The sequence below is a fragment of the Marmota monax genome, unplaced genomic scaffold (genome assembly GCF_021218885.2).
Source record: "Marmota monax isolate L192 unplaced genomic scaffold, Marmota_monax_Labrador192_F-V1.1 WCK01_AAM20220418_F8-fsc00263, whole genome shotgun sequence".
In the NCBI taxonomy this organism is placed as follows: Eukaryota; Metazoa; Chordata; class Mammalia; order Rodentia; family Sciuridae; genus Marmota; species Marmota monax.
In genome coordinates, this window is record NW_026693408.1 from 190,342 (window position 1) to 334,520 (window position 144,179).

The 144,179-nt window shown below is 37.5% G+C and overlaps 3 protein-coding genes across 10 annotated transcripts; 1 reads left to right on the forward strand and 2 right to left on the reverse strand.

Moving 5' to 3' along the window:
* Window positions 1-20,029: 20,029 nt before the first annotated feature.
* On the forward strand, window positions 20,030-21,651 carry Scgb3a1 (secretoglobin family 3A member 1). Its single transcript, XM_046457098.1, has 3 exons — window positions 20,030-20,154; window positions 20,845-21,080; window positions 21,504-21,651. Exons 1-3 carry the CDS (start codon window positions 20,103-20,105, stop codon window positions 21,525-21,527), a joined length of 312 nt encoding a protein of 103 aa, XP_046313054.1. The 5' UTR covers window positions 20,030-20,102; the 3' UTR covers window positions 21,528-21,651.
* A 4,995-nt stretch (window positions 21,652-26,646) lies between these two features.
* Cnot6 (CCR4-NOT transcription complex subunit 6) lies at window positions 26,647-103,536 on the reverse strand. 8 transcript variants are annotated; one of them, XM_046457072.2, is made up of 13 exons: window positions 103,186-103,536; window positions 75,347-75,460; window positions 56,470-56,487; window positions 48,542-48,728; window positions 46,642-46,727; window positions 39,756-39,845; window positions 39,589-39,657; window positions 38,146-38,318; window positions 37,443-37,597; window positions 36,693-36,847; window positions 35,351-35,581; window positions 33,037-33,239; window positions 26,647-31,103 (listed from the first exon to the last, which is right to left on the reverse strand). In XM_046457072.2, exons 2-13 carry the CDS (start codon window positions 75,456-75,458, stop codon window positions 30,891-30,893), a joined length of 1,692 nt encoding a protein of 563 aa, XP_046313028.1. In that variant the 5' UTR covers window positions 75,459-75,460; window positions 103,186-103,536; the 3' UTR covers window positions 26,647-30,890. The 8 variants fall into 8 exon arrangements, with proteins under 8 accessions (XP_046313028.1, XP_046313025.1, XP_046313030.1 ...); XM_046457069.2 differs by having other exon boundaries at window positions 39,741-39,845; window positions 103,186-103,535; XM_046457074.2 differs by having other exon boundaries at window positions 38,146-38,303; window positions 103,186-103,533.
* Window positions 103,537-139,204: 35,668 nt separating this feature from the next.
* LOC124101223 (aspartate aminotransferase, mitochondrial-like) lies at window positions 139,205-140,569 on the reverse strand. The gene has a single exon (XM_046457095.2). It carries the CDS (start codon window positions 140,528-140,530, stop codon window positions 139,238-139,240), a length of 1,293 nt encoding a protein of 430 aa, XP_046313051.1. The 5' UTR covers window positions 140,531-140,569; the 3' UTR covers window positions 139,205-139,237.
* Between the last annotated feature and the right edge of the window lie 3,610 nt (window positions 140,570-144,179).

Below are 144,179 nucleotides of genomic sequence, written 5' to 3' on the forward strand. Positions count from 1 at the left end.
GCTACAAATGCGCTCCCCGCAAACCTATTTTATTTATAAACTAACACAGCAGCTTGTCGCCTCCTACTACAGCCATATGCTTCCCCCTGAGCATCGGTGACCCGTGGACTTGGGGAGCTCAGCCTAGGGTGAATCCTCTGCGTCAGCTCTTAGCGTCCGCATCCGGAATGGCCGCCCCTGCGCAAGGGACTACCCAACACACCCAAAGAAACATTTCCAGAAGGCTGCAGTACGCTCCTGAGATCACCTCTCTGGTTTAATCTTGCCTGTACTCTGAGGTCAGGGAAGTCTGAGCTGGGACCCGGGGCTGAGCACTGGCTCAGGTAGATGGTCCTTCAGGAACCTGTGTGCTATGTCTGTGGAACTTTGTCAGCAGTAAGCGGCTATCTTAGGAGGCAGCAGGAGACTGGGGAATGACACAGGCCACAGGACACAATCTCAGCAAGTTTTCAAGTTTTCTAGGAGAAGATGGCCAGGCAACTGGCCCAGAGGCTCTAGAGGAAAAGCCAGTGATGTCCACTGGGCGGCAGCAGCCCTGTTAGCTGGTCCCCAGTAGATGAGCATAGCAGGGCTATCAGCACTGCCCCAATGGGGCCCCTCACTCAGGAGAGCAGAAAGGACCCAGGCAAAAGGTAGAAATCCTGGTCTCTCCCTCCTCTCTGTAGTCTGCTTCCTGTCCATAGCAGTGATACCTGATGTCCCCAGCCTTGTTTTCAAGGTGGGAAGAGGCCCTCCCCATAAAGACAACTATTAGCGATGGGTTGGTTTTTGTTGTTGTTGTTGTTGTTGTTGTCTTTGTTGATTGCTTTTACTTGTATAGAATAAATCTGAAAGTAGAAAAGATTCCACACTGAACGTTTGTGTGTGTTTGGAATGTTTAATCTTGTACTGTAATTGATAGAACTTGGACAGGATGAGACAACCGTTCCTCTCCAGGTACCCAGGTCACCAAGCCCAAAGTCCACCCACGTAGGAAGTGGCACCCTCTGCTGTACAGCCTTCCCAGGTGGGGCTGCTCTCATATTTCTGGGCTCCTGTGGTCCTGTCTGGACTGGGCCCTTAGTGCTAAACTTTGGTGTCCCCAAAGTCCCACCCCTGCTTTCACTCCCTGGAATACCACAACTCCAAGATTCATGTATAGGAACTTAACCAGCAAGGAGTGGGGGTAACATGAAAGAAGTCACATTAGACAAAAGTGTGCTCCTTCCTACCTCAAAGATCTCTTGGCCCCTTTCATCTCTCAGACTCCAGACTGTGAGCAATGTCCTCCACCCAAAAAGCAGAAAGTAAGAAATAAAGGCCTTTAGCACCCTCAGACAGGTTTCCAGCCCTCAATGCTCATTGTATGGAGGAGGTAGCAAACCCAGGAAGCAGCTTCTGGCATAAACATTGGCTCAATCCTCTTCCCTCTGGTGCCTGCTCTCCCAGGCCACTCCCCAGCATCCCCACATCATTCATAAAGCTGGACATTCAACCCAGATAATTGACCACAAAGTGTCCCCAAGTGATGGCCCATGCCCATGTCACTGGGACCACCCCTACAAATCTTCATATACAGATTCAAAGAACAAGAAGAACAGATCACATCTTCACTGAGAGGGGTCCTTGGTCTCCTCAGCCACCGGACAAAGCTCAGGGCTGAGTATGAAGAATGGGTGATCAGATATGCACCTCGAGGCCAGTGATCCTGGGCATGGCACTGTCCCTCAGAACCTGTTTCTCCTCTGGTACGCATCACACAACAGAGTTTTGGTGATAATAGTTATAAAGCCCCCAGGGACACTGGGAGTGACTATACCACAGAGGAAGCTCCTGCCCCCACCAAGTCAAAACCATAGTGATATCCTTACCTCCCCCTGTCATCATATCACCATGTCCCACTCATCTGCAAAGGGCTGAATATTTGTGTACCTCCAACATTCATTTGCTGAGCCCCTAATGCCAGATGATGTATTAGGAGGTGGGGCATCGGGGAGGTAATAAAGTCATAATGATAGAGACCTCATGAATGGAATTAGTGCCCTTATCAGAAAAAGCCAGTGAACCTCTTCACCCTGTTCCACCTTAAAGAGTGAGAAGTCAGCTTTCCACAAATCAGGAAATGAGCCCACATCAGAAACTGGATCTACTGGTGCCTTAATTTTGTATTTCTCAGCTTCCAGAACTGTGAAAAATAAATGTGTTGTTTAAACCAAGTCTAGAGTCATTTGTTAATAGCAAATCCAAATAAATCACCTTCCTCTTTTCCATCCATTCACAGCAGAATGAACAGGGTACTTCTGGGTAGCAGCAAGTTGAGTGGGACTCTGGTCCAGAGACTGGGCTGGGACCTTCCAGGTCTAATCCACTGATTCACACCCCTCACCTGGCAGGCCTGCAGGCCTGGTGAACAGAGACATCACAGGGCACTGGTCAGTGGGGGAGCTGCTAGTCCTGTGGGGGCAGTGGGCATGAAATGAGCTGAGCACCTATTCAGGACCTGTTCAGGAGGCAATACATAACATATGTAACTTGTATGTCCTCTGAGATGGCTTATGGATTAATATGATCCACCCCTCCCCACCCCAAGTACCTTTCCATTTAGGGAAACATCACTGGGTCCCTTTGGTCATGAACTTGATAGGGCTCCACCCTAACCCAGACAGAAGCAGGTAAGCTGGACCTGATTATATACAATGTTTCTTTGGCCACCACCATATATGTGGTCAGCATAGACTTTTAGAGCAGTGGGAACCCACTGAAACCTTATGGGAAGGCCCTGGGACAGCAGCATGGCTCATTTCCCTAAGCCTGAATCAGCATCTAAAGTTTGTCATTGCCAGCTTCCAGCTTTTCATCCAAGAGGACAACTAACTAAAAAACAAGAGCCGAGAGGCAGCTGAGAAAAGCAAGGTCCTGCTGATATCATTTGAGCCTCGATCAAGCTTTGCCTGAAGACAGTCCTTGGAATTTCAGTCTTTGCTTTAGCCATGTGCATCAGTTTTTCTGCCACTTTCACTGATGCTGCGCCTGCACAGCAAGAACCATATTGACCTTGTCTTTTCACCCTCTCTACTACAGGGTCCTGCAGGGAAGAGAGCTCTGGAAAAGGAAGGGACAAAAGGAAGTACTTGAGAGAACCAAATCAATATTGACCAAGATGAAGCCATCCACAGAAGTAAGAACAGTATGCACTGGTGACACTGCCCAGAGTCCCACAGCCCAGATGGCTATGCTATGAGGAAGAAGGAAGGAGGCTGAGAAGGGAGTACTGGCCCTTAGGGATTAATGGGGTGACCCCTGAGCAGGACACCACACCTTTGTGAGCCTAGCAGGTGACCTAGGGAGTCATGGTTTCACCAGATCTAACTTGTCTTCTTCAAGCCACTGAGTGCCTGAGGAGATAGCCTCATCTCAGCTTCCAGCAGAGCCCCATATGTGCCCACCTGTCCTTGTGGTGACTATGCAGGGCAGGAAAGAGAGAGGGATCTGTTCCTTGGCCAGTGCTATGGCCCTGGCTCTGGAGGATTTCCCTAGGAAGGGATAGGATGGCTATATTGGCCAGACACCTTCAAGAGCAGGCTATAGCCATGCGCCTCTATTGTCCCCTGAGGAGGGTCTGGAATCTTGGGAGGGAGCAGGGTACTAGCAGAACCCTCCCAGGGCTGGCCACCCATTCAACCTCCCAGTAAGAAAGGAACTCAGAAAGAAAAAGGAAGGCCCCCTTCCGTGCTTGTGTGTGCATTGGATTTAGAGAGAGAGGGAAAAAAAAAAAACACATTTCATACATGAACAGCATCACAAATACTTCCAACAGTATGAAATTATTGCACCATGAAGGGCTGACCTAACTAGTCCTCAAGCTAACTGGCCACAGCAAGGCTACAGGACAGTGAGTTATGATAAAAGACTGGCATTGAGGACGCCCTGAGACAGCTCTCATGCACATTAACCAAGATGCATGGTTTAAGCCGGGCACAGTGGCACACACCTGTAATCCCAGTGGCTGAGGCAGGAGGATCAGGGATTCAAAGCCAGCCTCAGCAACAGTGAGGTGCTTAGCAACTCAGTGAGACCCTGTCTCCAAATAAATACAAAACAGGGCCGGGGATGTGGCTCCATGGTTGAGTGCCCCTGAGTTCAATCCCTGGTGCAAAAAACAAAAAACAAAAAAACATGGTTTGAAGGGCCAGAAGGCTGCCCAGAACTGCTGCATTCCTCACTGAGAGATGGAATTGGAGTCCACAGTCTGCTCCAGTTTGCTTAACCGTTTCCGTAGACTAGGTATCAGAGAAGGCTCCCAGGTGGCAAGTCTCAGAAATTGAGGTGCTGGTTTGACAAAAAGGGAAAGAGAAGAGTAAGGGGCCTGGAGCCTCCAGGGACTCTTATGGTGTTAGGGAGCTTCTGCAGGGTGGCCCACTCTGCATGTCTGAGCTCCATCTCCACATACCCATGGCAGCCACATTTTAGGCCCAAAGTGGTTATACATGGGATGGAGGGACCTTGGGCTGGGCCATGCTGGCCCTAGACCAGGCTGGGATAGGAATCCAAGCATGGAGTACTTGGGCATGCAGCGATGGGGGTGTCTTTGCACACAAGGAAAGGGATCAAACAAGTCCACTACAGTTGGCCAAGGATATGTCCTGAGCACTTGCTTGCTTTGCTTCCTGAGTTACAACACTTGTGTCTCCCCCAGGGTACAGCATCCCATTAGTTGAGCACCAGGCTTGGAGGCCTTCATGGTCCTTCCATAGTCCCAAATTTGATGTTTGGCCCATATCCAGGGCTGCTGAAGTCATTTGCCTCCAGCACTTCCTGATTCCCAGAGGATAAGGTGAGGTGCAAATGTTTATTTTGGCCCAAAGGATGTCCTGCAAACATTTCCTAGGACAGGCTGACCATGTCATCAAGAGAAGGTGCCAAGTATTTTCTGTGTCCCAGTCAGCCCTCTGCCAGCAGGAGACAGGCATTCAGGAGCAGTGGGGAAGGCCCAGCCTGGATGCTGACAACCATAGCCCATCCCTGCACCTTCTCTCTCTCTCTCTCTCTCTCTCTCTCTGCACCCTCTCAGGCAGACTCTGGAACCCATACTGGAGACCCTCGACTGGCCTGGCCTGCAAGGAAACAATGCAGAAATTAGAGGGTGGGTCATGCCCGAAAATCCATCCAGGCTTCAATTTATGGAGCCTTTTGATATTACTTTATATGGGAAAAAGAATCTTGGAATTGTGATTAATTATTCTGAGATAAGGAAATTCTTCTGGATTATCCAAGCCAGCCAAATGCAATCACATGTAACCCTATTAGAGGGGAGGCAGAGAGATTCTCTCTCTCTCTCTCTCTCTCTCTCTCTCTCTCTCACACACACACACACACACACACACACACATTTACATACAAGAAAGAGGTGGTGTGACCCTGAGTCAGAGACTCAAGTGATGTGGCCACAAGTCAAAGAATGATGGCAGCCACCAGAAGCTGGAAGAGGCCAGAAATGCATTTGCCCACGGATTCTGGAGAGAATGCAGCCCTGCCAATATCTTGCTGTGCCCCAGTGAGATGGGATTTCTAATCTCCAGAACTGTGAGCAAATAAAAGTGGTGTTTTTAGACACCAGGTATGCAGCGATTGGTTATAGCAGTTAATTAGGAAATGAATTTGGAGGCCTCTCCTGGCCCCACCATAGAGGCAGACCCCAGCAGTTCCCACTGCCCACTGCCATGGATGGTTTCTCAAGGGAGCCAGTGTGGGGTAAAGGGTTGTACCAGCCTGGGACAAGTCTTGGTCATGACCTTTACAACTTGGGAGATGGGGGCAGCTTCCTCAGTGGTGAAACAGGGACAAGATGGCATACTTTGATGAGTGGCTGGGGGAATTGGAAATCTTGGAGGCATGAGAAAGAGGTCTGTGGTCACACCACAGGCTCATGGGAATCCAGGAACAGATCCACTCAAACCACTATGAGCCAGAAATGTAAAGGGGGTTGAGGTTTTTTTGTTGCAAGTGCTGAAGATCAAACATAGAGCCTCCTAGGTCATGAGAAGCAAGTGCTTCCCCACTGAGCTATACTCCAAGCCAAGGAAGTTTTAAAGACAAAGATTGCCAAAAAGGAGGTGCATATTTTATAAGGATGTTGTATTCAGAATATATCAAGAACTCTTACAACACAGAATAAAAAAGACTAAAAAAAATTGGTAAAAGGACTAGATATTTGGTAAAAGCATAAATATTTCTCCAAAGAATAAAAGCAAAAAGCATATGAAAAGATGATGAATATCATTAGTAATTAGAAAAGTGCAAATAAAAATCACAATAATTATTACCTCACACCTTCTAGGATGGCAGTAATAAGAAAAATAATAAAACAAAATAACAAGAGCTGATTAGGTTTTTTGTTTGTTTTGGTACCAGGGATTAAAACCCAGTGGCACTCAACCACTGAGCCACATCACCAGCCCTTTTTATTCTTTTTAAATTTACAGACAGGGTCTCTCTAAGTTGCTTAGAGTCTTACTAAGTTGCTGAGGCTGGCTTTGAACTTGCGATCCTCCTCCCTCAGACTCTGGAACCACTGGGATCACAGGTGTACACCACCGTGCCTGGTTGGAACTCTTTTTTTTTTTGGTGGGGGAGTGATACTGGGGATTGAACTCAGGGGAACTCAATCACCGAGCCACATCCCCAGTCCTATTTTGTATTTTATTTAGAGACAGGGTCTCACTGAGTTGCATAGCTCCTTGCCTTTGCTGAGGCTGGCTTTGAACTCATGATTTTCCGGCCTTGGCCTCCAAAGCCACTGGGATTACAGGCATGTGCCACTGCATCCAACCAGCTTCAACTCTTATACATTGCTAGTATGAATATAAAAATGGTGTAGATACTGTGGAAAACAGTTTTATGGTTCCTCAGTAAGTAAAACACAGAATTACCATATGAACTAGCAATTACACTCCAGGTCATACTCAAAAAGAGGTGAAAACAGGTGTTCATACATATAGTCACATGTTACAATAGCCAAAAAGTGAAGTGAGTAAATGTCCATCAGTGGATGAATGGATAAACAAAACGTGGTATACACTTGCAATTGAATATTACTCAGCTATAAGAGGAAAATACTGATGCTGGCTACAACATTTCATAAAATGAAAAAAAAAACACAGACACAAAAGTAACATGTAATCCAATTTATCTGAAATATCCAGAATTGACAAATACATGAGACAGAACATAGATTAATGGTTGCCAGGATCTGCAGGGGGAGGCAGGAATTGGGAAGCACAGACTAATATATATGAGGTTTCCTTTTGGGGTATTTGCTTTGAAATGGCTAATTTTCTGTTGTATTAATTTCAAATTTTATATATATTATCTAAATACATTTTTAAAAGTAATTTTAGTTGTAGATGGATTCAATACCTTTATTTTACTTATTTACTTTTATGTGGTGCTGAGGATCGAACCCAGTACCTGGCACATGGTAGGCAAGCACTCTACCACTGAGCTAAAACCCCAGCCCCCAAGTGAAATATATTTTATATAATATATACTTTATATAAAGCATGCATATATAAATACATAAATGAATAAATATATAATATATGTGTGTGTGTGTGTGTGTACACACACATACAGGCAGTACTTAGGATTGAACCTAAAGTCATTTTATTCCTGAGTCACATCCTCAGCTCTTTTTATTTTTTATTTTGAGACAGGTTCTCACTAAGTTGCTAAGACTAGCCTCAACCTTGCCATCCTCCTGACTGGGACTCCCAAGTAGCTAAGATTACAGGAGTGTACCACTGTTCCTGGCATCAACAATAAATTTTAAAACTTCATTATATAAACAAATAGCAACAACCAAGAAAGCCCAATCACTTTGGGGAGGTGGGAGAAAGAATAGGAGGCTTGGTAATGCTGAGAGGCAAAACCAAAAAAAAAAATATTGCAGGCCGTTTGCAAGGTGAGAGCAGGAAAACATCTGATCCATTGTCAGTTCTACAGGGAGGAGCAGTTGAAGGCCCAGGTCCCCTCCTCATCCTATACAAACAAGTGGTCACCTCCCCCAGCTTGCCTGGAGTCTGAGGTTGACACTCTGAGAAAATGGGGACAAACACAACTCAGGAGGAAGCAAAGGGAATTCCTGGGTGGGGGAAGTCCCCAGGATCCCCTCACCAGGGACTTGATAGAGGTGTCTCCTTAAAATTCTATACTTGGTAGAGGGCCCTAGGGAAGCATTTTGGTCCAGTTCAGGAAGAATCAGCAAAAAGCTGCAGATACAACTTAGCAAATGCAAGGCAAAGCACTAATGTTTGACATCAGAAAAAAATACTGGTTTACAAATAAGAAAATAATTTTGAAACTTTAACCTAATTAAATATTTCTTATTGTCCTTCTTTTTTTCTCAAATGGATGCAATATGTATAGGGGTGTCTGGCCTGAGCATCAGAGGCAAGGAGACAGTCAACTGGTGACACAGTGATGGTAGTTTGGCTGTTTTGGTGAGGAAGTCAAATCTCTATGTACTCTGCCTGGCTCTGGAATTCCCGATCAACTCTTTGACCATTTCCTCTGATTGGTCTCTGACCTTTATTTTATGAATACAAGAGTCCTAAGAAAGTCAGATAAACTAGGAAAAGCAATCTTTTCACATTAAAGTTGATGTTGAGTTTCAGATGCCTGTCTTTAGATTTTGTCCAGAGATACCCAAGGAATCCTGCCTAACTTCAGGCATCCCTTTGGGACCTTCAAAGGTGCAATGGCAAAAAGCAAACTTATGAGAGTATTTTGTGCCTTGAACCCACTGAGGGTTAATACAGTGGACCCAAGCTCAGAGCCTTGATTATTACCCTGAGGGGCTACTTTCCTGACCCAGTACTTGAGGGAGAGAGAAAAGAGTCAAAGGGCTAGGTGCAGTGGTACAATCTTTTTTTTCTATTTATTTATTTATTTTTAATTAATTATTTTAATTGGTATATATGATAGCAGAATGCATTTTGATTCATTGTACACAATTGCAGCACAACTTTTCATTTCTCTGGTTGTACACGATGGAGCATTGTACCATATATGCATTCATACCTATACCTAGAGTAATGATGTCCATCTCATTCCACCATATTTCCTGCTCCCATGCCCCTCCCCTTTGCCCAATAGAAGTTCCTTCCTTTTCCCCATGCCCACTCTCCCCGCCCCACATTAAGAATCAGCAACCACTTATCACAGAGAACATTCAACCTTTGATTTGGGGGGACTGGCTTACTTCACTTAGCATGATATTCCCCAACTCCATCTATTTACCTGTAAGTGCCATAATTTTATTCTCTTTTAATGCTGAGTAATATTCTATTGTGTATGTATACCACAATTTCTTTATCCATTCATCCATTGAAGGACATCTACATTGCTTCCACAGTTTAGCGATTGTGAATTGAACTGCTATAAACATTGATGTGGCTGTGTCACTGTAGTATGCTGATTTTGAGTCCTTTGGGTATAGACTGAGGAGTGGGATAGCTGGGCAAATGGTGGTTCCATTCCAAGTTTTCTAAGGAATCTCCATACTGCTTTCTAGATTGGTGGCATCAATTTGCAGTCCCCCCAGCAATGATGCCTTTTTACCTACATCCTCACCAACATTTATTGTTGTCTGTATTTTTGATAACTGCCATTCTGACTGGTGTGAGATGAAATCTTAGTTTTGATTTGCATTTCTCTAATTACTAGAGATGTTGAACGTTTTTTCATATATTTGTTGTATATCTTCTGAGAAGTGTCTGTTCAGCACCTTAGCCCATTTATTGATTGGTGCTTTTTTGTGAAAAGTTTTTTGAGTTATTCATATCCTAGAGATTAGTGATTAGTGCTCTATCTAATGTTCGCGTAGTAAAAATTTGCTTCCAAAACATAGGCTCTCTCTTCACCTCATTAATTATTTCTTTTGTTGAGAAGAACCTTTTCAGTTTGAGTCCACTCCATTCATTAATTCTTGACTTTATTTTTTGCACTTTAGGAGACTTCTTAAGGAAGTCTGGGCTTAATCTGATGTGATTTGGGCCTAATTTTTCCTCTATTAGGAAAATGGTCTAATTCCTAGGTCCTCGATCCACGTTTGAGTTTTGTGCATGGAGAGATAGGGGTTTATTTTCATTTTGCTGCATATGGATTTTCAGTTCTCCCAGCATCATTTGTTGAAGAGGCTATCTTTTCTCCAATGTATGTTTTTGGCACCTTTGTCTAGTATGAGATAACTGTATTTATGTGTTTTTTTTCTTTGTGTCTTCTATTCTGTACTATTGGTCTACATGTTTATCTTGATGAAAATACCATGCCATTTTTGTTACTATAGCTCTGTAGTATAGTTTAAGGTCTGGTATTCCTGCTTCACTCTTCTTATTAAGGATTGCTTTGGTTATTCTGGGTCTCTTATTTTTCCAAATGAATTTCATGATTGCTTTTTATTTCTATAAAGAATGATGATGGGATTTTAATTGGAATCACATTGAATCTGTTTAGCGCTTTGGGTAGTATGAACATTTTGACAGTATTAATTTTGCCTATCCAAGAGCATAGGGATCTTTCCATCTTCTAAGGTCTTCTTTAATTTTTTTCTTTAGTTTTCATTTTAAAGTTATTTCACCTCTTTTGTTGATTCCCAAGTTTTTGTTTTTGAGGCTGTTGTGAATGCAGTAGTTTTCTTAATTTCTCCTTCAGAGGATTCATCACTGATGTATAGAAATGCATTTGATTTATGGGTATTGATTTTATATCCTGCTACTTTGCTGAATTCATTAATTAATTCTAGAAGTTTTCTGGTAGTTTCTTGGATCCTCTAAGTATAGAATCATGTCAGCAGCAAATAATGATAGTTTGAGTTCTTCTTTTCCTATTTGTATCCCTTTAATTTCTTTTGTCTAATTGATCTAGCTAGAGTTTCAAGGACTATGTTGAATAGAAGTAGTGAAAGAGGGCATCCCTGTCTTGTTCCAGTTTTTAGAGGGAATGCTTCCAATTTTTCTCCATTTAGAATGATGTTGGCCTTGATTTAGCATAGATAACTTTTACAATGTTGAGGTATGTTCTTCCTATTCCTAGTTTTTCTAGTTTTTGAACATGAAAGGTTGCTGTATTTTGTCAAATGCTCTCTCTGCATCAATTGATGTAATCATGATTCTCATCTTAAGTCAATTGAGGTGATGAATTATATTTATTGATTCCTATATGTTGAACCAACTTTGCATCCCTGGAATGAACCCCACTTGATCATGGTGCACTATTTTTTTTAATGTTTTTGCATGCATTTTGCCAGAATTTTATTGAGAATTTTTGCGTCAATGTTCATCAGGGATATTGGTCTGAAATTTTCTTTGCTTGATGTGTCTATGCCTGGTTTTGGTATCAGGATGATACTAGCTTCATATAATGAGTTTGGAAGGGTTCCTTCCTTTTCTATTTCATGGAATAATTTGAGGGGTGTGGGTATTAACTCTTCTTTGTAGGTCTTGTAGCAGTCAGCTCTGAATCAGTCTGTTCCCAGGCTTTTTTTGGTTGGTATAGGCTTTTGATGGCATCTTCTATTTCTCTGTTTGAAATTGATCTTTGTAAATTGTGTATGTCCTCTTGACTCAGTTTGGGTTGATCATATGCCTCTAGAAATTTGTTGATGTCTTTGAGGTTTTGTTTTACTGGAGCATAAGTTTTCAAAATAGTTTCTAATTGTCTTCTGTATTTCAATAGTATCTGTCATGATATTTCCTCTTCATCAAAAATTTGAGTTTTCTCCCTCCTTGTCAATTTTATTTATTGTTTCAAAGAACCAGCTTTTTGTCAATTTTTTTGGAATTATTTCTTTTGTCTCAATTTCATTGATCTCCACCCTGATTTTAATTATTTCCTGTTTTCTACTACTTTTGGTGTTGGTTTTTATTTTTCTAGGACTTTGAGGTATAATGTCAGGTCATTTATTTGTTGACTTTTTCTTCTTTTAATGAATGAGCTTAATGCAATTAACTTTCCTCTTAGCACTGCTTTCATTGTGTCCCAGAGATTTTGATAAGTTGTGTTGGAGTTCTCATTTACCTCTAAGATTTTTATTTTTTACCATCTCCATTATGTCTTCTGTTACCCATGTGTTATTCAATAGTGTATTGTTTAACTCCAGGTGTTGGAGTAGCTTCTCTTTTTAATTTTATCATTGATTTCTAATTTCATTCCATTTTGGTCTGATAGAATGCAGGGTAATATCTCTATTTTTTAAAAAAAATATTTGCTAAGACTTGCATTGTAGCATGACATATGGCTTATTTTGGAGAAGGATCCATGTGCTGCAGAGAAGTGTATTCCTCATTGATGGATGGAATATTCTATATATGTCTGTTAAGTCCAATTATTGATTGTATTATTGAGTTCCATAGTTTGTTTAGTTTTTGTTTGGAAGATCTATCTAGTGATGAGAGAAGTGTGTTAAAGTCACCCAGTATTATTATGTTGTGGTCTCTCTTGGGTTCTTGTATTTGAGAAGAGTTTGTTTGACATACATAGATGCCCCATTGTTTAGGGCGTAGATATTTATGTCTTGTTGATGTATGAATCCCTTAAGCAGTATGAAATGTCCTTCTTTATCCCTTTCCATGAGGTTTGGTTTGAAGTCCACTTTATTTGATATGAGGATGGAAGCCCCTTCTAATTTACATGGTCCATGTGAGTGGTACTTTTTTCCCACCCTTTCACCTGGATGTCTTTTCCTGTGAGATGAGTCTCTTTAAGGCTACATATTGTTGGGCCTTTTTTTTTTTTTTTAATACAATCTGTCAGTCAGTCTATGTCTTTTAATTGATGAGTTTAGGTCATGCACATTCAGGATTATTATTGAAATATGATTTGTATTCCTGGACATTTTGGTTTATTTTTGGTTTTTAACTTGATTTGGTTTCTCCTTTAACTAGCCTTTCCTTTAATGTAGTTCCTCCCTTTGCTGGTTTTCATTGCTGTTTTTCATTTTCTCCTCCTAGAATATTTTGCTGAGGATGCACTATAGTGCAGTCTTTCTTGCTGTAATTTTTTTTTTTTTTTTACCATGAGGTTTTTATTTTGTCATCAAATCTGAAGCTTAATTTTGCTGGATTTGGATTTGGCATCCATTTTCTTTCAAAGCTTGGCATATTTTGTTCCAGGCTTTGAAGGTCTGGGTTGAAAAATCTGCTGATATCCAAATTGGCCTCCCCTATATGTGATCTAATTCCTCTCTCTTGCAGCCTTTAAGATTCTATCCTTATTCTGCATGCTAGGCATTTTCATTGTAATGTGCCTTGGTGTAGATCTGTTGTAATTTTCTACATTTGGTGTCCTGTAAGCCTCTTGTATTTGATTTTCTAATTCATTCTTCATTTTGGAGAACTTGTCTGAATCTATTTCATTGAAGAGATTGTGCATTCCTTTGGAATTTCTGTGCCTTCCTCTATCCCAATAGCTCTTAGATTTGGTCTTTTGATGCTATCCCATAATTCTTGGATGTTCTGCTCATGGTTTCTTACCATCTTCACTGTGTGGTCAACTTTATTTTCAAGATTGTATACTTTGTCTTCATTATGTAACATTTTGTCTTCCAAGTGATCTAGTCTGTTGGTGATGTTTTCTATTTGGTTTATCGTTTCCTTTATTTCAAGTATTTCTAGTCCCCTCCCCCACCCCCCCACCCCCGAATCTCCATCTCTTTCTTGAAGTACTCTTTTGCTACCTATATTTGCTCCCTTAGCTCTTGGTTGGTGTCATCAATGGTTACCTGTATTTGCTCATTTAGGTCATTCTTTAATTCACAGATCATCTTAATTCTGTACATTCTGAACTCCTTCTCTGACAGTTAATCAACTGTGCTGTTCATGGATTCTGTTATTGTAGTATCTTGGTTTGTTTGGGGGGTTTCCTCCCTTGTTTTTTCATGTTGTCTATATGTCTTCCTTTCTTATAGTATGGATCTGAGGTACTACAGTTTCTACCCTATAATCTTGTAGTGTCCATGCAGATTATCTGTACCTCACCTTGATGTTGGCCTTCCAGATCCTGCCAGTGTCCCGCAATGCATGCTACTGCAACTAAAGGCGGTGGTTGCAATAGCGGAGTTAACTCAAGATAGCATTGGGGGTGTCCCAAGATAGATGCAACCACTTTCAGAGATGGGGCTGAAAGGGTGGGCCTTACAATGGCTTTGGGCTGCCTGTTCCAAGATACAGCTGCTTCTAGGCCCTGACTGTTGTTGTAAGGTGAAGGGTACTGTGTGGGGAGGGACATGGTTGCTGTGTCCCAAGATGGAGGTGGGCTAGGCCTGGGCTCCCAGGTCGGCCCAGAGGGTGGTGTTGGGCCTGACCTGGACCTAAGCTCCTGCATGGGTCAGCCAGTTGGTGGGGGCAGTCCTGGACCCTAACTTGGGTCTGAGTTCCCCTATGGGTGGTGGGGGCAGACCTAGGCCTGGGCTCTGGAGTGGACCTGCTGGTCAGTGGAGGTGGTCCTGCACCAGGGCCTGGGCTACCACATGGGTGGCAAGGTAGGTCCTAGGCCTGGGCCTGGACCCATAGGTAGGCAGGTCGGGGGAGGCAGTCCGGAGCTGGGTCCTGATCTCCAGCATGGGTCTGCAGGTCAGCCTAATCTGGGCCTGGGCTCCCATGCAGGTCAGCAGAGGTGGTCCTACTAGTGGTACAATCTTAATCCATTAACTTGGGAGGCTACGGCAGGAGGATTGCAAGTCCAAGGCCAGCCTGGTCAACTTGGTGAATCCTGTCTCAAAATAAAAAATTAAAACAGATGGGGAAGTAGCCCAGTTAGCAGAGCACCCCTGGGTTCAATCCTCAGTACAAAAAAAGAAAAACATAAAAGGGACAGAGAAGGCCCATACTGGATCAAGTTGAACAGGTCCCAACAGTTGGACAAAAGAAGAAGATGAGGTAGATCTGTCAGTGAGCAAGGCCCACCCTTTAACAGCCCAAGGCATGAAACTGGTGGGCAAGAGTTATGCAGCTGGGAGAAGCAGTGTGTTGGTGGGAAGGAAGCAGAGACCCAGAATTCCTTCCCTATAGGGTAACTTGCTTCCATCTTTTCCTTCCTTTTATAATTGCACTGTTAAGGGTGTAGTCAACTAGGCACAGGCCATGTCACTGCTCCGGATCTCTGTTGTTATGGCAGGGCTATGTTTCTTTCATATCCAGATATGGTCCCCTGAGGAATGCTTCTAAGAACCATGAAATAGGTCAGTGATAAAGTTGACTCTAAGGAAACACTCATCAAGAATCTTGCCCTGTTCCAGTTTTGACTGGGAAATAGGCTTAGTCATATTGTCCACGCTCTGCAAGTTGGGCTGTGATGAATCCAACACACCATATTTGAGCAATGGAAATGTAGGATGAAGAATGCAGTCTCATCAAAAATCTCTACAATTTTTAAACAATAAGTCCCCACAGAGAATTGTAATCTAAACCTTCAATCCTCCTGTCTTCTTTGTTGGCTCCACCTCAGCCAGAAAAAAAAAAAAAAAAAACCAACAACAACAACAAAAAAAACCAGAATCCTCCCTACCCAGTACCCGTAAGCATTGAGTAGTCTGTGGTCCTTCAACTGTCACTAGGTCTGAGCAGCTGGCCCTGGTACTGGCTAACTTCTCCCCTCTGCTAAGCCTTGATGAACCAAGCGGTACTCTTGTGAGATGCACCTTAGTCAGCTTTCCATCACTGTGAAAAAATGCCTAATAGAATAAACTTATAAGAAGGAAAGGTTTACTTTGGCTCATGGGTTCAGAATTTTCAGTTCATGGTCACTTGGTTCTATTGCCTTGGACCTGTGGTGGCATGGTATGTCATGAAGGGAGCACATGGTGGAGGCCCATTCACCTCAGGATGGCTAGAAAAAAGAGGGGAGAGAACAGGGGGGTGGGGAGGGAAGGTGGGAGCCCTCTCTGAGGTCTAAATATCCTCTTCAAGGTCACATCCCTAATTTTCTCCCACTGGGCCCCACCTCCTAAATGTTCCACAACCTCCAAATAACACTGTAAGCTGGGGACTAAGCCTTTAACACATGGGACTTTGAGGGACATGCAAGACCTAAACTATATAGCAGCACATGTCTTTAAGCAACAAAGAAACAGAAGGGCATATAAGAACATTCCAGCTCCAACATACACATACACACACATATATGAGAGGGAAAGAACAGAAAACTTTCCTAGAGGATTCTCAGTTGCACAGCAGCTTCTTACCAAAGCACCTGCCATCATCTCAAGCAGAGGTGATACTCCAGGAAGGGAACTGTGCAGGCAAGACCCACCTACTGGGTTCACCTGAAGAAACTTCAAACCTCACTGAGGATGTAGCTCAGTTGGTAGACTGCTTGCCTAGTGTGTGTGAGGCTCTGGTTTTAATCCATAGCACTACAAAAAACAATAGGTGAATGCTTTTTCAAAGAAACTTTACACCCTTGCAAACATGGGGAAGTAGAGTACACAGAGGGAGGGAATAAAGAAAAGTCAAAACCTACCTTTTTATTGAAAAATAATAATTACATATAGTTATGGGGCATAATGTGATATTTTGATATATATATATATGTTTTACAATGATTAAATCAGGCTAATTAACATATCTATCACCTCACATTTTTTTTTGTAGTGAGAACTTATTTTTTTCCAGTTGTAGATGGACACAACACCTTTATTTTATTCGGTTTTTAATTTTTTTATGTGGTGCTGGGGATCAAACTCAGTGCCTCATGCATGCTAGGCAAGCACTCTACCACTGAGCCATAACCCTGGCCCCAGCAATTTTAAAATACTATATTCAATATGTAATTATTAACTGTAGTTACACAACAGATTTCAAAAAGGATCAGAGAGATGGTGTGATCAACAGACACAAAGTTAGAAATAAGTTCAGGAGATATAATATACTGTTCAATGTGATGGCTACATTTAATGTATTATATACTTGAAAATAATGAAGAGCAGATTTTAAGTGTTCTGAACACACACACACACAACAAAAAAAAAAAACTAAAGAAAATGGTGGATTTTAGATGTTAATTGGTTGAATTTGGCTATTACACAATTTTAAAACATCATGCTGTAACTATATATATATATATATATATATATATATATATATACACATACATATATATATATATATATACACACACACACCCCATATATATACATACATATATACATATATATATATATTATTCTTTATTAAAAAAAATAACCTTAAGCCAGACAAAGTGGTGCACACCTGTAATCCCAGTGGCTTGGGAGGTTGAGGCAGGAGGATAATAAATTCAAAATCAGCCTCAGCAATTTAATGAGACCCTAAGCAACTAAAAATAAAAAGGCTGAGGATATAGCTCTGTGCTTAATACCCCTGAGTTCAATTCCCAGTACCAAATAAATAAATACAATTTAAAAATAAAAATAAACTGGGTGTGGTGGTGCATGCCTGTAATCCCAGCAGTTTGGGAGCTTGAGGCAGGAGGATCGTGAGTTCAAAGCCAACCTCAACACTTAGCAAGGCCTAAGCAAATTAGACCATCTCAAAATATAAAAAGGGATAGGGATGTATCTCAGTAGTTAAGCACCCCTGGGTTCAATCCCTGGCACCAAACAACAAACTACATTCTTCCAGTGTAATTGAAATATTATACCCCATGACCAACATCTCCAATTCCCACCACCTGCCCCCGGTCCCTGGAAACCACCATTCAACTCTCCATTTCTATGAGTTCACCTTTTTTAGATTCTTCATATAGAACAGTCATCCCTCAGTATGCATGGGGGATTCTCTTCAGATACCAAAATCTGTGAATGTTCAAGTTCCCTCTATAAAACACTGTAGTGTTTGCATATAACCTCCACACTTCCTCCCATATACTTTAAATCACCTCTAGATGACATGATCCCTAATGCAAAGCAAATGCTATGGAAGCAGTTGTTATAATATATTGTTATACTATGAAACATCAGTACACATTTGCTGCAGACGCACTGTTTTCTCCATATTTTTGATTTGTAGTTGGTTGAATCCATGAATACAGAACCTGCAGATGTAGGTGGCTGTTATTTGTCTTTCACTACATCTCATTGGTTTCAAACTGGGAGAAATCTGTCAGGTATGTCTGCTTTTATTCTCCACCTTTTGTTGTTCATTCACTTGGAAACCAGGCTCCACTCTGGAAAGCCCACAAGCTTCCACATGGTCGTCATGGAGAAGCATCCTTGGTATTGCTCTCTTTCCAGAGCCCTCTGCTTGTGGGCAAGGCACTTACCCTGACCAGTGGAAGGTGGTACAGCAGTCTACCCATATCTGAGGAATACATTCCAAGAATTCCAGGGAATACATGAAACCTCAAATAATGCCAAACTGTTTCCCCCAATATGTCCTACATGGTTGCCACAGAGTGCCAGAGTTATCTTCCATGTTTTAGGCCCTGGTGCCTCCTTTTCATTACCAGTCTTGTGGTTTGGGACCATTCTTAAGTAAAACACATGTTATTTGAATACAAGCACTGCAATACTGAAAGTCAGTCACACAGCTATGTTACTGACACGTGGGTAGCTCATACAATGTGAATGCACTAAACAAATGGATGATTTACAACCTGGGTAGGATGGAGTGGAAAGGCACCACATTTTATCACATTACTGAGACTGGCATGCAATTTAAAAATTATGATTTATTTCTGATATTTTCCATTTATTATTGTTTAAATCAAAGTTGACCACATAGAGCAAAGCCATGGATAAGGTGGGACTATGGTAATTAGATCAGTAGGTCTTGGCTTTTCAGGAGGGTAGGTGGCCCATGAGTAGCAAATGCCCCCTTGAGAAAACAAGGCTCAGGCCCTCTGGGTGTGGCCACAGAGACCACTATGTTCATAGTAACAAAGGTGGCTTTTCTCTTATCTCATAAGCAATATTCATTCCAGAAAACCCCTTGCAAGGTGATGAATAATCACTACCTTTTAAAATGTATTTTCCATTGGAATTATTTCCCCAATGACCAACAAAACATATACATCAAAGTCCTAGCTTATAATGCAAAGTTTCCCAGACCAAATAGTCGATTAAAAGTGTAAGAAACAGCAGAAAGAGTGCACACACTAGTCAGCTATTAAGAAACCACAGGCTGTCTGCAGGCGAGATTTGACCAGTGTGGGCCTTATTACCATGGCAGCACAGGGGTTGCTGGCAAGCTATCCCTGCCACAAAAGTCAAGGCATGCTTCTGTGTCATGGTAGGGGTATTCTAAGATACTCCCCCAAAGTTAGCTCCTCCCATTGATGAGCCTGTTTCAGGGGTATCAATGTTTTCCCTCCACCTGTCATTTCTGCAGGTGACAGATGATTAAGGAATATTTCAGAGGAATCTACAGGCTTCAAAGCTGATTTCAAAAACAGAAAAATGTCCCAGGTCCTTCTGTTTGCATCAGTGACTATGGCCCAACCAAAGAGGTGGCCAGGAGTAAGGCCTGATCATCTGGGGAGGCTACATGAACTTTCCTCTTCCCTGACTCTACTATCCTGGCTTCCCCAGGACTGGAAGGAACCATGAGGAGCCCCAGTGCATAACATTTCCATGGTATGGGATCAGGGACCCATACCATGTCACTTAACTGAAGCAAGATTTGGGTCACAGATCAGCTGTTTCACAGTGTGCTCTGCAAGCTCCCAACCTACGCACACCCAGCCTCTTGCCTGTGTGGGAAGTCTCTTCTCCACCTGGGCCTGTGCCCTAGTGCTTATACTGTGGTGAGGGCAAGGTGGGGTCAGACCACAAAGTAAGGGTGCCAGCCTGGGTGGGCCTTATGGAAACAAAACACACAGCCTCAGTTCTTGTTCTCAGCCCAGCACTGTGGCCTAGGAGACCATGCCAAGAGGAAATTCCTAAGACATAAAATGGAGTCAGGCATTGAGGGGGCATGATATTCTCAGGACCCATCAGCCAGAGCAGGAAGTTGGCTGCACCTCTGCCTATTAGCTGAGCAAACAATGCATCTCAAGAAGTTGGGGTGAGGCCCCAGCACTGGGTATATGAAGCCCTCAGGGCCTGGCTCTTGTTTAAGGTCCCGAGGGCATCCAATAAGTCCTACTCTGCCATGAAGCTCATCATCACCTTCCTGGTGTTCTACCTGTCCCTGCTCAACTATGGTGAGTGGCCTTGGGGCCTTGGCATAGGATGGACCTGCCACAGATGTCTGCTCTTCCCTGGCCCCTACTCCAGACAGTCCTGACGCTGCTGCCTCTGTAGTGCACAAGGCTACTCATATTGGTCCTTTCTGCTTTGTCTCTGGTGCTCTGGCTGTTCCTTCCAGGGTTTCCTGTCTTTTTCCTTCCTGTGGCCTTAGAAACCTTCCAGGGTCAGCCATGCCTGAGAGACCCCGTAGGCTTTCTCTCACCACACTGCCTGCCTAGGTTACTCATTTCACCCACCAACACCAGGCTTTCTCCAGCCTTGGACTAGTCCAAATGTCAGCCCTGATTTAGGAACAACCATCTGTTCTCTGTCTGGTGAATGCCCCCTCAACCTCCAAAGCACAGTAAGAATGTACTCTCCCCTGGAAAGCCTGCCCTCTAGCCTATGCAGAGATCACTTCTCCACCTCCAGACCACTTCCCATAGATCTCTTTGCAGCCATCTCCTATTTACGTGGCCACTTCTCCCTATTTCTGCCCGTCTCGCAGACTTGGCACAAGGCAACCATCTGTGAGGAAATAGTGAGATGGTCTGGTCAAGCTTTGAAACTTCCCTTTGAAAGTGTCCTCTCAAAGAAACAGGTCCTCAGCTAGGCCTCTCGGAATCCACTGTGTACAGGTGTGAGTTCTTCCTTTGTGTTGACAGGTGACGGTTTCTTCGTGGACTCGGTGGTTAAGCCTGTAGCCCAACCTGTAGCTGCTGTAGCTCCTGCTGTGGAAACTGTGGCTGGGGCTGTGCCCAAACTCCCTTTCACCTACTTCAACCCCCTGAAGATCATGCTGGCCAGCCTGGGCATCCCAGTGGAGAACCTCATTGAGGGTTCCAGGAAGTGTGTCACTGAGCTGGGCCCCGAGGCCGTGGGGGCTGTGAAGACACTGCTGGTAACAAAGGCAACCTAGGAACCCCTTCCTGTGTTGCTGTCCCTCCCTGGTTTCTCAAAATTGTTTTAAGAGGCATCCAGTTCTGTTAGGGAGACCGTGCTTCTTGTCCTGCTCCAACAAGCCATACTCCTGGAGTGCGGTGACCTTGGGTATGAATCAGGTTGACCATATGTGAGCTATGGGGGCTGCAAAGGGCCCAAGTGGGGCACAGTAAGGACACATCTCACAAGGAGGCTGCCAGTGGGCTGTGGCATTTGTCCTGGTGCTCATTCCCCATTTACCATCTAAGAACCCTCCCTGGGGCCAGCAGCTGTGCGTGCCTTCCTGACTTGAGTAGCCTCAGATGCCCAGGGCCTCATGTCAGCTCTCCCTGGTAGCAGTGAAGCGGAAGGGGCACACTCAAACTTGTTTTCTCTTTTCCAGGGGGCACTGACATTCTTTGGTTGAGCCAAGGCAGGATTAACTCTACCTGAGGACAAGAAGCTACCCACTGGCAAGGGCTAGAAATCCAGCCGCTGGTCCTGAAAACGGCCACATCCTTTATCTTCCTTAATAAACCTGGCTAAGAGCAGTTTTGCAGTTGTTTTTTTCCTTCTGAAAGTCAATCCCCATAGGGGACCAAGAACACCTAATACTCCAGATTAGGTAGGTAGGTAGGGTGTTTGTGAGAAGGAAGGAGGGAGGGAAAGAGAAGCTGGGGAGAAGATGAGGGAGAGAGAAAGAAAGGGGAAGAAAGCCAGCCAGAAATTAAAGGTGACTGGAATTCAGTTAAATTGGGCGTGGAAACTGGGAAATTTTTCTTTAAACATTTTGCAAAATTGACATTATAACCATGTAAATATTCTACATTGCTACAAAAGACCAAAATGTTTTAAAAGGCAACCTCTAAAGTTGAAATAAAAACAAGAAACTTAAGTTTCTTTTAGTGGCAGAAGCACTATAGAGCATCTATTTCTAGTAATGTGAAAATACAGTACTATACATCATGGGGGATGCTATCCCAGCCCCATTCTTTACGTGTTGTTATGAATCATACACTATGTGAATGCCATTGAAACCTGAGATTTCTGGAACAGCTAAAAGGAGATACTAATTTATATCATTAAGGTTAAGTAAAAACGTTAAGAGACGAGTACTCCATGTCTGGAGATGTTACAGATATGAAGAAAAGAGGCTGGGCTCAACAGCATGGTTTCCAAGAAAGCAGCAGACTTTTAAACAATGCTATCTGCAGAAAGCTCAATATGATCCCACATAGACTAGAGTATCTTCAAGGACAAATCCCTTCAGATTCCCAGAAAAAAAAAAAAAGTCGATTCTTTCTGTAGTCAAATGAATCTTTCAGAGGTTTCCCAAACCACTGTTTATCAGCCAATCAAGAGAGCTAAATCTGAAACCATGGTATAAACTTCTATTTTTGTCAGCCCTTAACATCTACCTCTGAATTTCATGCATTTCTACTTCACAGGGTAATTATTTTATATGTACTGGCAGCAACATACAACAAATATTTAGTGTTTAAAAAAAAAAAAAAGTAGGGCTCGAACTGACCCATTTTATCTTGGGGGACAGGTTCTCATCTCTGTTCCCTAAAGACCCTAGAAATTGACTCATTAGTAGAAGACAGAATTCTTACATCTAGATTTTGGTCTCTAGATATTACTTCCCACTTTAGGAACCAGGAATCGTTGGATCAATGGCTGATTCCAGGTCTGGAGCAGGAAACAAAAAAGAATTTCTCATAAGAGGAGGCTGCTACCAAGATTATCAGGATTTACCCAAAAGACACAAGAAGCCAATCTGAATAAAGCTCCCATCAGCTGAAGATGAGTTAATTTAGAACACTAGTAATGGTAATGGCTGCACCAGACAAAATTCATCCAGTGTTATAAATGCACATATATTTGATAGAGGGGAGAACCTGCTTATTTCGTTACCTTTGGAGGACACAGGGAAACCAATTCATTACTTTGAAAACTGATAATCTGTGCCACAGATCACCAACATTTGATTTTTTTGTTTCACAAAATATAAACAAAGGAATGATAAAAATAGGCAGTCACTTTTAAACCTGTAGTAAATCAATGGATATAGGGATGTTGATAAGGTTGCTAATACCACAGAAAGATAATACACACAACATACACCTAATAAAAGTATATAACACCTTTGAAGCAGTTAATCTTAGATCTGTCTGGTTTTGATATCAGTGTAGTGATACTGGACTCAGGATGGGTTGTTTTCCTTCTCTATTTTTAAGAATTTAAAATTGATATCTAATGTTAGTAGTAATGTCCTCCCCTTCATGTGTGCAGTTGTGATATTTTTCCTGTTCAACTTAAAGGCTCACAAATTTTGCTGATCTTTCCAAAAAACCTAACTTTTAGATTTTGATTTTTCCATGTTATTCTTTTTTATTCTATGAATCTCTGCTCTAATCCTTAATCCTTGTTATTTCCTTCTTAACACTTGCTTGCTTTAGATTTGGTTGGCTGTTTGTCTTACGATGAAATGTTCTTTGAATTCTGTCTTTAACATAAGTCTTTACAACTATAATTTTCCCTTTAAGCATCATTTTGATGCATACCATGTTTTAGTATGTTATCTTTTCACTTATTTCAGAGAATGCTCCAATTTCCTTTTTCTTTGACCCACTGTTTATTTAGGAATGCTTTACCTTCCCTATAATTCTGAAGTTCCCAACTTTGTATCTAACTTTGTCTCAATGACTGGAGAGTATACTCTGTATAATTTCAATCTTCAATTTAGGTCTGAATTAGGATATATATAGTATAGCAACCCCAGCTGTCTCCATAAAATACTCAGATAAATAAATATCATATAATGTTACTGATCATCAGTAAATGTTGGTTACAATCAAATCCATTCTTTGACATCAACTGGCTTGGGCTGGGGATGTGGCTCAAGCGGTAGCACGCTCGCCTGACATCAACTGGCTATTAGTTTATGTATAATATGAACAAGTAATGAAATGATTATCTTATATGATATAACAGGTAAAAATGGTCCTATAATCAAGTTTCATTTAACAAAGAAATATTTTACTGTGCCAGTCACACTACTCATACATAGTTCAAGTGTTCAAAAGTCTCTCACGGTTCAAGTTTGCTAATGAACAGAGTTAATCCTTCACACAAGAAAAAAAAAAATGTGTTTAGAATTCTTGGATCCCTTTGATCTGTTAAGTATTGCTCTATTTATATACCTTCTAATGCTTAGTCTTACCAGTAACCTCTTTGGAAGGCAGTTTATACCTAAAATCATTTTCAGTAATATAAAAAGCCTTAAAAAACAAGCTTTTAAAAACAATTTACTTTCTGTAATTAGTTATTTAGTAAGGGCTAAATCTGAATTTAATTCAGACTAAAATCTGAATTAAAAGTAACATGAAATGGTGTAACAAATGAAAAAAATCTTTTGACTAAATACCTTTGTCAAATCAATAAACGAAAGTGGAGGGCCAAGACACAGCACACACTGAATCAGGGTCTACTCTAATGAAAACAATGAGTCTTAGATAAAACTCACTTACTGTCTCTTCACCCACCTGCAAGGTAGAAATTGAGGTTCTCATTAATTCTATTTCAAATTCCCCTTCTTTCTATTCTTCTCTGCAAGCCCTCATCAGTTTAAAATATGTCAACTGAACCACACCAGAAGCCAGCTTAGTCTGACACCAATTAGTCTTATTTTTTTCAATCCATTCAACACAGTATTACTTGGTGGTATCTTCCTAAAACAAAAATCTAGCAATGCTACTCCCATTTAAAACCTGTGTGTAGGGCTGGGGATGTGGCTCAAGTGGTAGCACGCTCGCCTGGCATGCGTGTGGCCCGGGTTCGATCCTCAGCACCACATACAAACAAAGATTTTGTGTCCGCCAAAAACTAAAAAATAAATATTAAAAAATTCTCTCTCTCTCTTAAAAACAAAAACAAAAACAAAAAACCTGTGTGGCTCTTTACATCACCTACTGGATGAAGTTCAAACTTTTGACATGTTGGTCATGTTCTAAAGGCACCTCCGACTTTACTCATCATGTTCCAGTCCAGTCACTTCACTGGTGTACTCTGTACCCATTCGCACACATTATGTTCAAAATCCATTGCATTTATAGTTAAAGATATTCCAAAAGGCCTTTATTAAGAGTTCCCATTATTCATCCTGGAAAGAAGTTCTTGGTCCTTCAAAATACAGCTCAGAGATTACCTCTGAGAGATTTTTCAGGCTTATGTAGATTGTTGCTCCCTACATAAATGGTGTATCTTTAGCACTTATTACATTAGATTATAATGATCAACTAGGCACAAAGATTGTACCTGTAAACATCTACTTCCAAACTAAGCATAACATCTACAATTCCAAATGTTATGTAATTCTCAATTACAATTGAGTCTTGCATCAGTGTACGACCAACAAAAGTGGTTTGACATTAACCATCATGATTCACCAATGGATCAATGATATGTAGTCCTTTCACCCACTGAATCTGTACCCAGCAGCTTAGATTCACTTTGCTAATGAAGCTGGAAAGTACCGGACAATAAAGAGTTCTTGAAGCCCATATCTGGTCACATTCAGAGAGTAAGCAAAAGTTTCTTGAGTTAGATCCAAAATAATTTAATAGCATTTGGACAGACTAGAGAGACTGGAAGTTTGCAGCTAAAACAAAACAAAACAAAATATCTTATTTATGTGGAAATGTTACATATGCTAAGGGAACCACAGAAACTGGTTTTTAATCTACCCTATAATCCAGCACTTTTCTAAATTCTTAGCTACAGACTGGCTAGACTCTAAACTTAAAGAATTTAATAATATTCTGACTTATGGCTATTATACAGGGCAAATTTACTTATAAAATATTCTTCAAATCATCCTGAATTCTACCAAAAGTCATTTTTTACTAAATTTTTGCAAAGTATCCTGTTATGATAAAATTATCTTTGCAATATTTGTGAAAACTTATTTTAAAATTGACCGAAATTCAAAATAAGTAAATATTAGCCAAAAAGAAATCTTTGTATATACAAGGTCACACTGTTACCCAAAACCTGATGTTATTCTGAATATATTTCAATTCATGTTTCTTTAGGTACTTATTCCTCTAAAAAGAACACTGATTAGAATTTATAAAATAACATGGCACCCATACTTTCGTTATCTTTTTTATACTTGTTTTTGCACAATTATATGGCAAAACTAGTAGTAAGAATGGGACATCTCAGCAAACATTTATTTTCTCTAAACTGTCTTCTGAATTTGTAATGTTTTGAACAACCCACAATAAAAAATTTAAAAAAAATAAATAAAAAAAAAACTGTCTTCTGATTGTAAATGATTTTTTTTTATCCAGCACCCACATGAAATTTACATTTACTGTTATAGAACTAGTTCCTAAAAAGCAAATCAATGTTTTCTCAATTATAATTATCCCCACATCTGAAGACTTAGAAAGTCACACATTTTTAAAGGTTACACATACAACAAAATAAACATGTACCATGTAAAACATTTAATAAATTAGTATAATCCCAACACAATGTTTGCTACTGTATTTAAAAGCATTTATTTAAAATATGTCAACCTCCTTCCAAAAGACGTAAGACACATCAGTCCATTTCTTATATTATGAGGTATATGGCAACAACAAAAATCCTAAATTCAAAAAGATCATCAGGTGCCTAAATATAACATTGAACTTTGGCAAATATATGAGTGTTACACAGAATAAGACAGCCAATAAGGAAATACATATGTTTACACCATTTCCCCATATCGTGGCCCTGTCCCCATTTACTCGTCCCTTTGAAAGGGTGAGTTATAACCCTGTCCCAGATGACTGAAAATTTTAAATATGTGGTCTGCTGATTAACAGTTATTTTTCTCAAACCTAAGTACTACAACTATACAAATTACACTTTTAAAATATTTGAAACAGATATTGAATTTATTGGTTGGCTATGAGTAGGAAAATACATCGGTAAAGAAAAGAGACCCTGTATATAAATATAATACTAGCTAGTTACAATTTGACCAAATAGGTTCCACTGAAAAGAACAGTAAAAGCCCTTGTTACCACCAGTCCACATGGTATAAATTCAGTTTCCCATTACCCTTATCAAAGAGCTGCCTAGGCAAATGTGACATTCTTAGAGCTTAGTGCAGATAATGTGCTGGGTTTTGATATATGAATGGTAAACAAGAGATAGTCCAGTGCATTACACAATATAATGTACTGTGAGTAAAATGACTAGATACTCTATTTTAGACACCACATCAACATACCAGTTTTTAAAATTTATGTAACCAAAAAGAAGAGCAAAGCAAACATCTTAAAATACTGCTTTTGATTGGGGGAGAAAAACTTGCTTAAGGTGTTCTATGAATTATCTGCAATGTATGTACTGAATATTCTGAATGAATCATTAAAAGACTATTTTGCCTAGATTGGCTTTTGTCCTTATATGACATAGCCCCCAACCCTTTTATCATGATGGAAATTAATTCTGTAAGTTTAAATAGTAAAAATGTGGAACTCTAAAATTTGAATGTTATTTTTGAAAATCTGAATCTTAGAAGAGCTTTGAAATTACAATTTCAATATTCAGAAGTGCATTTTACCAAATTTAATGATGTCCTTAGGTTTCAAAAGTGCTAACCCTAAAAATGTTTTACTGGTTGTTACCAAATCAAATAAAAATACAAACAAAAACACATTTCTTGGAGATGTTCTTTGCTTATCTTCTGGGACTATTAAAGTTGCAATCAATTTATTTCTATAACTGTAGTTTAAATTAGACCATAAATTAATCTTGATGAACATTATTTTAAATTCTCAAAGCATAAATAATCACCACAAATATGGTAAACTGTACTTCAAGAGATTTACAACAAGGAATTGAGTGCCTCCAAATTTCTCATCTTTAAAACAGAAAACACGCCCCATATTTTCTGTAAAACATTCCTAATTTGGATTTATCCTACAGGAACACTGAAATTACATTATGGCAAAACATTAAATATGTTCCTGACAGAATTTCTGAAAAATAATCTACATTGTAAAAACAGACTAGTTTTATTGCATTTAGTAAGTATAGATTACTGGAAATTATTCAAGACACAGAAAATATTAAAACACAAGACCTTGCTTAACAAAAGTATAATCTATTTTGGTGTGACTGTTTAAAATTCTCTATAGACTCAAAATATTTTCTTTCTCTTTTGAAGGTTATTGTTGTAAATCTACAACACTCTTGGTTCAATTTATCACGATCTACATAGAGGCTGTTCAAGCTGACCCACAGAATGCGGTATGCCTGAAAGAGGCAAAACCAAGTATTTTCAAGACATAACAGGCCATTATATCTTAATATGCTGTCCCCAAATTCAAATATATTGTAGACAATAACAAATACAGATGAAAACATTATGTATAAAGCTCAAACCTTTAGCATCTAACAAGTGCACTCTAATTCCAGCATCTATGAAAAGAATACATATTTCATTAACACATATAAAATGAGTTAAGTGCTCCTCCACTCCCTTTCCACAAAGCTCTCTGGACCCGTGATTACATAATGCAGGTCATAGGAAAAGCAGCTTCCTTGGTCTCATCAGTCCAACCAGCTCTAGCTCACCCTCACTGGAAAACTGGAAATTCTCATGATGCACACGTTACCAACACAGTGTTTAGGAAAAATAAGTAAACACACCTTTATTCACACTTAGAAAAAAAAAAAAAAGAAACCAAACCAAACCAAAACTAACATACCATAGAAAGTTATGTACTGGTTCTACATGTTTTCCAATGTACTGATTATAAACTGGATATGTTTGTGTCATTAAAACTTAAAAAAAAAAAAAAAAGAAAGAAAGAAAAACCATCACAACAAAATCTTAAAATAAAAAAAATAAAACAAAACATAAAACTTAAAGGAAAAACCAGGTCCAAGACAAAAGATTCAAGATCAAAACCTTTGAAGAATTTCTTCAGGAAAAAAAAAAGAAAAGAAAAAGAAAAAATCATTTATTTAAACAGTATATAATTTTATTTTTCTCTTAAAAAACAGAATAAGCACATTTAAGTGCTGAATGTTTTTCATAAAATTTTAAGTCATTATCCAAAATGACTCATTCTCTGTATAAAAATTGTTAACAACACTCAACAATTTTTTTCTTAATGCTCACATGGTGTCCTTTTGCTGCCCTGCCTGCAGTTGAAACAAAAGCAGTTAGCTCCCTCTGAATTCATTTGATTTTTGAGAGAAGAATGAATGAGAACAGAACATATACAATTTAACTTTGCACAGTTAAAGCTGGCTTTAATCTCAAATCTACTAATGGCACTATGGGCAAAACACAGGGTACATATAACTTTTATCTTGGTTGACACTAAAATGACTTAGTCACTTTAAAAATGATCTGAAGAATTGCCTTAGGGACCTGTTTTGAAAACACATCTAAGTCATACTGCTTCATGAATGGAAAATTACTTTTTCTTAAAAAAGGAATGATTAAAAAAACATACATAAGGAATACATAGATAACCAAAAATAATTCACATGATAGTAGTATTCTGGGTGACAAACAGCACTGTATAATGACACCTAGAAGCAGTGCTTGGGTCTGGTGTACAAAGACCCAGGGACCCACCCTATGAACATATTCCAAAATATGATATTCAATGCTTCACAATGAGAAAAAAGCCACAGCTCATACAAAAGCATTTTCATAAAATTCTCACAAATGTTAAACAGTATTTAAAAAATATAAAAGAGGATGCACAGATTTTCTCTGCATGCACAGGCAGTGCTTGGTGAGAACAAATTTAGGCAGGCACAGTGGAGATAGGACAGGAAGTGTCTCAAAGAGGAGTTAAGAAGCTGTACCTAAGCAGCTATAAGTTTATAACTTAAAAACAGTTAAAGGTTTAAAAATATCAGAATGTACATATAATCAACCATCACATTCAGTCCATAAATGCCTACAGATCACTGTTCAGCTTATCTGTCCTGGTAGAGAGAGAGTTTTTGTAAAAATTCAGGAACTCATGAATAAGTTGCTGCTGGTCCAAGAAAATGTCCTAAGGTTTAAAGCAGACTTAGATTTAAAGAACAATTGTTCTCAATTTAAAAATAAAGTAGTACAAAAGGGCTAACAAAACCCTAACAGTGCAAATCATTGCAGAGAATGTCTGTTGCAACTCTTTTACAAGCTGGCCTTCAGAACACAGGAAACAGGATTTAAAAAAAAAAAATTTAGCCTTAGTTTACAATACAATCATTTTCAAATCTGATTTTTTTAAGTATAAAAATTTCATAAATCAGGTCTTCTGTGGATCATATACAATCATCAAGGCTAAATTCTATATTTTACAAACAAGTCTGAAAAAGGAGGAAGTCTGGAAGAATGGTCTCTGGATGTTACTACTGGCCTCAAAAAAGTAGTGCTACAGATTTCTGTGCAAAGAGAATATGCTGTTCAAACATTTTCCTATTTCAAGGCATGAAAATATTATACTCGATAGAAGAAACAGGAAAATTACTTGTAACAAATTAAAGATAGGTGCAAACACACCAATCCCTGTCTAGCAGTATATAAAGCATATTGGGCTCAGAATTTGTTGCTAGCACCTGGCTTTCATACTTTATCCTTATTTCAAATAATCAGATTGAAAATTCAAATCATCATTAAGAAAAATCCCTAGTGGCAATACCTCACTTCCCTATATTCAGATTTTTCACAAGTTTACAAATAAAACTGAGGTTATCCTCTGTAGGTACTTGACTACCTCCTGCCAGGAAGGTGAATGCCATTAACTTGGGGCAGGAAAGGCAGTAAGAGCTCCAGTTGTGCAAAAAGTGAGAAGTGGTCGGAGGGGATAAGTGGGTGTGGGCAGCCACTGATATTATTCTCAACTAGCCAATGGTGGTCCAGAGGTCCCAGGATGCCTAAAGTGTTCAGTTGAGGTTTAGAATAGAAGATGTAGTCAATTATACCCTGAAAAACAAGAAACAAGAAAAAAAAAAAAAAAAGACAAGGCCCCACATAAGATAACGCTGAAATACTGAATGTTTTCAAGACATACCCTTACATTCATGTTTGGTAAACAAAACAAATTTACTAGCTTATAGGAAGAGGTAGTATTATAGAAACCACATGGTCCCAAGAATGTCAAATTTAGCACAACAAAACATTCTTCCTATCTGGATCTTTACCAAATATACTATTGAAACTTTGTGATACTGAATCTTTGTGATACTACCTCTGCTTCTCTTTGTTAATTTCCCCTTGCTCACTACACTACTACCATAGAAACCTTTTGGGTGGGTGGGGGAAGAAAGTATCTTGTAGATACTAAATTTTTTCCTGTCCCAGGGTTTACATACATGCTGTCTCTTCTGCCCCAAACACTTTCTTTTATTTGTCATCTGGTTAGTTACTCTTATTCTTCAAATGTTAGGTTCATTTTCCAAAGATATTCCTAAATCCTGCTCCCACTCAATACTTTGACCCATTGATTTTCTTCCCTTGCTAATGATCATCCCAAGTTGTAATTACATCTTCTTTTGTGTGACTGAAACCTACTACAGTCCTCATGTTGACTGTCCCCCAAAGGTCCATGTGTTTAAAGGCTTGGTCTCTAGAGTGGAATTCTATTGGAGGTGATCCTATAGACCTGTAAGAGGTAGGGTCTTATGAGAGGTCCATAGGTCACTGAAGGCATGCCTTGAAGGAATTATGTGATCGGTATCCCTCTTCTTTCTTTTTCTCTGATTTTGCTTCCTGGTTTTTGAGGGAATCGGTTTGCTCTGCCATCCCCTCCCACCATAATATGCTTGCTGCTGCCTCACCAAAGATCCCAAAGCCATGGGGCTACTCAATCATGTACTAGAAGCCTCCAAAACTGTGAACCAAAATAAAACTTTATAAAATTATCTCAGGTATTTTGTTATAGTAACAGGAAGTTGACTAATATAAGACCTGTCTCTATAGTATCTAGCACATAGTTATGGATCTGCTGTTTTTGCCCTTCTCTTCCCATAATTTCAGCCCCTTCTCTACCTGCTTTTGGCCAAAAGCACTGAACCATACAAATGCCTTCTTCCTATCTCTATACTAGGAACAGAAATAAGAGGGAGGGTGAGTGGGGAAACAAACAAATCTATACTTTCTCCCACTCTTTGATTATTACTCTTGTCTCTCTTCAATCAGTCTGCCGAAGAATCTAAAAGGAAGGAGCTCTTAAGGACAACAGAAGTCATAATTTCTACATTTTAAGGTGCAAGAGCTCCTAAGACTCTGCCTAAACTCTCGTTTATATTCTAATAGACAAAAAAAATGGAAACTGGGATGTAGGAAAACAGAAATGCAGAAAATAACTAAAAAAGGCAACTGAACAAAGTGACATAGCTCTAAACAATCAATGATCTCAAAAATGTAAGAGACGCTCCACTACTATAAGCTGTTAATTGTGTAAGAGACACAAATATATTTTAGAAACACTTAAAATTGGCTAATATAAACCATATTATGGCATTCAAAGAATTACAGTTTCATTTAAAATAGACTATAAAAGGATGCCTCATCTTACCTGATAGCAGTATTATAATACTGCATATACAGCTATTAGTAATGAACAAGTAAGAAACATAATTGCTCCCAAAAGGTAAAAGATAACTCAGGAACTGATTTACTACCATTATTTCATGTGACTTCTCATGTTGGGAAATATTTTAACAGTATTAAGAAAATAAAGATGAGACATTAATCATATATGGAATTCTACAGAAGAGCAATTAAAAGTATACTGCTTTCAAAGAATTTGCTTAATTCCAGTTTGAACACATACCTACATTTTAAAACTTACTGAAATGACAAGACTTGCTGGTAAAAGTGAGGTTTTTAAAAGCTTATGAATCTTAAGACACACCTTGAAATCAAATGTGTAATTTGTGTAAGGCATCAGGCCACTCTCATAGGCACTCTTTAACTTGAAACCATGAGTGATCCTTCCGTTGGTCATTCCATTCTTCCCATTGCAGCTGAAGTTTATAAGACTTTCATTATATCTCAGTTCCTTAAAGTCTTTATGATTTGTTTCTACTCCACCAGTGCTCAAATATTCTACAACACCTAAAATGAAGACAAACAAGGTTTCATTATTGTCAAGTATAACATACAGTGAGCAAAATATAATTTTAAAAGACCATGCAGAAAACAGAAATCAGTGGAGCAGAGTAGGGGAATTGAGGAGAAGAAAGAAGGGATAAGAAAGGGGAAAAATGGTGGAATGAATCTGATCAAACTTTCGTATGTACATACATGAATATACCACAATGAATTTTACCTTTATGTATGTCCACAATGTGCTAATTTTTTAAAAAAGCTATAAAAATGAAATAGTTCAGTATAGTAGAGGAAGGGGAACAGAGGGAAGAAGGTGGGGATGAAAAAGGGAAGTACTAGTGGCAGAATTGGAGCAAATTATATTCCATGCTTGTATAATTATGTCAAAATGGACCCTAATATTATGTATAACTATAATGAACAAAAAATGCAATAGTAAAAAATTTTAAAAACCACTCACATTCCCACTTTCCATTTTTTTTCATTTGCCATAACTTGTCCTAATCCATTTTTATGTAGTTGTAATCATAGTACCAATATTTTGTACTTTGTTTTATTCATTAATAACTAGCTCACAAACAGATGTGCCTCCTAATTACCTTTAAAGGCTGTAAAAAAAACAATTGGGTTGGGGCTGAGGTTGTAGCTCAATGGTAGAGTGTTCACCTGACATGTGAGAGGCACTGGGTTCGATCCTCAGCACTATATAAAAATAAATAAATAAAATATGGTATTGTGTCCACCTACAACCCACCCTCACCCCCGCCAAAAAAAAGGGTTGGAGTCTAAACTAGTTCAGTGTTTTTCAAAATCCAGGTTATTGGCACTATTTAGAAAGAAAAAGATAACACCACGATCAACATCTTAGTACATAGGTTTTGCTTATGCTAACCTACTTCCAAGATAGTTAATCCTAATCTTGGGATTTTGTGTGTCATTTTATAATCCTGCCAATTATGAAAGAGAATGCCACCAGTTAATTACTGAGTTACTTCACCATCCTGGATACTATTTTTCGAATTTACTAAACATAAAATGCACTCTGCAAATATATTTTAATTTTCATGTAATTAGTTAGCAAGACTGGAATTTTCCCACATCTTTGCTATTGAAACACTGTACTTTTCTCTTCTTGCTTCTCAGATATTTTGTAGCTATTACAGAAGGCAGAAACATGTAGAGAAATTGCCAGAAAACAATCCTCAACTGCTTCAATAGCAGTATCCTGAGAGCCTGATGAGATGGACTAAGAATTACAGATCTTAGAAAACAAATATTAAGATTGTTTCTTTCTTCTTTGTGGCTCTTTTGTGATGGCAATAATGTGCTAAAAAAATTATCTATATAAACGTGTATATTGTATGATAGTATAAACAAGGAGCTGAAACACAAAGAACAACAACAATGTAGTTTGCTATTCTAAAGGCTATGGTTTATTCTCTCTACCATCTTCAGGTAAACTATTTATTCAAGATCAGGCTTTCTGTACTCTTCTACTTTAGGATAAAGATCCTTGCTCTTTTTTTATTAAGATTAACTGACTGTAAATAAAGGATCTCAATTCCCACCTGAAGTGGTATTATTTCAAAATAACAGTTGAGTATACCTTACCCAAAATGCTTAGAACCAGAGTGTTTTAAATTTAAGATTCTGGATATCCACATATACATAATGATCCTGAGAATGGGACCCAAATCTTAACATAAAATTCACTTCTATTTTATGTACACCTGAAGGTTATCTTTCTAATATTTTAAATAACTGTGAGTATAAAACAAGGTTTCATGATGTAGAATTTTCTACTTGTGGCATCATGTCAGAGCTCAAAATTTTGGGATTCTGTGGCATTTCATATTTTTGGATGAGGGATGCTCAACCTATATCACTTATTCATCAAAGATGATTAATGTCCTCCCTCTTTAGGTTTCCCCAAATACTACCTTTTTCTTCCCCCAAAATGATTTTCCACTACACACACACAAAATTTAATACCTCCTCATGAATGCCACCACAAACTGAAATTTCATTTGGATTTAACTTGGAATTGTTAGAAACAATACATTATAAAAACATTTTAAGTCAAAAAACATTCATTCTACATAAAATAACATTCTTACCAGAGTCAGGCAAAGAATTAAGATCTGCACATAACACAAGTGGAATAGTTCCAAATTCTCCCAATGCATTGGATTTGAGACTTCGAGAAGCTTTATCAATAATGTTCTTTACTTCTGAGAGGAACATCATAGTTTGTACCAACTTTACATCAGAGTATTCAGGGTCCCAATGCATATGAGCATTAGCCACAAGAATAAGTTGTTTTTCTGTTCCAAGATGTGGCTTTCCAGCTACATTAGATAAAAAGGAAAAAAAAAAAAACAAAAAAAACAAAACAAAACAGACAAAACCCTCCCATCAGCCCACAGATTCTTAGAATCTAAAAGCAAGTGATATATCTTAAGAGTCTCAGAATAGAAAAGAACCCTCAAATATATCTAATAATTTCCCACTTGATCAGTAACTATGCCATTCAACAAACCTTAGAAATAGATTATCTAAGCTTCAGGGCTGATACTTCCAACACAGTGTAAATTCACTATACACAAATAACCCATTCTTCCAACACAGTGTAAATTCACTATCTGTACACAAATAACCCATTCTATCTGGGATAGCTTGATTTTTAAATAGGTTTTTCCTCCTTGAAATATTTGGTTTTAGTTTATATGTCCTAAATTAAGCCTCTCAAAATTAAATGTAAATGCTCTTTCTTGAGTATGTTTTGAGGCACCCATTAAGGTCTTTCATATGTGCTATCCTTCCCATTAAATATCCCCAGTTCTAATTGTTCAAGTGACAGAAGCTTTAGTTTTCAACAGGACAATTACTCTAAATATACTTTAAAAAATTTTTTTTTAGTTGTTGATTTTTATTTTACTTATTTACATGTGGTGCTGAGAATTAAACTCAGTGCCTAACTCACGCCAGGCAAGTGCACTACCACTGAGACACAGCCCCAGCCCTTCTCAATATACTTTTAATTTGAAGTAAGTGGCCCATTTCCCAGAACTCAAGACCTTTAACATAATTATTATAAGTAGGCCAGGAAGAGAAGTTTAGGTTACAGAACTTCCTTGCTGATAAGAAATTATAAATTCTTATCCCTGAGCAGTTATTTATTTTATATGAAAAATTCTTGGGAGCAAAAAATATATTTTTTTGACTTTATGTCTTTTCAAAGTTTGTAATAACTTTTCTGGGCAATGCTTTTTCATCTTAAACTTTGTGGTAAAGATGTAAAGTATTTAGAAAAGACAAATTCTCACTGAGTTTCTTCAGGTGTTAAAAAAGATCATTAATACATAATATGATTTCTGCTATAATTCCTTTGGAAGATGTCTAATCAGCTCTATTATATTTTGAAGGTCAATTTTAAAGGAAGTGAAAAAGGTCACTCACATGACATTTCAATCAATTCCTTTCGAAGTTCTAGCAGTACTGCAACTCCAATGTTATCTTTTGTCATGACTCTGTTCAGCATAGCTTCAGACCCTTCTGAATTTGCCATTGCTAGCTGATTAAATTCAACAGTGTGTTTCTGAACCAAAGTAAATCTAAAACAAAAATAAAAACACACAAACAAACATAGAATTGGGAGTATCAAGATATCAGCTTTGTGGGAAATGTAGTTCTCCCAAACTTCCTCAGGAGAAATAACAGCACTTAAATCACGATGGAAAATCTTCCACACATTTAGCACCAAGATTCCCAAATCCATTTAAAGTTGTTTTTCAGTCTGTTACTGATACATATAATACTTTGAAATACCTTTACAAATTAATGAAGTCAACTTTTGTTTAGGTTTCAGGTTGGAATATTCTAGTTTTTAATTTTTAAAACTATTTTGCAAAGTATGGATTTAATAATCCCTCTCATATCTTAGAGGGAATGTTAACTACACAGTGCTTCAATTAACAATTGGAGTTAAAGCCCTAGTAAACACCTGAAGAAACAACAGCACTTTAAATATGTTTCCAAAACAAGATTAATTTTGATGATTAAAAACAAAACCCCAAGTTAATATCGTTCTCTGAGCAATAATGAATGTGTTTTAATCTTTTATTTGCCAATTAATTTCTGCACCCTTAGCTCCCACCCTGCAAATATTGTGAACATTTTCGTAAAAAAAAAAAAAAAAGATGGACTTACTTTTCAGTCTTGAAGAATATTGCACAGCCATCAACATGTTTTCTTTCTTGTTCTGACATTGTCCTAGCTCGAGATTTAGGACTAAAGAATCCATTATAACCACGTTCTTTCAGTTCTACCAGAAAAAAACTGTAATATTGTTCTGTTTCAACCTCCTAAAAAATTGTAAACAGTAAAGTTACTTCACAAGACAAAATTAGCTCTACATATTAGCTCTGTAGTCACAGTTTGAAATCCTAAAGTAATTTTTTCAAAGGATTGAGATGCAGATTAAAGAGTAAAACATTTTTCCAATGTAATTTACCTGAAATCAACCAGAACACATTTTATAAGTACCAAATGCCAAGGTCAATTCTTTGTTGTTTAGGAGTAACAAACGGAAAATGCATACTCCTATGCATATGAACAAGAATCAGAGAAATAGAAGAACTTCACAGATCTCAATTTCAGACTCATGAGACTCAAGTAACTTGCCTGAGATTGTTATTATAAGGGCTGAACTGAGAAGCCAAAGTTAGTGTATATAAGATTCAATCCTTTTCCCACTAGGACTGAATTATTATTCATGATAAATGGCAATATTTTAAAACCACTAAAGCTAGAATTTCAAATGTGTCAGTTTAATTTATTCCACTGTAATTGCTCCTTTTGTTGTCAATGCTGGGAGATTAATGAAATTTAAACACTCTTCTGTATGACTTACCTGAAGACTTATAATATCAGCATTGCAGCTCAAGATTTCTTGAATAATAGCCTTTTTCCTGTAGTCCCAATTTAGTGCCCATGATGGACAGTAGCCGTATAACTGCCGGGTCGCATATTTATCACAAAGAACATTATAGCACATGACAGAAAACAAGGCTGTAGGAAAGATAACTTTACTTATTCACACACGTGGCAGAAAAAAAAAAAAAAACAGAATTAATTTCAGTAATAGTTTACATTTAACATTTAAGTTTGATTTTATTCACTCAATCTATATTCATTAAAAAGCCATACAGATATGGTGGTGGTGGGGTATAAAGAATGGACAATGAAAGGACAGATATGTGAACAAGTCTGAATACAATGTGTTATTTTCTACAGAGGTATACACAAAAAGTTTGAAAACTAAAAGACTAAGATCAAGAGCCCTTCAACCTCTAAACCAAGATTCCTTAATTTTATACTCCTTCCACACCATTAATTATTAATGAAGAAAGTGGAAACTTGACAGGCAGTTTCCTTAACAGAAATGTCTAGTTTTCTTCCAAAAAGCAAATGTAGCCCCCTCAGAGAAATTTCAAGTTTCCCAGTGCACATAAAAGCTGTTTACACTGTAGTCTATTAAGAGTGCAATAGCATTATGTCTAAAAACAACACTGCACATAATAAAGAAATTTTTTTGCTAATAAATATCTAAGCTACTGGAAAAATGGCAATGATAGACTTGACAAGGAGTTGCCACAACCTTTAATTTGTTAAAAAAAAAAAAATGCAGTATATCTGTGAAGCACAATAAAACAAAGTACAATGAAATGAGGTATGCCAGTACTGATTAATACAAAAGAGGAGGAGTATCATAAACCAAATCCTATTAGACATGCCATGGGAGCTGCTAAATTCTTTAAGGATTTACTTATCTTACAATATTACAATGTCACATATATTGGAACGTATTAGGATTTGTAAATTTCCAACACAGAAATATTTCTGTGTGGTTATTACAATTAATTTAATTGATACTTTGTATCTTAATAATGGCACTACTAAAATTATGGGCGAGGGACTGGGCTATGCACCAAAGGATGTTTAGCAGTATCCCTGGTTTCTTCTACCCACTAGAAACAAGTAGCACTTACCCTAATTTTGCTAATCAAAATTGTCCCCACGCATTGCTAAATGTGCCCTTGGAAAATGAAATTGCCCCCATTTGAGAAGTACTGCATGGCAGTATATTTATTATAGCTTATATACAGAGAGGCCAGATAAATAAGAATTAAATTTCTATCTTGGCTATTATCTTGGTTATTAAGTCTTTATTATTACCCCCCAAACCAAATCAAAAAAAGTTCTGACTTAACACTACCCATAATCTAACGCATGCCCCAAATACTGTTAGGCTTATAGAGACAAATAAAAAGAGATAAGAAATAAGGATACCAACCAGTTGGCCTTGTTCTATCTGGTTCTTGCAACATAATCCAAGATCTTGGAGGTGGTTGTTCTGTTGAAACTAGTTGAATATAAAAAATATGAAATCAAGCAATATTCTTAAATGTCTTCCTAATAAAAAGGTTGAAACAAGTGACCACTTACTTCTTTTTGCAGTACCTGACAAATTATCAAGCAAATAATTCAGTAGCCTTTTTGTTCCATCTGGTTCCTGATAGAGGTTCAATATATCTTGGGTAAGTGGATTTCCTGAATATGTAAACGAAACCAAGATAAGTATAAAAATATTTCAAAATTATCTGATATTATTGTTACTAATAACCTACCAAACCATAGAAAAGATTGTTTTTTCAGGTTTTGATGTGAAAATAAAAATTTCTACCATGTTATACAGAGGTACGAAAAAAATTTTATTATTAATGATTTGATGCTAATCTGGATCTGCTCGACACGGGGCCCAGTGGCCTACACCTGTAATCCCTGTTAATCAGGAGGCTAAGGGAGGAGGATCCTAAGTTTAAGAACAGCCTCAACAACTTGGTGAGACCCTGTGTCAAAAAATAAAGAGGCTGAGGATGTAGTTTAGTGGTAAAAACACTCCTAGTTTCAATCCCCAGTACCAAAAATTTTAAAATAAAATATAATTGTTTTAATAACGCTCTGTACCTGACCCTGCCTCATCAACACTTTCAGTAATAGAGATGGTTACAATGATCTAAAGTGAATGGTACAGGTTGGGAAGAAGGAACAGAGAAGGGAAAGATGACAACTACTATCACAAATTAAAGAAATCAAAATTCAAGAATGCCATAAACTGTTGGTTTCAAGAAAACATCTTAATCGCAAATACAAGTACTGCACAAAGTTTTTAAAAACCCTACTGAACTAAGTAACAAGATGGGGCAGATTGCTTTAAAACCTAACCTACTAAGGAATGGGAAAATATCTGGGGCCAGGGCCATGAGCCATTTGTAAATTCAACAACTGTTATGCAAATGCCAAAAATAAAAACAAACAAAATGATTTAAAAGTAACTTCAAGAGCTGCAAATCCTCTCAGAATAACTTCTTAAGTACAAATGAGAACTATAGCACAATGCAGTGTTTCAACCAGCCAAGTTCCTATTCATGCTACACAAGTAGTATGTGTTATTTTGGAGCCACAGCTCACATAACACAGACTAGAAAATCTAGACTGAAGACAGCAGATAAAATTATCAATGATCTTAACTATTAACTACATCAAGTAAAGAAGAATGAAAGGATACTTATATCAGAATCATCACAGCCCACAGGAAAAAAAAATGGCTTTTCATCCATTCTCTTGTGAATACTAGAATCAGAAGGCAGAATGGGGACAAATGGATAGGATCTAACAGGAAAGCCTAATTCAGAAGACACTGGTAAGTATTAGAAGTATTTAAGGTGAAGTACGCTAGCCTGTGAGGTAGCAGAATATCACTCAAAGAAGCTGGATTACATCATGGGAAAAAAAATGGCAAAGTTACTTGACCTTTAGGATCTCTTCCAGTTTTAAGATTTAGGATTCTAAAAATTATAAAAGTAAAGATGTGCTATTTTATGACTTTGCAAAAAAAGGCAAAATGCAGGAGTGCCATGTTCTCAGAAGTACACAAATTTTATTTCTACTACAGCAATTTTATATTTCCACTTGGTCATATCCTATAAATTATAAGAATCCTTTGTTAAATATATCTTGGGAAAATTATGCCAAGCAAAAACTTCTCAGTCTAGGTAAAGCAGCCTATTTCAACAAGATGTATACGGATTATATTACTATCTAATGTAAAAAATGTAGATAGAGGTAACCACCAACTCTGAATCTCTCTCCTGAAATCCTTCTTTATAAATTAAAAACTATCCCCAAACAAACATCTATTTATGACTCTAATAAATACAACTGAAACCCATGGTGCCATTTCCCCCAATGTGTTTGCTTTTTGGAATTCCTTTTTTGCAATAGTGGGGACTAAGCTCAGGGATTTACACACCAAGCTATATTCCCAGCCTGTTTTAAGATTTTATTTTTGAGAGAGGGTCTTGCTAAATTGTAGGCTAGCACTGAATTTGCAATTCTCCTCCCTCAATCTCCTGAGAAACTAGGAATATAGGTATCCATCACTGTACCTGCTTCATTTTTTGAAATTCCTTTAAATTTAAAATTAATCTGCTCTTTACAACTTGGAAAAAGAAAATAATTTTCATAGTATAAAGATAACACCACCACCACCAAACTTCTGCAATTAAAACATGACATTGCCTCCTTAGAAGTAGGGAACAAATATAAGTGAGAAAAGTTGCTTCAGGGTGAATGGAATAAACATATTTTTCCCTATTCCTCCTACAAAGTACAATTAAAAACCACGCATATGTAATGTGGAACAAATATAAGATTCTGAAACTTGGAGAGAAGACAGAATGACCAGACATCTCAGGACCTGAAGAATGACACAATGACTGAAACTGAAAGAAGAATGGATAAATCTACAATTACAGTAGAAGACTTTAATGTCCCTCTCTCAACAACTGAAATAAGTAGACAAAAACTCGATTCAACAATATATGCTCTCACCTCAAGAACCTAGAGACAAAGAGTAAAATAAACTCAAAGAAGGAAGGAATCTTAAAAGAGCTATTACTTTGGGGGGAAAAAAATCAATAAAATTGACAAACTACTAGCAAGACTGGCAAGGAAAAAAGACAGAAATTAACAATATCACAAGTGAAATGGAATATCACTATAGACCCTGCAGAAATCAAAATGATAAGAGTATTTTCCACAAACGACTCTACCTACATACATTTAATGACATAGATGAAAGGGAACACTTCCTCAAAAAAACAAACTGTCAAAACTTACCCATCAAATGTGATTTTATATATATATATATATATATATATCACACACACACAAACACATACATACATACACACACAATGGAATATTATTCAGTCAATAAGAATATGACATTTGTCAGTAAATGGGTGGACCTAGAAACTATCATGTAAAGTAAAATAAGCCAATCCTCCCAAACCAAAAGTTGAATGTTTTCTCAGATATGTGGAAGCTAACTCCCAATCAGTGGGGGAGGAGAATAGAAGTTCAGTGGAGTAGATAAAGGAGAATGAAGGGAAGGGAGGGCAGATGGGACAAGGAAAGATAGTAGAATGAATCTGACATAACTTTCCTATGTACATCTATGAAGATACCACAGTGAATCTCACTGTGTCAAGTACCTCCACAAGAAATTAATTTAAAAATAACTATGAATAAATGTCAGAGAGATTAATTGCGGGAAGGAAGTAGGGAATGGGAAGAGAGAAAGAGAAAGAAAGGTACTGGGGACTGAATTAGAACAAGATATATTCCATGTTTAATAATTAGAACAAAATGGAGTCTACTCTTACGTATAAGTTAAAAAAACCAATAAAAAATGTTGATATAAGTTTCTAAAAAAAAAAACTTACCCATCATGAAACAGGTAAACTGAATAGACCTACAGTTACTAAGAAAATTATTTTAAAAGCTATTAAAGAAGAGTTCTTCAGTCCCACATGTTTTTATGGAGAAATTCTATAAAATATTTATATGAGTTAACATGGATTCCACAGAATCTCATCCAGAAAACAGAGGATAACGGAACACTTTTTCATTCATTACACGAAGCTAATATTTTCCTGACACCAAAAGACAAGCTACACGAGACAAAATATGTATGAACCACTTATTCAATAAATGACATATATCTAGAAAACAGTTAAAAAAACCAATCCAATTAAAACATGAGCAAACACATGAAGAAATATTTCAGAGAGGAAAAACTACAGATGACAAGCGCACGCAAAGATGTTTACTATCTATGTCTATGTGCAGTGGGATGGAGGAGTACTGGAGCTCTGCCATTGGGTCTTTTTTTTATATTTTATTTTGAAATGGGGACTTGTGATCTTCCTGCCTCAGCTTCCTGAGTTGCTGGGATTACAGGTGTGCCCAGATGATGTTCACTATCTTTAGCCACCATGGAAATGCAAATTAAACCCACAAGATATGATGACATAAATAATCAGAATGACGAAAATAAGAATAATGAAAATATCAAATGCTGATGAGGATGCTGAGAAACTGAATTGCCTATATGCTACTGGTAGGAAATGTAAAATAGTACTGTCTGAACAGTTTCAATAGACAGTTAAATCATGAGACATTAATACGATGAAATACTACAAACACACTATTAACAGACAAAAACCTGATGAATAACTTGAATAAAAACAAGCCAACTTGAAAGATTTCATACAGTGGGATTCCATTTATGTAACATTCTTGAAGCAAAATTACTGAAGTGGAGATCATATCACTGGTTGTTAGAAGTGAAGGAGTTGGGGTGAAAAGAAAGTGAGCATGGCTATAAAAGAGAAACATGAGGGATCTCTTGATGATGAAAATGTTCTATATTTTAATTATATAATTATGGGGTACAATGTGATGTTTCAATACATGTATATGTTGTGGGATGATCAAATCAGGCTAATTAACATCTACCATCTCAAATACTTATTTCTATATGGAAAGAAAATTGAAAACACTTTTTTTTTTTGGTGCCAAGATCCGAGATTGAATGAAAATGCATTGTTTTAGCTATTTTGAAATACATTATTAGTTATGATCACCATGCTACTCAGTAGATCACCTGTCTATCTGAACACCACCCTCCTCAGCTGCCCGGCCTCTGGTAACCACCACTCTGGCCTTTGAGTTCAACAATTTTTAGATTCATATGTACATTATTTGTTCCTTTGTACCTCTCATTTCACGAAATTTTCTTCTGCTTGTGATATTGCACTATAGTTTTAAAAGGTACTGTTAGGAGGAAACATGTGAAGGGTACAAGGATTATTCTGCATTACTTCTTACGAGTGCATGTAAATCTATAAATATATTAAAATAAAAAGCTTAGATTAAAACAAAAAGTAAATGAGCACCTAAGGTCACAGTCCTGTGTTTTACTGTTGCAAAATTTTAAAGAATATGGAAAAACGAGAGGGAGTTAAAAAAGTGAAACATGGTAACTCTACATGATCAAATTTAAAGACAATGGTATAAACTGATTCATGAAGCAGAAATACTTTGCCTCTGAAAGAATGTATAATATAGCAAATAGACATCACTCTGTGCTATGATACAACATTTAATCTCTTCCAAATAATAGGACACCTGTGAATCAATAATAAAGTTTTAGAGAGAGTACTTTAAGATGTAGCTGGCACAGAAATCTGTGAAAAGATAACTAATATTCAGGCAGACTTATGTAACACAGTTCAAAAGGATGTCTAAAATTAAAAAAAAAAAAAAAAAAGTCCAGATAACACTGTTATCTCCAAGGAAGAAACAAAAGTATAGGTGTAAAACACGAAATAGTAAAGGATCTTTTTGGAATGAAAGAGCAAGAGATTATCAAGAACAAAGCTGCCATAAAAGAGTGCACTGTCCTTCCCATAGTTTACTTTCAGGAGTTTCATACACATTAATTGATGACTGATAACCAGACCTTTAAATAAAGTTTGCAAATTCTTAATGAATATATAGTACAGTTTTTAAGTCAGATGCTGTGAGGTTATAAACTCCTGAACTGGAAGGACATACAAAAGACTTGAAGAGGAACAGAGAAGGCTTCAACATTCTCTAATGTTCTATTTCTTTAGCATTAAAAAATTAGCATAAACTGGGCATGGTGGTGCACACCTGTAATCCTAGCGACTTGGGAGGCTGAGGCAGAAGGATTTGAGACCATGCTCAGCAACTAGTGAGGCTTTAAGTAACTAAGCAAGACCCTGTCTCTGAATAAGAAAGAAAAAGGATTGGGGATGTGACTCAGTGGTTAAGCACTCCTGGGTTCAATTCCTAATATCAAAAACAAAAGTAATACTAATCAGCACAAAAGTTAACAATATATTAATAGTTAATTCTGATATTCAGAATACTAATGCACTATACTACACTTTTCTGCGCTTCAATTTTAAAAACGAATGTAAAGAAAAAGTTAGGCTGAAAAATATAACAGAAAAAGGTACCTTCAGCTTACATTTCACTTTAATTTTAAGAAGCCTCAGTCAGTCCAGCCCACACATAAAACTTATTTCCCAAAGAACCATTTACAAAGTTGATGTTTAATGAATATGATTTCATATATGCTGTAAATATTTTATTAGTATTTTTTCACTTCAGAGTTTATTAGTGACCTTTGTTTTGGGAAGCAGTTGTAGGGTAGGTTGTCCACACCTACCCAAAACTGGTGAAGAATCACTTAATGTGGTTACAAAAAAAAAAATTAAGTTTTTGACATATTGTTAAAATTTGACTTTTAATCTTGCTGGCTTAAAAAAATTCATAATAGTTCTTGATGGATCATTTATGCCCGAGTTTCTAATATATTAATCAAGTCCTTATAAATGAAATTTTAAAAAATACCCTCAGATTCTCACCTGCATTAGTAGATCCCAATGGTCAAAATTTTTCTGTAGTGCTTTATCAGAGTCTCCAGTTTTTGAGATATGAGCACAACTTTAAAAAGGTGTTTATGACACCATGAAATACTTTTTTTAAGTATGAACTTAGACATGTATCAACAGGACAGAGTTGATTTAAAAAAAGAGGCTAGAAGAGCAAACTAGTTTGGGCTAGGAGCAAAAATAAACACAAAACTAGCAGACAATCTATAGCTAAACAGACGAATGAGAAAGCCATTGGGATGCATCTAAGAAACTAATGGTATTTGAGAAAAAGTAGGCTTGGAGGAAATAAAAAATTCCGTGGTAAAAGGATTCTCTTCTGGCTTTTTTTTTTTAATTATTGTAAATGGACACAATACCTTTATTTATTTATTTTTATATAGTGCTTAGGATAGAACCCAGTGCCTCACAGCAAGCGCTCTACCACTGAGCTACAACCCTAGCCCCTCTTATGGCTTCTTTAGATTCCAAGACATACATAAAAACTAAAAGAAGCACAAATATGGAAGTCATACCTTTTAGGCCTAAAGTCTGCAACTGAAACAGTTTTCCCAGCTCAAAAGGTAGAACTCGTAACAGGTTGTTATTTAAATGGAGCTCCCTGTTGATGTAAAAATTCCAGGAAGTCAGAAGACATATTTTACCTTTAACAGTTAAGATTAACAATGTAATTTCTAGGAAACTAAGTATCTAAGAACAACAAAAGTTTTATATTATATTCTAAATATCTAAATTGGGCTTCTCCAGCCATACGAGGTTTTAAAAAAAAAATTACCACAAACCAAATTTGTAAAATACAGAAAACAATGAATTACTAGAAAAATTAAGGAAAAATGGGCAGATGTATAAAAAAATTCCTCTCAAACACAGTATTTATCTCATTGCAGACTGGAAACGCACAGCTTACAAACTTACCCAAGACCACAGACTATAGTGAATAGTCTAGCACATGTGTGGTCTACTAAGCAAGTTTAAGACAGTGGAAATGATTAAGCCTAACATGTGCATTGTTACAAGAGAACTAAAATGATCATGGAGTGCCAATTCAAATGAGAATAACAAGTTTATGGTTATTAGTTTTCTAAATTTACTGAAGTTTCACTTTAGAAATAAAAGCAGCTAATGAGTAGTTTAATGATTTGTTTTGCATAGAAAACCACAATATAAATATCATAGGAATCTTTAAAAGGGAAGAAAACAACCAGAGACCCAATACTGAGATACTGATGATTTCCTATATTGAGTTTTATTTGTTACATTTTAAGTGTGAAGAGAACTACTTTTACAATCCTTGCTGAAATTTAAATGAACCTTGGTTACACACTGATAAACCAGAGGTCTGTGAAGCCATAAATTCAACAAGAAAAACTAGTTCTGAACAATTGATTCCTGTTTATTTCCAAATACATTACATGGGAAAAGAGTTCCTGTAAGTTAATGTGTTACAGCATAAAATTCAATAATTAAGCCTAGAAAAATGCCAGCAGTGAATTGTTCTAGAACAGATAAGATTTCCTGTTAACCCCTTTCCACAATTTCTTGGATAATAATTTATTGATCAAAACATGTATTTAATCCACAGATTAAATTACAGAGACTACTATATAATCCTTGACATTTTTATCTGGACTAAGAGCAATTTAGAGGCAAATAAACTTCCACAAAGTCCTCATTTCTCTTTACTAGAAAGCAGTACAAAAGCCAGGGAAAAAGGGCAGGTAAATAGGAATTAACTCAATAGTTGGAATGTGGCTTTATATTTAACTTGGGTAGATCTGATATACCTTATTTTAAAAAAGTAATGAAAAATAGCAATTACCATATGTTAAAATATGGTGTAGGCAGGGTGTTAGTAGCTTTTTACTCATTATCTCAGATAAACCTTATCTCAGTTTAAGACGCATGCCTGTAAATGGCAAAGTCAAGATTCAAACCTGAATTCTGACTCCAAATCCTATCTACCATACTGTAAGGACTTCAAATTGAATAACTAATTCTAGCTTCTTTCATGTCCAGACTTTACATAAAAGCCCTGGGGTGGCAAAAAAGGTCTAATTGGCAATGTTACCTAGACCCAGTGTTAAGGATGATATGAGAAAATACAAGTGCCTTATGGTTACTAACTTCACTTTGTAAAAAAAAAAAAACATAATAATAATAATAATGAAAATTTTTTTGGTTAAAATATAAAGCACATTACTCAAAACAGCAATAAAAATTTTTCAAGCAATGGATCTACTGAACTATTAGCCAGTATTTAATTTTCTCAAAAAACTTTAATTAATAAAGAATACAGTTAATGTTTACTTTTATTGCAACACCATCAAATGGACAATCTTGTTTCCTAACAAAACAAATGCTATATTTTGTTTTAGGAGGTATATAGTTAATGTGTACTAAAATTCGTCTGCATACCTGAGTGATACCATGTTTCCGAGTTCTGCGGGTAAACTACGGATTTTATTAGAGGACAGGTCCAGATACACCAGATTGTGAAGCTTGGCAATGTCTGAAGGAATGCGGGACAGGGAATTGTCACTCAGATGCAAAGCTGTCAAGTGAGTTAGTGACCACAAAGATGAGCTTAAGCTTCTTACTTTTCCTGTAAGAGAAAAAAATGTCAAGTATTATATAGTAGTCTTTATAATTTAATCTGTGGATTAAATACATATTTTGATCAACTTAAATTATTATCCAAGAAATTGTGGAAAGGGGTTAACAGGAAATCTTATCTGTTCTAGAACAATTCACTGTTATCATTAAGTTATAAGCTCTCTACTTAGCAGATAAAAACAAAAACTTTAAAAGCATTGTATCAATATATTTATTTATTATTATTTTATCTTTTTTGGTACCAGGAATTGAACTTGGGATGCTGAGCCACTGAGCCACATGCCCAGCCCTTTTTAATTTTGTTTGTTTGTTTGTTTGAGACAAAGTACTTAGGGCCTTGCTGAACTGCTGAGGCTGGCTTTGAACTTGCCATTCCTCATGCCTTGACCTCTCAAACTGCTGGGATTACAGGCATGCGCCACCACATCCAACTAGACTGTATGTTTTTAAAATACAATGGGCAAGAATTTGTCTTTAAAATGATCTCAGATGAGTGAAATATATGAATAATTTATGATAAATTCAACATCTGATCATGATTGATTTAGATTTATAGAAAATCAATTTCTAGTATCTCAGAAGCTGTTCTTATCTGTACTTCAGAAAATAATTTGCCTCAAAACAAAAAGGAAAACAAAATATTCTCAGTCTAGATGAGTTTAAAATCAGAGGGTCCAAGCAAAGATTACTTCAAGAATCCTTTAAGTAAACAAAATTTGTACTATGTAAAAACAAATATACTTGTCCAGTAATACTTCAGATACTAAGTTTAACTACAGAATCTAGTAGACATAGGATTTAACTAAAAACAGAATGACAACATCTTTTAATGCAATATTAAATCCATACTTTGGCATTTCTTGATTAAGAGGTCAACAGTTTGTACAACTTGATAACTTTCTCTATAATCTCCTTAATGGTTCAAATTCTAATGTGAATGAAACAAACAGATGTGACAGAAATAGAGCTTTTGAGAACTGACTAATCCTCTGATGCCTTAAAAAGCAACTTTGAGATTTCTAATCAAGGTGGAATAACAGGGACAACATATACCATCCCACCTGCAAAATTTACATTAGAAACCTACTGGTGTAGCAGAGTTATCCCTCAAAGGCAGGGAAACAAACTAGGTAGGCCCTATAGTAGTCTCAGTTAACTTCTTATTATAACAGGAAGAAGCAGAGCAGGGAGGGGGATTCCAGCTAGAGCACAGTGATCTCCCCAGTTCTGGAGAAAAGGTCCAGGGAAACCAAGGTGACTTAGAATTCAAGAAGGCAGTGTACTAGAGAGAAATGAACAAACGTCTGTTGATGTGAAGAAGACCCCTCCCACAAGTTTTCAAGAAGGCTCCCTTCAAGCACTGATTATCACATGAATGAGAGAAACTGCCAGAGCCAGAGAGGAAAAAACACTCAAAAGGACTGTAAGGCAACAATCAGGTTCACATAGAACCAAGGCTAGACTGTGTTCCCAATGGTCAAAGGGAGAAATCTCTTAATTCACAAAGCACTGGGCCTTATTAGTGGTACAAAATTAGCATTACACTAATGGCTGCTCTGGTCTCACATAGGAAAGTTTAGGATTAAGCCTCTGAAAAATCAAACTGTTTTTAAGTAATTTAACTGCACCCCAAGACTAGTAATAGGAACACAAAAATATGTATCATCCAATAAAAATTCATATCTAGCACTTCTTTAAAAAAAACACCAAGCAGATAAGCAAAAAGGAAAATAAAATCCATAATGAAGAAAAAAAATCAACCTAATAAACCAGTCAAAAGATAATAATAACATTTGTAGATATTAAACAGTTATACTCCATATGTCAAAAAGCTAGCCAATTATGTTAAGTAGAAATAGAAATGACAGGTAGCCAAGACACATAAAATGAATTTCTAAAGTTGCATCCAAGATCTAAAATGAAAACAGTCAGAATGAGATTAATAGCACATAGACAGTGAAGAAAATTAGTTAATTTAAAGATATAGCAAGAGAAACTATACAAAATTAAAGAAAGAAAACAATGAAAAGTACATTAATGAAGTCTAGGACAAGTTTAAACAGTCCAGTATTAGTAGCACCTGAAACAGGATTGAGGTGGGGAGAAAAAAGAAGTTTAAGAAATAAAGGCAAGGACAAAAAAAAATATTCACATGTAAAAGAATGAAGATGGGCCTCACCTCATACAAAACTCAAAAAACTCTTGGAAGAAAACACACATAACTTCTGTGGCCTTGGATTAGACAATGATTTATTAGATGTGACACTAACAGCACAAGCAATAAAAGAAAAATTAGATAAAACCACATTCATCAAAATTAAAAATCTTTTGTACTTCAAAGGATGTCAAAAGGGAAAAGAGAATCCCCAGAGTGGGAAATAATATTTGCAAGCCATAAATCTGATAAGACACTTACATCTAGAATATATATTTAAAATAAAATTTTTATAACTAAAAAAAAGACAATTCAATTTAAAAATGATCAAAAAAAATCTGAATTTCTCCAAAGAAGTTACACAAATGACTAAAAAGCACATGAAAAGATGCTCAATGTCATTAGCCACAAGGGAAATGCAACCAAAACCACAATGATACACTACTTCAAACACACTGGAATGTACATAATAAAAAAGACAGATGATAAGTATGGGCAATGAGCAGAGAAACTAGAACCCTTGTAATGCTGCAGTGGAAATTAAAAAAAAAAAAAGTGATGCAAACACTTTGGAAAATAGTATGGCAGTTCCTTAAAAAGTCAAATACAGACTTAGCATATGGGCTAGCAATTCACTCTTATGTATATACCCAAGAGAAATGAAAACACACATCCACATAAAAGTTCATGGAAACATTGTTTTAAGAGACCAAACTGGAAACAATCCAAATGTCCATCATTTGGTGAATGGATAAACAAATATGGTATTTCCACATAACAATATTATATGAAGTACTAATACATACTACAACATGGATAAACCTCAAAAACATTTATAAATCAAAGAAGGTAGTCATAAAATAACAGGTATTATATACCATTTACTGCAAAACGTCCAGGATAGTCAAAAAACCACCAAGACAGCAGATTAATGGTTGCTGAGTTATAGGATGTTAAGGGGAATGAATGTCTGCTAACAGCACAAGGTTCCTTTTGGGGCTGATGAAAATATTATCAATTGATTGCGGTAAATGTTATACAACTCTATAAAAATTAAAAGTCACTGAAAGTGCACTTTAATTGGGTGAATTGTATTTCAAGCTGTTAAAAGATTCAGGTAGGCAGAAAATTTTCCATATCTGATGAAAACTATAAACCCCCAGATACAAAAAGCTCAATGAACCCAAACATATGAAAATTCCATAAAAGGGGGGCTGAGGTGTAACTAAGTGGTGAAGCACTTGCTCAGCATGTATGCAGCCCTAAGGTCAATTCCCAAAACGGGGGTGGGGGGGATGATTGAAAATTCCATAAAATAAGAAAGCATAAAGAGAAAATCCAAAAAGCAGCCAGAAAGGAAAAAATAAAAGTCCATTTCATACAGAAGAAGCAAGGTAAAATGTCAGGAGAATTCTAGCTACAAATCAAACAAGAGAAGATAAGTATTTTAGCCAGCTTTTGTGTTATGTGACCAAAAAACCCAACAACAACAACTTAGAAGAGAAAAAGTTTATTTGGGGCTCATAGTTTCAGAGGGCCAAAGGCCAACTCCATTGCTCTGAGCCTAAGGTAATACAGCACATCACAGAGGAAGGGCCCAGAGAAGAAAAGCTGCTCGGCTCATGGAAGAGTCAGGAAGGTGGGGTGGGGTATAGGGCAGAGACGTCCTGCCAAGACACATTCCCAATGACTTACCCCACCCCTATAGTTACCATCCAGTCAAGTCCATTCCAACTAGTATGGGCTGATTACATTACAGTTCTCATGATCTGACCATTTCACCTATGTATATTCTTGCATTAACAAGGTTTATTTATTTATTTATTTTTGGCAAAGAAAAAATATCCCAGCAATCCAGCACAAATATCTTTTAAAAGCTCACTACTTTCTCAGATATAGAAAAGCTGAAAGAGTTCACTGCTAGCAATAACACAATAAGAAATAAAAGAAAATTCTCTAGGAACCAGAAATACAATATCAAATGAAAATCTGCATTAACACGCAGGAATAGAGAATGAAAGAATAAAGGTTCAGTACCTTATCCCAAATGCTTAGAACCAGAAGCATTTCAGATTTCATAGGTTTTTGATTTTAAAATATTTGCATATGGACTTTAGCAGCTAAGCATTCTAAATCTGAAGGTCTAGAATTTTTTGAATGTGGGCACTCAGAAAGTTTTGGACTTGAGAGCATTTTGGTTTTCAGATTAGGGATGCTCAACCTGCAATGAATATATAGATAAATAACATACTTTGAAAATATTTTAAATATCTTTAAAAGACAATTGATAATTTAAAGCAGAATTAACAATAAAAGAATAAAAGATGGGTGGGGGAAATATAAAAGTGTATTGCTGTTAAGGTACTCACATTTGGTAGGATTGAGATAGTATTACTAAAAGGTATTCTGTAATGGGTTAGACACTTAAAAACCTGTAATTATTTCAAAAGAAGGCGGAGGCGGGGGGAATACAGAAGAATAACTGGGATGAATAAAAAAAGTCATAAAGACAGTTGATTTAAAATTAAATGTCTTAAATACCCTGAAAAGAATAGCTGATTTGCATTTTTAAAAAGCAAGCCCAACTTACATATGCTGCATGTAAGAAATATATTTTAAATATAAAGGCATATGGGAAAAAGGCAATGAAAAATGTAATAAAAATATTAATGCTAACACTAATAAAAACAAAGCTGGTGTGTTATGTCAATGGTAGATGTTTATGCAACAAATGACAAAATTCTTGAGCAAAACCTGACAGAACTTCAGAGGAGACAAATCCATAAGAGATTTCAGAACCTTTCCCTAAATTTACAAGAAATAAATGTGAAAGAATATAGATGATGTGAACAATACTATCAACAAACCTGACCAAATTAGTATTTATAGAATATTCTACCCAGTAACAGCAGACTTCACATTCAAGTGCAAAAGAAATATTTATCAAGACAAATTCTGTACTAGGTCATAAAACAAATCTCAATAAATTAAAAAGGATTAAAATAAAAGGATGCTTTCTGATAAAATTATGTTGGAATTAAGTTAGAAATCAATAGTTATTCAAAAAAATTGCAAGTATCAATCCCACTGAATATCAACTCAATGGCTTCTAGTCAGAAGCAATCAAGAGGATAGTTAGAACGCATCTTATACTGAATGAAAATGAAAACCTAACATATCAACCTTTGTGGAATGTAGCTAAAGCAATGTTTAAAAGAAAGTTTATAGGGGCTGGGATTGTGGCTCAGCGGTAGAGTGCTTACCTCACACATGGGGGGCCCTGGGATCGATCCTCAGCACCACATAAAAATAAATAAATAAATAAAAATAGAGGTATTGTGTCCAACTACAACTAAAAAATAAATATTTTTTTAAAAAAGAAAGTTTGTAGTACTAATCCCCATATTAGTAAAGAAATAAAGTTTCAAGTCAATAAATATCTTTGGCTTTACCTTAATAACTAGAAAATAAGAAAACCAAAGCAAGCAAATAAAGGGAGTGAAATCTAAGAGCAAAGGTCAAGGAAATGTTAACAAGGAAAAAACAGACTAAGCAATGAACCAAAAGTTGGTTCTTTGAGAAATAGAAGAAGTCATAAACCTCTAGTCAGAATGATCAGGAAAAAAAGAAAAGACACAAATTACTACTATCTGGAAAGAAGTGTAAACATCACTACATATCTACATGTATTAAAAAGATATGGATCATAAAATGTTTACAGGGGCTTTATTCAAAATTTCCCCAAATGGAATGTTCTTCATCTAGGATAAGATGTACACAGATACTGGAATTCTACTGCATGATGAAATCTCATTCACACAACCTTTATGAAATACAAAAAGCTACATTCTATATACAGTTGGTTCTCTGTAGCTGTGGTTTGGGATCCATAAATTCAACCAACAGTAGACTGAAAATATCTGGTAAAAAACTGCATGTGTACTGAACATGTACAACCTTTTTATTGGTTATTATTCTAAAACAACAAAGTATAACAGTTATTACATAACATTTACATAGTATTAGGTATTCAAAGTAACTAGAGATGGTTTAAAGTATACAGAAAGTTATGTGTCTATAGGATATATGCAAATATTATGCCTTTTTATATATGAAACTTGAGCATATGCAGATTTTAGAATCCCTAAGAGAAAATACTGCCATACTGAGGGATGAGAGTATTTGATGTACTTGCAAAAACAAAAAAATCAGTAACAGAAAAAGTTATCAGTGGCTACCAAAGACTATGAGTGGAGAGTTGACTAGTCACTGGGATTTTGGGTGGGTAACAAAACTATTCTGTATCCTGATTTTAGTGGTAGCTAAACTGTGTGTGTTTGTCAAAACACATAGAAATACACACAATATAAAATGTGAAATTTACTGTAGATAATTCATTCCCTAATAAATTATAAAAAGATAATGAAGGAGGGGCTGGGGTTGTGGCTCAGTGGCAAAATGAATGCTTCACACATGTTAGACACTAGGTGCGATCCTCAGCACCACATAAAAATAAATAAAGATATTGCATACATCCATAACTAAAAAAATCTATAAAAAGATAATGGAGGAATATTTTGAACAACATTATGCCAATCAATTCAACAAACTAGATGGAACGGACAATGCAAAGACAATATCAGAGTACATTCAGAAAAAAACAGCTTTAACAGACCACTGTGTACTACAGAAATTTAATTTATACTTAAACTTTCCACAAAGAAAACTTTAGAACCAGATATTCATTGGCGAATACTACCAAACATTTAAGGATGAAATAATGTCAAATCAAATTCAACAATTAAAAAAAAATAATGGGGCTGGGGATGTGGCTCAAGTGGTAGTGCGCTCGCCTAGAATGCGTGCGGCCCGGGTTCGATCCTCAGCACCACATACAAACAAAGATGTTGTGTCTGCCGAAAACTAAAAAAAAATAAATAAATATTTAAAAAAAAAAAAAAAAAATAATGAACAAGTAAGGTTTATGCTATTAATTCCAGGTTTGTTGAGTATTCCAAAATCAGTGTAAATTCATAATATTTACAAGGCTAAAAGAAAATTTTATGATCATCTGATGGCTGCAGTTTAAAAAGCTTTTCACAAAATGCAAAATCCACACTTGATTAAAAAAAACAAAACTCACTAAATTAAGAACAGAACTTCCTTAGCATGATAAAGAATACTTATAAAAAGCTCAATGGTAAAGGAATTAATGGTTCCCCCATAAACTCAAAACCAAAGCAAGAATGTTCACTCTCTCCACTCCCATTCAACATTATGCTGGAGGTTCCAGCCAGTTTAATAAAGCAAGAAAAATAAACGACTTATAAGGCTGAAGTAAAACTGTATCTGCTAATCATGTAATTATTTATGTAAAAATTGAATGGTAGATATAAAAAAAGCCACCAATAAGTAAGTTTTGCAAGGTTGCATGTAGAAGATCAATATGAAAAAATGTGTTGTATTTTGAATATTAGCAATGATCAAGAAATTGAAATTTCAAATGATATCATCTATGACAGCATCAAAATTACAAAATAGTGGGCTGGGATTCTGGCTCAGTGGTAGCACTTACCTAGCACGTGGGTTCGATCTTCAGCACCACATAAAAATAAGTAAAAAAAATAAAGATATTGTTTCCAAATACAACTAAAAACAATATACTTTTTTAAAAAATTACATACAAAACAGTGATAAATCTGGCCTGCACACTGAAAACTACAAACAATACTAAGAAAAATTCAAGTCCTTTGTAAGTGAAGAAATGTATAGCAATCATAGATTAGAAAACTCAATACTGCTAAGGCATTAGATTTCCACAAATGATTTACAATGTCAACACAATCCCAATCAAAATACCAGCTATTTTGAAATTGATAAACTGACTGTAAAAATCATACAGAGGGCCTAGGGGTACAGTTCAGTAGTAAAATGCACATCTGGCACGAGGATGGCCTTGAGTTCAAACCCAGCAAAGTACACACACAATCATATGGAAATGAAAAGAACTCAGAAACACCAAAACAACTTTAAAAAAAGAATAAAACTGGAGGGCTATCACTACATTATTTCAGGATTTAATATGATAAATAATAATGGTCTGGATGTGTCCCCCAAAGTTCATCTTATAAATTTAATCCCTGGGGCAATAGTGTTGAGATGAGGGGCCTAATGGGAGGTGTTAGGTCATAGTAGATTTATGTTCTGAACATGGGAGTGGATTTATAAAAGGGAGTATGGACCCCTTTTTTCCTCTCTCAAGAGCACATTCCCTTTTACTAGGTGATATGTTCCACCATGTTAAGTACAGGGACAAAGTCCTTACCAGGTACTGCCCTTTAATCCGGCCTCTAGAACCATAAGCCACATAATTTTCTTTCTTTTTTTTTTTTTTTTGAAAAAATTACCCATTCTGTGTTATTAAACAATGTAAAAAGGACTAAAACAATAAAGAATTCTCAAAATTTAGTATGAGAAAAACAACAACTTCCAAAATAAGACAAATTTGAATCGATACTTCTTCAAAGACACAAAAAAAAGTTCAACATCACAGGTCATTAGGGAGATTCAAATTAAAATCACAATAAGATAGCACCCAAAGGAGTACCAAATTTAAGACTCACCATGTCAGAAATTGATGAGGGTATAGAACAAAGATATCTAGTAGGAATGTAAAACTGGACCTTTTTGCAATACTTTCATAGTGTTTTTTAAAAAGTTAACCATATACTTACCATATGGCCAACTCCATTCTTAGATATTTACCCAAGAAATAAAACATGTGTCCAAAGATTCTTCACAGTAGTTACATTGGTGACAATCAAATACAGTGAATAACCCAAATGCATTTAACAGGTGAATGGATAACCAAATGTTGGCATATCCATACACTATAACATTACTCAGCAAGAAAAAGAAAGAACTACTGCCAAGACATGGTGGCACATGCCTATAATCCCAGCGGCTCAGAAGGCTGAGGCACGAGGATTTTGAGTTCAAAGTCAGCCTCAGCAAAAGCGAGGTGCTAAGCAATTCAGTGAGTCCCTTCTCAAATACAAAAAGTTAGGGCTGGGGATGTGGCTCAGTGGTTGAGTAGCCCTGAGTTCAATCCCCAGTAATCCCCCAGAATCACCCCCCAAGAAAGAAAAAATAGAATGAACTACTGAAAACCAACAATATAGATGACTTCAAAGTAAGTATATAGAATAAGAGCAGACTAAAAAATAAGTCAGTCCATAGTGTAGTGTACGATGTCATTTATATTAAAATTCTACAAAATGCAAACAAATCTACTTAGAAAACAAAATGGTAGCATAGGAATGGGGAAGGAGATTGAACAAAATGGGGGAGAAGTGAGAAGGACCCCAAACTTTCAGTAATGATGTTCATTCTTGATTGTGGTGATGGTTTCACCGGTGTATGCATAGATCAAAATATTTCACATTATTCATTTACATGTATGTTGATTTTTGCAAGTCAGCTATATCTCAGTAAAGCTGTATAGTAAAATCTGCCTTGACACAAAAATATATTTCCTTCCAATACCTTATAATTATAGTGGAAACTACAGCATAGACTATTTATAAAACAAACTTTATTCACTTTATTTTCAGTTCATATAATTGGAGGTAAACTAGTATTTTATATGAGTAAAGCATTTAATATTTTAGCAAATGATTTACTGAGTACCTACCATGTTTGGTATGCATTAGTCCTTTATACTTAAAGAGAGGGGAAGAGTATAACTTCAGAAGCAAACAAAGGCTCTACACAGAAACACAACTTCTATGGATTTATGGAGGCTCATTTTAAAAACCTATAAATTTGTATATTGTTTTCCTACATAGGGCAATTCTATTTGCCAGAATGACAAAATGACATCTCCACAAAAAAGGTAGAAGATATATAGGTACAGTCATGTAAACTTTATGGTTTATATGTATAAAGTTTTCTGTGAGGTATATTGGTAGGTAAGGTATGAGAGTAAGTGTAGAAAGATAACATTAGTTTAGGTTTTGAATTTTATTATCCAAATATATGAATACAGTATAAATATATAAGGGAAAATATTCAAATGTATAGGGATTTGCATATAGTTAATTTTTTTGAGATGGATATTTACATTGTTGTTTAGATGTATTTTATGAATATGTAACTGAATATATATGAAAATTTATAGGTAGGATTTTTGTTTAGCATTAGAATACATACATATACATTTCATAAACATAAAGGAATATATATGTAAAAATATATATGGGTATTCAAAGTAATAATTTTTATATAGAAGACTGATAGTTATGGGTAGGTTAGGTTTAGTTTTGAGTTAGGGACTAGGCTGATGGTGAGGTTTACCACTGGAATACATATACCAATATATATGCATATAAATATGAATACAGAATTAAAATTACATATGAAAGTTTATAAATATACATAATTTTACCTATGGATATTTTAAAGTTACGCAGTATTTTTATGTTATGTGTTAAATTTAGGGTTTGCCTATGGAAATGATTTTATGTTTGAATTTAAAAATTTATATCCCCAAATATATAGGTATATTCATGTAAAGTTATCTGGTCTATATGTGTAGACGTTTCTGTTGAGCTGCAGTTGTAGGGACAGGACTATGTTGTGACAAAGTGTTAAGGTTAGAGTTAGGGTTTGAACGTTTATATCAATATATAAATACAATATGGATATATATGTAAAATGTATGTTAAAATATTTATTTATATGTATCTGGAATTCTATATAGTTAGTTTTGTGTTGAGATGGATGTTTACAATTTGTTTTAGATATAGGTTATAAATATATAACTAAAAATGTATGAAAATTTACATGTAGTATTTTGGTTACCAAGAGAGGGTGTGTGTGTATGTGTGTGTGTGTGTGTGAATGTATATAAACATATATAGGAATATATGTGTAAAAATATACATGGGTATTCAAAGTGATAATTATAATTTCTTTGTAAAAGGCTCATGGATATGGGTAGTGTTAGGTTGAATTCTGAGTTATGGATGGGGTTTATGGAGAGGATTACCTTGAATGTTGAAGTAAAATCATACATGTAAATTTAAAAAATAAATAAATAAAAAGCAAAACTAAAAAAAAAAAAAAAAAAAAAGCTAGAAGATAACCAGAAAGGAACTAGAAAGATTGGGGGGGGGGGGGGGGAGCGGGTGGCAAACAAACAAAAAAATGTCAGATTTCATGTGTAAATAAGTAAATTATACATGGGGTAGAAGAAAAAAACAAGGGAGGACTCAGATCCCTAACACACTCTGGGGGAAAAATCTGGAATAAGTCTAAACACCAAAACAGATAACTAACGGAAGAGAATATTTCTAAGTGTAACTCAAATCCCATGATCCAAAATGAAAATAATTATCAGTTTGAAATCATTAAAATTTAAAACTTCTATATGATAGACATATCAACATATGTGGGAGCCAAGAAGGTAACATTCATTAATTCAATTAACTTTTCAGTATTTACCATACTGGTGTTGGGACAGAATGGTAACAATGTCTCTGTCCTCATGATTTTTTATGTGAGCTCTATAATGAAGGATAAAAGAAAATAAATAAGGCAGCAACTAGAAGATAAACAACAAGTAATAACTGGTAAGCAACTTAAGTAAAAGAAAGGGTGGGTTGGAGCTCAGTGACAGAATATTTGCCCTGCATGTGTGAGGCCATGGGTTCAATCCCTAGTACTGTAATGTAATAGAAGGCATTCAAAATTTAGTAACAGAAGAACCACAAAAACTCATTTCTACCTATGCAAATAGCAAAATAAAAAGACTATAAGTAATAATGAAAAGACTAAGGAAGAAAAAGACATATTCATTATGGAAAGGCAAGCAGGAAGGAAGACACAGGGCTAGGCAAATGAAAAAAACATGCATTTTCAGAAATAAAAGAGGCAAGGATTCAAACAGTAAATGTCATCCTTCAGTGTTCTTGGAGAACTGTTTTCAGACTCTTGCAGATACCAAAATCCGTGGATATCTTAAGTCCCTTATATAAAACAGCACAATATTTGCATATAACGTAGGAACATCCTCCCTTCTAATTTAAATTATCTCTAGATTACTTGTAATACCTAATAAAATGTAAATGACTGTTACATTGTGATTTACCTTACTAAAATACTTGCTCAAGTATGTTAATATATATGCTGCTGGTAGAGGGGAAAATTAGAAATTATATAAATGATCAGTAATAAGATCTATTTATGAAACATTTATACAATATTCTGTAGCCATTATCTTTTGGAATGACATAGTTAGGTGTATCAATGTGAAAGATACAATAAGAGAAGCAAAATAAAATTTTAAAACATAGTACTCCAGTAAAATGATATCATAACTTAAAAGATCAAGGTACAAAAGTAAAAGAATGTAACATATTAGAGAAAGGTAAATCTCTACTGACAGAACTAAGAAATTAAGTTTCCTAATTTCCTGGGAAAGACAATAAGCAAAAGTCTTTTTATAATCTGATGCTATCCATTGATTTCTTCCCCATAAAAGTGTACATACAGCCATGTGTTGCCTAAAAATGGGAATGTTTTGAGAAATTGATTGTTACGTGGTTTTGTCTTTGTATAAACATCACAGATTATACTTATACAAACTAAGAAGGCTATGATATCACTAGGCAATACAATCTTACGGAGCCTTCATCATATGTGTTGTCCAAAATGTCCTTAAAGGGCACATGACTATATTCCTAAGCACCCAAAAATTTGCATTCACTTTTTTTTTATGTATAATTTCTTATACCTTTATTTATTTATTTTTATGTGGTGCTGAGGATTGAACCCAGCGCCTCGCACATGCTAGGTGAGTGCTCTACCACTGAGCCACAACCTCAGACCTGCATTCGCTTTTAAGCAGTTTAGGGACTTGAGAAAGACTGAGATTATCCTGGCCTACATTAAGAGCCCTATATTAATAAGTGATTTCATTCTAAAGTTTCCAGAATCCTTTAATGTTAAATACCAAAGAGACAAGAAGAATCTAATTAGTGTTTCCTGATATCAGAAGGTGATTAGCAAACCCTAAAAGGTTTAATTAGTGTGCCTACCAAGAAATCACAGTAACTAATATATACATTTATAGATTTAGAAAAAAAGAAAGAATATCTAGACATCTAAAGCAGTGACATTTTGGAAGAAACAGAAGAATCATAGCTGATCGTCGTTATGTGCCAATTCTATACTTGAAAACCATACTACTCCTTCAAACGAATTTGTAACTTCCAAATCAGTCATTCAGAGATTAAAAAAAAAAAAAAAAAAGAAAACGTTGTCCAATGCACATGTTCCCAGATGAGGTTTAACCAGTTGACAGTTCCTCGTTTCAAGTCTTGTACTGCAAACAAGTGTCCTTTCTGTAGTGTAATAAATGCTTTTTTTTTTGGCATTTTATATTTTTTTGTTGGTAATTTTGCTATTTAAAATATCCCCAAGCAGAGTGGTGAACTGTTAAGGTTCAAAAGCACAAGAGGGTTGTGATGTAACTTACTGAGAAAATACAGGTGTTAAATAAACTTTGTTCAGATGAATGACACTGCTATTGGCTGCTAAGTTTAATACTAATAAATCTATTAATATCTATCAAAAAGGGGCCTGTAAACATAAAAGAAACAAAACAAGTATAGTATTGATCAGTTAATATGACCACTGACTCACAGGAACTTAAACCCCATATTTCCACTGGGAGTAATGGTTCATTTTTCACTCATTCAGTATTCACAGTAACTTTATATAACATAATTACTTGCAAAAAAAGGAGAATGAACTATAACTGGGAAAGATGATAATTTGAACTTCTCCTAAGTCACAATTGCTACAAGCAATGGAAACTGCAACCTCATGAAAGGAAGACTTGTGTCATGAGATTTGCAAATTAGATTAAGAGGAAAAAAGAGACCAGATTAAATTACACCCAGGGCACTGGAGAGAACATCTGACAGAGTAAATACCAGAATAATGCTTAAATTAAAAACAGTAAAGTCAATGAAGAAAGAAACACAATTAATGAATGCATCAAAGCATATGAGTTAATAAATGGAAGTTTCAATCCTAAAGGAACTAAGGTGAGAAGGAACTGTTCTAACTTCAATACAAGAGTACAGATTGTTCAAATTGAACACATCTGATTTAAGTAAGGAAAGTTTAGAACTAAAAATAATCCTAGAACTTGAGAATGGAAACAGTAAATTTAAGTGCTATGCTTTCTGTGTCCCCAAATTTTAAAGGTTGAAAACTTAATCCTCAAATCTATATACTGATGCTATTTGAAGGTGGGGTCTTTGGGAAGTAATTAGGATTATAATCATTAGGGTGGGGCTTCCATAATAGGACTGATGGCTTCATATGTATGAAGGCCTATGTCATGATACAATGCAGCAGGAAGGCCATGACCAGAAGCCAAGCAGATGCCGGTACCACATTCTTGGACTACTCAGCCTAGAGAACTATAAGTCAAAAAACCTTTTCTTTATAAATTATATAATTCTGAGATATTTTGTTACAGCAACAGAAAACAGACTAAGAGTATTAGGATAAAGACAAAAGAAAATATTATGTTCAAAGTAAATGAGCATAACGGTAAGGTATGGTCGATTCCCTGGATGTAGTCCTACCATTTAGGAAGGAACAGGCAAGAGGATCCCAAGTTCAAAGGCAGACTGGGCAATTTAGGAGATCCTATATCAAAACAAAAAGGCTAGGGATATAGTTAAGTGGTAAAGTGTTTGCCTAGCATGTGTAAGAAAAATAGATTTAACCCCCAGTACTGAAGAGGAAAAAAAATACCTTATTTAAAATATAACAACACAAAGGGGTATAATTCCTATGGATACATATAATTACATGTAATAAACATTAGATTGAGGGATTTTAAAAAAGAAAAAAATGGACAAATCATCTTAATTTATAAACTAACATGATCATCATAATGGCAAGCACTAAATTCTGAATTTCATTATATATAAAAACCAGCCAAATATAACATGTCAAAATTATAAATGCACACTCCCTTTGACTCATATAGGAAAGATACAAATAATCTACTAAAGCACTGCCAGAATGATAATCAAAAAGTATCATTGAAATTAATCTAAAATAATGTTAAGTGAAAAAAGAGTATAAAAGTACATAAATATACTAATTTTATACTAAAAATGAGATGTGGAATTTACGTTTGCATTTGTGCTTGCACAAAGGAACTCTGAAAGGATGCAAAAAAACCCTTAAAAATTATATGTGCGCATATACACATGCACATGTATGCTGAGAGGCATATTCTTTTTATATTTTCACGTATCCATATCCTGAAATGCCCTTAACCTCAGTTTCACTTGGCTAATATCATTATCTCAGTAGTGAGCTATTCTAGGATGCTTTCCCTGATCCCAGCAGGCTGATTAAGACCTTCTTACGAAAAAGGTAATAGTCCAAACATTTCTGTTCTGTATTTGTCATAGTTTTATTCACTTGGTTAATATCATTATCTCAGTAGTGAGCTATTCTAGGATGCTTTCCCTGATCCCAGCAGGCTGATTAAGACCTTCTTAAGAAAAAGGTAATAGTCCAAACATTTCTGTTCTGTATTTGTCATAGTTGTATAAATACCTTTGTATAAGAATCTCCTCCTACAATCTGTGAGATTCTTGAAATCTTTGTTTTATCACTTACTGCATCAGCAATTTCAGAATATACAAATGAATGAGTAAGTGATGGCTTCAGAACTCCCATTCAGTATCTGCTGCCTATACTTGGGTTTCCTTCAGTCACCTATCCCCACTTTGAATTTCCATAAATCAGTTATTATACAGAGTACAGGCAGCTGCACAAACTGGTAACATCATGAAAACTACCTGATTCTTGAATTATACTTATCTTAATTATCAAAATGAGCTACCTACAGTATTTTCTTTGTGATACGAGGGATTGATCTTGGGGCCACTTTATCACTGGCTACATCCCCAGTCCTTTTTAAAATGTGAGCCAGAGTCTTGCTAAATTGTGGACTCTGGCCTTGAACTTGAGACCTTCCTGCTCAGACTCCTAAATCACTGGGATTTGCAGGAGTGTGCTACTATGCCTGGCCATATAATCAATCTTTTTTTTTTTTTTTTTTTTTCAACTAGAGTTGAATCCAGGAACAATTTGCCACTGAGCTACATCCCCAATCCTTCTTATTTTGAGACAGAGTTTTGCCAAGTTGTGCAAAACTTGTGATCCTTCTGATTCACTGGGATTGCAGGTATGTACCACCATCCTTGGCTAATATTTTCTTAAAAAAAAAAAAAAAAAAAAAGAAAAAAGAAAACTTTGATCTAGAATTTGAGAGACATGGTCTATCAATCTCCAGAGAAAAATGAGTCTGAATAGAACTAACTTTCTCAGTAAGCTCAAGTCTTCAAAATGCTGGAGAATGTCACGAAGTACAAAAGCTAATGTATGGCATACAGCATAGGCATCTGGTTCAAAAATCTTACAGGCCTAGCTCAGCAGTAGAGCACCACTGAATTCAATCCCCAATACCACAAAGAACAAAAAGAAAAAAACACCAAAGATCTTTTAGATGTTCAGCCCCAGTTTCTTGAAGCTTCCTGAGTTAGTACATTTCTCCCTGCCATAGGCTGCCACTGCAAAGGCCTAGAACAAGTATAGCCCTTGAGAGCAACCACAGTGAGGCCCCACACAACTAAACAAAAGAAAAAGAACATAAGGGGCTGGGGTTGTGGCTCAGCGGTAGACAATTCACCTAGCAAGCACGAGGTGCTGGGTTCGATCTTCAGCACCACATAAAAATAAATAAATAAAATAAAGGTATTGTGTCCAACTACAACTAAGATAAATAAATAAATATTTTTAAAAAGGAACATAAGGGTTGGGGATGTGGCTCAAGCAGTAGCGCGCTCGGCTGGCATGCGCAGGGCGCTGGATTCGATCCTCAACATCACATAAAAATAAAATAAAGATATTGTGTCCACCTAAAACTAAAAAATAATTTTTTTTTTTAAAAAAAAAGGAACATAAGAGTTATTTGGTATCTTCATATCTTCAGGCAGAATTTTAAAGTGCACGCATCTGTTTCAGATTACCAAAACAAGAGCTGTCTGGTGCTGACCAACCATCCCACTGGGAGAAAGAAAAACTGTATTAAAAAAAACACAAAAACACAAGTTTGAAAGCACTGGAGAACTACAAAGACAATAAAGACATGATAAACAAAGAACCTGTAGAGAAGGGAAACACAGAGAGGTAGTATTAAGTAGGATACTTCCCAAGACTTTACCTCTAAAGATGCAAAATCATAATAACAGCTAAACGCAGGGACTGAGAGACCAGAACTTTTGGTTGTCATATATAACCTGGAAGAAAAAACACTGTTAAACAACAAGATTTCAGTTGGCAGCTATCAAACAGGTGATCCAGCAATAAGACAATGCTCACAACCTGGTTCAAATCAGATGAATCCTGACTAGAGTAAGGTCAACCATCCCTACCACAACTACCTGGAAAACACATAAGTAAATTTACTCCTTAAGGAAGAGAATGCCAACACTCAATAAAATGACCAAACTGAAGGACGAAAAGCCAGAAGAAAAAGAGAAACAACAGACAAAACCCAAAGGAAAATAAGATATTGAAGTCATTAAAAAACTATGACATGTCTTATTTTCAGCCAAGAGAGAAGCAGGATCAGATTTACTCACACCTAAAACAACTTTAAAAAAAATTAAGACAAAATGTATTTTAAAAATCATTTTCAGACATTAGACACTAGGCAACACAGGACATCAGTTACTGATGGGGGGAAAATGAGCCCTTATCACTATTTCAGCTAAATATTTCATGAAAATGTGCCGAGGTACAGAACCCATGCAGGCTGGTGGTCCACATAAATTGAGGGAATAAAATTGAGCGTCTGGAGAGGTCAAGGTAGTTGGAGTTTACAGGACAGAGTGCAGAAGACAAAGAAAGATCTGAAAAAGACTCCTCCCCACCCCACTTTGGCTGAGACTCAGTATCCAGCAAATGCATATGAGGAATAACCTGAGGCTAGGGATGGGGAAGCATGGACAAACTGAGAAGAGTAGAGGAAACAATCCTTGGGGATCACAAGGAATTGTCTGTATTTATATCAGAGTGGAAAACCTTTTAAATCAGGGTCTTCAGGAAGATCCTAATAAGCTTTAAGTGAATCAAACTGTTTCCCAATAACTTAACTGTATCTGAGAACAAAGTTCACAAATATGTTGAAGAATACAAAAATTATCCAGCACTCATAAAGATATGAGTACTCACAATGTACTATGTCCAAACAAAAATCACCAGGTATACAATGAAAAAGAGAAAAATGATGTAATACCAACCTACAAATGAAAAAATAAACCCTACGCCAAAGACATACCATACTTACACTGATTAACTTCAGAAAATGGGCATACATAAAAAGAAACAGGGATAGGAATGAGTACTGACAGCATTGGAATCAATGTAAACAAAAAACAGCAAAGGAATATCTTTGTGTGTGTTGGGCAGGGGGGTAACCAGGGATTAACTCAGGGACACTGGACCACTGAGCCATATCACCAGCCCTATTTTGTACTTTTTAATTTAGAAACAGAATCTCACTGAGTTGCTCAGCACCTCGCTTTTGCTTAGGCTGCCTTTGAACTTGATCCTCGTGCCTCAGCCTCCTGAGCTGTTGGGATTAGAGGCATAAGGGATATCTTTAAACTACTCAAAGATACAAGCTATCAAGCTACAGCTACAAGATATATGAGGACACTAGATTGTATACAAGACAACTCAACATTGTCAAGATGTCATTTCTTCCCAACATTAATAGATTCAATGTAATCCTAATCAAAATCCCATTTAAATTAAAAATTTCTCCCCAGCACTGTCAAGAGAATGAGAAGACAAGCCAAAGACCAGGAGAAAATATTTGCAAAGGAACACATCAGGACCAGGGGATGCTTTACAGAATTCAATCCCTAGCGCCATAGGGAAAAATAAAAACAAAAAGATATATCTGAAAAAGAACTATTAGCCAAAATATTCAGAGATCTCTTAAAACTCAACAATAAAAAAATAAAAATGACAAAAAAAGATCTGAAAAGATGCCCCATCAAAGAAGATATATTAATAGTAAATTAGCATATGCAATGTCATTAGTCAACTGTAAGTTAAAAACAAAGAAATATCACACTGTTAGGTAGTAGCTAGCAATTAGCAGTGAAAATACAAGCAAGGTCACAAGTGTTCTTTAAATTACTTTAGGATTTTCTTTAAACTACTTCCAAAGTATGCAAGAAAGCAAAGGGTGGTAGTTAATTTGTAGAAAACAAACAGAAGCAAGGGAGTTGTTGGGAATATGTTAAGAGAAAAGGATTAATGGACTAACTCTTGACAGGGTCCAGTGAGCTATAAGTGTATAGCTATAAGTGTTCCATTTGTCTGGGAAGGAAGATTCCTTTAGTATGACAGGCGCATTAAGATAACTTCTGACCAGCTACTGACCCCAGTGCCCACATTAACATGGGGTTGACTTGTAGATGAAGCCCCCCCCCCCCCGCCCCAAATAGGATGGTCACCATGACAGTTCCAGAGAAAACCAACTAAGGTCAAAAACTCCATAACCCCAAGTGAAGGAGGCGGTGAACACCTGATTGGCAAAGTGTACAGAAGGTGATCCCCAGTTCTCTTGGTAAACATCAAACAGCAATAAACTTGGAGACATCATTGTCTCCTTTGTTATTCTCTATTCAGGAACAGCACTCTCACATGCCCGCGTTCTCTTGATTGTGTTTTCTCTCTCTCTCTCTCTCTCTCTCTCTCTCTCTCTCTCTCTCTCTCTCTCTCTCTTTCTGCTTAAGCCTCACTTTGCTTTTACTTTACTTAAACTTATAATAAAGTTCGCTTACATGACTTTTGGTATATAGCTTTAAACTTTTTCATTGAAACATAAGAACCAAGATTTGGAGTTTCAGCTCCCCGAATTCCTATACCCTATCAGGATGGCAAAAAAACACAACACCAAATTATCAGGAGACTGTAGAGCAAGAGAAACTCTCATTCGCTGCTGCTGGGAATACAAAATGGCATATATCCACTTCAGAAGAAAGTTTGACAGTTTCTGATAAAACTAAACATAACTCTCAGCATAAGATCCAGCCATCATGCCTGCTTAGTACTTGCTTAAAAGAGTTGAAAACTTACATGTACACAGAAATCTACACAAGGATGTTGACGTCAGCTTTTTACTCAAAAACTGTCAAAACTTTTAAATAACATAAGTTCTTCAGTAAGTAAGTAAGCAATAAACTGGTATATCCGGACGTTAGGGTATTATTCAGTGCTAAAAAGAAATGGGCTATTAGGCCATGGAAAAACACAAGGAAACCTTAAATGTATATTATTAACTGAAACGATTCCAACTATACCACATTTTGGAAAAGGCAAAACTAGGGAATCAGTAAAAACATCAGTGTTTGCCAGGGGCTTGGGAACAGGAAAAATAAATAGTGGGAACAAAAGGAATTTTTAGGGCAGAGAAATTAATTACTGTGTACTATATAATGGTGGATCCATGCCGTTATAGACTTGTTAAAACTCACAGAATGCGGAACACAAAAGGTACCCTAACAAAAAGTATGGATTTTGGATGATGATGTGTCAATGTAGGTTCATCAGTTGTAACAAATGTATCACTGGTACACATACAGTGGGACAGACCAGTGTAGAGGTAAGGGGTTTATGGAAACTCTATACTTGCCCCTCAATTTTACTATGAAAGTAAAACTGCTTCTCCAAAAAAAAATAAAATTAAAACCAGTGGTTGTGAAAGTTGAGAGTAGGGGGAAATGTCTGACAACAAAGTAACACAGGGAAATTCTGGGAAATAATGACAATGCTCCTCCATATTATAACTGTGGTGGTGGTTGGTGGTTAAACAATGCATGTTTGAAAAAGAATTGTATAACAGTGAGTTTTACTATATGTAATTTATACTCTAATTTCTTTTTAAGAAAAAAATTTTAAAGACTTGTAGGAAATATGCAACATTGAGAACAGAACTCTGAAAACCAAAGCAAGGGATCAGAACAACTATTAAAAATTGTAATTCAAGGAAACTTTCCTGCATTAAAGAAAAAATCAACTAAACATTAAAAGAAAACAATATACCTGAGAACACAATATAAAAACAACATCAGGATATATAAAATTACTGATCTTATGGCTGGAAAAAACCCTCTGGGCTTTAGGCAATACAAGCAAATAACAAGGGCAAGAAAATTAGACTGCCATCTAATTACATTAGACTGCTTTGTGTCATGTTAAAAAGGGGGAAAAATAAGTCAAACATATTTAAGATACTTAAGAAATGAATAAGCAAGAATTCTATATCCAGGGCTCAAGCGGTAGCGCACTCGCCTGGCATGTGTGCGGCCCGGGTTCGATCCTCAACACCACATACAAACAAGGATGTTGTGTCCGCCGAAAACTAAAAAATAAATATTAAAAAATTTCTCTCTAAAAAAAAAAAAAAAAAAAATCTATATTCAGTAAAACTGACTTTTAAATATAAAGAGCACAAACTTATTAACATGTAAGAAACTTAAGGAATACTATTACCATGAACACTTTCTTTTTTTCCTTTTTTTGTGGTGCTGGGGATTAAACACAGGGCTTCACACATGCTAGACAAGCGCTTTACCAACTGAGCTATATTCCTAGCCCTCCCATGAACTCTTTCTAAAGACTTAAAGAACAAGCTGACATTGAAAATGATTAGACATATGAGCTCCTGGGGCCACTTAGTATATATAATACCATGACTAAATAGGGGTTATGCAGGTTAAACATTTGGGAATGCTGACAGTGTGTATGAGGGCTACATGCTTTGATAATAATAGAAACCATACAACTATTTAAAAGTGAGGGATGGCACAAATATAATAAAATGTAAAGATTTATCTACTCTGAGTAATCACTCTGGTGATGGTATTTTTTTTTAATTTTTTAAAAATTTGTTCTAATTAGTTATGCATGACAGTAGACTGCATTGACACATCATACATAAATGGAATACAACTTCTCATTCTTCTGGTTGTACAGGATATACAGTTACACAGGTCATTGTAATCATATATGCACATAGGGTAATAACGTCCAACTCATTCTATTATCATTCCTACCCCCATGTTCCTTCCCTCCCTTCCCTCCTCGTTGTCTAATCTAAAGTACCTCTATTCTTCCTCTCCCATTGTGAATTAGCATCCACATATCAGTTTATAGGGATAGGCTTATTTCCCTTTGCATAATATTCTCCACCAGTTCCATCCATTTATTGACAAATGCCATAATTTCATTCTTCTTTAAGGTTGAGTCATGTTCCATTATGTACATACACATTTTCTTAATCCATTCATTTGCTGAAGGATACCTAGGTTAGTTCCATAGCTTAGCTGTTGTGAACTGAGCTGCTATAAACATTGATGTGGCTGTGTCACTATACTAAGCTAATTTTACGTCCTTTGAGAAGTGGGATAACTGGGCCAAATGGTGGTTCCATTCCAAGATTTCTGAAGAATCTCCATATTGCTTTCCACAGTGGCTGCACCAACTTGCAGTCCCACCAGCAATTATGAGTGTACCTTTTCCCCCACATCCTCACCAATATTTAATGTTGCTTATATTCCGGATTATTACCATTCTGACTGGAGAGATGGAATCTCAGTGTAGTTTTAATTTGCATTTCTCTGATTGCTAGAGATGTTGAACATTTTTTTCATGTATCTGTTCATCCATTGTATTTCTTCTTCTGTGAAGTAGCTGTTCAGTTCCTTAGCCCATTTATTAATTGTACTATTTGTTTTTTTAGTGTTGAGTTTTTTAAGTTCTTTATATATCCTTGAGATTAATGCTCTGAGGTACATGTGGTAAAGATTTTCTCCCATTATGTAGGCTCTCTCTTCACATTGATTGTTTCCTTTGCTGTGAAGAAACCTTTTTAGTTTGATTACATACCATTTATTGATTCTAGATACTACTTCTTTCACTTTAGGAATCTTGTTAAGGAAGTCATTCTAAGCCAACACTATGCTGACTTGGGCCTAATTTTCTTCAATTAAGCGCAGGATCTCTGTTCTAGTGCCTAAGTCTTTAATCCACTTTGAGTTGAAATTCCTGCAGGTGAGAGAGAGGGGTTTAATTTCATTTCGCTACATATGGATTTCCAGTTTTCCCAGCACCAATTGTTTTACAGTCTATCTTTTCTTCAATGTATATGTTTTTGGCACCTTTGTCAAGTATGAGATAACTGTATTTATGTGGGGTTGTCTCTGTTTCTTCTATTCTGTACCCCTGGGTCTATACATATCCATTTTGGGGCCAATACCATACTGTTTTTGTTACTATGGCTCTGTAGTATATTTAAGGTCTGGTATTGTGATACTTCCTATTTCTTTTCTTGCTAAGGATTTCTTTGGTATTCTGGGTCTCTTATTTTTCCAAACGAATCTCAAGACAGCTTTTTGTATTTCTACGCAGAATGTCATTGGGATTTTAATAGGAATTGCATTAACTAAAAACACTTTGGGTAGTATGGCCATTTTGACAATGTTAATTCTGCCTATCCAAGAGCATGGGAGATCTTTCCATCTTAAAGTCTTCTTCTATTTCTTCCTTTAATGTGCTATAGTTTCCACTGTAGAGGTCTTTCATCTCTTTTTTTAGATTGATTACCAAATATTTATTTTATTTTTTTGAGGGCACTGGATAGTGATAGTATGATTAACACTGTTATTCTGAGACTTGTGTATATAATATGGGATAACAAAGTAATATGGGATATTCAAATTCTATGATCCCATATACCTGAGAACCAGGACCCCAGTATGTACGGAGATAAAAATAAATAATAATTACAGAAAAGTTTTTAAACCTTGTTATCCTAAATTTAAATCCAAAGTATCAGTATGTTTTCATATTAACCTTAAATATAACTGTACCTCAAAATATTTTGTCATATATATCATATAAACATGTATATATTACTTACATATCACATTTTTTATTCATAAATGTATATGAACATGTGTGTGTGTATACATATGAAAAGGGGGGATATCCTATCTCCTAGCTTATGATCTTGAAATAATATTTCCAACTTAAAAAAAAATGTCCTGGAAAAATGGCTTATTTTAGGTTTGAGATTAAAAAAAAAAAAAATACACAAGATGAGCCAAGAAAATCTTGTCACACAAGACAGAAAGGAAACTACCAAAGAACAAGACTTATTTCAAGAACTCAGTTATAGAGATTCTCCCTTAGCCAACAACAGGACAATTTAAGTATCAATTTTATTATAACTGCAACTTACCAAATAAGTTTGAAACCCAATGCTTAAATACACTACTTAATACTAATACTTAAAAAACCTAACTGGTCATCCTCAAAGGATGACAGTTTATCCTGAAGACTAGTAAATAAAAGGAAAAAAACAAGTATTCTTTCCTATAAAAATTGAACATCAAATAGTAAAGGAAGGGAAATCTCTATAAAATATTTCCGCTAAAGAAATGCTAGAATTAGAATATCACTATTTGCAGCCCTCAAAGAATTAATGGCAATGGGCAAAACACAGCAATAGAAAAGAAGGTGTTCAGATCCCATGTGTGATAAAGAAAAAATACAATATCACCTACAGGCCACCACCTGTAAAATAGCTGCCTATCAAAGAGCTTAAACCTGAATTCGATCAGAGTTTTACCAAAGTGAACTTGGTTTAATTATACAGCATTCTAGATATCAAAATAGAGAAAACCAGAGACACCGGTGGTATCAATCTCCAACAGATGAGGGTATTTAAGTTTACTCAACAGATAAATCAGAAATTTTGAGCTCACAAAGAATTATTATCATCATTACTTTCTTTTTCCTTCAGGTATAGCACTATTACATCTAGATTTGGTAATTATATTTTGTCTATTATTTATAGTTGTATCCTCCCTTCCTTTCATTTCCTAATATGTCATAAGCTCATAAACACAGGGACTTTTGTTTTTTTCCATCTACACAGTGCCAGGTAAAAAATTTTCATACACAACATCTACTCAGTATGTCTGCTACATTAAATTAAAATACACAAGAGAGGTCAGTCAAAAGAAGAGAATATTCTGTACTTTTTATCAGATAAAAATCAGGCATCCTTGAAAGAAAATATAGGTACACAGAACTTCTTTAGCGTGGTTGCCCTGAGAAGTAACAATGTCCCTTTACTACCTTGAAATATTTAAAGAGGCTGTATACTCATGAGTAGGGGCACTGGGGAAAGAATATTTGTGGGAGACCAACCTTGAATCTGACTGAGTTAACTCCCCTGCTGGGCGATGTGGCATCAGGCACCCATGCTGCTAGACTGCCCTGCTCTTCTAGGGTTCCAGTGACTGTCTTCGTGCCTGGGCATGTCTTCTTATAGCCCCATGGGTGGAGCTATGCTCACCTGTTCCTTTGTAATATAACCCCTTGCCCTGTTTAGGATAGAATGTTCCATGGAAGTGCCTTGTATGTCCCCTTCTCTTACTGTGCCCTTGGGTGTGGGCCTACCTAGATGTCAGTCAACCTGCTGACAGTGAACATCATGAAGACAAGACTCAGTCCCCTGAAACCTGACACCTTGCCTCATTTGAATAGCTTCTCCTCAATAAAAGGGGTCAGTGCGTTCCCCCCCCCCCCCCCCCCCTCTCTCTCTCTCTCTCTATATATATATATATATATATTCCTGCAGACCCTTAAGGTCAGAGAAGCCGTCACAGCGACCCCAAAGAAAAAGGTATTTGTGTCTCTTGTGTGGTTATTTTGCACAGCCCAGTCAGCCCAATTTCCCTGGAGTAATCCCTCAGCCTTTTAGTTCTGAGAACAGAAATCCGGCAAATATTCTTAGTGGGTCCACAGGCACATATATTTCTTTGAATATATCCAAGTTGCACTAAAAACAGAATGAAACTTATCTGCTGCAAATTATTAAGATTTTGTTTTTGAATAAAGCTGTCCTAAGAGACTGAATGCAAATGAGTAAGGAGACATAAATCTATTCCCAAACCTATACAGAATAGCCATTTCCCATCAGAACAAACTTTTGGACACTAAACACTCCACAAGTTATCATCATTTCATCTTTGATATTATCATCTTGATTTTATAAAAGAATAATATATTGAGAGAATAAATAACAAATGGGGTTTGAACTTTGACTCAACCATGGTCATTCCACTGAACTTTCCTGTTTCTAACAGAAATTATTAGATATAAACCATAATTATTGTTTCTTTTGTGTACTGGCATTATAAAACTTAATTTTCTATCATATCTTAATTTCCATATCATAAGTTCATGCTTCCATGTCTTACCGCTTATTTCAAGCTCTGCCCAATGTGATTTCTTTCCATTTGCTGCTTCCTCAGAGGACATGATTGTGTACATCCTCCGAGGGTCAGGAGAGTCGTATTTTTCTTTGGGCATGCCTATAAAAAGAAACCAAAGACCATTTATCAGTATTTTTACTTGTTTTATTATCAGCATCTGATGTAATCACTCCTTCCTAGACACATTTCATTTGGCTCCCAGGATATCATTTCTCTTAGTTTCCCTTTCCACTTCTCTAGATTTAGCATTTTGCTAATTCTCCCTGCAGGGTTGAAATTATCTCCATTTTACCAACAGAAAACAGAAGCCCAAAAGGGATTAAGGAATATCCCCACTGTTAGAAAGCCAAGCTTTGTTTGTGTCTGACTAAAAGTTAAAATTATATTATGTTGTCTCCCTGCTGATGGGAAGCAGAACTATTTTTTTCAAGCACAGTAATGGATTTTGTTTAGTCAATGCACAGAAAGGTAAATAATCCTTTTTTAAAAGCTGTCTGAAATAACGAAAAATATAAATGGTGAGACTGCCCAAGAAACAATAGCACATCTAAAACATGGTTTTGCTATATACTGATAAAACAAAACTGTTCTCTTCCATGGAAGTTTTTTTGTGTGTGTGTGTGTAGAAGAAAAAATAACTAAAGTTTTTAGACTGATTTTTAAAATCCAATACAAAAAGTGATATGGTTCTGTATAGAGGAGAATCTGTTAAAGTGCTCTTTCTGAATGACATCAATATACAATTAATAACCTAGAAAATATAAAATGCTGTATAAGTGCTACCAGAGCTTGAGGACAACACTGAAATGCCATGATTCTGATCAAATTCTATTTACAAAACAATCATTTAATCTTCATTAGCTTTCCAAATAAAATCAAGAAATTGTAAAAAATTATTCTAAACAGTTGAATATTTTGGTCCTACTATGTACTGGACTTCTCAGTGAAAGTTCAGAAGTCTGATTACCAATCTTATGTGACTTTAGTGTGAATCAATCCCCATGTTTGATCACACTTTAGAGAAGTGTTGCTGAACTAAAAAGATCTGAAAACCAGGGCCTGGACCTGTGGTCATTCCATTCCATCAGTCATAATTTCTGCCAAGGTAGCTAGTCACTCTTTTTCTTGTTTTTTCATGTGAGAATGGTTATCTGAAAATCTGAGACACCCATTAATCTAAACTCCAAAGCAGTAAGGACATCTCTATTTCTCAAATCCCTGAAATTGAGGATTAAAGAGTGAAAAAAAAAAAAAAAAAAATATATATATATATATATATATATATATATATATATAATAGAATTTAAAAAGTTATAGCACATTGAACAATCAAGCTCCTGCAAGAAGGAACAGCAAGAGCACATCTGCCCATTGATGAATAACATGGGTTATTCATTTTCCTGGGAATCCAACAAAGTACAGCATTGAGATTAGGCAGAGAAAACAATATATGGATATATAAAATTTTGAGGATTTTCCCCAAGGTTTTGAAATCAACAAACTTGTCCTCTAATAAGCACAGTATGGGGCTGGGGTTATGGCTCAGCAGTAGAGCACTCGCCTAATACGTGTGAGGCCCTGGGTTCAATCCTCAACACCACATATAAATAAATAAAATAAAGGTATGGTGTCCACCCACCTACAACTAAAAAAAATATATATTTTTTTTTTTAAAAAAAGCACAGTATGTCACTGAAAATTACAATTTAAAAATAATAAGTCCTCCCCCTCAAAATAGACTTGAAAACTTTCCAAAAGAATTACCAAAGAATATTTTTAAAAATAGATAGGCCACCCAGGCGTTTGAGTGCATGCCTATAATCCCAATGGCTTGGGAGGCTGAGGCAGGAGGATCAGCTAACCAGCCTTAGCAACTGCAAAGCACTAAGCAACTCAGTGAGACCTGGTCTCTAAATGAAATACAAAATAGGCCTGGGGATGTGGATCAGTGGTTGAGTGCCCTGAGTTTAATCCTGGTCCCCTGCAACATACAAACATATACACACACACACACACACACACACACACAATAAATAAATAAATAAATAAATAAGCAGGCCAGAGTCAGCAGATACATAGCACCTAATTACTGAATCTCCTACTCTACCAATCCAATACTAGACAACACTATTGATCCTGGCAACATAAAATCCATCCCTGATCTAGACCTCAGAGTAACATTTTTTTTCATTGTCTTGGAATAATTATTTCATTAAGAAAAACAAATAATATTAAATATCATAGTTATTAGAAAGACATGCTTTCATAACTAAATATTTATGAAACAGCTTAAAGACTCATCTACAACCATCCTGAGAAAAATCAGTAGTGCACAGTACAGAAACCATAACACAACAGATAAAAGACTATTCTGTGGCATTTAAATTAAGGATGGCTCATGTTATGGTTTGGATGTGTTTCCCCAAAGGCTCATGTGTGAGACAACACAAGAAGGTTTAGAGGAGAAATGACTGTTATGAGGGCCTTAACCCAATGGGTGAATTAATCCCTTGATGGGATTAACTGGGTGGTTACTGTAGGTGGGTAAGGTGTGGCTAGAGAAGGTGGGTCATTGGGGAGTGGCTTTAGGGTATATATTTTGTATCTGGTGAATAGAGTTCTCTCTAATTCATGATCATCATGTAAACTGCTTCCTTCTGCCACATTCTTCCACTATGATATTTAGCCTCAATTCAAGCCACAAGGAATAGAGCCTGCTGTTGCCTAAGGACTGAGACCTTTGAAACCATGAGCCCCCAGACAAACTTTTCCTCCTTTACAATTATTCTTATTCTTTTTGTCACAGCAGCAAAAAAGCTAACTAAAAGAAAAAAGGGGCGGGGAGTAGAGTAGAATACAGACAAAAAAGACAAGTATAAAAAGTTTCACCTTGTTAGTTCAGTCCCCTATAGATCCCCTGTAAGATTAACAGTTCCCTAGTTAGAGCCCTGAAATTAAGTGCTGCATATTTTAATTTCCTCTAGTTCTGAGGCAAGTGAAAAGAAATATCTGTTGAATATAGGAATATCAGAAAGGAGAGTAAACAGTCTCAGGTCTTTTTTGGTTTTAAACCAGGAATCAAACTTATGCTCAACCAAAATCGGGGACAATCAAATATTGGAGCTTTCCCCATACATAAAAACAAGAACTGAACCCACTAATCATGGTTGACCCTAGTCAAAAGGCATGTCACAGCCTTGCCTCTCCCTATCTCTATGAGCAAAAAGAAAAAACCCAGCCTTCAAAACAAATCTCTACGGGGAAAATAGAAGTGCTAAGAACCCACCATAAAAGAAAGGTCTAACCATTTTCTCTCTATTCTCATATTTCACATAAACACTTCTGTGACTTGGGGTATGAAAGTTTTTCCTCACACCAAGCAATTCTTCAGTGGACATCAATTGACTGTCCTATAATCCAACCCACTCCTGGCATTATCTGAAGTTAAAAATAAGACCCCACAGTTTAAGGGGACATTCCCATAGTACCCATCCTTCATATGCAATATTAAGTAGCAGACTGTCACCTATACTGCTGATCAACAACCAGCTATGAACTGGGGTTCCCACTACTTCCTCCTTGAGTTCAATTAATTTGCTAGGATAGCTCACAGAATCAGGAAAACATTTTACTTAAGTTCACTGGTTTATTACAAAGGATTTTGTAAAGGATATAGATGAACAGCCAGATGAAGAGGTATCACAGGGTCATATGGAGGAAAGACAGAGAAGTTCCCATGTCCAATACAGGCAGGCCAATTTCCTAAGACCTCCAAGAAGCTCATTCAAAGATTATTGTTCAATAGTTGTTAACATAGCTCCATCTCCAGCTCTTTACTCCCCTTTCCAGAAGTCAGTGGGCAGAGCTAAAAGTTCCAAACTTCTGATCACCAGGTGAACAGTTCCAATCACTTTATTTGCATAAACTAATAATACACAATGAACTATTATAATAAACTAATATACTAAGGAGTTTCTTAGATAAACAATTACTAAGAAAACATACAATCCATATGCTTTTTCTAAATAAGTACTTAATTTACAAGAGCATTGTTTCTGAAAGAAAAAAAAAGTGAACAACCTAAATGACCACCAGTAAGAACATACAGTTATATGAGCTACTGTACAGCCATACTATGAAAAACCACATAGCTGTGAAAAGAACATTAACTATGCTATTGGTAGGATTAAGCAAATAAGTGCTTATGTTAATGATGTTAGAAAAAAAACATTTATAAATAAAATAGAACTTTTATAAATCAAGGAAAGTAAATGAAAACACTAATAACAACTTGATTTGACACTCAATATAAATTCATAATTTTTAATTTATTTCTAACTATCCACTTCAGCATTCCAGAAGAAATATTACCCTCTGGAATAAGAGTACTCCTAATATAGTAGTTCTGATCTCTAATATAGTCGTTCCCTCTTATCTGTGTGGGGGGTATGTTGCAGTAACCCCAGTAGATTCCTGAAACCATGGACAATACTGAACAGTATAATTTTCTTAAGGCCTTTATTTGTTTACTTTATGTAGTGCTAAGGTTCGAACCCAGCAACTCACATATGCTAAGCAAGTGCTCTGCCACTGAGCTACAGCCCCAGCCCTGAGCATTATAATTTAATGCTGTTTCCATTTAAAGTAAGCACTTATGTGGCTGTAACTTTTGCAGTTTGAGGTTTAATAGCACAAATTTCTTTTTCTTTATTCATAAGTTCAAGTATAGAAGATTCACTCTTACCTTAGATCTTAGTAACCTCAGCATTCAATTTTGTTTTTGTCTTTCCTGAGAGCTTTCATCTTTTCCCTTAAAGGAAACACTTTACAACCTCTTTGGCATATCTAAATTGCCAACACCACTACTCTTACACTCTAAGAACATTATTAAGTAAAATAAAAGTTAATGGAGCACTAGCTCTGTGGTACTAATAGTCAATCTGATATTCCAGATGGTAATGAGTAAGTAGCACATATAGAATGAATACACCAGATAAAAAAATGATTCACTTTCTGGGCATAGGATGGCATAAGATTTCATCATGCATTACTCAGGACAGAGTACAATTAAAAACTTTATTTCTTTATTTAAGGAATTTTCCATTTACTATTTTGGGACTATGGTCGACTATGGATAAAAGAAGCCTCAGAAAGAGAAATTGTGATGGGGCGGGGGTGAGGGTAAGGGGGACTACTGTATCAAGAAAGCAAAGTTCTATGTAAAATAGCCAATTATAAGTGTGGGACAGGAAATGTATGAAATCACCCTGAGGGCATCTCTCAGTGCCAAAAAGTTAAGTCTAATAGGGTCATCATGTCAGCATAAAACAAGAATTGCTAGAAGGGATCCTCCTTACTGGCCAAAGTTATGACAATTTGAGCAAAAAGAATCCCAATTATAATGAACTGAAATACACTTAATAAAAATCTATGAGCACCTCAAAAAAAGAAAGACAATACAAAGGAGGGAAAATATGATCCTATCTATGGTGCAGAAAAGGGTCTGGCAGTGATATAAATGATGAATTATTAGCACAGAAAACTACCATGGTAATAAAGGCACGGTAAAGAGGGAAAGAAAGAATGTGCACACAGCATTTGAAATAGGGAATAAACTAAAAATTAGTAAGATTCAAGTGATTATCTTTTCAGAAGGGAACTGTATTCTGAGTAATCAAAACAACCAAGTTGAAGGAGTCTTACTTTATTAATGAATGATACCTAATAAATTAAGTATGAAAGAATTAAAAAACAAAACAATCTTATGATGTACAATCATTTTGTAATTCCTAATGAACATCAGTCAGGTAAGAAATATATAAACTAGATTAAACATTGGCACTGACAGTAACATTACCACACAGGCTACAAATTTATTGACAATGTTTAATGGAGGAATAAACTGTTGCACTTTGTCAATGTTATCAACACTACTGTTGGGAAACCCAGATACTGGGTCATCAATGCTCATGCCTTGATTAAAAACTAGAGGAACTGGCCAGCGGACACCAAAAGAACAATGAGACAAAATGAGGATGTGGGACTTTTTGCAGGTAAACCTTTATGCTGTCTTCAACAAGCTGGTATCAAGAATATTCTAGATTTACCAACTTGAATCTAATGTATGAAATATGTCAAGAGCTTTATAATGTTTTGAACAACCAATAAAAAAAAATAAAAATAAAATGGAAAAAAAAAAAGAATATTCTAGATTTGAAGAAATTAAGGGACATATTCCAATGCAATGCATGGTTCCTATACTGGATTCATAAACCAAAATTAAAGAACAATTTGTGAACAGAGAAAATATTTAATAACTAGTTAAGCTGAGGTTTCAAGACGGCAGTATAGAGAAGGTCACTTTCCTGGCTGCTCTGGTGTGAAACCAAGGAAACAAATAGGCAGCTTCTCAGCAAGCTGAGAGGAAAAAAAGGAGAATGTTACTGGAATTTAATACTGGACATTCAAAGCAGATCGGAGACTAGGAGGTTGGACATAATAAGGAAGAAATCTGCAGTGCCCACAGCTTATACTGTTGGCTGGAGGACCCAGGCAGAGCAGTCTCTCCATGAGCAAAGTAGAAGAATAAAAAAAATTAAAGGAACCCACACTTTTAGGAGACCTGAAGCATGTCTCAGAGAGTTTAGAGATCAAAGACACCACACCTCACTAAACTAAAAGGTGTGCTGCACAATATCCTTGTGCAAAAAAGAAGCCCCATATCTCCTGGCTGCATGAGGAGGACAAAGGAAGAAACCATTTTGCAGCTGTGGTGTAGGAGCCAGGAGCTGCAGGAGCCAATTCCTGGCAAACCTGAGTTTGGCCCAAAATGCAGGCCTGGTAAACCCACACTGAATGACACAGAGTGCGCCTAAGTGACTGGGAAAAAAATCAAAAGAGGAGAGAGGTTTGTACAGGGAATACTGGCCAGGTTTCCACCTGGTTCATCCCCCCCTCCCCCGCCTCTCCCAATCCAGCTGCTTTTAGGAGAGACACACCAGGACAGGAATTCGAAAGGGTGGGGACAGGGGCGAGTTTGGAGACTGAACACAAGACCAGTAAATATGGGGTCCATAGGTGATATAGTGTACTAAGAATTGGCTCCTCTACCACACATGTGGAATTCAAGAGATCCTTGGGATGCAGTCTTCCAGTGTGGACCAGCAACTGCTGGAAGTATGCTGATGTAAAATCTCCACACCAAACGGTATTCAGTGAAAAGCCTGGGGCCTACGTAGGCCTAAACCCCACCTCCAGGAGTTCCACCTACAGGATTACCTCTCTCATTCCAACAATCCACCCAGAGAGTGGGACATCATGCTCAAGAAGGCCCCACCTAATACTTTGAGAAGCTGAAAATCTTTTGAACTCCAACAGAAATAATTCTTTAACTTTTTATCAAGATTACTTTTTCTCTTTTCTGTTTTATTGTGACTAATGATTCATGGACATTTATATATACTTATATTCTCATTTCTAGCATTTTTGAAGGCAGTTATTTTTCATGGATCAGTTTTTTGATGACTAGGATGTTTGATTAGTCTATTTCAGCTTTGTTTTATATTCCTTTAATTTTTAAAATTTTTACTTTATATAATTTTTTCTCACACAGTTTCTCTTGATTCTCTCTCATCTTCTGCTGACAGCCAATTTCTATTGTTCTTTCACTCTTCCTTTAATTGTAACTTCTATCATCTTTCCTACTCCCTCATAATCATCACATCCTATATTATTTCTGTTTTCTTCCTGTCCACCATTTGAAATTGTAAACCCTTTTGCGAATTTAATGTTTTTATTATAGGCAAAAACTGATCAAATCATTTGTTTGTTGTGACAACTAACACTGTAGATGCCACAGCAGCAACTATTTGGTTTAATGCTGTATATTATTTGCATTGATTGTTGTTATTATATGTCTCCCCCCTAAATGATGAGGTACTGGAAACCTTCAGAGACACTATAAGTGTACAGGATAGAAAATCTTCTGCCTCAGACCCATATTGTTAGATGGATAAACATGCAAACAACATGAAAAAGCAAGGGAACAAATCACCCCAAATAAACTGAAGATACTCCAATACCAAAATCCATCAATAACACAGTGGAAGTCATGTCAGAGAAGTTTAAAATGTCAGAGAAGTTTAAAATGTACATAGGTAAACTAATCTGCAAGATAAGGACGATGTAAACAGTGAAATCAGAGAGAAAATATTGGAAGTGAAAGATCACTCCAATAAAGACAGATATTCTGAAAAACAAAATCAAGCAGAAATCCTTAAAATGAAGGAATTAAAAAGTCAATGGAAAGCATGATCAACAGACTAGATCACTTGGAAGACAAGTGTTTCCGGCAATGAAAACAAAATATAGAATCTTGAAAATAAAGTTGACTGTGCAGTAAAGATGTTAAGAGACCATGAATAGAACTTCCAAGAAATATGGGCTAAGTTGAAAGGAACAAGTGTAAGATTTATCGGGATAGATGAAAGCTTGGATATACAAGCGAAAGGAATGCACAATCTTTTTAATGAACTAGTATTATAAAATTTCCCAAAACTGATGAATGAAATGGAAAATCAAATTCCAGAGGCTTACAGGACCCTCAATATATAAAATTACATCAGAGCCACACCAAGGCACATTATTATGCAAATGCCTAACATATGGAATAAGGACAGAATTTTTAAAACTTCCACAGAAAAATGATAGGTAACATTTAGATGGAAAACAATCCAAATCTCAGCTGATTTCTTAACCCAGACCCTCAAAGCAAGGAGGTCCTGAAATAATATATACCAAGATCTAAAAGAAAATTGATGCCAGCCAAGAATATTATACCCAGGAAAATTAAACTTCAAAATTTATAATGAATAAAAACCCTCCATGATAAACAAAAGTTAAAAGAATTCACAACTAGAAAGCCTTCACTACCAAACATACCCGATGTGATACTTCATGAAAAGGATGTGAAAAATAAAAGTGAAAACCAATAAAGGGAGAAACTACATTAGAAGAATAGTCAATCAAAGGAGAAACTAATTCAAATTAAAAACCAGAAATAAGTAAAAATGACAGAGAATAAAAATCATTTCTTAATAACACTGAATGTAAATGGCCTAAAATCATCAATTAAAAGATACAGACTGACAGATTGGATTAAAAAACAAAGACTAACAATATGCTGTCTCCAAGAGACTCACCTCATGTGCAAAGACATCCACAGACTGAAGGTAAGTGGATGGGAAAAATATTATTCACATGGATCTCATAAAACAAAGGGGTTTCTTTCTTCATATCAGATAAAGTAGACTTCAAGCCAAAGTCAATCAGAAGAGACAAAGGAGCACATTTCATATTGGCTAAGGGAATTATGTATCAACAAGACATAACAAAATATGATATGTCAAGAGCTTTGTAATGTTTTGAACAACGAAAAATAATAATAAAAAAACAAGGCATAACAATTAAATATACCCCAAACAATGGAGCATCTACATAAACAGAAATTATTGAAAACTTGTACTCTAATAAAATACAGAATATCGAAGGCATCGACAAATTTCTAGAGGCATATGGGTTACCCAATTGAATCAGAATGATATACACAATTTAAACAGATCAACTTCAAGCAAGGAAATAGAGGATGCCATCAGAAGCCTACCAACCAAGAAAAGCCCAAGCCAGATGGATACTAAAGAATCAATACTCTAAAATTATTTCATGAAATAGAAAAAGAGGAGCACTTCCAAACTCATTCTGAGGCCAATATCACCCTGATTCCCAAATCAGGCAAAGACACATCAAAGAAAGAAAAAACTGTAGACCAATATCTCTAAGAACATAGATGCAAAAATTCTCAATTAAACTCTGGCAAACTGAATACAAAAACATATCACAAATATAGTGCACCTAGATCAAATGGGGTTCATCCCAGTGATGCAAGATTGGTTCAACATACAAAAATCAATAAATGTAATTCATCACACCAATAGACTTAAAGAATCATATGGTCATCTCAATTAATGCAGAAAAAAGTATTCATCAAAATACAGCACCCATACATGTTCAAAACACTAAAAAAAGAAAAAAATAGAAATAATAAGAACATATCTCAACATCATAAAAGCTATATATGCTAAGCCCCAGGCCAACATTATTCTAAATCAATATTCAATCCCAAAAAAAACCCAAATGCCAAATGTTTTCTCTGATATAAGGAGGATGATTCATAGTGGGGTTGGGAGGGGGAGCACAGGAGGTTTAGATGAACTCTAGATAGAGCAAAGGGGTAGGAGGGGGCATGGGAGTAAAAAGGATGGTGGAATGTGATGGATAGGTACATGTATGAAGACACAAATGGTGTGAATATACTTTATATATAACCAGAGATATGAAAAATTGTGCTCTATTTGTGTAATATGAATTATAATGCATTTTTGAGTCATATATAACAAATTAAAATAAAAGATTTTAAAAAGTACATAAAGAAGCTATAGAACTAAGAAATACAATTAATAATTTACTTAACAGATATATATATAGAATATTTCATCCATCAATGACTGAATACACTTTCTTTTCAGCAGCACACTGATCCTTCTCTCAAATAAAGAGTTGCCAAAAAGCAACTCTTAGGAAACTAAAAATAAAGGAAAGATGATATCTTGTATTCTATCAGATCATAATGGAATTAAATTAGAAATCAAGGATAAAATAAAAAAATACAAGCTATTCTAATACCTGGAGACTAAATAATATGCTACCGAACAAACAATGAATAGCAGAAGAAATCAGGGATGAAATTAAAAAAAAAAGTACTTAAGAGGTAAATGAGAATAGTAATGCAACATATCAAAATCTCTTGGACACTATGAAGGCAGTTCAAAGAGGAAAGTTCATTGCATTGAGTTCATTCATTAAGGAAACAGAGAGTCACCAAATAAATACCCTAACATTACATTTCAAAGCCCTAGGGCAGGGGGTTGGGGGAATCAACACCAAAGCAGAAGACCAGAAATAATTAAAATCAGAGCTGAAATCAATGAAATTGAAACAAACAAACAAAAAAACTGACAAAACAAAAAAGTTGATTCTTGGGGGAAGGGGGATCAATAAAGCTGATAAACCCTTAAGCCAAGTTGACGAAGAGAAAGAGAAAGAGAAAGAAAATTTAAATTACTAAAATTCACGATGAAAAAAGAATATTACAATGGACACTACCAAAATTCAGATAATAATCAGAAACTATTTTGAAAATTTATACTCTAATAGAAAACCCTGACAAATTTCTAGCAACATATGACCTATCCAAATTGAATCAGGAGGACATAGAAAATTGAAACAGACCAATTTCAAGCAATGAAATTGAATACACCATCAAAATCCTACCAAAAAGAAAAGCCCAGTACCAGATGGATTTTCAGCTCAATTCCACCAGATTTTCAAAGAACACCAATCCTCCTCAAATTACTCCATGAAATAGAAAAGAAGGGAACCCTTCCAAACTCATTCTTTGAAGCTAGCTAGTATCACCCTGACTCTAAAACCAGACAAAGATACATTAAGGAAAGAAAAAATTCAGACCAATTTGCCTGATGAACATACATGTAAAAATTCTTAACAAAATTCTGGCAAACTGCATACAAAACTTATTAAAAAGACAGTGCAGGGACAGGGATTGTGGCTCAGTGGCAGAGCACTCACCTCTCATTTATTAGGCATTGGATTTGATCCTCAGCACCACATAAAAATAAGTAAATAAAGGTATTGGCATCCCTCTACAACTAAAAAAAAATGTATATATTAAAAAAAGAGAAGATAGTGCACTATGATCAAGCAAGGTTGGTTCAAAATATGTAAATCAATCAATGTAATTAATCACATCAATAAATTTAAAGACAAAAATCAAATGATTATCTCAACAGATGGAGAAAAAGCACTTGCAAAATACAGCATCCACTCACACTCAAAACACTAGAAAAACCAGAGATAGTAGGGACACACTTCAACTTTATAAAAACTATATATGCTAAATCCAAGGTTAACATCATTCTAAATGGAGTAAAACTGAAAGCATTCCCTCTAAAAACTGGAACAAGACAAGGATGTCCTCTTCACCACTTCCCTTCAACATATGCCTGGAAACTCTAGCCAGAGCAATTATACAAAAGAAAGAAATTAAAGGATATAAAAAGGAAGAGCTCAAACTATTCCTATTCGGCTATGACATGATTCTATATTTAGAAGACCCAAAAAACTCCACCAGAAAACTTTTGGAACTCATAAATGAATTAAGTAAAATAGCAGGATATAAAATTAACTCCCTTTAATCAATTGTGTTCATATACATTAGTGATCAATCAACTGAAAGAGAAATTAGGAAAACTATCCCATTGACAACAGCCTCAAAGAAAATATTTGAGACTCAATCTAAAAAGAGAGGTGAAAGACTTCTACAATGAAAACTACAGAAGCCTAAAGAAAACTTACAGAAGGTCTTAGAAGACAGAAACATCTCTCATGTTCTTGGACAGGCAGAAATAATATAATTAAAATGGCCATACCACCAAAAGCACTAAACAGATTTAATGCAATTCCCAATAAAATCCAATGACATTCTTCATAGAAATAGAAAACCAAAAGCACTAAACAGATTTAATGCAATTCCCAATAAAATCCAATGACATTCTTCATAGAAATAGAAAACGCAATCATAAAATTCATTTGGAAAAATAAGAGACCCAGAATAGCCAACACAATCCTTAGGGAGGAAAGTGAAGCCAATACCAGACCTTAAATTATACTAGAACTATAGTAATAAAAACGGCATGGCATTGGCACCAAAACAGTCATGAACACCAATGGTAAAGAATAGAATACACAGAGACAAACCCACGTAAATAGTTATCTCATACTTGACAAAGCACCATAAACATATAATGGAGAAAAGATTACCTCTTCAACAAATGTTGCTAGGAAAACAAAATCCAAATGTAGGAAAATGAAATTAAACCTCTATCTCTCACCCTGCACAAAACTCAATTCAAAGGTGATCAAAGGCCTAGGCATTAGACCAGAGACTCTGTGCCTACTAGAAGAAAATGCGTGCCCAGTTCTCTATCATGTCAGATTAGGACCTGACTTTCTCAACAAGACTCCTAAAGCACAAGAAGTAAATCAAGAATCAATCATTGGGATGGTATCAAACTAAAAAGCTTCTTTACAGCAAAGGAAACAATCATGAACACGAAGAAAGACCGTACAGAATGGGAGAAAATCTTTGCCACCTGCACCTCAGAGCATTAATCTCCAGGAAATATAGAGAACTTTAAAAACTTAATACTAAAAAAAACAAATAACACAATCAATAAAAATGGGCTAAGGAATTGAACAGGCACTTCACAGAAAAAGAAATATGAATGGTCAACAAATATATGAAAAGTGTTCAACATCCATAACAATTTGAGAAATACAAATTAAAACTACACTGAGATTCCATCTCTCTCCAGTTGAAATGGCAATGATCAGGAATACAAGCGACAATAAATGCTGGTGAGGATGTAAGGAAAAAGGTACTCACATTGCTGGTGAGACTGCAAATTAGTGCAACTACTAAGGAAAGCAGTATGGAAATTCTTCAAAAAACTTAGAATGGAATCAAAATTTGGCCCAGTTATCTCACTTTTCAGGATATACCCAAGGAATTAAAATCAGCATAATATAGTAACATGGCCACATCAATGTTATAGCAGCTCAATTCACCATAGATAAGCTAAGTGCCCATCAACAGATGAATGGATAAAGAAAATGTGGTATATACACACAATGGAATATGACTCAGCCTTAAAGAAGAATGAAACTATGGCATTTGCCAGTAAATGAGTGGAACTGGAGATTATCATGCTAAGTGAAATAAGCCAATCCTAAAAAAACCAAAGGCCAAATGTTCTCTCTCATATGTGTGTGCTAACTCACAATAAGGAGGGTGGCAGAAGTTCTCTGGATTAGACAAAGTGGAATGAAGGAAAGGAAGGGGGATGGGAATAGGAAAGATAGTAGAATGAATGGGACATAACTTTCCTATGTTCACATATGAATACCCAATCAGTGTAACTCCACATCATGTATAACCACAAAAATGGGAAATTATACTCCATGTACGTATGTTAAAATTCATTCTACTATCATGTATAACTAAAAAGAACAAATAAATTTTTTTTAAAAAACTAGTTCATATTAAAATATTTTAAAATTATGTGATAAATGTGTATTTTGACAAGGTACAAAATGTGTTTTTGTTAAAGGCTTTCTGAAGTTAACTTCTTTAGTTGGCCAGATTTTCTTCAAAGGAAAAATGAGTCTGAGTTACAGCCAGTCTCATTTGATATGATAAAGAAAATACTGAATTTGTAATCTTTCTTTTCTTTTAGACCTTTTCTACATTTTCTTTGTTTCCATTCTTTATTTATTTATTGAGCGAGGGGTGGGAAATTGAACTGGGAATTGAACTTAGGGGGCACTCAACCACTGAGCCACATCCCAGTTCTATTTTGTATTTTATTTAAAGACAGGGTCTCACTGAGTTGCTTAGTGCCTTGCTGTTGCTGTGGCTGGCTTTGAATTGGAGATCCTCATGTTTTAGCCTCCAGAGCTGCTAGGATTACAGGTGTGCACCACTGTGCCCATCTCTCCTTCTCCATCCTCTGGTTTTATTTCTTTTCCAATCATCCCAGAGGAAAAAAGGAAGAAAGACAAGAAAGGAAGAGAGAGAAACAGAAAGAAAGAAACTCATGTGCAGAAAGCCCCTATGTATGACTCAGACTCCTCTCAGGGCTACCAAAAGCTAGAACTGAAATGACCTGAAAAGGTAGTGAAAAAAACTAATCTCAATGCCAATTTACTTCTTCCAATGCATTTTTAACAATGTCTCAACCAATTTTTCACTAAATTCTAATTACTTTTACCTACTGAGGAGCTCTTAATCTGTATTCTTCATTTTCACTGCCACTGAAGTTAATATAGATCTTACTTATTTTTCAACTTCAACTACTACCCAATCCCTCTTTGAGTACTATAATCATCTTCCTGATACGTGCCTGCTCATGGCACTCTCCTTTTTAAAAATGTAAAATGGCTCTTCCTGGCTACCTAGATAAAGTGCCAAATAAATAAATAAATAAATAAATGCGATTTTTTCTTTCTTCCTTTGCAGTACTGGGGATTGAACCCAGGACCCCTTAACCAAGCAGTTTACCACTCAATTACACCTCCCAGCTTTTTTATTTTTGAAACAGGGTTTTCCTAAGTCGCCCAAAATAGCCTCAAATTTGCAATCCTCTTGCCTCAGCATCCTGAGCAGCTTGGATTATAGGTGAGCATCATCATACCTGGTCTTCCAAGTCTTTTGCACTGAAATTAGCTATTCTCCCACCCTTCAGCCACTTCTATACATCCCCCTCACTAATAGTCCTAAATTAGAGCAACCCTACTTTTAAGTCACAGTCTTTCAACAAATGCGAATTCCTTTACCAAAGACCTAAACTCCTACTCACTTACTTCAAATAACTCTTATTACATCTTCTAGCCCTTCCTAAAGACAAAAGTTCAGTACACTCTTTTATGCATTCCATACGTGCTTTCTTTACAAAATTATTCATTCACCAAGTTATTTACTGAGCACTTAGTGCTACTAAGCACTCTGCTAGGCGCTAGAAATAAAGAATAAATAAATTCTTAGGTTTAATCTATGAAGGGGCAAACAAAAATCTTACAACAGTGTAATCAAGTTCTTATAATTGGTACTCATGCTTTTAAAATTACAACTAACCTATATACCACACTCAAATTATTCTTCCTAAGACTGAATTCTAATTACACTGCAAAATTCAGTAAAAAGAGCCACAAAGGATGGAAGATTTAACTGGACTGACTTTTGGTCCTATAAAAGCTTAGAAACTATGAATCTGTCATCTCTTCTACTCCCTTTTAAGATCTCTATTGCTTTAAGAGAAAATAAATTCAAACTCTACAGTTCTGAATTCAAAATGCTCTACCTTTCCAGACCTTTATTCCAATATGTCTCTCTGTACCTTCTGATGTAATCAGCAGACTTACTGCCATTCTTCAGTTATGCTCCACAATCATAAATGGCACAAGCTGTTTTTCCATAACAAAGCAACCATGAATGCTGTCCACAAACTATGATTAGACAAAACAATAATAGAATTTTGTTGAATGTCCTTCAAAAAACATTCTAGTTTTCAGAAGTAGTCCAAAATACAAAACTTGTGTTTATAGCAATCCCATGCCAAATTTATTACAGTCCATTATTTCCATACATTACAGTGAAAAGAGAACTCAATGAAAAGTGCACAAATTTCAAAACAGGAACAGAAATGAGTTCCAAACCATGCTTTCAATGGAAAGAGAAGAAGGAAAACAGTGACATAATTAAAATGGAAAAAGAAATAGTCAAAAAAAGGAAGTTGAACATAAAAACAACTTTGGTATTTTTCATTTCATAAAAAATAAAAAAGCCATTAGGCCTGTACTTTGAACGCCTCCCCAGTTCACTCCCTTTTAAAATATACCACAAATGACAATTCATTCACAGGTACCTTAAAATATTTTAGGTGTAACACTAACAGAACATAATATACACTAAGAGAATATAATAAATATTCTGTTTCCACAAGGATGTGGAACATTTCTATCAGTATCTAAGACATTTTAAATGTTATATAAACACAATATATTGATAAATATGATTATTTTATGGCCGAGATGGCAGGCCCACAACACATATTTTTCTTTTTTGGTGGTCCTGGGAATTGAACCCATCAATACTTTACTACTGATTTACACCCCCAGATCTTAACTTTTTTAAAGACAACTTCTCACTTAGTTAATCCTTATGAGGGGATTAATTCACTGATTGGATTACCCAATCATTTCACCTCTAAATCTTCTTGCATTGTCTCACATATGAGCTTTTGGGGGATACCACACATCTAAACCATTAGAGTCTGAGTCTAGTATAGATAAAACCAGTTGGCTCCCTTGGACTACAGTTCTAATCCTTTTTTTATAACTTCAATTCAACTTAGATACTTCTATTGTCACTGTAAACCTAAATCATCCTGCCTCTCAAAGTTATGACACTCCTTTTCTCCTTCTAACTAGGTTTCATATATTGGCTAGTTAAAGAGTTTACACAATAATAAACCTTATTTAGCAAGTGTCCTTAGTGGCAAAATAAGTACCACTAGTGTCCTGTCAGAAAACAAAACTACAAAATAACAACTCTTCTGAAAAAGATGGGTTGTCTAAAACGCAAAGCTTAAGCCCTAGCTGGGTTTTGAGATTGCTATTTTAAATAGCTGAAAATAGCATGGCAGGTATCTAACAACCCATGATAATGTCTCAGAAACAAAGTACCTGAATAGCCTTAGGAGGAACAGAAAAAGCAGTTAGTGGGAAAAAAAACAAGGTTATCAAAAAGATCGTACCAATAAATGAAATTATCACCTTGATCTTCAAATCTGCCTTCTTCTTATGATCCCCACCCAGTTTTCAAACCAAAAATGAGTATGACAGTCTCCAGTTCCAGCCCATTTCAACTCCTAAATCTCTCACTGATTCCACCTTAATTCCTGAAGTATTTACATGAGCTATTCCATCATCATAATTCATCCTAGATACCATTCTTGGTCCTAAAACTACATCTTATTCATCTTAGTACCCTTTGAATCTGGCACTGCACCTAATACAAAAGATCAATACAGTCATCACATGGTAACTGCAACCGGTCCTAGGATGACTGGTTCCAAGATTTTCAGTGGATACCAAAATTTGAGGATGCTCCAAAGCCTTTTATATAAAGGAGCACAGTATTTGCATATGACTATGCACATCCTCCCATATATTTTAAATCATCTTTAGATTACTTACAATGCCTAAAACAATGTAAGTACTATCTGTGTAACAGCTGTTAGATTGTATTGCTTAGGAAATAAAAACAAGAAAAAAAAATTTGTGTATGTTCAGTACAGATCCAATTTTCCCTCCAATATTTTCAGTAGTTGGTTGAGTTCGCAAATATGGAGGGCTAACACTATGTTAAACTAAAATACCAGAGGAAACTCATACTCAATCACAAAATAATGTGTGCTTGTGACCTGCCTGCCTTTTGTGTGCCTCTAGCCTCATAATGGATCTCTCCAATTTCTATTTACCTCTCACAAATCTCCATGTCTTTGCATATGGTATTATTTCTGCCTGAAATGCCCCAGATATCAAAAGATCCCTAGTTATCCTTCAAACACTAACATGAATATCTAATTTCAAAAGGTCCATTACAACCTTCTTCCCTGTCCCTCCCAAATAGTTTACTGTTTCCTGATTTGAACTATTCTCAACCTTGAAAATATGTCTACAGCTGTATTCATTAATACCACCTTAATTTTTTTGAATATATCTAACTCACCCTACAAAAACATAGGCTCCATAAAATTTGTATATTTACCTCTCTCTAGCCTGGCAGACAGTAGGTACTTAGTGAATGTTTACATGAATTCAAGGGAAGCAGTGGTGGTAGTTAAATTAAAAAAAAAAAAAAAAAAAAGCAACCATTTTACAAGAGTGTTAAGAGAAGTAAAACAAGTTGTGACTATCTTACCAAGAATATGAAACACTGATAACTTGGTTTCTAATGTTGAAGACAAAATCCAGAGAAACCAAACAGAAAGAACCTTCCTAGTATACAAGGAAACGGAGAACATTGGTTCTAGGATAGCCTGGGATAAGAAGCAAGGGAACAAACTATATGAACTTTAATCTCAGTGACATGTTATGGCCAAATACAAGTATAAACAGATGCAAGTCATGGCAAAAATGTGTTAAGCACCTATCTGCTGTGTACTACACTAAGTATACAACATTTAACTGTTTTTTTTTTTTTTTTTTGAGCACTTACCACCTGTCAGATCTATTAAGCACTTTACATGTTATATCATTTAACCCTCAAATAATCTTGTAAGTACACCCTATTAGTCATTTTATATTAAGAAAGGAAGATTCAGAGAATGAGTAATTTATCTGAGGCTACCGAGCTATTTCAACCCATCTAAGTCTGTGCTTTCAACTACTACGCAATAATGACCTTATTATCTTAATATAATTCTCACAGCAACCCATGAGATAGAAGCTATCCTCATTTTATGTTTATAGATAAGGAAACTGTGTCTGATTTTAAATATTAATCTCCCTCCGGTCTTATATTCTTAATAAACAACGGAGCTGAGATTTCAAGCTAGAACAATCTAGATCCAAAGCCTCTCTATTTCATCACTGCCTCAAACTACTCTATAGGATTCTATCAACCAACAAGTTCATTCTCTAAATACAATTCTCCATTATACAATGTTTCAGGAACCATGAGCCCCTATTTATGTCTCAGGCTTATCATCTTTCCCAAGCTAACCTTATCACTATATTCTCAACTCCTGATCTCTCTCTAAAGAGACCTCAAACCCATCATCTCTGGATCCTTTTACACTTTAAAATTAACTGGTACCTCAAGGAGCTCTCCTTTATGTGGGTTGTAGCTATCAAGAACCAATCAAATTAGAACTGAGAAACTTAAAAATATTTATAAACTCAAAAATAACAATCTATCATATTAACAAATGACCCTGCTATGAAAAGTAACTTTTTAAAAAACAAGTAAAAATTTACTGAGAAGGGCAACAGTTTTATATTTTTGCAAATATCTTTTATGTCTGTCCACTAATATGCACAGCACAAAAACAAAACTATGATTTGTGTGGTAAGATTTTCACCAAGACTAAAGGTAAGGAGCAGGAGGCTATCAAACCTAAATCTGTTCCCTTAGCATGAGACAAGCATCTAGATCACCTAGTCCCTAGCTTCAGCACCAAATGATGGGCATCAACATAAATCCTTTAATTTTTCTTACCTTTTGCAAGATTTTTCAATTCTACTTGGTACCCTCTTTCTACAACAAATCATAATATTCTAGTTACCAGTACCTAGAGGGAATTAGTCTCTGTCAGCGTTCAACACTTATTCTAGCTGCTAAATAACACAGGTAAAAACACAGTACTCATCACATTATCAACATTCAAATATTCATTTGTGAAGTTCTTAATATACAAGGAATCAGTTTTGATCCAGTCATTTCCCCCCCTAAAACTAAGAAAGAATATTTTCCATGAAATGTTGACCTACAAAGCATCAATAACACTGGAATCTTACTCAAAAGTCACTGATAAGGTTTCAAAATATTTGAAAACACACCTAAAACACCTGTGTTCTAGTGAAGATCTGCTACACACTGCTTTGGGACTGCCACTTCCAAAATAACAAAACACTTCCAGAATGCTTTCAGACTAGATATATGGTGTATATATTTTACCAACATGACAAGTATTCTTATGTGGACTCCAGTGAGGTTTTTGATCCATAATCAAAAAGTATTAAGAATCTGCCAATTAGTAACTGTGTGTCAACATGATTAGCCACCAGTGCAAATGGTCATAAATTTGGGCAAGTGGGTCTCCCTATACAATCAAATCTACAACAAAGGTCCATTCCAAGCCACAACATCATGACAGTGTGTTCAGCAGAAAGAGGGAAGAGTACAACACAATGTCAGTAATACAAACTGACCTCAGACAGATCTATTAGAGAAGTCCTAATTCTGCAATGTGTTTACCTTCATCTTTAAGGCTTAAATTTCCTCACTTATAAAACAGTACTATCTGTTCACAATTTTGGTGAGAGGGTTAAATAACACATGTAAAACACAGTGCTCATTACATTATCAACATTCAGATAAAAATCTTTTTTCTTTCTATGACTACAAACCCTAAATCTTTGGATTTCCTATAACAATTTCCCTAAAACTGGGAAACAAATGACAATTCTTTAGATGTCCAAAATAGAGTTTTCATTTCCAAAAATTTTAGATTGTAATAAAGGAAATTATTAGTCTAAAACACAGCAGTTAGCTTCATCAGATAATGCTTTATGACACTGTGGGTTACTTATAACTACACATAATCTTATGAAAGAAAATATTTTACCTTCAAATAAGTTGAACTCAAGTCATTTTTTATTTAATTTTAGAGTGTCATATCTTCTTTTCTGTTTGGTCTTTAATTAGCTGGGCCTCCTAATACAACTATCACTCCATACTCAAAATCTACCTAATAAAAATCTATATACAATCAATGAATATACAAAGATTGAACCAGGCCCACTGCCTAATTCATTAGGTCTCCAAGTTTGTAACAAGTAACTTCAGGGGGGAAAAAAATTATCTAATGATTCCCCATTTGCTCTCATTCCATATTTAAGACTAGTGGCACATATGTATAATCCCAGTAATTTGGGAGGTTGAGGCAGGAGGACTGTAGGTTCAAGGACAGCCTCAGCGACTTAGCAAGGCCTTAAGCAACTCAGCAAGGCCCATCTCAAAATAAAAAATAAAAAGGGCTGGAAATGGTAGTTCAGTGGTAAAGCACCCTTAGGTTCAATCCCTAGTAACCCCCCATCCCGGCCAAAAAAACCTGCACCAAAAATTCAAATGAACTTTGGGCTATGGAGCTCAAGTACAAACCTATCACAAGGAACATGAAAATAAATCCTACATCTTCTAGTAAGTGAAGACTGAAAATTCTACTATTATGATTTCACACCAGATAAACTCCACCTCCAATGAGGAATAACTTTGTTTTTGAAATCAATTCCACCAAAAAAAAATGCATATGACCAAATAAAAATTCAATTATTCCAGCCAAACTATCAAGGAAAAGTTTGAAAAATAGCTAAGTAAATATACATTAGAAATTTACTTCCTAAGTTTTGACCTTAAGGAATCAAAAAATTGACAACACAGATGTCTACTTCTTTCTACTTTGGCCTCCTCTTTGAACTATTACTCTTTTCCTCTCATTTTCAAACAAGAGTCTTCATCATAACCTCCCATGTGCCCAATCCTCAATCTGTCTTGGTCCCATAAAATTTTTCTCTGCTTATATTCACCTACCTGGCAAATCCTATCCACCCATTTTCAGACTTCATCCTCCCCTAAACCAGGAGACCATTTATTACCACTGAAAACTTCCTCTTTCTCAGCACTCTTATCAATCTTGGCCTCTGTAATGTTGCTACTTCCTGTTCTGCTTTTATCTCCTTAACCACTTTACTTCAATTCTGCCAAAAACTAAATGCTACCTGCTCCTTAAGAGGTCCCCCTGCCCTCTCCTCTTCCTGTTCTATATTAAGTTTCACAGCTATTTATTTGCATACTTACACTCTTCCAGCAGTGTCCATAATTCTCAATATTTTACTTCTGCTACAAAAGCCTATCTTCCAATGCCAAAGACATAATGATCAAATCTATCAAATCTCCCACCAACATACAATCTACATACCTGTTAGACATACTCATCTAAATATTCAAGAGTTAAGAAAAACTACTCAAAACTCAAACTCTACCACTTTGCTTGTCCAAATCTGCTCTTCTTCCTCTATTTCCCAAGTTAAATCCTACCAAGTTTCCCAAGGTAAAAAATTTCTGAATCATACCTTTCCTATTTTTATAGTTGACTGCTTGTCTATCTCTAATTCTAATATCAAAGTTATTATATACTTTTCTATCTCTTATGACTTTGATTTCTTAGGAAGATCTAAATGAACTATCACTCTACATGTAAATGTTATCATGCAGCATTTACATGATATTCTCTAATTCCAGTATCTTAACCCCATTAATCCAGCTTCCACATTTTTACTATGTACCCCATGAAAATGTATGATGTCATATACACCATTTCTCCACCCTATCTACCAAAACTCTCAGTGGATTCCCATTCTATACAGGTAGAAGTTCTAACACTTTAAGAAAACACCTAACACTATTTACAAGCTGTTTCTGACCTCTTCTTATTCCTTTCATCTTTGTATCCTATGTTCCATAACCCACGCTGTAAATTTGATTTTGGACATGCTATTTCTTTTCCCTAAAATATCCTACTCAGCCTGACAAATCCCTATTTATTCCTCAAGATCCAGCTCAAAGACATCTGAGGTCACTACCTCAAGTTTCCCAAGAAGAATTAAATTTTTCCTTTCTAAGCATGCCCAAAATGGTTTATATATTCCTAACTGATATAACCTGATGAGTGCTTTTTGTCTTTCTGTTCACACCATTACAAACAAGACCATAACCCCTACAAAGGTAGTGTCTACACAGTACCTGGGACACAAGGGTTGCTCATTAAGTATTTTTGGAACTGAGTTATAGTACTATTATTATTGGTTTGTTTTGCTTTTTGTTTTGTATTGGGAATTGAATCCAGGTAATTGAATTGAATCCACTAAGGTACATCCCCCAGCCCTTTTTTCTTTTTTTTTTTTTGACTGAGGGTGGGGGGAGGCGGATGTGTCAGGGATTGAACTCAGGGGCACTCAATTACCAAGCTACATCCCCAGCCTATTTTTTCTATTTTATTTAGAGAGAGGGTCTCACCGAGTTGCTTTAGCACCTCGCCATTACTGAGGCTGGCTTTGAACTCACGATCCTCCTTTCTCAGCCTAAGATCCTCCTGTCTCAGCCTCCAATCCTTCTGTCTCAGCTTCTAGAGTGGCTGGGATTACAGGCTTATGACAGGGTACACAGCTCTTTCTTTTTTTAAGACAGGGTCTCACTTTGCCAAGGCTGATCCTGAACTTACAATTCTCCTGCCTCAGTCTCCCCAGTTTCTGGGATTACAGGCTGCACCACCACATCCAGCTTATAGTACTATTTTTAAGTGCTATATTCAAGTATAATTAGTTATGCTATAAAACAATTGTTTTGAAAATGTGAATTTTTTTCCAACATGAATGATATATTAGGGAACAATATGAATATAATGCAAATTTCTCATTTGCTTATGTGCAATTTTGTCTGCAAACAACACTAAGTAAAAGTAGAAAACTGCACCCAATTGAAATAAGATGAAGAGAAATACATAAAACACATTTAAACACTCACTAAGTCAGTTTACCTTGTGTTATGAGTGACCGTTCATTTCTGGGGTGAACAATTTTTTTATCTGATTTCAGGTAACTCTCCTTCCACCAATTCACAATAATTCATAAGCAACAACCCTTCTGAGGTCCATTTGTACAAGCAAATCAGATATTTTTCACCTTAAATTACCACATTTGTTGTGTATTTACATCTTAACTATTTAACATGTATAAAAAGCTCAAACCAATTTTTTAGGTTTTGTTTTTTTTTTATGTGTCACTGCCAAAGTTTTTAAGTGCTATATCCTAATTTCATTCTTTCCCATAGGACCTGTGGTTTCTCCAGTACAATTTTGCACAGCACAGTGACTCTTAGGAATCTATATATTGCTTTACAGCAGAACTGACTATAAATTAACAACTTTATGAGTTCTTTGGCTTTATATAGTTTCAATATTCCAATTTCATTAACTTACCAAGAAGAAAACTCTGTCTTTTCCCAAAATTTCACAACACATTTACAGACCATATCCTAACAAACCACTGGGACAGTCATAACCTTAACTTGGTGGCTTTGAAGTCTGGTGAGCATAAGGTTAATTTTTCCAGCTAAGTTCTCTAGTCTGTCTAAGCCTAACTCAGAAAGAAAGTTCTCAAACCTGAACTTTCATGTAGGGCTTTCATTTTTTGGCTGCTTTTAACAACTCTCCCCAAAAAACTGACATTTTTATTTTAAGTGACCCTCTCTTCTACAGTAATTGAGCAGAGCCCTCAAGCCCACTACAAGGGACCACAGACAAGAGACACCACCACATCCAAGTGAAAAAGAAGGAACTATCAGATACGTCTCTCTCTAACGTGATTTGATTTTAACTTGTGTTGGCTCCACTCTACTCTCCACACTGATGCAAAATTGATACCTAAATCACTTTGCTCTCCTGTTCAAAGTATTTTGACTCCTTATTTTGCTGAGAAAGGAATAAACTTCATTTCTATCTTCCCAAGCATGGTCCTTCAAAATCTAGGTCAGACACACCTTTGCGAGTTCCTCTCAAGTCACTCCCACTGTTTCAATAACACCTTACCACTAGCCTTACTCCAACATCTGACACCTCAGTACAAACCTTCTGTTTGAAAGGACTCCCTCCCAAGTTTGACAAGCTCCTATTCAGTTTTAGTGTTATAAACCAGTTCCAGACCTTCCATAAGTTTAATCATTCTTCTGTTCTTCCACAGCACTCTGTACATCTATTAAGCCTATATAGCAAAAATTAAGCATATTCATTTTTTAATTCTCAGTGTCCAACACTATGGCTAGCATATGCTATTCTTTGACATGTTATTTAAGTTTTGAAAAAATATAAATAGATAAGGAAGAGAAAGAGCCCAGAGAGGGTAAAGTTAAGGCAGCCAAGACCACCCCAATCCCAGATCCAAATAATTATTCTGTTCCTCATTAATTACTTATTCAAATACCAAAATCTGGCACATTCCTTTGTACCCTAATGCATTTATGTGTATAGTATAATTACAATTTAGTTTACTCAGGATCTCTTAACTTCATATACAGTGTTTTATTACTCACATTTCATTTAAGATGGCTACCTCTAGAAAAAACTACATCAGAAGATTTTGTACAACTAGGAAATTAGAAAATTAAAGTTGGGGAACTTTCTTTTCTAAATAATACATTAAGTTCCAGTCACACAACAAACATGTAGAAAGCGTGACATACCCACAAACAAAAGTACCTTCTCCAGTAAAACACATTCTTACCTGAACCTATTTGGAATTTTTTCAAAGTGAAAAATGCTTTAAACCAGAGCTTCCCAACCAGTGGACCTTGCATATGGGAACGGGTTACAAACATGCTGAAGATATTGACCCCTCACCTGCGAGCTGCCTTACCTATTTATTTCAATATGCCTTATATACATTACCCTTTTTGGTTGCATTATATATAAAAAAGGTGTATGCATTAAAGAATATACAAAGACTAATAGGGGTATAGTGGAATATCTAAGCATTAATCAAAATACATACTTACAAATTCCTACAATGTCTTTATTTGTAGTCAGGACCAAGCTCATGTCTGTTCAAATGAAGGAGTCTGAAATTTCCCAACAACTGCAGTTTTACTTTGCCAACAAGATTTAAGAAACATGAAAATGCCTACAGATTGAACAGGTATTCAAAAGGAGGCTTCTTTAGCTATGTCACCACTTATCATCTGAAATTATGCAAGGATTAACTTTCAAGGAGAAACTTCAGTCTCAAAAAAAAAAAAAAAAAAAAGTATCTTTATCACACAGTCTCTTTTGACCATTTCAGTAACCATCCTGTTCCTCTACTGAGAATTAACCAGCCATAACTACCTTAAATAACTTCTATCCATTAAAAAAAAACAAAACAAAAAAAAAAAAACCCCTTCTTTCCCAAGGGAACAAATCATCAACAATTACACACTCTCATGCCCTCCACATAACTGTTATATCTTAAGACAAGTCAATTTAACCTTTCTAGGTCTCAGTTTTCTCATGAGCAGCAGTTCAAATATTTTGTTTACAGCAAGATGACTGGACTAGATAGCTGAACTGAAGACATTAAGTAACTTTTATTCTGAATTTTAAAAGTCATCACACACATTAAGGACTGTGGTAACTATCTTAGCAACAATTAACAAAAAAGAAAGTCTTCAAAACCTTTTGATCAGTAGCAACAACAGCTCCTAAGCCCTTCAAAACTGTTCTGAAGTGGTGATAAATTTTAGTGTACTATGAAAAATACAAAGTGCCATTACACACCATTTTATTTTTGTCTTATTCATATTTACTTTCTTCCTCTCCAAAGTTAAATTCCAAGGCGCAAGTAAGCAAGAATATTCAGTACTAGCAATGATGAGACAATTCACCTGGAAAACAGGTAAATATAAGAACTCAAATTTAAGCAGATTATTTCAACAACGTCAGCTTAACACAGTAACAGCAAATCCAAGATCAAGCAAGACGACCATTCACAATGTTGTCGTTTGGTTAACAGTTAAAGAAAAAAGGTTACAGGTGTCTATTAGCAAGCTCTCTCAGGGAACGAGCGGTGTTAAGAGTCAAAGGGAAAAAAAGGTTCCCACAGTAAATGACTGGTGCTGAAAAATGAAAAGCCAAGATTTAATCTGCGTTACTGGAGAAAACTGCTTAAGTAATTAGTACTATCTCCGTGACCTCAACAAAACCATACTATAAATCTCTTTTTATCTGGTGCTAAGTGCTTTTTTAAGCATGTAATTCACTGCTTCCCCAAAAAATATCTGAGTTAAACTGAATTTAAAAAATTCGGGGGGAGGGGGGAGCGGTTGGTTTCCCGCTTGGCGGTAACTGCGGCTATGGAGTGCGAAGTTCCACACTCCACAGCGCGCACTCCCAGAGTCACTTCCAAAGTTGCCACCCGTCCAGGACACGAAACAGGGATACCGGCTGCTGAGGGTGACCGGAGCCTGGGTCCCAGAGCTAGGGCGCCCACCCCCGCCCCTTGCGCTCCGCCTCCACCGCAGTCAGTCAACGTCCTCCAGACTCGGCACGGGGGCGCGGCCCCGGAAAGGCGGTCGCGTCGAGAGGGCGCCCCCAACAGCCGCCAGCTTGGCAGAGCAGTGTGACTGCCACTCATAAAACTAAAGTTGCCCGCAACCTATCCCGGCGTGCTCCGGCTACAAGCGGCACGACCGACCTGAAGGTCCATGCACGGCCAGTCGGGGAGCAGCCCGGGTCGGGCCTCGGGCCCGTCTCGCTCACCTCTCGAGGTGCGCCGCCTTCCTCCGCCGCTGCCACCGCCTCCTCCCTTTGAGTGCAGCGGGGTCTGACCTGTGGAACCACCATACCAGTCCCGCCAGCTGCTGCAGCGCCGCCACCGCCGCTCCTCTGCCGCCTCAGCCGCCGGTCTTTGTTTCCACTCCGAGAGCTACCGCTTCAGCTGCCCGCCTCAGCCGCCCCGATGGGCCACCACTACGCCCTCCCGCCCTCTCGGCCCCCTGGCTCGCCCTCGTCTCTGCGCCCACCGCCGCCTTCTCCTCCGCGCCGCCGACGCCGCCGCCACCGACGCCGACGCCTCCTCCTTCGCGCCCCCCTCTTTTTCATTGAAAGCAAACAAGCATCATGGCGGCGGCCGCCGTCCCCCAGCCAGCTAGCGCCCCGACCGCCGCCACCGCTCCAACATCCCGGCCGCCCATTGGTCGCTGCGTCCAGATGCAACCATCCTGCGTCCGGTTAGGGGGGGTCGCTCTTCAAACGCCCGAAGCCCCGCCCCCTCTTCCCTGTTCTGAGGAGCACTGAGCCGGCCCGGCGCGCTGCGGGGACCGCCCTCCAACCCCTGTTCCCGCTCTCACTCCTTTCCTGCACCGTTGCTTCTATTTTTCTTTTCTTCCTAAGGATCCTCCCTTGTTTCATCTCCTTTGTTGTCTCTGGTGGTTCACTTTTATCTCTTCACTTTTTTCTTTTATTTTGCTTCTCGCGATTTCTTCTCAGCCTGTCAATCGCTTGGGAACACAGATCAGCTTGCAGACTTTTAACCTCAGCCAGTGTCTTAATCTTTAGACCAAATACTCAGTCTTTAACAAGTCGAATAATTCTTCCTGTTTCAGTTTTGCAGAAAACAAATTAATGGCCCATTTCGGTCCACTAATGGTAGTTCAGTCTGATAAATTAATGGACAGTTTTGCGGCCCTCGGTTGAGTTATTGACCACAGCTGTGTTCAAAGATCAGGCTGTTCTGTTCAGGACAAACTGTAGTGATTGAAGGTGAGTAGAGAAGGAGTAATCTGATTCGCGATGCTTGCATCAGTAAGCAATAGTCGACTGATAGTCTGGGCACAGAGATGAATCAGACCCCACCCTGTTCTGAGTAAGTCTAGGGAAGAGTAACACCCAGCAGGCTGTTAAATTGCACTAGAGACTATGTTGAAGAATATAACTGACCACGCACCTGCATGGCAATCTAACATGGACTACTTGCTCCTTCCTGAAACATCAACCCTGAAGAAATGAGAGTGAAATAGGTTGCAGGAACGAATGATAGCAACCAATATCATTTGGCCCTCACAAAGAATTGCTTAAGAATGTGCAAAATGGATAACTGTTGCCTGGGACAGAGAAGAGTTGGCAGGATGAGAAAAGCATTGAGAGACAAAAACTATTCAAAGATCCAAATGATCTATTCAGAACAAGAGTTCTGTACTTGCTTCTCCTCAGCATTGGCTTGAGCTGATCATTGCCTTCTATTTGCCATGACGGCAATGACAGCCTAAGCCTCTACAAGTTCCACAAGACACAGGTCAAGGGCAAAGCAATGCAAAAGTTAAGCACAGGTATGGGATTAATGGGAACAAGTGCAGGCTAACTAATTACTTAGACATCCTTCTACACAACCTCTAACCCCCAGACTACTGGAGTTGTGTAGCTATACATAAAGTACCAGCCTGAGGGGCCAGTGGAACAGATATCCAGCTGGTTCTCCTCCTGTGCCCTGGCAACCTGTGCTCCAGTGTAGAGAAAGAGGGGCCTTTTTGTAATTCATGTGTCCAGAAGGAGTTGCTTTTTTTTGTGATTGGCACAGTGTGTATGGAGGAGGGGAAGTCTAGTTGCATAACAAAATCTTGGCAGCATAAAGCAACAATTTGATTATATCTCATGATTCACGTGCTCAGCTGGACAGTTATATTGGTCTCACTTGTACTTTCTCATGCCTGTGCCTCAGAGGGGCTCAATGTTGAATGTCTGGCACCTCAGTGTTCCCCAACCAGGCATCTCTGTGTAGTACCTCATTCTCTCACTTTTCTGGCTGTCCTTTTTCACATGGCAACCCAGGGTTCCAAGAGTAAGGAAGTAGAAGTTGCCAGGCCTTCTGAAGAATGTCACTTCCCCTGTATTCTGCCCGTGAAAACAATCACAAGTCTAATCTAAATTCAAGAAGAGAGGATATAAGCCAGGGAGGAGCTGCATGTACATACATGGAATGATGGAGTTATTTGAAGCCACATAAGTAGACTACCTCCACAAAATGCCAGGGTTCCCTGAAACAGGCGTTGTTAAACAGATTGACTATAACAATGAAAATTCACAAGAGACTGCCAAATGTAGCAGGTCCCAGGTTGATTTGCATGACAACTGAACTGCTATGAGACCAGAATGCTTGTGGTCAAAGATCCATGAATCTTTTTCCAGTAGAAGAGCACGAAGAAGGCCAAGCTAAAATAGAGATTTCCTGATGAACCTCAAATATACACACTATTTAGTTTTAATAATCTGACACCTCTTTAGAACTAAAAGATTGGTGCCCAGGGACAAGACTGATAATCAAAACTCTTCACCCCTGTGCAGTGCCAAGGACATGACACATTCTAGCTATCTTCTTTTCCTTTTGGGGACTCAAGGCCTCCAAGCTGCAGTTTTCCTTAGATGGGGCCTAGTATAATTGACAAATTTTCAGGTCCTAATCTTATCTTTCTCATATTACTCTTTGTCTCTGGGTCTACTATATTAGTCTTAAGATGATTGGAAATCCAATCATCTAATTCCTTTTCTTTTTTCTTAAGAAAAAAGAAAAGGAATTAGTTGGCTCAAATAGCTTTGAAAGATCAGAAAAAGCATACTACCAGATTTAGGTGTAGCTTAATCTAGGGGCTAAAGCCACTCAGATCTTCCTACTTCCATAGTGACTTTAACATCAGGTGCCATATTGAATCAAAATGGATGCCTGCTCCTATTAGGTTAAAGCCCAGAGCTCCCCCTAGACAGCTGAACAAACATCCTGGGCTTGACTTTCATTTTCAACGCTGAACCGGACACATTCAGAAGACTGTCATACCGTGGCCAGGAAGAAGTTGAATGCCCCCTCCTGGAGTTCAATAGTCTTCAACTTCACCCAAAGCATATATGCAAAGGGTTAGGGAGAAGCAGAGAAAAATTGGAGATGTTTTTGTAAGAAAGCAGAACAGAAGCAGAAAGGCTGGAAGAGGCACAGGCCTGAGGTCCATTCTATCAAGACTCCACCTGCACATGAACAGGCTTCCTGCCAGCTGCTTTTCCAGGTAACTGTCTTGTACTGGTTTCACTGCCATTATGTGAAGTTAGGAGAAGTCACCTCAATTCCCTAGTATGTGGGAGAGAGAGGGCTTACATTCAGAGCTCAGATACGCTCCCTGAAGATTCACCTTAGAGAATTGATGAAAAGGGGAAAAGGCAGCAAGTCTGTTTCTAAGTATATGACACTTTTTAAAAGATTAACATTCCTTTTCCATTGTTTAAAAAAACAACAATTGTAGCCATGGTTTTAAAAAATAAAAAAAAAAAAGCAAAAGGCTCGAAGAAAGCATTTATTCCTATCCCCACCCAACCACACTCCCCATTTGAATTGATCACAATGCTTTGGCCTCAAATAACAAAACAAAACATCTGAGGCTCAATCACCCATACTAGGTAAGTATACTTACTCTCAGGACTAGAAGTCCAATTAGGCATGGCCAAAACATGTTGTTTGACTTAAGGCTTAATAAGTATGCCCGAAACATCTAGAAACAGAACAACTTTGTTTTTAAACAGTATGTTAGTAATATTTCAAATAATATGCCCAAGTGTTTTTCTTTAACCAACAGACACCGTTTCAGAAGCTCTAAATTTAAACAAATGGGTCTAATTGTCCAATCTGGAGAAAAAACATAAAAGAACCAAACAAAACTCCATACAGTTTTGGACACTGCTTTATATTTATTGTACCCTTCCATGGTTTTCTGATGGTTTGGATGTGTGGAGTGAGAGACGGAGTGTAAAGGATGTCCTCAGGCATTTGGTCTAAGCAGCTGGCGTCAGCTCTGACGTTCAAGGCAATGGGTGGAACTCTGTTTTGGCATTGTGAGTTCCAATGAAAGCCTCGCAGTTCCTCCCACTCAGATATTGCAAGATGCCAGTGCCTACAAGCAGATTAATCACTGATACTCCCTTGGGTGAAAAACATTTTGAGCTACCTTACTTATTATTATTACTTATTATGGAATGTTGAGGTGTTGGAGGCTAAACTAGGAAGGGATTTTGAAAGATGTTTGTTATAGATACTGGCCTAAAAGAGTTTAGCAAAAGGTGATTATGTTCATGGCAGGTGAATTTAACATGAGGCCTGTTAAGTTTCTCTAAAAACTGACCTTGTCAGCCTAATTTTCCAGGCCCTCTGGGAAGCCATAGTAAGCCAGCTAAGGAATGATGTTCACTTTGAAGACACTCACAATATTCCTCTACAGTAAACTGATGGCCCTATGGGCTACCCCTCTGCCTCCTTGGGCAGTGGATTGGTCCAGAATCTCTGAGGGGTCTCTACGGGGGACCTAAGAGGAGCTAAAAGCAAAAATCTGAAGAAATACAGAGAATTTGGTAGGGGACATAGGGACTTCATCTATCCAGGGGACCAGGTGACAGACATTCAGGTTTCCTCATGCATAACCTTATTGATGGGCCACAGTCTGAATTTTATTAGAACTCATTCAGTTTCTAGAATAGAAACCTAATTGCAAGTAATTTAAGCAGGAATTGGGAATTCATTAGCTCAATGTAAAGCTAGGCACTCCAATGAACAGATGAAGTAAACAGATTCAGATCCTGGTTCCACTCCCATCATCTGCATCCCTTCAAGTTGCTGAACTTCATGGTGCCTTGGTTTCCTCATTTGTAAACTGGAGGTCATGATACTTACAGGGTCATCTGAAGATTAAATGAGATATCAGAACAGTGCCTCTGAAAATTCTGTGGCTTAAAACACTGATGATTTATTCTTGATAACACTCCATTGAAGTCACCAGGTAATTTTCCTTATTATAGTGATTCAGGAACCTAGGTCCCTTCCAACTTATAGTCCTATGGTAGGCCTTCTTATTCTGCAGTTCATGTACCAAGAGCTGTATCAATGGGATTCAGGAAATGGTTCTGTGAACCAGGCAGGATGGGAAGAAATTTAGCATTTCCTGCCATTTTTAGTAATAGATGATGCTATGGTTTGAATATGGTTTTTCCCCTCCAAAACTCTTAATGAAATTTAATCCCCATTATGATATGTTAAGAGGTGGGAACAGGTAGGACCTTTAAGAGATGATTAGGACTCTACCCTAGTGGATGCATAAATCCATTCATGTGATTAATAGATTAAATGGTTAATGGATTATCTTAGCATAGTTCTGCTATAACAGCCAGTTTGGCTAGATCTCTTGCATACTCCCTATCCCCCATCACTTGCTCTGTGTATAAGACAGCTTTCCATTACTGTAACAAAATAGCTGAAATAGTCAAATTATAAGGAGGAAAAGTTTATTTGGGATGACAGTTTCAAGGTTTCAGTTCATGGTCACTCGGCTGTATTCTTTGTGTTTGCAGCAAGGCAGTAGTATATCATGGTGGAAATGTATGGTAAATGAAGTTGTTCAACTCATTGTAGCCGGGGAAACAGAGAGACAGATAGAAAGGTGCTGGAGTTCCAATACCCCTTTGAAAGGTATGCACTAATGACCTAACTTCCTCTCACTATGCCCCACCTCCTAAAGATCCCACTACCTCCCAATAACTCCATAGACAGAGGCCCAAACCTTCAATATATGAGCCTTTGGGGGACATTCCAGATCCAAACTATAAAACCATATGATGCCCTGTGCCATCTTGAGACTCTGCCAGCAAGATAGCCATAACTAGATGCAACCCCTCAAACTTGGACCAGAACCATAAGCTGAAATAAACCTCTTTTCTTTATGACTTAATCAGTCTGTGATACTATTATTAGCAACAGAGAGGGGACTATAGAGGTATCAGATTCCAGTAGGATGAGCAGTATCTCTAACTATCACCAGTGGAAACTATAGCCAGATATTTTCATATTCTTCACAATTTTTAGGAAGAATTTTTCTCTCCAATTCTTTTTTTCTTTATTTTCTTTTTATTGAGGTGAAGATCACAAGATATTTTAAAGTTTATATTTTCCTTTGGGATCTCTGCTTTCATTTGATTTTTCTTGCTTTCTTGCAGTTGTTAGAATTTTCAATACTGTGTTGAATGAAAGTGGAAAGAGTAGACAACTTGTCACCAATCTCAGAGGAAAGCATTTGGTCTTCACCACTAAGTACATTGCTAGCTAAAGGTTTTTGTATGCTTTTTATAAGGTTGGGGAAGTTATCCTTTTTTCTAGTTGTGCTAAGAATTTTATCATAAATGCTTTATCATAAGTGGCTGCTGCATCTAGTCAAATCTTTTTCCTGCCTTAAATTGATACAATTATATGACTTCTTCTTTTTTCAATTATTTTTTTCAGGGGTGGGGGAAACTGGGGATTGAACTCAGGGGTGCTTTATTACTGAGCTACATTCAGAGTCATTTTTTTTTTTAATTATATTTTGAGTCAGGATCTCACTAAGTTGCTGAGGATTTCCTCAAACTCGTGATCCTCCTGCCTCAGCCTCCCAAGTTGCTAGAATAATTGGTGTGTACCCTCACACCCAGATTTTGACTTTTCGCCTTTCATACCTGGAATAAATTCCACTTGGTACGTTTTTTTAAAACATTTTTTAATTTGATTCTCTTAACATTTTCTTGAGTATTTTTGTCCATTGTAGTTTTCATTTTTATTATCTTTGTCTGGTTTTGGTATCAGAGTAAAATAAGCCCATAAAATGAGTTGGGAAGTGTCCCTCTTCAATTTCGAGAAACAGATTTTATATTTGGTGATATGCTTCAGTGAAACTATCTTGACTTGGAGATCCTTTCTTTTTCCATCTTTTTACTTTCAGTTATCTATGTCATTATGTTTGATGTCAGTTCCTTGCAGAAAACATAATTGGGCTATGATTTCTTATTCACTGTTCTAGTCTCTTTTGATTGGTGCATTCAGACTATTTACATTTAAAGCAACTGTTGATTTGTTAGAGCAAGTCTGCCATTTTATGTTTTGTTTTCTTCTTGTTCCCTCTGTTTAGTGTGCCTCTGATTTTTCTTATTTGTTTTCTTGCCTTCTTCCTGGCTGCTGGGATATTTTTCAGCTTTACTTGTTATGTTTATAAAGTTGCTGTAGTGTATCTTTTTTTTTTTTTTCTGAGAAGTTGTTCTAGGTATTACCATATATATAAGTAACATCACAACCTACTAGTGTCATTTTACCATTTTGGTCTTTTTGCCTGCCCCACTTTATTTATATTTATTTTGCAACACTGGAGATAGAACTCAGAGCCTTGTGTATGCTAAGTAAATGCTCTACCCTGAACTACACCCTAAGCCCCTACCCACTTTAAAATTATAGTTTTCTTAAGTCATTGTTCTACATACATTGAGCATCATGTGAGGGATTGCTACTTTTACTTCAACCATAAAATGTGATTAATAAAACCCATGAGGGGCTGGGGCCGTAGCTCAGTGGTAGAGTGCCTGCCTAGCACGTGTGAGGCACCGAGTTCAATCCCCAGCACCACATAAAAATAAATAAAGGTATTGTGTTCATCTACAACTAAAAAAAAATTAAAAATAAATAAATAAAACCTGTGAGGTGAAGGGTGGTCTATTATGTTTAATTCTATTCACCCATTCATTGTTCTTTCTTTTCAGAGAAAGGCCCTGATTTCTTCAGTTATTATTTTCTTTGTTTCTGGAGAGTCTCCCTTATCCTTTCTTTAAAGGTAGATCTGCTGCAACAAATTCACTTAGTTTTCCTTCACCTTAAGATATTGTTCTTTTCCCCTTCATCCCCAAGGACAATTTTACTAGATCATAGAGCCTTAGAGTTGATATATTTTTCAGCAACTTGAAAAATATGTTGTACCACTTCTTCCTGCCCTATGGTTTCGGGTGAGAAATCTGCTGTTATCTACTTGTTAATAGATAATTAACAAATATATTTCTTAATAGATAATGCCTCCTTTCTCTTTAGCTATTTTAAAGGTTTCTCTATTGTTTTTAAGAAGTTTAATTATTATGTCTTAGTATGAACTTCTTTGGACTTTCTCAAGGACTTGAGTTTCTCTCTAATTATTGAATCTCTAGGTTCATGTCATTTGCCAAGTTTGGGGAGTTTTCAGCTATTGATTCTTTGAATACCTTTTTGGATTCACATTCTTGTCCTCTCCTTCAGAAACTCTAATGATAGTAATTCCTGAGGATAAGAGGAAACTACTGGATAGAAAAGAATTACTATCCAGTAGATGCTAAAATTGCAGATAGCACCAAACTTTTCCTACACAAATATATGCATGGTAAAGTTTAATTTATAAAGTAGGCACAGTAAGAGATAAATAAAATAACTAATAATATAGGACAGTTATAATCATATGCTATAAAAGTGTTTGCATTTGGGGCCATTACTAAGTAAAATAAGAGTTACTTATACAGAAGCACTGTAATATCACTACCACCACTGCAATACCACTGCTAATTGAGATGGCTACTAAGTGACTAACAGGCAGGTAGCATGTTCAGCATGGATACTCTAGACAAAGGAATGTTTCTTGACTGGGTGGAACAGAACAGGATGGCATGAGACTTCACCATGCTACTTAGAACAGTGTTCAATTTAAAAATCTATGAATTGTTTATTTCTAGAATTTTCCATTTAATATTTTCAGGCTGCAGTTGACTGTATAACTGAAGCTGTGGAAAGTAAAACTGCAGACAAGGAACAACTAATGAATTACCCTAGGTCCCTGAGTCTGTTCATTATTGTTTCAATCTATTTTTTCTCTGTTGTTCAGATTGAATAAATTCTATCAATCTGCCTTCAAGTTCACAAATTCTATTCTGTCATGGCCGTCCTCTCCTGAGTCTGTCCAGAGAGCTTTTAAATTGTGATTCTTATGTGTTTTTTTTTTTTTCAGTTCTGTAATTTTCATTTGGTTCTTTTTTATTTTCTGAGATTTTTAGTTTTTCACTTATTTCAAGAAGATTTGTAATCGGTCATTAAGGCATTTTTTGTGATGGCTTCTTTCAAATCCTTGTCCAACATTTGACTCATCTTAGTACTGGTGTCATTTGATTGTTTTCCTTTATTCAAAATGTGGTTTTCCTGGTTCTGGAAATGATGAGTGATTTTTCCATTGCACCCTTCATATTTTGGTTATTATGCAAGGGATCCTTAATCCTATTTAAATCTTCTATTTTAGCGGGCAGTTATCCAGGTTAGCATGTAGGTTCTGTCTACATTTGTGAGCTTGAGTTCTGATGATATTTTGGTCTTGCAATCCTATTCTGGTCTGCTTTGTTCTTCTAGTGCTATTGGGGTTTTCACTGTTTCTTCTTGTGCCTTCTATGGTAGCAGGCCTCACTCTCAAGTTTGCTTGGGGTGTTGCTATCTGTCCTTTTGGGGAAGAAGGGACAGAACCTGGGGTCTCCTTATGTCACTGTGTGGAGGGCAGAGATACACAGAACTCTGCTGATGCTGCCAATGCAGGTCCACCAGTGCCCTGATTATAGAGCAGGGTCTGGGATACTCTTAAGGCTTTGCTGCTGCTGAAGGTGGATAGTACCAGAGTCAGGGCTCTGGCTGCGGAATACTAGCTGGGGTGACCCAGAACTTCATTGCTGTATCGATGCTGCTGGATTGGATGGCCCAGCTTATAGTGCAGGGCCCATATTTTGAGGCTTTAATCCTGTTTCTCAGCTTTCCTTCCTCCTGGATTAGTTTAAATGTTGGGAGTCTAAGTCAGCTCTGACTCAAGTACCTGTTTTTCAGCTTCCAAATTTTTGTTATTGTATCCTGCTCTCTTTTCTTCTCATTTTGTTGTTTCTTTTACCACAGTTTTCATAAGTTTCAGGGAATGATTAAAATTAGATGGGTATAGTCAATTTTCCATCTTTTTTAGAAAATTATTTTTTAGTTGTAGTTGGACACAATATCTTTATTTAATTTATTTACTTATATGTGGTACTGAAGATCAAACCCAGGACCTCACACATTCTAGGAAAGCACTCTTCTGCTGAACCATAACCCCAGCCCCTCAACTCTCCATCTTAAGCAGATTTTTTTCTTCTAATTTTTTTGTTTGGTGCTGGGGATTAAACTCAGGACCATGCACATGCTAAGCACATGCTCTACCATTAAGTTATGCCCCCAGACCTTTCTTATAATTTTTAATGTTCTCTATATATATCTTTTTGTCATTCCTCATTTTGTTAATTTCTATTCCTAGCTTTTCCCTTTCCTTAAAGGTAGACTTTGAATCAGAGTTTTATCCATTTTATTATTTATTTTTATTGACATTTTAGAAAGTAGTCGTTTGGTAAGGTTGCAGTTGGTTTGTATTTCATTAGCTTATTTTTTATCTTTGTTAATTTTCTCCTCCTACTCTCTTAATATTTACAGTCTGGTTCATTTTATTTGTAGAAGTGAATGCTTATTTCCTTTGTTTTCAATTTCCATTATTTTATGAAATTCCATGAGACTCCTTTTCCTGCATTTTCTTTTGTCTGTATTTTGTATTCAATAATTTTTAAGGTATAATATACTCATCAGTATTACATTATGAATTAATATTTCATGTTGTGTTTCTTCTTTAACAAATAGTTATTTTTGAAATTTTAAAATTCTGAGTGGTCTTAGACTTCTAGGAAAGCAGCAGGAGGGTAAAGGTGAAACAGGGTGAAGCTCCTTTTTGTGGTTATTTTCTCAGTTATTACTTCATGATAAGACAGTTCTTGGGCCGGGCATGGTGGGTGGGCATGGTGGGTGGGCATGGTGGGTGGGCATGGTGGGTGGGCATGGTGGGTGGGCATGGTGGCGAATGCCTGTGATCCAGTGACTAAGGAGGCTGAGGCAGGAGGATCATGAGTTCAAAGCCAGCTTCAGCAATGGCAAGGCACTAAGCAACTTAGTGAGACCCTGTCTCTAAATAAAATACAAAAAAAAAAGGGGAGGGGGGCTGAGGATGTGGCTTATTGGTCAAGTACACCTGAACTCAATCCCGGTACCAAAAAAAAAAGACAAGACAGTACTCATTGTGGTGCATGCTTGTAATCCCAGCAACTTGAGGGACTGAAATGGGAGGATCACAAATTCAAGGTCAGCCTGGAATAAAAAGGACTGAGGATATAGCTCACTAGTAAAGCACTCCTGGGTTCAATTCCCATTCCAAAAGACAAACCAAACCAAACCAACAAACAAAAAACCCAGCTTGATAACAAATCCTATGTTTTAGAATTTACTTAGATTTCTGCGTAAAACAATTTTGGTAAATGCTTCATGATTATTTATTTGAAAGGAGTAATGATTTCTGTTAAAGACCCTTAGACTTGTATGTAGACAATAAGGAAAATAAATTTCATTGCAGCTCTAAAAAAAGGACTTATATTTATTGACTACTTATTTTGCACCCGACACTACACCCTTGGCACTGTTGCTGTTTTGGAGTGGGTAAGTTTTTGTTAAGAGGGGGCTGCCCTGTGCATTATGGGATGTTTAGCAATATCCCTGGCCACTAGCTGTCAAATGCCAGTAGCATCCCCACCAGTTTTTTCAACCAAAAATGTCTCCAGGCATTTCCAGTTATTCTCAGCGTACAAAAATTATTCCTAGTTGAGAAGCATCACACTTGTTTAAGGGTTTACTTTTATGAATTCATTTAATCCTCATTTCAAACCTATGTGGTAAGCTCTCCTGTCACCCTCATTTTACAAGTAAGTATGTACAAACAGAATAGGTGTCTATACACAGAAGCCCCATGAAGTTAAAAGTAATTTCCCAAGATCACAGGGCTGTTGAGCATCGTTTGTAATATAAATAAAGCAAAAATGAGAACCCAGAATCAACTGTCATTCAATACACTGTATAACATGCACGCAGAGAAAGTGGAACAGATTAACTACTTGATTTATTTATGATGACTAAAGCTCAAAAACAATATTGAGAGAAAAAAGCAAGTTGCAGACATCTTTTAGCTGATGATAAAATATGCAACCTCACCTGTAATCTTTCTGAGGATTCTAATTAGAGTTTTCCTTTGCAATTTCTTTTCTCTTTCCAAAATTGACCTGTGTCCATGAGAATCATAGTTTAAGAGTCTTTTTCTTGATGTTTCACTTTCAGGAAACTGTTTTTCCTCAAGTATCAGTTGGCTTTTATCCTTCTGTTCACATTTATATGGAAGAAACAGTCATAATATTGAAGGTAGGACTGCCTGATTGACACTCAGTCAGGCACACACTTAGAATGGAGCTGACTTTGTTCCTGGAATTGCAGATGGCAGATACCCTTCTCCTAGCTTGAAACTGTTGGGCCTTGCTAAGCAGCTAGGTAGGCTGCCTAAACTCCCTCTTCATTGGGATCTTGAGGACGTCTGAGGGTACTGTCATAGCCCAGTTCACCTGTTCCCTACTCCTTTGTGGAAACTTTTAACTGCTGATGTCCCCTGCTTTTTTAAAAAATATTTTTTTAGTTGTAGATGGACATAATATCTATTAATTTATTCCTTAATTAATTTTAATGGGATGCTGAGGATCAAACCCAGTGCCTCACTTGTGCTAAACAAGCATTCTACTACTGAGTCACAACCCCAGCCCCTGATGTCCCCCTTTATAATGTGTTAGGGAATCAGAGGACCAACATGCCTTTTCTCTCATCCTCTCAAGGTCTTGGGAAAACATCCCTCAACTAGAGAACAGGTGTGCATAGCTAAATCTGTTACCACTCAAGTATCTTCTGTTTTTTAGCTGCAAAAGTTGAATTGCTGATGTTTCCGCTTCTCTCTTCTCCATGCTTGTGTGTGTGTGTGTGTGTGTGTGTGTGTACCTTCGTCCCTCTGTATTCATGGGGGATACTCTAGTTGGACACTAAAACCTGAGGATCCTCAGTTCCTTTTCTAAATAGCATGGTATTGGCATATCCTATATACATCCTCCTGTATGCTTTAAATTTTCTCTGGATTACTTATAATACCTAATATGATATAAATGCCATGTAAATACTTTTCATACATGTAGTTTAGGGAGTAATGACAAGAAAAAAGTCTATACATGTTCAGGCAATTTTTTTACCCAATATTTTTGATACACAGTTGATTAAATCCATGGATGTGAAACCCACAAATTCCTAGAGGGTCAACTGTATAAAAAATTCTGTGTGTGTGTGTGTGTGTGTGTGTGTCTCCCAGGTAAACACACATCTTAATTGTTAAATGCTCAAGAATATGGTTGGTAAGCAGAAACTTCCCTGAGCCCCAGGTGTCCCCCATGGCCCCAGTTCCTTCCGTGAAACACTCCATCCCCCACTTTCAACAACCCAGTAAGGAAAGGCCTCCAGAGCCCACTCCAGATATAGGGCCAGTCCCTGATCTGGGTGGCAAATATCTTCCTGCCTTTTAATACACCCTTTCTAATGAGGGTAAGGAGCCAAATATATGTGAGTGATTTTGAAGGCCTCATCTCCAGCTCAAAAAGGCTTCCTGGATGATTTTGACTACCAGAGATTTATAAACCATTGACACAGAAAACAGGGCTTGGATTGAGATTCTCCTCTGCTTCTCAGGTGTGATTTTAGAGAGATCACCCCTCACTCTTTGAGTCTCATTTTCCCCATCAGTGAAACAGGAATCGGCCTCTCTTCTGCAAAGCTGTTGGGAGAATTAGAAGAGATTCCATGTGCAAGTGACCACGGGAAAAGTACTAATTTCCCTTTAGAAAGGTGGTGTAACTCCTGCAAAAGGCCACTAGGTGGAGCCATTGGCACCAATGACGAAGAGCAGCAGCACTCAAACATTGTGCATCTGCAGCTCCTGAATCATTTTTATTTATTTGTTTTGTTTTATTTTAAAATTATGGCTTCCCCAAAGATACAGAATCAGAATTCTTGGTGTTGGCCCTACAGCATGTGCATTTTTAAATTGTCGAGTTATAATCGCATTTATTTATGGCATATGGTGTGACACTTTGATTTATAATACAAAATGATTAAATCAGACTAATAAATCTATCACCTCACATAATTATAATTTTGGGGCTGAAAAAATTTAAAATCTACTCCATTAGCAATTTTGAAATGTACAATGCATTATTGTTCATTATAGTTACCATTTTGTATAGTAGGGCATGTGTGCTTTAACAAGTGATTTTAGTCCACCCTATAAAAATCTGAGAACCATTTAATAGCACCAAGTAAAGGATTATGGGCTTCCCTCCCTTTTCCTTCTTTGGAATGGCAGGGCCCTGCCATTAGCCTTTCCTCAATTTGGCCCAGGGCCCTCAGGCCCATTGTTGGCCTCTGTTAGAGTACATTTTCTGGTCTTGATCTTGGCTGTCTTTCCAGAACACCACCTCTGTATGCATCCTTTAGTCCCATGTACACCATCTGTGGGTGAGGAGCAATTTGACCTTAAAAGAGCTGCCTTTGGCCATAGGGTGGAGGCCTGGAGTCACCACACCCCCAAGTTGAAAGGCCACTGGATAAGTAATATCCATCATAGAACATTTGATTCTCTTGGGAACACCTGTCAGAAATATTAACCAAAGGAAGATGTGTCAAGGATATGGTTGATACAGGTTAGAGATAATGGGACCTGAACTCAGGTTTGTAGGAGGGAAGGAAAGGATTCAGGATTATGGAGGTGGAGGGGATAGTGGGAAGGTTCTAGAAAAGTCTCAGTCTTTAACTATGCTTTAAGGGCCAACCAGTAAAAGCAACAGCACCTGGAAACTTATTAGAAATGCCTGAAATCTCATCATTGCATCAATATGGATGGACCTGGAACACATTATGTTAAGTGAAATAAGTCTAGCACAGACAGACAGATGCCATATATTCTCCTATGCATTTGTCAGCTTTCTGTCACTATAACTAAATACTAGAAATAGGAAATTTGGGAAGCTATCTATCTTGAAGTTTTAGAGGTTCAAAGTCCAAATGACTTAGTGCAGGCTCTGTGTGGGTCACCTCTTGACCGTATCACCTCTTGGCTTATAGCAGATGGCAATAATGGGAGTCTTCAAGGAACTCATGGTCTCCTCCCCATTGCACCTGAGTCTGCTGCTAAGTTTCCCCCCTCAGTGGACTATACATAGTACCTGGTTGCTTCTGTCAGAATCCTGGGCATTCCCCTTCTTTATCCTCCAAGTCTTGTGGATTCTGCTCTCCAAATACATCTATTCTCATTCCACTTGCACCACTCTGATCCAGGAACATTATCTTGAATCAAACAAACATCATGGCTTCAGAGTGGTGTCCCAGAATCCATTATTAACCTCTCTAATTCAGTCTACTCACAGCAGTTAGAGGTAACATCCCCCAGTGTAAATATGTTACTACATGCTTCTATGTAAGACTCTAGCTGTGGCTTCTTATTGCTCTTAGAATAAAGCCCAAACCTGTCACCATGTCTTTAGCCCATGAGATGTATAGCCAGCAACTTCTCCCATACCTCCTGGCCCACTCCCCCTCTTCCTGGCAATAGCCTCCCCAGCCTTCCTTTTGCATCCCAGCCAGGTCGGCTCTTTTCATTCTTGGGATTTCCTGTGTGTCCTCATAACTCCGTGGTAGGCTCCTTCCCAGCCCCCAAACCCAGAAGTTTGCTCTTTCTCAGTACACTGAGTACAGTGGGCCCTCCATATCTGCAGGTTCTACATCAAAATTCAACCAACCACAGATCAAAAATATTTCAAAAAAAGTTGTGGCTACACTGAACATGTACACATTTTTTCTTGTCATTATTCCCTAAACAATATAGAATAACAGCTGTTTATATAGCATTTACATTGTGTTAAGTATTATAAGTCATCTAGAGATAATTTGAGGTATATAGGGAATTGTGTGTAAGTTATATACAAATACTATACCATTTTGTAGAAGGGACTTGAGCATCCTTGGATTTTGGTCCCCATGGTAGGTCCTGGAACCAATCTCCCAGGACATAAGGACCATATTTCCTTCAATGGAAGGAAACTTCTCAATGGTGTACTTGCTCATCTCCCTGGTTATTGTCTTTCTTTCCCCCATCACTGTCAATTCCATGCAGTGAAGACAGTAGATGATATTTTCTCCAGGATGGCTGGTGCCATATCCTTGTATTCATACCAGTGTTGAGTGACTGGTCAACATGTTCCAGGATCCAGAGACATTCCAGGTCCCTCTGGTTGGAGTGGTCAGGAAGAGCTTCCTAAAGGGCCTTCCTGAGATAAAGCTGGAAGGAGGGTTAGGCTTTGTGTAAGTCTAGACTATTTTAGGCAGGGATAAGAGTGAAAGATGAGACTGAAGTGTGCTTATAGGAGATGGAAGAGACTGACCTAGCTAAAGGGAGCTGTGGGTGTAACTGCAGAGTGTTAGGGATATGAACACAGGACCTCAAATATCAGAGGAATGAGGATGGCACCAGGAAACAACCAAGTTCTCTAAGCAGAGTCCAGGTATTCCTGGATACCCAGACCATGGCCTTGATGTCTTGTTCCTGACTCCAGCGCTCTGGTTCAGTCCAGAGTGTGGCTCATATTATGTCCCACCCTGGTCTAAGCTCAACTCAGCTTCTATCTTCGTCCCATTTTGTGCTGCTATTGTAGAACACCACAGAGTGAGTAATTTATAATGAACAGAAATGTATTTGAGTCACAGTTCTGTAGGCTGGGAAGTCCAAGATGGTGGGGCCTTTTTGCTTCTGGCTATTTCATCCCACAGTTGAAGGGAGAAGAGCAAGTGATCCTATGCCTGCATGGGAAAGAGAGAAGATGAGGAAGGGGTGGGTGGAGGGGAGAGAGAAGCAAAAGGAAAAGGAAGCCAAACTCTCTCTCTCTCTTTTTTTTTTTTTTTTTTTTTAGTACTTGGGATTAAACACAGGGTTGCTCCACCACTGAGCTACATCCCCAGCCCTTTTGATTTTTTTATTTTGAGACACGGTATCACTAAGTTGCCCAGGGTGGCCTTGAACTAGTGATCCTCTTGCCTCAGCTTCCAGAATCACAGGGATTACAGCACCATCACACTAGGTTCCAAACTCACTTTCATAACAAATCTATTCTCAAAACGATGAAATCTATTCCCATGATAATGACATTATCCACTCAGGAGGGCAGAGCCTTCATGACCTAACCACCTATCACAGATCCCACCTTTTAACACTGTCGCCTTGGGATTACACATGAACTCTGGGAAACACAAATTGTAGCAGCTTCACTGCTCCAACTCTTATGATCTTCCTGACTCTCAAACCTCCTTCTCCCCGAGTCAGTGATTATGACCGAGCCGATCCCAACATGGACGCATCCACCCCTTTCTTCATTAAGTCCGAAGTCAGTGGACAGCAATCCTGGGTCAGTTCCCGTCTGCTCCCTCCCGTCTGGCCCTTCTGATGCTGTAGTCATGCTCCTAACCTCAATTTCCTTGTCTTTAAAATGGGGTGAGGAACGTTCCTCTCTTACCATATGAAATGTTTCCCCTCCCTTCTCCTCTTCAGACCATGTGGACCAGTAGGGAAGGGAGGACCTGTTGAGGCTGACCTGTGACCAAAAAACAGTCCCCTCCAACCTGAACTTGAACCAAGACATGCCTTTCTTCTTGCACCACAGCTGGCAAGGTGGCTGCCTTAGTCACCATCTCCCCTCAGCTCCTTCGATTCTTATCTTGAGTGCAACACAGGGCAAGGCCTCACCCTGGGGCCTAGGATACCTCTCCTCCCTCCTACTAGTTCTCCCAGCCCACCTCAGTTCTCTGCCAAAGTGGAGTGTACCAGCTGTCCATGAGCACCCACCCAGGGCTTCCCAGCAGTGACCGGTGCTGGAAGGCAAGACAGGAGGGACAACCCACTCCACCCTGGCCCTCTGGCTTCTGGAAAGCCCTTGGGAATTCCAAACTCATCACCGGCCCCAGCCTAAGTTGCCTCACCCTCTCCCCAGCACCACCAGAGCCTCACCCACACACACCTTCCACTGCCCTTCAGTCTCAGTCCCAGACACTGCCTCCTCCTCTGGGGAGCCTCCCCAGTGATCCCATCCCCCAGGAATGAATAACATGGAGCTTTATGCAAACTTCATTCGTGGATTCAGTGCTTTGTGGGGAGTAGGATCTGCCCTTTTTGTCTGGCCAAGTGTCCAGTGCTTGGGGATTGCTGTGATCACCTCTCTTGTACCCTATACACACAGAAGGTGAACCCCATTGAGCTCTGAGCATATTCCCAGAAACCTCCTGCTTTCTGGATGGGATGAAGATGAGAACACACTGGTTTGTGTATGGCTAAGGAAAGGGTTTGGGAACCAGTAGAGATACACTCTAGTATTGCTCCCTGGGGAGTCAATTAGGCCTGAAATTCAGAATTTAAAAGCTTGAATGGGGTATTGATCTACCACAGAAGTTGCTACAAATGCTGTCCCCTCCTGAGAGGACTCTGCAAGTGGGGTCCTTGACCAGGCCTGTACTCAAATATAGGGTTCTTAAGTGTTGTCCAGAGGGTGGGTTTGAGAAGACTATAGAGGGCACTGTTGTGCTCAGCGGGTGCCTCTTGTTCCTAGGATGGGAGCCTAGCTTCAGGCTCCAGGGCACACTCTGCTGGAAGCCTTTCATGTACCAGGGTATAGCCTGTTGAAAATTAACAGGTGAACATCTGGTCTGCACAGAGGAATCTAGCCTAGAGCTGCTCATCAGAGGACCTTGGTCCAAAGCATGTCTTCCAAGCTTAGTGCCACTTACAGGGAATTGCCCAGGAGATCCATGGACCAGCACATATTTGAATAGTGCCTGTTAGCATGCAAGCATCCTCCAACAGCTATCATCACCCTGGCACAGGAGGTATGAGAAAACCGAGGTCAGAGTTTACTGTGGAGGGTCCTTCACTCACAATGGCTCACTTAGAATTTTTCGACTTTATGATGGTGTGAAACAATGCACATTCAGTAGAAACTATAGTTTTGAACTTGAAGTTTTTAATTTGGATCTTTTCCCAGACTAACCATATGCAGTATAAGTCTCTTATGATACTGGGCAGTGGCCGCGAGCCATAGCTCCTGTCAACCCCCTAATCATTAGGGAACACAACTGATAACTACCATACACGGTGTTAGTAAGCTAAGATGTTCTGTAGGATAGGTGCATCCAAAGCATGCTCAATTTATGATGGGTTTACTAGGACATAAACTTATAAGCTGAGGATCGTCTGTGCTTAATTCTCCAGGGTTTGAATGGCAGTCCTGCCCTACTCTGCTGCTGTCCCATTGCCTCTTCTCACTGAGGAAGGTGAGGAGAGCTCCATGGAAGGACCCAGATGGCTCAGTCCCATCCTCACATCAGCTCAGAACAGAACCAAGGCACTGACAAACTGGGCAAGTAGACTAGAGACAAATAGCATGCTCAGTGGCCTGGCACAGCACCACTACCAGGTGTGGACATCCTGTTGTTGACAGTGGAAATGTGGGGTGTGCCTGGGGAGACCTGCAGGAGATATGGCAGATTTGGGCATCTTTTGATGAAGCATTTGATCTTTCTGCTTTCTGAGCATCCACCACCATGCATCAGCTCTCTCTTTTTTAAAAATTATTTATTTATTTATTTATTAAAAATATTTATTTTTAGTTTTAGGTGGATACAATATCTTTATTTTATTTTTATGTGGTGCTGAGAATCGAACCCAGTGCCTCACGCATGCTAAGCGAGCGAGCTACCACTGAGCCACATCTTCAGCCCTCTGCTCTCTCTTAAGGTGGGTTTCCCTGAGGGATCTTTCCTGCCCGACTCTTAGTAGATAGAGTTCCACTGTAAGATCACCCCTCCCAGTACCCTAGACCAGGCACAGGGCCAAGGCTTCAAAGAACTCTATTCCCTGCCAGAGTTATTGCTTCTGAGGTGGGCAGGGGTTCAACCCAACATGAAAGGATACCAGTCAGCTACTTTTGTGAGGGGCATTTTCTGTAGATTTATTAAGCCAGGCACAAGTGAGTCCAAAGTGCTGGGACTTGCCCAAGAGTGAAGCAAGCACAGAGCATGGCAGAGCCCAGGGACAAATAGAGTAGCAGAGAGATACACAGGTCTAGGGACAAGGACAGCCTCCTGACTGGCAATCCCTGGAATCTAAACACCTCATGTCATTTTAACTAACCCAAGCAATGCAGGTCCTTCATCTTAGATTTAGTTTTCACTGGGTTTCTACCCCTGGCAGGAAGAGTCCAGTGGGGCTCAAGCCCAATAGTTTGAGGCCAGATCATTATGTCCTGATGGAGCCCAATCATGGGAATCCATACAGGAAGCTAAATGCAGAGGCCAAGTGGACAGAAGTGTGGCCTTGGAGATACATGTGTAAGGGCAAAAGAGCAGGGAGAGTCAGGAAACCCAACCAAAAATATGAAGGAAGTTGTGGTCGGGACCAGAGGCTCTAAGGAGAAGAGGTAGGGGAGGTCCAGGGATTCTTCACAGAATCAAGACACCCAGGCTTCTTCCTCTCCGCTAATGCCCAGATTTGTCGCCGGTAGTGGGAAGGAGAGGAGGCTGAAGTGGAGTAAGGGTCAGGATGGACAAAGAGACTGGAAATAAGGCACTGATGTAATCCTGAATGAAGCAGTTTTCCTGGGGGCTGCTGGAACTGTCCACATGACAAACATGCAGACTCACCCCCATATCTGGGAGATAGAGTACAGGATTTGGATCAGACCCAGCCCTGTCCTTACCCTTCAGGGCTCTCAATGGTAAGAGGAGGCAGTCCTTGTCTTCATACCAGCCAGCAAGTATTCTTGCCCACAGGCTCCAAGGCCTTGTCTGCCCAGAAGCTACGATCTGGATATGGTTTGAGTGTGCTCCCCAAAGGTTTATGTGCTGGAAATTTGGCTCCTACTGTGGCAGTGTTGAGAGGTAAAGGAACCCAAGAGAAGGAGTCTAGTGGAAGGTAATTAGGTCACCTGGACACTGTCTTGGAACAGGTAAATGCTGGGCTCTCAGAGTAAGTTAGTTCTTGTGAGAGAATGTAGTTATAAAGTAAGGTCATCCCTTCTTCATGCAGTTATTTCCCTTTCTGCTTCTCTGCCATACTGTAACATAGCCAGGTGGACTGTCACCAGAATCCAAACAGATAAGGCCATCTGATCTTGGACTTTTTTCCTAACCTCCAAAACTATGAGATAAATAAACCTCTTTTCTTTATCAAGTACCAAGCCTCAGGTATTCTGTCACAACAACACAAAATGAACTAATACATCAGACCTGTGCAGGAGCTGGTAATGATGAGAGTCAATTTCCACTCCTTCTGTCTCTGATTCAAGGAGACACAGTCTAGGGACAAGTGTGGAGACCTTGAAATGTGAAATATCATGGGCCTGGTTATGGAGATACCTGGTTGTGGGATCTTGAGTTGGACAGGATGCTTAGCCTAGGCTTGTGACACCCTAGCTTACTTCTAAAGCTTGCCTAAGCTTATCATTAATTTCTCAGGCCAGGATAGGATACAAAAGGGACCCTCAAGGGAATTGGGCTTCAGGTGCCCCTGGCAACCATCTCTACCAAAATGCAGGCACCTGCTCTGAAGTTTATTTGAGTGGTCCCAGCTTATCAGATAACTGACAACAACTCTTAACAAACATTGCTTCAAACTGGAGGAGAGAAGGAAGGTTTGTGAAGCTGCTAGCATTGGGATCAATTCCCAGATAACTCCTCCCCAGGTGCCTCATAGACCCTTCCACTAGCTGACAGAGTAGCCAGGACATTAGGTCATAGCTTCCAGTAGGAAATGCCCCAGAGTGATGGAAAAAATGACTACAAATTTGGTGACTTAGAGCAACATGAATTTATTCTCTTACAGTTATGGAGGTAGAAGTCCCAAGTCAGTTTCAAAAGGCTAGACTTAAGGTGTCAGCAGGGCTGATCCCTTCTGGAGACTCTAGGGGAGAAGCTATTCCTGGCCTCTTCTAGTTCCTGTGGCTATTGGTATTCCCTGGTTTATGGCCACATCATTGCAATGTTTACTTCTGTGGTCACATCACCTCCTTCTCTTCTGTATAATCTCCCTCTGTCCCCTTCTTAAAGGACACTTGTGATTGCATTTAGGATTTACTTAGATGATCCTGGATAATCTCCCTATCTCAAGATCCTTAATTTAATCATGTCTGCAAAGTGTCTTTATGCCACAAAAGCAGCATTTATTTTTATTCAGGTCCAGGGATCAGGTCCTCAGTAAATCTGGGGACCATTACTTTGCCAACCACATTCCTTTCCTGGGCCTCAAGATTGAGTACCCCTCATCAAAATTGTTGTTCATGATTGGGCTCCTGGGGAAAGACGGCTTCCTGGATCTGCAGCCCTCTCGTGATAGTGACCAGGGTCTCCACACCAGGAAGCCTGAGGAGCCAAAGAGCTCTGTAGACAATCACCATGGCTGGTCTGTGCTCTGCCCAGATGCTATAGCTGTGGCTAAGCCTGGGCTTTGAGCACTCCAGACAAGTGGCTTGCCTTCATCCCTAATCACTGCCTCATCTACATTTACTTCTACCCATTGCTCAGTCACATGATCTGAATATTTACCAACCACGTACAAGGCACTAGGCATCCATATAGCCACACTCCGGAAACAGTAGTGACCAACCCAGACAAATGCTCTGTCTCCATGGGACTTATATTCTAGTGGAGGATTTGTATTTACCTATGAACAAGTACACAAATGTTAACATCTTATTAATTGGGAGGCTATTTGAGCTGAGAAACTCTAGTGCCGTGGCTTCCCATGTAATCAAATAGTAAATCTACTCAGAGTGAACAATGATAGCTCATGAAAATAAAGCTTAACCTTGACTAATCAGGAAACTGCCAACTAATCTCTAACTAGGGACTCTATCAATCAGATAGAGTCAAACAACTCCTAACTACAGACTTTACCAGTTAGAAATGACAAGCTAATCTCTAACTAGGGATTTTCCACTTTAACCCGTTCAAATAATTTCTCTTTTTTTCTGCCAACTCTTTCCAAAGTTTTCCCCTCAAACCACCTCAGTACTGAACCATTATGGTCCGGAGCTGCTTGATCTAAATGCTCAGATAAACGCATTACAATTTTGATGGGCCTAAGTTTATCTTTTAATACAAGAAAAAAAATGAATTTTTTTCCAGATGGTGGTCACTGCCAGGGAGAAACAAAAGGCTGACTTAGTGAACAGTGAAGGGCCTCACTTTTATAAGGAGGCCACAGAGGGTCTCAGGAAGGGGATATTTGAACAGATACGTGGAGGAAGCAAGAGGGGAAGACAATGCAGCTATTTGAGGTAAACAAAACCTTCCAGAAGGAAGACCAATTACAAATTTAGAGGCTCTGAAATGGGACTATGCTCAGCTACATCCTTATGAGCCAACACCCACCAGGCAGAGAAATAGGTCCTTGATACCTGCTGGCTTAACTAGCGTCCACCCCTGGTCACAGGGATTGATTTGTAGGGGTGGAAGGACTTCCACTCAAGTCAGGTATTGGGTGCTCTTTTCAGTTCTTATGAAGAGAAGCCACTTGCTCTTTGGTCCTGAGCTGAGGCTGTCATTTTCCACCCAAGGAGTAACTTGTGTCTAAGTGAATGAAGCCAACACATATTTGGAAAGAAATGGAGAGCAAAGGGAGGAGTGCTGGCTTTCCCATCACTGATTCCAGTTGTCCTTAAGGCCGTCTCTTCCCAGCCCTTCATATGTGTCCTACAGTTAATTCAAATTAGCTTTTGAATTGCTTACTTTTTAAAAATCTTTTATATATTACAAATGTTTTGCCATCTTAATTTTTTGCGGGGGGTGGGGGCAGGGGATGGAGGAACTGGAAGAGACTTTCTTGGTTTCAGCCCATTCTTAGAGATCAGAAAAGGCTCAGCCAGAAGCATGTCTTCGATATGCACACTAACCAATCAGAGCTCTGCCTCCTCTATCTGGCCTGCACACCCCAGGCAGCAATATTCCTCTGCCTTAATCATCCCAGGGCCTTTGGGGCAGAGATGCTCAGTGCTAAGTGTCTCCTAGAGGTCAGTGCAAAATTCAAGAAGTGCTTTGAAACTCCAAATCAGAGCAGATTGCTCATAGAATGGAGTTGATGCAACCTTTTAGAGAAAAGCATGCAAATGTGGCAAAAACTTTAAAAAGGGTCTACCATTGGCCCAATGCTTCCGCTTCCAGGAATCTACTCTTTGAAGGAAATGCTAATTTTTTTTCTTTTTTTTTTTATTTGTTGTTCAAAACATTACAAAGCTCTTGACATATCATATTTCATACATTAGATTCAAGTTGGTTATGAACTCCCAATTTTACCCCAAATACAGATTGCAGAATCACATCGGTTACACATCCACATTTTTACATAATGCCCTATTAGTAACTGTTGTATTCTGCTACCTTTCCTATCCTCTACTATCCCCCCTCCCCTCCCCTCCCATCTTCTCTCTCTACCCCATCTACTGTAATTCATTTCTCTCCTTGTTTATTTTCCCATTCCCCTCACAACCTCTTATATGTAATTTTGTATAACAATGAGGGTCTCCCTCCATTACCATGCAATTTCCCCTTTCTCTCCCTTTCCCTCCCACCTCATGTCTCTGTTTAATGTTAATCTTTTCTACCTGCTCTTCCTCCCTGCTTTGTTCTTAGTTGCTCTCATTATATCAACGAAGACATTTGGTATTTGTTTTTTAGGGATTGGCTAGCTTCACTAAGCATAATCTGCTCTAGTGCCATCCATTTCCCTGCAAATTCCATGATTTTGTCATTTTTAGTGCTGTGTAATACTCCATGGTGTACAAATGCCACATTTTTTTTATCCATTCATCTATTGAAGGGCATCTGGGTTGGTTCCACAGTCTAGCAATTGTGAATTGTGCTGCTATGAACATCGATGTGGCAGTATCCCTGTAGTATGCTCTTTTAAGGTCTTCAGGGAATAGTCCGAGAAGGGCAATAGCTGGAAATGCTAATTTTTAAAAAGGGCTGAGAGTGTAGCTCAATAGTAGAGCACCACTTGCCTACCATGCATGAGGCCCTGAGTTCAATCCCAGCACCAAAAAAATAAAATAAATAAACATAAAGAAACCCTAAATTTTCTGCCTAGAAGTGCTCTTCCCAGTATTCCTCATTTTAATTTTAATACTGTTCATTAAGCTGTGCATGCATACAATGAAAAGACTTAAGAAACTGCAAGAATCATATCAAGAACAGCAGTCCCTTCATTTACTATTCAATTCTTTTGGAATGAACTTTCATGTCTTTAAGCAGCATGCTTATATTGCTATGTCTTGACTGTTTTCTTTTAAGATTCATTTGTTGTGTTTCCACAATGTAAGATGAAAATATAGCTTTTTACTTCCCCCTCCATCCCCAACCCCCACATCCACTTTTTTTCCCCACATCCACTTTTTTTCTCCCACATCCACTTTTAATCCCTCATCTCTCCACTTTTATTGTCATTTTAGTTAGATTGCTATTCAGGAATAATATCAGAGTGACTATGTCAATGCTATTCACAGCTGAACCATGTGGTACCATAATTACTTTTCCTTTCCTAGAACAGCTTTTTGTTAGCACTAGAGGTAATGACTATCATCTATTTCTGTAAGTACTTATCACTAATTTTACCCTCAACCTTCCCCATTAGATAAATGTACTTTGGATTGTGTAAAAACACATTAGATGTCTTTATGGCTTAAACTTCTCGATGAACTCTTCTCCCAGAGGTTCCTGATATGTTCCAGTCTGGAAGGGCAGGGGCTTTCACCCACGGACCTCCCTTCACCATCACTCCAGGGATCTCCTCTGCCTCTCTCCTAAGTCAGGGTCTCTTTTTCCTGAACCCTAAGCATTCCTCTTTTCTGAGTCTCTTCCTTATATTGCAAGCACATTCTATAATAGTTTCTAGAAGTCAAAAGCATGAGAGATAATTATTTTGATAACTTGTATGTCTTCAAATGTCTTTAATCTACCTTTATATGTGGCTAGTGGCTTTCTTGAATATAGATATCTAAGTTGGAAGCATATTTTCCCCTTATTCTAAAGATGTCTGTTTTCTTCCAGAGATACTATTGAGACATATGAAGCATTCTCATTGATAATTTTTTAACTTTTATTTATTTTATTATTATTTTTTTTTTCAAAATTTTTTTAGTTATAGGTGGACATAATATTTTTATTTTATTTTTAATGTGGTGCAGAGGATGGAACCCAGTGCCTCTCATGTGCTAGGCAAGCACTCTACCGCTGAGCTACAACCCCAGCCCCTCATTGATGATTTTTAAGGGAGCCTGGTTTTTGTTGGTTTCTTTGTTGTTGTTGTTGTTGTTTTTCCTTTCTATCTGGAGCTTTTAAAATACATGCTTTTTTTGGTGTGCTAAAGTTTTATAATCATGCCCTTTGGTGCTAGTGTATTTTCCTCTATTGTGCAGAGCATTCGTCATGAGGGGCATATTCTTTTCATTCTGGATGTTCTAGAGGCTTTTTTTTTCTGGGATACTTATAGAATGATTGTTGTTGTGTTAATATATCTGTCTCTTTTGCATTCTTTATTCTCTCTGAAAACCCTATTCTTCATGTTAGACTTCTTGGGAAGGGTCATAAATTTTAAATATTTGTTTCCCTCATATTTTCCATCTCTTTGTTAAACTTTGTATTCTGGAATCATGTTTTCATTGTCTAAAAGCAATTTTTCTCTGAATGGTTTCACATTATTTTAAAATATAAAGTTCTGTTCTTGGATCAAGGATTCGGTGTCTCTCTGGGGATATTAATACTAGGTTTCCATGCCTTTCCATGCATGTTTTTTGACTCCTTTAAGTTATTTGTTTGTTTGCTTACTTGTTAGTTTTGTTCTCTGGACTTAATGTAAAAAGCTTTTCTCATATAAATGATAATCCTTGACTACTCATTTATATTTAATGGGGAAAAGAAGAACAAGGATTTTTAGGTTCTTTTATGACAGAGAAATAAGTATTGGATTTACCCTTCTGTCTTAGACAACAATAACACTGTGGAAAATATATTCAGAAATACTACAAAGAAATGATTTTAAGAGAAGAGAAACACATGTGGTTTCATTCCAGCTCTCTGCCTGGGGGCACTTTTCAAACAACAAAATGTTTGAAATATCATGCATTTGTCTTATTGAGTAGAAGAAATGGAGATTACAGTTTAGAGTGCTGCAACAGCTAGAATTTGTGAAGCACAGTCACATATACGAGGGAATAGTGTAAAGAAGAAACTTAGAAAAATGCATAGTGGTTCCCTTTAGTCTTTGGCCAAGTGTTAGAGTGCAGTGCTTAGATAAGATCCTATGAAGCAAATCAGAGAAAAGCTACCTAGAGACTGAGCTGAACTGAAATTCCTGAGGTCAGTTTTAGAAGAAACTGCAGTTCCAAACAGCCAAACTAGAAAGTTAATGAATGTAAAATATTCAGATAAGATAACCATAAAAGAAAACAAAACACAGCACTTTTAAATAAAACCACATAATCTCGTCCCACAATAATGTTGCATAATAATGCCTAGCATATTATTATTAGACATAAAAAATAATGGAAAGTCCCAGAGATGACAAAGGTGCTGGAATTGGTTTTTAGACAGCTACCATAAGGAATTCAAGGATTATATTAAAAAAAATAGAAAAAAGAACAATTTAAATTAGAAGGAAAGGAGGTCATTGCTGACTGCAGAAACCAATAAAATGGCAAATTACATACACAGTAGAGGAAATCAATAAATCAAAAGATGGTCCTCTGGTGAAGGAGTCAACCAGAATGGCCAAATGTGGGAACATTTGAGCAACAAAATAAATAATGGATTTTAAACTGTATGATAAAATAAGTAGCCATGGGCCCTTATTAATATACATATTTAAATAGATTATTAAGTGGAGGAGAAAGAAAATATTTTATAGTAGAATTCTAATTCATAATGTAGAAAGAATGTTGGAAAAAGAAAATCACTACTTGGAAAGTACAACTATAACAAGCATTGCAGGTAAGAGCCATTAGTGAATACTAAAAATTCATAATCTCAAAATATTCCTCCATAAGATTCCTATTAATTACAAAGGAGAAAGTAGTAGCTTTCTAATGGAGAAGGCTGGCAGAGACCACCTTAACCAAATGATCAACGTTAACATTAGCAGTGATCCTGATAAGATGCACTGGGGAAAGCACAGCACATGTACACTATAAACAACAATACATTGCTGAGTGACATTTTAATAAATGGAAAGATATACCTTGTTCATGGATAGGAAGATTCAATAATTTTAAGATGTCAATTTCCCCCAAGTTGATCCATTTAATCAGACATCACACTAAAATATACACATGGCAAAAAAGCAAAGAAACAAATGGTCTGTACCTTTTAGTCATAAGAAAAATGTAAGTTAAAACCAATATGAGATGTCACTATTCCCTGTTAGCATGGTATGTTGTAAAGACCCGAATTCCATGTGCTTCCTTGACATCTTTGAGCCTCACAGGGCCCCAAAGACCAGGAGTTCCCCTGCCAGTTATGCTGCCATCCAGAATGGGAGGATTCCCAAACAGATGGTTTCCTATCAGGGGAACAGCTACATCCCACCTCGTCTTCAACCAATGCTTTTCATTTCCCTATTGGCTCACAAAATTATTCAAATAAACTAATCACTTCCTCCCACAGGAACTAATGTTCACTTCACCCTCTTGTCACTGTAAAGCTTGCCTCTCCTAGACCCTGTTGTTTCATTCTTCTCCTGAGTGCAACTCTTATGTGGCCCTGCAGGATATACATTGTCCCCTTCACCTGGGTTGTATCTTTGACTAATAAATTGCTATTAATCTTGTCTATTCAGTGTCAGATATTGAGTTTTCAGTCATCTCACACTATGTAGGAATCTCATCCTCACCGACTGGATGAATGGGGGCAAAATCATGATAAATGACTAAACTTAAAAAAGACTGACCATACCAAATATTGACAAAGATGTATGTGGAGACACTGAAACTCTCAACTCCTGGTCTTTGGGGCCCTGTGAGGCTCAAAGATGTCGAGGAAGCACATGGATTTCTGGGCCTTACAACATACCATGCTTACAGGGAATAATGGCATCTCATATTGGTTTTTACTTACATTTTCCTTATGACTAAAGGTACTGAGCATTTGTTTCTTTGCTTTTTTGCCATGTGTGTATTTTAGTGTGAAATCTGATTAAATGGATCAAACTCTCAAACTCTCACACAGTTAGTAGAAATATTAAGTGGTACAACAATTTTGAAAAACAATTTGGCATTTTCTAAAAAAGTAAAATATGTGTGGCATCACTGAAAATGGTGGAGTAGGGAACTATAGGGGCCCTTATTCCCCATAAAAATTGAAAAAGCTTGTTAAAAATTGTCAGAGGCAACTTTATAAGTACTCTAGAAGATAGTCAAAGACTTACAGCAACTAGTCAATGTTTAACTGGAAGAAAGGCTGCTGAAACATGATAGGAGAGCCTTGTGTCAGTTAACTCCAGCAGCAGTTTCAAAAGTGACAGTCCACATTCTCAGGGTGGACCAAACTGGATATTCTTCCTAAGGATTTGTGTTTGCTTTGACCCATCTGAGGGTTTCCTGAAGGAATGCAAGGGACCAATGCAAGGGGCTTTTCTTTGGGACTCCCGGGCATGAGGTAACTAAATAGAGAATATTTCTAAAACATGATGGAAGGCAATTGAACAAACTACTGCCACAGAAGGAGGAGAAAGGAGGAGGATAATATTTGGTGCAAACAATAGGCATGGTAATAATTTGGGAGAAAAGTTTTGGGGGATAAAGGATTTGAGAAGCTCTAAGGTATGAAACTTAATCTAAAAAATCATGTATGCTGAAGGAAGGATTCATGAGCACTCTTTCTCTCTCTCTTTCTCCTTCTCTCTCTCTCTCTCTCTCTGTCTCATACACACACACACACACACACACACACACACACCCCTAAACTTTTGCCATTTGCTGACTTTCAGTCATCATACTAGCAGAAAGTGAAGGCTAAGGCAGAGTTGTAAATGGCCTAGCTAAGCACGGAAGGAGTGTCCAAACAAAATCTGCAAAAGAGTAAAATTAAAGCTAGCAGAAGAAATAAAGATTAGGGTGGAGATAAATGAATATAATAGAGAATGCAAAAACAATTTGAAAAAGTAAAACCAACAGGTAATTCTTCAAAAAAAAGTTTACAAAATTCATAAATTGACTAAAAGCAATATAAGATTGAAATTATTAAAATTATAAATGAAAGTAAGAACATTATCACTGAGATTACAGAAACTGAAAATATTATAAGTGAATACTATGTATACTAATAAATTAGATGGACAAATTACTAGAAAACAAAAATCTGTCTTAAGAAATAAAAAAATCTGAATAGATCTATAACAAGTTAAGATTGAATTAGTAATCAAAAACTTCCCAATAAAGAAAAGTTCAGGACTAGGTGGCTTCACTGGTCCTACCAATCGTTTAAGGAAGAATTAACATCAACCCTTCTCAAAGTCCTTCAAAAACTGTAAGAAGAGAAAACACACCATAACTCATTGTATCAGGCTGTCAATACCCTGATACCAAAGCGAGATGAGTCTTTAAGAAAAAAAAATTGTACACCAACATCTGATAAGAATATAAATGTGAAATTCTTAACAAAATACTATCAAACCAAATCAAACAGAATGTTAAAAAGATTCTATGTCATAACCAAGTGGAATTTATCCCAGAAATGAATGGATGGGTCATCATATAAAAATTAAACAACATAATACACCACATTAGTAGAAGACAAATGGTAATCTCTGTTGATGAAGAAAAAGTTTTGATAAAATGTAACACACTTTTGTGATAAAAATGCTGACCACACCATGAAAAAAATAGTAGAAATAGGTTGAAACTTTCTTGACATAATGAAAAATCAGAAATGGAGAATTTGCAGGTAACAGGTTTGGTGAAAGACCAAATGTGTTTCCCCTAAGATCAAAAACAAGATAAGGATGTTTGTTTTTGTACTTTCTAGTAAACATTTTACTGGAAGTTGTGGTTGGAGAATGATGTAAGAAAAAGAACTGAAAGACATCCAGGAGTATAAGGAGTTAAATTATCTCTATTCACAGATAACATGATCTTAAATGTAGAACGTCATAAAGCATCAAGAAAAAAACTACTAGAACTCAAAAAACAATTCAGAATCCAGGCACAGTGGTGTCTGTGACTGTAGTCCCAGCTAGTTGGAGATTAAAGTGGGAGGATCCCTTCAGCCCAAGAGTTTGAGATCAGCCTGGGCAACTTAGTGAACACCTATCTCAAAGGACAGAATTCAGAAAAGTATGAGGATAAAAGATCAACACACAAAAGTCAGTTGAATTTCTATACAATGGAATGAGCAATCCAAAAAGGAAATGAAGAAAATAATTTTATTTGCAGTAGCATTAAAAAGAATAAAATACCTAGGAATAAATTTAATAAATTGTATACTGAAAACTATAAAACATTGCTGAAAAAAATTAAAGAAGATATAAAGAGAGGGATATCTGTGTTCATGAGTTGGAAGACTTAATATTGCTCAGATAGCAATACTTTCAAAAATGATCTACAGATTTAATGCAAATCCTATCAAAATCCCATTTTTTTCGCACAAAAGGAAAACCAACTAAAGCTCAAAAGAATTTTAAAGAGACCATAAATAGCAAACACAATCTTGAAAAAGTATAACAAAATCAGAGGACTTAACACTTCTCAATACCAAGACTAACTGTAAAACTACAGTGAGCAAGGGAATATGGTACTGGTGCAGATAGATATATAGATCAATTGAATAGAACTGAAGGTCTAAAATAAACCTATATATCAGGGTCAATGATTTTCAACAAGGTGCCAAGATCATTCAATGGGAGAACACTCTTTTTAACAAATGGTGCTAGAACAACTGGATTTTCAGGTGCAAAAGAATGAATTCAGAGCTTTAACTCACACCAGATACAAAAGTTAACTCAAAATTAATCAAACCTAAATGTAACAACCCAAACTATAAAACTCTTAGAAGAAGCATTTGCAACAAGAGGAAAAATAAATTGTACTTAATGAAGATTAAAGCCTTGTTGCATCAAAGGACGTTATCAACAAGTTAAAAGACAATTCACTGAGTGGGAGAAAATATTTGCAAATCATATACCTGAGATGGATCTAGTATTTGGGCTAAATAAATAACTCTTATAAGTCAACAACAAAGGCCACTCAATTAAAAAACAAAGAACTGGAATGTATATATTTTCAAAGAAGATATACAAAGGGCCAACAAGCACAAGAAAAGATATCCTTAATCATTAGGGAAATGCAAATCAAAACCACAATGAGATACCACTTCACACCCACTTGGGTGGCAATACTAACAATAGCAGCAGCAGCAGCTGTGGAAAATAACAAATGTTGATAATGATACAGAGAAATTGGAACCTTTGCACATTGCTGGTGGGAATGTAAAATGATGAGGTCACTGTGCAAAATAGTTTGGCAGTTCCTTGATAAGTTAAACATAGAATTATCATCTGACCCAGCAATTCTACTCCTAGGTATGTATACCCCAAAGAATTGAAAACAGGCAAACCATAACTTGTACATAAATGTTCATAGCAGCATTAATCATGATAGCCCAAACAACTCAAATGTTTTTCAATATGTAGATAAGCAAAAGGTAGTATATAAATACAATAGAATAGGATTTGGCCATAAAAAGGAATGAAGTGCTAGCACATACAACCACTTGGGTAAATCTGGAAAACACTATTCTAAGTAGAAATCAGACACAAAGAGCATCCTATTTTATGATTCCATTTATATGAAATATCCAGAACAGATAAATGCATAGAGAAGGAAAGCAGTTTTGTAGTTGCCTGGGGTTGTGGAGAGAGAAGGATGGGGACAGACTGCTTAATGGGTATGAGGTTTTCATTTAATATGATGAAAAAGCTTAGGAATTATATGGTTGAACAAACATTGTGAATATACTAAGTGCCTCTTGATTAAGTGGTAAGCTTTGTTATTTGTATTTCACTACAGCAAAAAGAAAAAGGAAAAAAGAAGCATTATACCATATGATACATCCATTTTTATATTCCATGGACTGCATTCAACTTCTGGTTCCTTCACTTCTTGGTGGTAACACTGGGCACATCCTGTCTCTATCTCGTTTCTGAGCATTCTCTTTGAGGGATCTAGTGGGGTGGACCAGGCACCTACTTGGGAAGAGAAAGCTCCATCAGCCTTTAGGGACATAATACAATGGAACTTGAGGAACCAGCATTCTGAGGGTGGGATTTGGAATCAGATCTTGGGGCTGGAAGTTCAATCATCTATTCAAGCCTGTAAGTGTTCAGCCTCAGTTTCCTGTACAGTAAGTGTCTAGAGACATCAGGGAAAAAGGAAAACAAAGAGAACTGGTGAAGGACTGGTTCTTTTTATATATATATATATATATATATATATATATATATATATACACATTTTTTAATATTTAGTTTTTAGTTATAGTTGGACACAATACCTTCGTTTTTAAAAATTTATTTATATGTGTGCTGAGGATCGAACCCAGGGCCTCAGACGTGCTAGGCAAATGCTCTACCACTGAGCCACAACCCCAGCCCAGGACTGGTTCTTTGTGTCCCTGTTTTTCTTCATTACCTGCTCCCAAGATTCTGGCCCTGACACCTGATTCAGGTTAGTATCAATTTTACACCTAAAAGCCAAGAAAACCTTCATGAAATTATCAATCCCTTGGAATTGCAGCTTCCTCATTTGTAAAATGGGAATAATAATATATTCACCATAGATTATGGAAAAGAAATAGTGAAGAGTTTATACTGTGCCTCATTCCACATTTGAGGCAGCAACATAAGTATATATGTTATGTATATATATGTTATGTATATATATGTATATAAGGAACACAGTACCGATAAATCTCCTAAATCTTTTCAGTTCTGTTCCATCTCTCTTTCACAGCCCTTCCTTGCATACCTTCCATCATGACCACATTCTTCCCCACCCGAGGTTTCAGGAAAAGGTCTGACAATCCCATCCTATTGGGAGAAGCCTGTGTGTTATGTGTATTACACCAAAAAAAAATACACATCATACCATATGATGCAGCCTTTCATACTCAATGTTCTGGATTCGATTTGTAAGCACAGGGCCCCAAGACTGGCAAAGAAAAATGGGGTGACCAAGACCTCGCCAGGCTTCTAAAAGCGCAATTTTGCTCCAGTGTGAGGCTGGTTGGGTTTCTAAGTTTTCACTTTACTTCCACCCAGTTTGCACACGTGGCCATAGCAGTATGGTACCAGCTTGAAATTTTGCAAAAAGCATGAAAACACCCCCTACACCAACTCCCCGTCCCCGCCCCAAACCTGCTTCCTGGAAGACCTACACTCACATTTCCAGACTCTGCTGGCAGGGGCCCCAAGCACACATGCCTTCTCGTGGCTGTAATCACAGCGCACATCCCAGCTTCTAGTTCAAGCTTCCAAGTTGCAACATAGTCCTCGGAACTTTGCTTTCTAATACCATCAAGCCAAAACACGTAACTCACAGAGCCGCGCCCTTGCAGTGAGAGGTTTTCCCCTTCTTTCAAATTATTGCATCCGAGTAAATTCCCAGCAGTCAGATTCTTAAGCTAGAAAATATGAATATTTTTATGGTTTGGGATGCTTATTGCCAAATCATTTCCCCATGTGCTTATATATTTTGGCTATCAATAAGTGAATATATTTGTTTCACTACGGCATTACTGGCCTTGATTTTTATCCTTAACTTTTGGAAATTTTTGCAAATATTTTTACTCTTTTGTTTTTATAAATTAAAAACAATTGCTTGTCAAATATTCTTTTTTTTTTTTTGGATCTACAGTAATTTTATTGTAACAGAGAAACCAAGCTGTAGTAAGTCTACATGATTAGAGCAGATGATGGTTATCGTTCCAAGAGTGAAGCCTAAGCCTGGCTGGCAGCACACAAACAAACCCCAGACTATCTCCTTTCTGATCCTAACCTGGGTTGCCAGACTCATAATGTGAGGTTAGTGGCTGCACAACCATAAAGAATGAAGGAAGAGGTCCAGCCGGCAGAGGCAGCACCCCAGGAGGAGACAATTACACAGTCACTGATGAGGATGCCGGCATAAAGTGCAGTCACCTACCCTCCACTATTCTTCGCCAAGAAAGAGGGTATGGCATGAGCAGAAAATTATGTTCTCCATTCTTAAATAGACCCTGATAAATGGGTTCATGGTTAATCAAGCAATAGAATGGGATGGAAATCTAGGCTAGTTATAGATCTTTGTGTTAAAGAAAAGAACAGCAATGGTAAGAGGAGACAGACATTTTCCTTATTTTCTTAAATAAGACAGGAAACAACATCTATTATTTTCCTTGCTGCAGTGGCAACAGACTCATTGGTTTTTGTAAAGCACAATTTGTGCAATATGGTCTGTTGATAGGATGCTCCACCATGGGGGGACAAATGTGAAGTGGACTGTTAATGACACAACTCAGCCTATAGCATGAGCTATGTCTCAAGCTGGATCTGCAGAGGAATCCCTTCCACCACACAGTGCTTCATTAAAGCTTCTGAAATATTGCAACATCATGACCAGTTTTTGGTGCTGTGACTTTCTTATACATGTAAACTCTTTCCAAAAAAGTTGGAGATAAAAGGATGATGGGGGAGTTTGGTTTAAAGCCACAGAGTTCCAGACACCAGCCATGGATGCCTCTGCCCTATCTTACTACATGTTGTTTTCTGAGAAACACATCCAATCACTAAGTGTTATGCACTGTGGTTGAAAGAAATGACCCTCTCCACCATCCACCCTCCCTCATCCTGCATGTGGATGTGGCTGACGACAGAAAGGTTGTCTCTATTCTCGCACCAGGAAATTACTTGGTGACCTGGTAGATGGCATGGGCAAGGTAGGCCACGTTGTTGGAGGTGACCCCTGCCACAGAGATGTGGCCATCCTTTGTCATGTAGATGGAGAACTCCTTGGTCAGTCGCTCTACCTGTTCAGGCTTTAGGCCTGTGAAACAAAACATGCCGATCTGGTCCGTGATGTGCTGCCAGTTGTGGGAGGAGCCCTCCTTCTTGAGGTTAAAGACCATCTGGGTCCGCGTGCTAATGATGCGGTCGGCCATGCCCTTCACTTCCTGCAACCACTGCTTTCGCAAATCTGGGGAAGTCAGGATGGTAGAGGCGATCCGAGCCCCGTTGAGAGGAGGGTTGGAATACAAGGGGCGAATCACAATCTTCAGCTGTGACTCCACCCTTTTGGCTTCATCAGGGTCTTTGCAGATTACGGTGAAGGCTCCCACGCGCTCGCCATATAAGCCCATGTTCTTGACATATGATTGGCAGAGACAAACATTAATGCCCTGTTCGATGAAGTGGCGCACAGCCCAGGCATCCTTGTTACCATCACCACTGGCAAAGCCTTGGTAGGCCATGTCAAAGAATGCAAAGAGATTCTTTTTCTTTACCACAGATGCTATTTCCTTCCACTGCTCAGGACGAGGGTCCACTCCTGTGGGATTGTGGGCACAGGCATGCAGGAGAAGAACACTCTGCTCTGGCATTTTCGAAATGTCTTCTATGGAGCCTGTGAAGTCAAAACCACAAGTCTCTGGGTCATAGTACCGATAACCCTGTAGCTTCATGTCAGCATCCCTGAAAATGGGTGTGTGATTTCCCCAGGACTGTTTGGGTAGAAAGACATCTCGGCTGAACTCAAAAAATCTTTCCATAAAATTGGCTCCGACCCTTAAGGCGCCAGTTCCAGAAATGGTCTGCACGGTGACAAACCGGCCACTTTTCAACACCTCACTGTTCTCATCCAGAGCTAGTTCTGCAGATGCCTTACAAAATTCAGCCAGGCCACCAATGGGCAGGTATTCCTTGTCCAAATTTTTTGCAGCAATCTGGGCCTCTGCCTTGCGGACGCTAGGGAGCACATAAGGCTTTCCATTATCATCTCGGTAGGCACCAACTCCCAGGTTCATTTTTTTGCTGTTGGTGTCTCTCTTGTAGGCTTCAGTGACTCCCAGGATGGGATCTGGGGGTCCCATTTCTACATGGGCCCACCAAGAGCTGGCTCTGGCAAAGGCTGCGGCGGCAAGGCCCGGGTGGAAGGTGCCAGCGGCCCAGGAGAGGATGCCGCCGGAGTGCAGCAGGGCCATGGTGGATGGCAAGAGGGCAGTAGGTAGTGCAAGACAGAGTGGAGGGCAAATGGCCGCAGACACAGAGGTGCGGGCTCCTGAACCTCAAATATTCTTATACTATAAACAGGTCACTGATAAGCAGATATCCTACACAAAAAAACCAATTTTTCAGTCTGCCATCATAGTACTCTCCCAAAAAAAAAGGGGGGGGATCCTATCTTACCCCTACATACACCCTAAGGACATTCTTCCACATCATCATAATGCCATTATGATACTAAATGACCAAGAAGTCTTTGGTGTCATCTAAGCCCCATCTATAGTCATGTTACCGTTATCTCAAAAATAAAATCTTTTGGTGTATTCTGCTCAGATAGGATCCAAATAAAGACCACATATGATATTTAGGCATTATGCTTTTTAATTCTCTTTTAATCTGAGTGACACCCCCCCCACACACACACACACACACATACACATGCACACACCCTGCCTCTTCCCTTCTTGCCTTGGATTTGCTTCATGAGCCAAGTCAGTAGTTTTATAAATAAATGTTCCTGCTTCCCAATTCATCTGGGCTACCTTGAGGTGCCCTTTAACCAGATTCTCCATCTCCTCTTCCTCCTCAAAACTGGAAGTAGGCTCAACATTTTTGGCATAACACTTTTCAGGCAGGAATGGGAACTTCCTATTATATCCCATTTGGATGCTTCTCTGTCAATAATAACATCATTGATCCCTGTAGGTAAATGCTTGCTTCCTGTGGCTCAGCAGTCAGTAAGGATCCACTCATCAGCTCTATGCCATGGTGGGGAGTGACTCAGTGTTTACTCATTCATTAATTCTTTCCAGTTAAAGACAAATCTGGAAAGAAAGGAAGCCAGCATTTATTGAGCATGTACTAATACACTGGCATTTTCCTTCTCTCAGTTGAGGTTGTGTTGGATCATAGCCAGCCCTGTGTTGGCTGCTTGTAGACAGTAGTAACACAGAAACAGGGTCAGTGCATATACAAGCTCACCTAAGGCTGCCCTTAGATGTTTCTTCTATAAAGAAATAAACATGATCAACAAGATCCTTGATTCAGCAAATGGATACTGGCCACAATCCCTGTTCCTGTGAAACAAAAAGACCTCTTTATAGGGCCATCCAGTAGAGGTGGCCAGGTGAAGGTCACCCCGCACAGACATAAAAGTTGAGGCTAGGCATTGGAAGAGATAGCCATGCTTTATGGAGAGTGAAGGGTCAATGGGGTCTAATGCCTCCATTATTCTAACTTAAGGAACATGTCTAAGTTCATTCAGTCTGCTAAAACAAAACAGCATAAACTGGGTAAATAAATAAATTTCTTTAAACTACAAAAATTTTTTTCTGACAGTTCTGGTAGCAGCAAAGTCCAAGTTCAAGGTACCAACAGACCTGTTGTTTAGTGAGGGCTCTCTTCCTGGCTCACACACAGCAGACTTCTTACTATATCCTTATATGGCAGAAGGGGCATTGGAACTCTCTGGTGTTCCTTTTATGAGGGCACTAATCCTATTCGTGAGGGCTCTACCTTCATGCTTTAATCACCTCCCAATGCCCTATCTCCTAACACCATCTCATTGGGAATTCCATTTCAACATATGGAGGGAACACAAACCTTCACTCTGTAGCAGAAAGAAACTGCAGAATTGTACCCAGAATCCAAATATCCACCAATAGGAGAAAGACTACATCAGCTTGTCTGTTCATACTGGGAAACACAACAGCCAGTAAAAGAATGGCAGAGGGCCACATGCCAACATATGCTTCACTCAACAAGACAGGTGTCTGGTGAGAAGAATCAAGCTGCAAAACAATATGGACAGATTATGCTGTTTATGACACACATGGAAATGCTTCATATATGCTACAGGTGGGTGTAAATGCACAGGAAAATTCTTTAAGGAGAGACCTTCCTTAGAAGGAGCTTAGGAAGGAGGAAGCAGTCGAGGGTTTCTTAGTATTATTGAAGTAATTTCATTCGTATAAGAAAAATATGGTCATGTTTTATCTGAGTATTTGAAATTAATGTAACAATACACAGTCATCCCTCCATATTTGTAGGTGCTGAATCAGCAGATTTAACCAACTGTACATTGAAAATATGTGGGTAAATCAATAAAGAATAATAACATGTCAATAAAAATAATGCAAATAAAAAAAACTATACAGTGTAACAACTATTTATACAGCATTTACATTATATTAGTTATCAGGCTGAAACTAGAGATAAGGTATATGGGAGATTATATGCATGGCTTTTATGCAAATAAAATCATTTTAAAAGAGGGATGTATCATGTTAGAAGAGGGATCTGAGCATCTGAAGAATCTTGTATCCCTAGGGTGTCCTGGAACCACTCTCCCCCATGGTTACCAAAGGAAGACTGTGAATGGGAAAGCTGCTCAGAGATAATGTGGTGGCTGCCATTATCTCAATTTGGAGGCTGCCAAGGTTCAGGGATACTCCAGGCACAGAGGGAAGCTGAGATGGATGGATGACTGGGACTCACCCTGCAGCTACTGCAAGCACTGAAGAATATAGGAGTAGAAATGTATGAACCCCAGCACTGGATCAAGCCTGTAGCAGACCCTCATGTGCTGGGGCCATTGTCCTAGGCACACTCTCTCTGGTCTTCCTCCAGAAGAAGGTGGGGTCAAGATGGAATTCAGAAGCTGAACTCTAGCTAAGTGTGTGCTCAAAATTAAATCCCGAGTTATGGCTATTGTTTGGATATAGTTTGTAAGGATCCTCCAGAGTTTTATGTACTGAAAGCTTGGTCCCTAATATGAGATAATTAGGTCATGGGAACTCTGCAGTCAGAAGGGATTAAGGCTGGCCCCATAGAGTGGTTTAGTTCTCATAAGAATGGGTTGTATTGTAGAGAAAGTTTGACTGCTACTTTTTTCTTGAAGGCTACCTGTCTTGCTCTGTGGTGATAGCTCCCTTTTGTATGCACTCCCACCATGATGCCATTCTGCCAATTGTGGTATAACAAGAAGTCCCTTACCAGAACCAAATAGATGCCAGTGCCATGCTCTTGCAACTCCAAAACTATGAGTTAAATAAATATCTTTTTTTGTATAAAGTACCTGCATCCGTTAATTTGTTATAGCAACAGAAAGTAGATTATCTTGAACCCAAGACTGTCTCTGAGCTGGACTGGTGGTGTGGGGCATTGGTTGCCACTGGCAGTCTATGATCCGCTTGGCCTAATCTATCATCACCTCCCAAGCTCCAGATCCCCTCAAGGTTGAAGTGCGGGATAGAGAAGTGCGACCTAATCTTATACCACCAGGTAGGTCAGAACAAACCTGGGTCTGGGGATGGAAGAGATATTTATGGAAGGGGGGTGGGCAGATCTGAGGAGAGACTTTCCTGCCTAACACAAAAGAGATATTCCTGTGAGGCCATTTCTTCCTACATCATGCTCTGGAAACACTAGACTTTGGCTGGGGTCTCTGGATTGCTGTCTTGGGGACAATAAACTAGATTAAAAGAGGGAATTAAAAGGGAAGAGAGCCTGGGTCCTCAGCTCTGTTACTGAGATTCTATTTCCACTCCCTACAATTGTTTGAGTCATGAATGGTGGGCATCCTGTTCCTCACAGCCAGAGGAGGCCATTGCCAAACTGCTCTGCAGA

Excerpts from the sequence above, each read along its gene's own strand:
- Scgb3a1 (XM_046457098.1), top strand. The coding sequence starts at position 20,103 with ATGAAGCTCATCATCACCTTCCTGGTGTTCTACCTGTCCCTGCTCAAC. Across the intron at positions 20,155-20,844 it reads CCTGTCCCTGCTCAACTATG|GTGACGGTTTCTTCGTGGAC; the intron begins GTGAGTGGCCTT and ends TTGTGTTGACAG. Across the intron at positions 21,081-21,503 it reads GGGCTGTGAAGACACTGCTG|GGGGCACTGACATTCTTTGG; the intron begins GTAACAAAGGCA and ends TCTCTTTTCCAG.
- Cnot6 (XM_046457069.2), bottom strand. The coding sequence starts at position 75,458 with ATGCCCAAAGAAAAATACGACTCTCCTGACCCTCGGAGGATGTACACA. Across the intron at positions 39,846-46,641 it reads GCAGACTTTAGGCCTAAAAG|GAAATCCACTTACCCAAGAT; the intron begins GTATGACTTCCA and ends TTACATATTCAG. Across the intron at positions 36,848-37,442 it reads ATATTCTTCAAGACTGAAAA|ATTTACTTTGGTTCAGAAAC; the intron begins GTAAGTCCATCT and ends TTTTTGTTTTAG.
- LOC124101223 (XM_046457095.2), bottom strand. The coding sequence starts at position 140,530 with ATGGCCCTGCTGCACTCCGGCGGCATCCTCTCCTGGGCCGCTGGCACC.